At 41.7% G+C, this 142,014-nt stretch overlaps 7 protein-coding genes across 21 annotated transcripts; 6 read left to right on the top strand and 1 right to left on the bottom strand.

Annotated features, from left to right (window-relative positions):
• Positions 1–18,497: 18,497 nt before the first annotated feature.
• On the bottom strand, positions 18,498–20,112 carry foxq2 (forkhead box Q2). The gene is made up of 2 exons (XM_084355212.1): positions 19,717–20,112; positions 18,498–19,029 (listed from the first exon to the last, which is right to left on the bottom strand). The coding sequence occupies exons 1-2, from the start codon at positions 20,038–20,040 to the stop codon at positions 18,655–18,657; spliced, it is 699 nt and encodes a 232-aa protein (XP_084211338.1). The 5' UTR covers positions 20,041–20,112; the 3' UTR covers positions 18,498–18,654.
• A 3,206-nt stretch (positions 20,113–23,318) lies between these two features.
• On the top strand, positions 23,319–35,007 carry pias4a (protein inhibitor of activated STAT, 4a). Its single transcript, XM_084354008.1, has 11 exons — positions 23,319–23,418; positions 25,508–25,889; positions 26,005–26,089; positions 26,200–26,241; positions 26,469–26,559; positions 28,128–28,256; positions 29,321–29,426; positions 29,666–29,739; positions 29,860–30,020; positions 31,252–31,403; positions 31,702–35,007. Exons 1-11 carry the CDS (start codon positions 23,392–23,394, stop codon positions 31,974–31,976), a joined length of 1,524 nt encoding a protein of 507 aa, XP_084210134.1. The 5' UTR covers positions 23,319–23,391; the 3' UTR covers positions 31,977–35,007.
• A 3,265-nt stretch (positions 35,008–38,272) lies between these two features.
• map2k2a (mitogen-activated protein kinase kinase 2a) lies at positions 38,273–48,291 on the top strand. Its single transcript, XM_084355251.1, has 11 exons — positions 38,273–39,095; positions 39,706–39,916; positions 40,730–40,876; positions 41,001–41,078; positions 41,439–41,490; positions 44,194–44,318; positions 44,913–45,126; positions 45,302–45,366; positions 45,494–45,555; positions 46,297–46,342; positions 46,455–48,291. Exons 1-11 carry the CDS (start codon positions 39,007–39,009, stop codon positions 46,563–46,565), a joined length of 1,200 nt encoding a protein of 399 aa, XP_084211377.1. The 5' UTR covers positions 38,273–39,006; the 3' UTR covers positions 46,566–48,291.
• Positions 48,292–49,007: 716 nt separating this feature from the next.
• zbtb7a (zinc finger and BTB domain containing 7a) lies at positions 49,008–67,438 on the top strand. Of its 3 annotated transcripts, XM_084354792.1 has the most exons (5): positions 49,016–49,103; positions 51,737–51,985; positions 62,253–62,816; positions 63,869–64,770; positions 66,877–67,438. In XM_084354792.1, the coding sequence occupies exons 3-5, from the start codon at positions 62,331–62,333 to the stop codon at positions 67,310–67,312; spliced, it is 1,824 nt and encodes a 607-aa protein (XP_084210918.1). In that variant the 5' UTR covers positions 49,016–49,103; positions 51,737–51,985; positions 62,253–62,330; the 3' UTR covers positions 67,313–67,438. The 3 variants fall into 3 exon arrangements, with proteins under 3 accessions (XP_084210917.1, XP_084210918.1, XP_084210919.1); XM_084354791.1 differs by lacking the exon at positions 51,737–51,985 and having other exon boundaries at positions 49,008–49,103; XM_084354793.1 differs by lacking the exons at positions 49,016–49,103; positions 51,737–51,985 and adding an exon at positions 53,104–53,218.
• Positions 67,439–84,345: 16,907 nt separating this feature from the next.
• tcf3b (transcription factor 3b) lies at positions 84,346–114,776 on the top strand. Of its 6 annotated transcripts, none has more exons than XM_084354239.1 (21): positions 84,346–84,899; positions 87,863–87,959; positions 90,275–90,347; positions 96,350–96,423; positions 97,106–97,178; positions 98,420–98,460; positions 98,687–98,819; positions 99,736–99,782; positions 104,587–104,686; positions 104,784–104,884; positions 105,536–105,659; positions 105,810–105,868; positions 106,603–106,678; positions 107,264–107,325; positions 107,535–107,726; positions 108,487–108,595; positions 108,816–108,960; positions 109,259–109,312; positions 110,061–110,296; positions 110,406–110,557; positions 111,256–114,776. In XM_084354239.1, the coding sequence occupies exons 2-20, from the start codon at positions 87,885–87,887 to the stop codon at positions 110,549–110,551; spliced, it is 1,920 nt and encodes a 639-aa protein (XP_084210365.1). In that variant the 5' UTR covers positions 84,346–84,899; positions 87,863–87,884; the 3' UTR covers positions 110,552–110,557; positions 111,256–114,776. The 6 variants fall into 6 exon arrangements, with proteins under 6 accessions (XP_084210365.1, XP_084210363.1, XP_084210368.1 ...); XM_084354237.1 differs by having other exon boundaries at positions 108,484–108,595; XM_084354241.1 differs by having other exon boundaries at positions 84,347–84,899; positions 105,566–105,659.
• A 3,049-nt stretch (positions 114,777–117,825) lies between these two features.
• mbd3b (methyl-CpG binding domain protein 3b) lies at positions 117,826–127,132 on the top strand. Of its 8 annotated transcripts, none has more exons than XM_084354811.1 (8): positions 117,905–117,933; positions 121,543–121,569; positions 122,209–122,368; positions 123,853–123,990; positions 124,207–124,297; positions 124,482–124,659; positions 125,161–125,313; positions 125,760–127,132. In XM_084354811.1, the coding sequence occupies exons 1-7, from the start codon at positions 117,920–117,922 to the stop codon at positions 125,306–125,308; spliced, it is 756 nt and encodes a 251-aa protein (XP_084210937.1). In that variant the 5' UTR covers positions 117,905–117,919; the 3' UTR covers positions 125,309–125,313; positions 125,760–127,132. The 8 variants fall into 8 exon arrangements, with proteins under 8 accessions (XP_084210939.1, XP_084210937.1, XP_084210935.1 ...); XM_084354809.1 differs by having other exon boundaries at positions 121,543–121,608; XM_084354810.1 differs by having other exon boundaries at positions 121,540–121,569.
• Positions 127,133–128,574: 1,442 nt separating this feature from the next.
• LOC311258468 (unconventional myosin-Va) lies at positions 128,575–141,739 on the top strand. Its single transcript, XM_084354750.1, has 35 exons — positions 128,575–128,865; positions 129,467–129,577; positions 129,661–129,829; positions 130,945–131,089; positions 131,171–131,327; positions 131,428–131,571; positions 131,674–131,755; positions 132,163–132,270; positions 132,364–132,476; positions 132,582–132,850; positions 132,971–133,052; positions 133,492–133,632; positions 134,143–134,274; positions 134,348–134,431; positions 134,518–134,634; positions 134,726–134,823; positions 134,909–134,995; positions 135,205–135,525; positions 135,686–135,842; positions 135,978–136,217; positions 136,317–136,526; positions 136,708–136,801; positions 136,900–137,048; positions 137,154–137,360; positions 137,492–137,592; positions 137,698–137,812; positions 138,022–138,127; positions 138,483–138,608; positions 138,879–139,030; positions 139,320–139,409; positions 139,720–139,852; positions 139,936–140,233; positions 141,132–141,306; positions 141,399–141,479; positions 141,573–141,739. The coding sequence occupies exons 1-35, from the start codon at positions 128,839–128,841 to the stop codon at positions 141,732–141,734; spliced, it is 4,983 nt and encodes a 1,660-aa protein (XP_084210876.1). The 5' UTR covers positions 128,575–128,838; the 3' UTR covers positions 141,735–141,739.
• Positions 141,740–142,014: the final 275 nt, after the last annotated feature.

Below are 142,014 nucleotides of genomic sequence, written 5' to 3'. Positions count from 1 at the left end.
ATTCCCCATCTTCACACAATTGTATTTTGCTGCAAATACTCTTGTATTATTTTGCTTTGATTTAACCAGCTGCATAGATTCACATATACTAGATAATGTAGTTATTTCAGTGCGTATGTTAACAAGATAGATAGATAGATAGATAGATAGGTTTTATCTATCTGTCTTCTTAAATTGATTGAAAAGTCAATCGACTTTGGTCTAAAAGCTGCACAGATGCTAATGAAGCGAAGCAGCTTTGGACTCATTTTTAATGTTTTTATCCGGTGTTTACAATCCATCAGCTAACCGCCTGTGTCTGACTGACGATGTCAACGCAGTTTAACTGCAGTGAGGTGAAGTGTGTGTGTGTGTGTGTGTGTGTGTGTGTGTGTGTGTGTGTGTGTGTGTGTGTGTGTGTGTGTGTGTGTGTGTGTGTGTGTGAAATCACACATCAAAATAACTCACAGTAAACGTCGTCCAAATCAGGCCTGTCACGATATCAGATTTTCACAACACGATTATCGTATCCGAACAAATTCACGATAACGAATTTATCCCAATACCTTTAGAAAATTGGGAAAAGAAATGCTACCAACCAATTTCATCTTTAACTTTGTTTACTGTGTGTAATGTCTCTTTTCTGGCAGTATAGGTAGGTGAAGAGAGTCTGTAACCAAAAAAAAAAGACAATTATACATAAAGAGACACTCAACAAATGCACAAGACTGAACATCTTTGCTGCATTATTCACACAAATCATCATGTGTTATTTAAAGGACATATCGTGAATATTGTAATTATATATGGTTAATTGTGGAGTCTACACACACACACACACACACACACACGTCAGTACTTCTGTGTGTTTAGATTGTGGATTACAGTGATCATAGGCTGCGATGTGGATGTATATGATTCCCTCGTATCTATACGTTCAGTCTTCCTCATAGACTGCAGATTACAATGATTATAGATTGTAATGTGTGTGTATTATCTCACAAGCTAGTTAAGAGCAATCTTCATTGTTCTTCTCCCCGTGCCCTCCTGCTTTTAAACCACACAGCTTCTCCCCATCTTAAGCACTGCTAACGCTGGATTTATTCGGCTTAAAGAATAGCCTACACATCTTCCTCAAAGGGGATCAGACATTAAGTGTAGATCAAAAGGATAAGGTCTTAAAAACAGAACAATGCTTATTCTTATTCCCCCACGCATGTTAATCCGGGGGATTGTACACGGACCACTTTACACAGCTTTTTGTTTCACACCCATGCGCAACAATAACTCTCTATTCCCTCACATTTTATTGTATTAATTATGCACCGCTTGTTTTTAATTTGTGTCTTACAATTCTGCAATCTTCTGACAGTGTTGCGACAGTAATAACAGCATAAAACTCTGTGCTTTTTCTGTCTCTCGCTTATTTTTTTCCTCTCTGTGTTGTCGGAACTGAAAAAAGGAAGCGCAGATAAATTTAAAGTGGAGGCTCTCACCGGTGTGCTTTTGTACTTTCACAGAGACGGCTTTGCTGTATGAAACAGTGACACAGCTTCAGGGAGAGTGATGGGCTGCTCAGTCGGATTTGTAACACTCAGACACACAAAACAGAACCAGTGACCTACTACTAGTCATCCTGGCTCTGATATCAAACAGTTTTTCGCTGTGCTACATTTCCAGCACGTTTTTTTTTTTTGGAGAGAGAGAGAGAGAGAGAAAGAATAAACGTTGAAACATCCCTCTGCCAGCATCGTTTTGTTATCTTGTAAATCTTTTTTTATATTCATCAGCCAAGTAGTAAAACCCTCACACACACAGTATGAAAGGGAAGCATGTATCAGTCAGAATAAATGTGGAATCAACTACAATTGGCTTTTGCTTAACCCCCCCACCACCCACACACCCATACATGCCCCCCCCACAGCTCCCATCCTACCCCTCTTCCCTCCCACCCACCCACCCACCCCTCCCCTCGTGAAACTCCCACCCTCCACACCCGATAGAGCACCCGTTGCTAAGCGACAGAGGGAGAGATGGATTGAGGAGACATAGTCGATCAATTCTACAGAGAGAGAGAGAGAGGGAGAGAGGAAGGGGGGAGAGAGAGGGGAGGGAGAAGGTAAAATAAAGAGGGAGAGAAGAAGAAGAAGAAGAAGAAGAGGAGGAGAAAGACAGAGGAGAGGAGGGGAGGACAGAATGCAGAGTGATTGCAGTCGTATCGAGGCTCCGGTTCGGAGCTGAAGACGCTCTTTTGAAACATCTATCTTTGTTAACTGTATCGTGCCTCCGAAGATAAATCCATCTCTGCAGCTGTCCACCCCTCCATCTTTGTCCGAGCGCTTTACTTTAATACTTTTATCACCACAAATTACAGTCCGCACAAGCAGCCTGTGTTTAATATTCCCTCACTCAAAAGAGAGTTAATTGTATATTGCATGCACTCTTTCTCTCCGGGCTCTCTCTCTCTCTTTCTCCATTAGTCACTGCTGCACACACACACACACACACACACACACACACACACACACACACACACACACACAAACATGCAGATGCCCGGCAATACCACATGCCCCTCCATGTGTGTGTGTGTATGTGTGTGTGTGCAGAGCTGGGTGTTGAGCGCATCGACTGAGTATCGATCCCACCACTCACCTCCCTGCAGTCAGCTCTTGTCCTACATAGCATGCCCTGTCTGATTTCTCCCTTAATGGCTTTTATCCAGCTCCAATCTTTATTTAAACTGAAAAGTAGGAATTAGCACCCACTTCTATCCTAGTCTCTCTTACCTTTTCTTTTCACTGTCATCTCGGAGCGAGTATCGGCAAGTATCGGTCCATTGACCCCTCTCCCTCTCCCCCCCTGGCTGCGATTGCTTTCCCACTCAGAAATGTGCAGTACGGTGTGTAACTTGGATTCCTCCTGGTTTCTCAGCATTTAGGGCTTTTTCTTTATGTGCAACATGTACGATTGAGACGCTGTACGTAGTGCTGCAATGAAGCATTCTCGATGAACTCTTTGTCGATTCATCGATGAAGTGTTCGGTCCGTGAAATGTCAGAAAATTGTGATAAAAGAGTCTTTAAATGTCTTCTTTTGTCCGACTGATGGTCCATAACCCAATAATGATCAATTCACTTCCATATAAGACAAGGAAAAGCAGGAAGTCCGTGCCATTTTGGGCATTTTTACTTGAAAAATTACTAAGTTGTTGCCTGTGATACTAATCTATTGAAGGATAGGTTTTATCAAGTCTATCTTATAACAATAATCACATGCCTATATGTATGTAGAAAGAGTTGAAAACACTTCCAAATGCGATTGTGGTGTACGCAGTGAGGCACAAAATCTACAGTCCTCATTCTGTGCAGACATGCAGTCTAAAGTTGAGCCAGTTTAGCTGTTTTTAATACAAAAACAACAACGAATTTCCATATTTCCATTGTCGATTAATTTGTCGATTCATCAATCAGTTGTTTGGTTTATAAAATGTCAGGTAATAGTGAAGATTGCTGATCAGAAGCTCGGGATGATGTCATTAAATGTCTTCTTTTGGCTCACCAATAGTCTGACATCCAATGATGCTAAATTCAAAATCATGTGAGTAAAAGAAAAGCAGGAAATCTTAATTTTGAGACGGGTGGGAGCCGCCATTTTTGGGCTTTTTTGCTTTAAAAATGACTAACTTGTGGCTTGTAATGCACTTATTGATTGAAAGATAGGTTCACCTTTTATCAAATCAATCTTAAAATTATAATTACATACCCATGTAGATCAATCTGTTGATTATTTACTCAATTAATAAATCAATTTTTTGGTCTATAATATGTCAGAAAAAGGTGAAAAAATGTTTGTCTCGTGTTTTCCAAAGCCCGTCGTCAGATGTCTTGCAACCACAACCACAAATATTCACATTTAAGAAGCTGAGAATCAAAGAGTTTCGACGTTTTTATCTTAAAGAATTAGTCGAACCGATGCATCGTCTCTCAAAACACTTGCAAATTAATTTGACAACTAATCGATTAATTGTGGGCATGAGAGTATAGCAGAAAGACTTGGACCTCTCCTTTTAATCGTTGCAGCTCTGGCTGTATGCACACTGTATTTCTGTGTTATTTGAATTAAATGTCATCACTCAATTGTAAATGGGACCATAAGACAACTCAAGTCATGTTTATATCCTCACCCCTGGATTGTCATGGCAACAGGGCAGACGTCTCGGCCCTCAAATGAGCGGCATTTATTCTGCACAGACTACTTTTCATATTGATGGCCTTCCCTTATTGTGATCAGCCAGCCACAGCCTGGGGAGGAACCCTCTGCGTGCCGTCATCCCTTTCGATTTGATTTGATTTGTTGCTCATAGAGGGAAGTGATGGGAGAGACTCTTATCTTGGCTGAGCAGAAACAAGCCATACCAAATAAGACACATCGGACTATCTGTGCTGGCACACACAATGGGGATTAATTGATCCCCTAATACCACAGATAAATCAATTCCTTCCTTCCCCCTCCTGAGCTCTCCGGCCAATTGGACGACTCCGCCATTTGATCAACAGGGCATCTCTGGCCAATAGGAGGAGGGTTGGACGTTGACTGACAGCGGCGCAGAGGTGAGCCCGAAAGGAGGTTAGGGAGAGGGAGTCCATCAGAAAGCCATTGGCTGCAGGAGGGAAACTGGTGTGGTGTACAGCAATACACAGAGAAACATGCTGCATAACAAGGTATTAATAGCACCTCTGTGTTACTGTGCAGGACGTGTAAAGTGACATCAAAACATCAAAATGAGAGTTCAGGTAACATATATCTGATCTGAAAAGCCTCATCAACGCGTCCTCTTGCGGCTATCTTCCTTTCACCACCTCAGAGCTACATCCATGGTCAAGACATCAGCCATTTTCTCACAGTTACCCCATCTTATCTCCAGCTTGGTTTGATCCATCTCCATTAGACTCTCCGTTATATGCAGCCCACCGCCATCATTCTCACTCTTTCACTTCTTTTGTATCTCTCCCGCCCAATCTCTCTCTTATCAGCACCTTGGCATTTCTGTCTTTCCCACAAACACTGTTTTCCTCATACAGCTCATATAATAACAGGCTAAAAATATGCCTTCTTTTTTTTCTTTGCAGTATTGATTTTGCCCGTAGCATTGTCTATGGAGAGAGAGAGAGAGAGGAGAAAGACAGCGGGCGGGGGAGAGAAATGAAGTAGAAACAACTGGAAAAAGAATGACTTTCTACGTATGTGGTAACGCTCTCACCTTTCCTATTTTCCTTAAGTGGAGAACCATACTGTACTTTACCTCAGCGCACCACCTTTCAATTAAAAGGTAACGGCATTTACCGAGGCCCTCTCTCAGACGCTTTCACCGCTCAACCTCGCAGCACAACAGCACTCCACACGCATTTAATAATAACCCGCTGAAATTAGAGAAACCTTACCATTGCAAATATGTTCCAGATCAGCTTTTCAGGGAAAATGGTTGGCTCTTTTGGCACTGGTGTGTAATGGGAATGGAGAGAGTTGATCAATAGGCTATTGATCGTAGCTGGCCAGAGTCTGGGGAATTGAGAGTGAGAATAGAGGGGAGTTAGGGTGGGGGTTGGCTCCAGGTTGAATTTTTAAAATGCTCTATTTCAGAGATGACAAATAGTCTATTTGAAACGAGAGAGACAAAGACGGAGAGAGAGCGTCATAAAGAGATGGAGCAAGCATCTCTGCTTGTTGTGCTCTCCGAGCAGAGAGCTGAGACCTCCCCGTTTCCCAGAAGTTACAGTATTTTGGACGAGAGCTGCTGAACTACAAAGACAAAGGGAGCAGGGACTTCTCAGGCTACAGTAGCTTGTGTGCATTCTGGCTGCAAGAAGAAGAGGAGGAGGAGGAAGGGGGGCTTAATATAAAAAAATCCTTCAGATCTAGAAGACAGTGCTTTAAAAGCAGCACACAGAAAAATTATTTACACCAGAAACCTGCAGCTGACAGCATTTAACCTCATCAAATCATATATTCTGAATTTTACAACGAAGGTCTTTAGTTCTGATTTCTTGCCAATATTTGATTTTTTTGGCCACGTCTGTGCACCAGCATTAAAAAGAGAGAAATATCCAAATCCTTAGTTTACACTCACATAAACCTCAGACATAAAACTAACCTACAAGCGCAGCCAAGTGGGCATCCGCAATGAGCATAAATGAGATATAATAAACCTGGAACATGAAGAAACCTTCAATCTGGAGGATACACTGCAGCGGCAGGGACCTGCAACCCACAGCAGGGCACTTCCACCACTTTATCACCCTCTTTAGACACTCGAGAGGGTAAAAAAAGTACGCAGTCTGCAGCATGTAAATCTCAAAAACAGATAAGTGTTGCAATGGTAAAAGCCCATAAATGATACATTTCCACATACCTTTTCTGTGCATGTGGGCTACATGTAACAATTTGCAGCATTTTACATGTGTTAATCACTTTTTTATTCACCGTATGTGAGCTGATTGTAACGTAACATGAAAAAAGAGACCTTCCGCGTCTCTCTCGGTTGCCTATACAAGCCCGGGGGATGATTTGTTTAAGTTGTTTAAAGCTGCTGGACTGTGGATTTCGTTGTGAAGGCCTAAGGTCAGATTTTCTGCGACAGTCCAACATATGTGGCTTCCAGCACGACACACAAGTTCCACAGAGCCCACGTAAAGACATGATATGTAACATTTCCACATTAGACATTAGACCTTTGTTATATATTTCGTTGAGTCGTGTACATACGTTATCCCAAATGTTTCCAACAATGTTCAAACCCAGAGAAATCTGTAATGTTATTCAAGGTTATGGCGAGTTTCATTCGGTTGCCTGCATTGCTACAACTTCCAGGAACACATGAGATGATTTGTCAGCGAGTGAGGCAGGAGGTCGGCAAATGTGACTAAACATTATGTGAATAAAACTTTAAACATAATGTCTTCCTTGAACATTTCTGCCCACACTAGTTCAATGTGTCATCTAATTACTGCTTTTGTTTTCATTGTTTTTATTGAGAGATCTCCAGCAGCAGAAGTTATATAGTGTGTGTTAAAGCCACATGAGTTAAAATACAGAAGTAGGGCTCTTTTATAAGAGATATCCGAGGTCTATCCAAATATTCATCCTTAACATTTCCACATACTTTAAGCAGCAGCCTGAAGTGCATTCAGTGTTTCCTCTACATTGATTCAGGACTGGTTGAAACCTACAGTAAGAACGTACCCACAGCTAGATAAAATTGTAAATTGAACATTGTAATCCAGAGTAAACAAAACAAAACAAAAAACCACAACTAGCATAAAGGCCTAGTGCGTAGAGGTAGACCCTTAATCATGAACAAGTTACCAAATATGAATAATATTAGTGCTGCGACCACTTACAGCATGAAAACTGAGACCTGCCACAAAACAGTTACATAAGGAAGCGCTGGTAGTGGTTGATTTCTCACTCGACTGTGACATGAATGTAGATCACTTGAAAGTCTTTGAAATCTACTTGTTTTTAGTACTCTATTAACACTGTGATAAAAGCTGCTTATTTCATAACAGGCCTGAAAATTAAACAGAGCAGTCAGAAGAAAAAATGCTACAAAAAAATGTGATTTCTAACCGAGTATGTCTTTCAATTTGTTTCGCTTCTGCACAGAAAGAGAGTGCTTTAAATAAACACAAAAAAACCAAAAACAAAGCGCAGATATCTATTTTATTTTATCCTGTTCTCCAAATGCTGCTTTCACATGCGAGAACGTCCGATAGCACCACTTAGCTTCATGTTAAACACACATATACGGGCTCGTAAAGAGTGGGAAACAAGCTGGAAGCGTTACTTCTGAAGCTCGCTCGACTCAACTGCAGGGCGGTGGAAAGCAGTTAGAGCACTAGTCTGTAAACACCCCTGAGAGGAACCTATACCTCAGTAAAAATTCTGCTGTAAATAATGTATTGAATGCAAACTTAAGGTCCACAGGGAGATATGGATAGGCTCATTACTCTTTTAGTTTTGCTGGCCTTTTACGCAGTCCGCACAGCTCTCAACAATCAGCTCCAGATGCTCCCTCACTCTGTTTTGATTTAAAGATGCTTTTACCTGCGGATATTGTTATGGATATAGGTATTGTTTTTTATTTTCCTCTCACTGCCCTGAGGTTTGCAGGCTGTTAACTCATGCACCACCCACGTGCTCTGCGCCCTGTTGGTGTGTGCATGTGTGCATGTGTGTGTGTGTGTGTTATCTGCGCCGGTAGTTGAGGTGCATATGCGTCCTGCGTGTGTGTGCCCTGTCCGGGACGCATTGATCTCGAAGCAGGATGTCAAACATTTTAACGCTGATCATGTCCTTGTTATTGCCCCGCACAGCCGGGTTGTTAATGCATTAAAAATCGTTTGTCCCTACCTTTCCAAACTTATCTCACCCTACTGCCCTGAGCAACACAAGAATACCCCTCTATTGTAACATACACACCACTGCCGCCCCTCCTCCCTCCACCTTCTGTTTCTAACCACGTCCTTCCATCCTCCGTCTCAATCAATCTTTACGACACCCGGTTGCATCTCTCTAATGTTTCCGGACTTGACCGTATCCCCGTTCAAAAATTCTTAATTAAGCCCGTTCTGTATGTTTACCGTTGGGCAAATTACAATCTGACAGGGCTAATAAAACAACATTGGAGTGAGGAAGGCCGAGAGGAGCATGTGCTCTGACCCTCACCTCTTTCACCTGTCTCTATCTCCACCTCAGCTTATCTCCCTCCATCCCCACCTCGTCATATCTGCCTATTTTCTACCTCACAGGTTTTGAGGCAGAAAGGGAGGGGATGGGGAGAGAGAGAGAGAGAAGCTGTGTTTTGGCACCGGTTGTTCGAGGTCTTATATCCGTCGCTGTCGACGTGACTATCTGTGTTAAATGCTCACATGTCATTACGCTGACATATCTTGGTATAACACCATTCAGCCTACTTGCTTCTCATTTTTGATTATTAAGATTCATGAACCTGCCCGCCTGCATGTCAACTCTTACAGATATGAGTCATATATCTACATTCACATCAGCATCTTTCTTCATTTAGGTATTGACTCATGCAGTGTTCTCACATTCTACAATCCATAGCCCACACAGTGTGTGCATTATATCTCTATTTCTGTGCAGTTTTGTCTGGTCACTTGAGAACTGCCATTTGCTTTATGCTAAAGCATGATGGAGAGGGGAGGCCATGTCGCAAGAACCTCTTCAGATGCTGCTTAGCTTAATGTTGAACACTAAGAAGGATGAAAAAAGAAGGACTGAGCCTGGCTGCACCAAGTAAAATAAGCTTAGTCTTTGGAAGGATGCAAGGAAATCAAGAAGAAGAGTTTTTAAAGAGTGCTTCTGTGTCCCATAACCGTACTATACACTGATAGCACGCTTACACCAAAATTAGCTTTTTGGTTTGCGCAGGTATTTAAATGTGGGTAAAACTGCTAAAAATAGGCATTTGACTTTTTCACATTGCCAGGAGACGAGTTTGCCTTTCCTTTTTGTTGTGTGTCATACTCGTCATCACGAATGCATTGGAAAAGCAGGTAAGAGTAGGCCAGAGCCGATAAATACCTGTGACTATTGCAGTGTCAATTGACACGGGATTAAATGCTGATTATACACATTCACACTGAAGACAAAACCCAGATGTTTGCGAGAGTTGGTAGGTTTTTTGTTCGGTGTGAAAGAGGAATAATTCTGCGCAGGTCTTGAGTATGCAGTATATTGATACTGGTAAAGTGAAAAGATGAAGTCCTGTAGACAAACTAATATGCAATACTAAACAGGGTTGATTTTTGAGTGTGCTCTCAATGGACATTATTCTTCCATAATGCAATGTACAAAAGAAATGGAGAAGTTGCTCACGGTAGAAGAAAATAAAATAAATTGTGGGTTATACAGCTCAAGAAAGATCTTAGAAAACAGAAAAATAAGTTTCACTGGCAGTGAGTGGAGTTTGATCCACTTATTGCATCATCTGCTGTTGGTTAAAGTTAAGTATGTTGATTTTTGGTCTACTGAATGCAAAAACAGTACGCTATGACAATTAGTATGTAGATAAAGGTGTATAGATTATTATGGATTTAAGACACGCTTTCCATAAATAATTAAAACAATCACACTCAGCTCACAGAACCTAACAAAGTCAAGCCAAAACCTACACAACTCAACGTTAGTTCACCTACATTGAACTGCACACAGAGCACCTCCACTACAGTGCATGGAAGAGGCCGGTAAGACTTCCATACACAATGTAGAAAAGGATATGTTATCATCTTTTGGTAGTATGTTGTGTTTAAGGGGCACTGTGTAACAATTTGTAGCAATTTACATGCACTAATTACTTGACCATATTTGAGCGGATTGTAACATGATGTGAAAAATGAGACCTTCCACGTCTCTCTCGGTTGCCCATTGACAATTTGTTAAAGTTGTTCAATGCTGCTAGACTTTGGATTTCTCTGTGAAGGACTCGGTTCAGATTTTCCGTGACCAAAGGATGTGACTATGCATGTTCTCGAGTGTTTTTCCCTGCTCGGATAACGGAGAGCAACAGTAGCTAACGTAAGTTTAGAAATAGTGTCCGCTAACATAAACTTATGAACGGCTTTCCAGCACAAACGTTGGTTCACTCGCCCCTAAGCCAGAAAAAAGTCTTTACAGCTCCCCTAAACTAACCAAACACACCTCACAAAACCACACCAAGTCAAATCATTACCTGACATCACCTCAAAGACGTGCTGCATTGCAGAAATATCTACCGAAGTTAGCATGCTAGCCAGCTAGCCCAGGACCATCCTGTCTCATAATAACACTTTGTACCTCCAGAGGCGATGGTGAAATAGTATATCTCAGACCTCCAAAGGAGGGCGCTGGCCAGCCCTGAGAACCTCCTACTCCAAAGCTCCTTTGCTAGCGATGAAACACCAACACTCCACAAGCTCTCCAGTCAGCTTAGGACTGCTAACTGCACAGCTAACTGAGCTAACTAGCTAGTGGCAGCTCCAGTTAGCGGTCACTTTGGTGATATGCTTCTGACCAATTATTACATTTTGTACCTTTAAACAGAATCAAATCTAAGTCCCTGCAGGAAAAAAGTAAACTGTAGCAAAACAAAACCAGCTGCAGCATTAAGGCACGATCTTTTTCAAACCAGTGGAGTCCACATGTCGCTCTCATGTTTTTGAAGGAAATAAAGAAATGAAAAATACATGTAATTGACAAAATGATGATTACATACATTGTGTGCTTACAGTCTTCTTCAACCAAGAGTCAATCATGAAGACGTGTGCAGCTCTAAAGAGGGACGAAACAAGCAATTAGAGGAAATTGCAAAAGTGTTCACAATACATACGCGAGACTTTTACATTGGTTGATGGTCACACAGTTAGACAAAGCCTGACTGAAGCAGTGTTTCAGTGTGTGTGAATGTGAGTGACAATGTATGTCAGTGTGTGTTCTGCCGTTTGTATGTTGGACTACACCACCTGACAAGTGCAAAGCCCTGTGGGATGGCGCTGTTGTATCTTACACTTGGCTGAACATATACGGCACATCAGAGGTGTAACAAATCCATTCCTGACTGCCAGAACCTTTCAGAGAGTTTGTGTGACTGTGAACAACACATCTTCAGGTTTCCACACCTCAGAGCGGATGTGTGTCTGACACACAGACACACACACAGATAAGATGGAGCTTCACACAGAAGTGTGTGTGTGAGAGAGAGAGAGAGCGAGATAGGCGAATCAGCACGTTTGTGTCTGTGTCTGTGTGAAGCATCCGTGTCTCAATGGCGTCTTTAGAGTGGTTAATCAGAGGAGAGGTTGAGGAGAGTGTCAGAGTGTCAGGCTGGCTCCGGTGAAGAGTCCTCGAGCCCTCTCTCTTTCTGTGTTGACACCTCTTAACCTCAGTCTATCATCTCTCACACTCACACACTCCACTTCTATTGACACTCGCTACCCCGCAGCTCTCCAAAGACCCGAGGAGAATCCACTACAGTGATTGTCCGTGTGAGGGGAGCCTCGGAGCCCGCAGAGAAGAAAGGATTATATAATGCGCCGACATACAGAACAAGATGTGAGCGGATTTAGCGGCCATTTGGTTTCTTCTCCTGACGTTTCAGGGTGGATAAAAGAGGGGAGAAAAACACACAGAGAGAATGATAGATCAACACACTGAGCAAACCTGTCAGCTCCCGACAGAAAATGCTGAATCCTCACATGCATCAATTTGTAAATTAATCTCTCGCTCTTTGTCTTCTCACAGCAGGAAGTGTGCAGGATCTGTGTCCACCACTGTCCCCTGCTAGTGTAAGTGGGGTCAGGAGCTCGTGGGTCAACTGAGAAGAGGTCAAAGGTCGTAGAGCAGTGGGTCTTGTTAAAATACCTTTTAGCCTCCTTCAGGGATATTATGTAATGGCTCTGGGAATAGGTTAGGTTCCAGGTTGACTGTTTTGTGGCGGAGACCGGATGATATATGTGTTCTGCTTTATGCCAGATGTAAATTCATCACCCTTTTTAAAAAAATCAGGATGCAGAGGAAGTGCTGGGAGGTCAAGAGGGGTCGCATGTAAGAGGTCACATATATGTGTTTTTCCGGAGTGTCTTTGTTTTGGAAGATGCATTAAACACCTCCGAGGGTGCTCAGCTTGAAGACAAAAGGTTATCTTCTTCGTGTTGTTTAATTAAAATCTTCAGAAGCTCCTCTTGTAAAACACGTTTTTTTTCCTCTCGCACAGGCTCACGCCGAAGAGCTTAGCGAAAAACTGGGTTGTGCTGATCAATATATCGGAGGCATTTGAATATCAATACAACGAACGTGCTGTCTTCAATCTTAATTTTTAATATGGTGATAATAAGTGTATTAATTTTCATAACTTTCATTCAATAGCCTTGGAATATGAGCGATGGTGGCCCATTTTTGCTCGGTGAATATGCATCTCTCTCCTCTGCGTTGCCATTGATCACCCCCGTGCTGTTTCTCCCCCTCGCTTTGTCCTCCAGTCTCTCCCTCTTTCCTTCCCCTCTCACACCACACTGCACTGTAAAATTCATCCTTATTCCCCATTTCAGCAGGCTAACTGTGCGCACTACCTTTTATCAGTCCAGAACTGTTAAATTAATAAATTGATATTGACGAGCTATCAGCCGGGGGGATAAATTATTTGGGAGCAGAAGGCTAGGGTCACATGACTTTTAGTACCCACGATTCTGTAATTATTCCCCATGAGAAGAACCACAGTGTGGTGCATCGCCCCCCCCTGCACACCCCCTTCCTTAGAAATGAACAAACACGCACACACACACACACACACACACACACGTTATCACATGAAGAACTATAAATATCCTTACATACAGTGGACTGCAGGGGCCATGGGAATACTGATGATCATTACTGCTATCATAACCGTCATGATACAGGACGTTAGCCTGCTGGAGATTGCATTTTATCATCACCATTTACACAAAACCGAGGCGGACAATCCTGGAATGTGTAGCAGCATTGAGCGCAAATTATACAATATTGAGCTTTTGCATTGCTGCGAGCGTGGCTACCTGCTAAGGTGAGGCAATGCAAAACAGTGGGACGAACCTCCTGCAGCTGAAACGAATGCAAATGAGAAGGTGCAAACTGGGAGGGAGGTGAGCGCTGCAGATGAAGGGGGCAGCGAGCGTGTCAGAGTGCCAATCATGGAAGTGCTCTTGTTGCCCTCTGGCCATTGCTGACCTTCTGACCCTGGCCATGGCCTAAATGTCAGAGGTCACCAACCAGGGTCAGCGCAGATCACCGCAAGACCTCGGCCAGGGATGCATCGCCATGGCAACGCTCACTATAGGAGGAGAGATGGGGGTGTTTTGCATTCTGTATGCTGAAATCATGCACACATACACACGTACACCAGGTTGAGCATCACATCTGTGCTTTTTTTTTTCACTGGGAGTCGAGGTACCCTAGTGAACTGACACACAGCTGGGCAGGAGGCCTGGGTGTCTTATAGGGGTCAAAGTGTCATCAGGAAGAAGAAGAAGAAGAAGAAGAAGAAGAAGGAGGAGAAGAAGAAGAAATACATTCTTGGAAATTCTTTATGTTGATAAATAATAACAGTGGGGGGAAATACTGACTAAGATACTGTATATTAAGGATAAATAATGCAATGCTACGCACTGAAAATGAAGTGTGATATTTACAAGAAGAAGATAACTTTGCAACATCCACTTACATTAAATGGTGGCGGCAGTGCTGGAAATATTCGCTTGCACCTTGCGTCATCTAGTGGTCGGATCAGGCTGCAATCCTCGCTGCTCCAGCTCCGGCTCCTCGGCGCGGTGAAAAGAGGGGGAAAAAACCCCACTAGTCTGCTTTTGTCTCCGGGGAGCTCCGGTCGATGCCTCGTCCCACCATATGTCTGATCGCAGCTGCCAATCAACAGGTCAACGCGACCCCGGGGAGGCAGGCACTGGTGGGGAGAGATCAAACAGTGGACCTCGGGGATGACAGATGCAGATGGAAAAAAAAAAGGCAATAAAACATTGCTTCAAAGATGGCAATGGTGCACTAGGAGGCAAATTATTGTTAACAGTAATCTGCAGAATAGCGCCTCGCATTCTGATCGATTGACTATTATGGAGCCTTTGAAGCCGAGGTAACGCCAGGCTATTGTTCATGGTGGGACACAACCAGAAAATAGCAGCTGGTTTTGGTTCAACTATAGCGCTTCCTAAGCCTTAAATACTACTTTCTTCTATGCAATCATGCTTTCTAATAGACTTGCAATTTGGACTCCTCCAGGCTTCGGGCCTATTGAGAGTTGTTCACAGGCTGCGTTCAGGTGCAACTCGATGAAAGCAACATTTTTGAGAAAAACTAGTGAATAAAGTCAAACATATTCTTTAAAAAAAATCACATTGTTGGACATTTATTAGCCTGTATAGACTGTTTACTTTATATATATTTGGATGTTTCTTTCTTCATTATTTTCAAGCTTTTTTTTTATTTTTTAGATTTTACAGAAAGTGCTTAATGTTTTCTTGTCATTTATCACTATCTATACATGAAATATAGTGCAGTATTCTCAGGAAAACAAAGTCATAATGAAAGAATGGCACAGACACAAATTGATGCTGAGCCACAATCCAGAAATCAATAAAATAAAAAAATTGTGCAAACACATGAACTGGTCATTCTACTATTTCTAGATTGAAAATAGTTGAATATATAAAATATCTTTTATGATTTTAGATCTCCACAGCTCCAAATGTCAATGTGTCTGAAGGCAGGTCTACATATCAGCCAAAGACCATGTCAAGCAATTAAAAGGATGTGGGGTTTTTTTTGGCATCTTAAGTGTGCAAAATCATTTTATTATTTAGAGAACTAAGAAAAATCCCAAGACAAGTACACATTCTTTTAATTTCTTTTTGAATGCATTTCTTCAAGAATGCAGGTAGGCTGCATTTCAGGAAATAAAGTCTAAATAAATCAAAATGTATTTGTGCTTTCTCTCAAGCTACTTGTATAACTGCAATTTTTTTGTATACATGCAGTGACTGAGACAGAAGACAAAAAGCAGGGGTGCTCCTCAGTCAGTACTCAGCTCTGGTGTTTGGGTAAATCATTAAAGTGCTCCATATTACACACAGTATGAGCTACACGCTCCAAACAAAGGCAACCCTTTCCTCTTTCCTGTGTATCTCTTTGATGTGTCTGCTCGCACCAGTTCAGGCTCCGTCCTCTGCTGTGTGAACTGTTGTATGTTGAGTGTACAGTCAAATCAATGAGATACATGTAAGCTGAAGGGGAATCAGCCTTGGAATGCCGCTGCACTGTAAATGTATTGTATTAAAACACGGACATAATGTTTCATCGCCATCTCAGCAGGACTTGATCTTCTTACCTCACTCTCTGCTAATCAGGAACAAATCTTTGTGCCCTAATCTACGGCCCCCTGCACCCTTCCGCCCATCTCATTAGATTAACGAAATGACATGCACATATGAACACACACACACACACACACACACTGAGCTCATGACCTCAATCTCATGCTCCTAGAAAGGTAGTTAATTATTATTTTGTTGCTGAACATTAGTGATGTTGTCTACAGTATTTTAGCAGTTTTTTGTGTGTGTTTGGCGGGAAAAACGTGATCAGAATTGGTTTATTTCAATTGCCCATGTATATCATTTCAAACTTTTACAAAAAAACTCAAATACAAGACACAGATAACAGATATTTGAACGACTGCATGTGTGCAAAATGTGTTTTCTGCAATTTCCTTTTGAGATTGAGTTGCACGTGTGTGAAATGTAAACTCTTGCACGTTAATGTGTTTGCATGTGTGTGTGTGTGTGTGTGTGTGTGTGTGAGTGTGTGTGTGTGTGTGTACAGCAAACATATGCAACCAAATTAAAGCCTTAAAGCTGGTGAATTGAAGAGGATTTGATGCAGAGAGCAATTCATGGGAATTAAGCAAATTAGGTCTCCAATTAGCTGCTGACATTGAATAGGAAGATTTGGTGAACAAAAATTAATTAGATGGATTTGTCATTGTTCTAATGAGCATCGCCAGAAAATAACTATTGAGAATAACACACCCTCTCTCGCTCTCTTAAGCATCATCCCTCTGACATATTATTGTCTGTTTAGAGTCTAATTTCATGTCAAATATTGCCTTATTCAAATATTCAATAATTTGCAAATAAGACGCCCACATGAGCCGAGACAAACAAACTTCAGAAAAGTCAATGTATGACCTAATCCTCTTAGGCTGGAGCACTGTGGATGTAAATGCCAACCTTTGCAAGTCAGAGAGGAATTTCACTATTGATGTGAGAGCCGGACAGGTGGAAATTGACTTGATTCTTAATATGGAAATATTTTGGAGAAACCTCATAACTGAACTGTTCCAGCTCATGTCACATTATGATGTGTTGAAAAAAAAAAAACACACACACATAGATCTTAACAATCAGATATGTGCTGTATTCATTAGAGCTTCAAGGAGTAGTAGATCAAATGAATTGTAAACTATTTAAGTATTTGATTAATTGTTTAAGAGTTAAGCAAAAATGTCACAGATTTCAGCTTATTAAATGTGAGGATTTGCTGCTTTTCTGAAGAGTCTGAGGGTTTTTGGACTCTTGGTTGGACAAAAGAAGCAATCTGAAGACGTCCTTTGGGCTCTGGGACATTGTGTTGAGCATTTTTCAATGACCAAACGATATATCTAGTAATAGTGAAAATAATCTGAATATTTATTTATATGTAATAGTGAAAATAAACTTAATTAGTTGGATCGTCATACCCTTACGGCCCCCCATGGATCATTGCTCACTTCTGTTTTACAATCTCTAATATCTGTACTTTTGTGTACTTGTACAACACCTTGGTTGATCGAAAGAAAATATTTGGCAACTATTTTTATAATCGATTGTTTAAGAGTCACTTTTCAAGCAAAAATGTCAAACATATGCTGGTCCCAGCTTCTTAAATATAAGGATTTGCCGCTTCTCTTTGCTATTAATGCTGAATAATGATGATGTTTGGGGTTTTTTGGACAAAGAAGCAATCTGAAGACATCCTTTGGGCTCTGGGACATTGTGATGAGCAGTCTGAACGGTTAATCATAGGTGTCATATACACTGGGGACATGTCCCCTCCACTTTTTGCTAAAAAAAAAACAGCTTGCACCAAGACATGTTGATTAGCAAATGAGATTAAATACATTTTGATGCATTATTACGCTGTTTTTTTCCCTATCATTATTTTCTACTCAGACTTCGTACAATCCCCTCATTACATTGACAAAAATTGCATATTGCGATTAATCGAGTTATCATGAAAATAATGGTCATATTAATCGATAATAAAAATAATGACAGTGACTCTATGTTCAACGTGAACTCTAATATATCTTCCATTATTTAAATTGTATGTTTCAGCCTTGGCTAATTCTTCAGAGTCCCTAAAAAAGACCTCCCTCCTCTCTCCAATAAATCAGCGTCCTCTCCCTGCCTCCTTCCCTTTCCTCTGCTTCCTTCATCCCTGACCTCCCGTGGTCCCCCCTCTTTCTGCAGCAGCGGTTACGGATTACACTGTGTGATAAGCTTCCCATTTCTTGAAACTATTTGGGATTGCTCAGATTATCTGGCCTCGTATCCTTGGGAGTCGGCTTTGGAAAGCCCGATTTTAGTCTCTTAAGGCAGAAGATTTTGCATCCCGACAGCTTTGACTAATTAGCATCTAACACCAGGTGGTATTTTAGCAGTGGGCTCACTTTTAGTACTATCTGTTCGCACAGGCAAGTGCGCGCACACACACACACACACACACACACACACAGAGACAAGACCCAACTGAGGCAGCTGATTAAAAACATCGCAAGGAGTTGAATTCAATATGATTTAATGAGATTAATACAAAACATTGTGTTTTTGTTGTTCTACAAACATTCAGAATACAAATAAAAGAAGTGCAGATTCATAAGGTTCATACATTTTATTGAGACACTGACCCTAAAATCACTTTGCCTTTTGTTCGCAGAGTATAATGTCCAAGTTCACATAAATTATAACATCACCTAATGACATATTCATTAGCAAATACGAGAGCATACATCAAATATAAAAACTATTCCCTCTCAGGGTACAGAGGCTCGCAGGCCCCGGTGGAGCGCCACTTGTGGCTGCGCACTGGACCATGGCCAGTAGAGTCTGGGTGCCAAGCAGGACAGAGGGACTGTTTGGACCTGAGGACAGCACCAACAGGTCGTTCTGTGGGGCCGGATGAGGGCAGGGTGGTAGGGGGAGCTCAGGGTGGAAATGGGGAGCTGTCCTGTCATCCTGCGTACCCTCCGCCGTGCCCTCCGGCAGTGGTAGTCGCCGTTAGAAAAGTCCTGGTAGTTTGAGGGGTGAATCGCCCAGAAGTGGCCTTTCCCATTGTCACTGCGGCCTGCTTTGATGAAGCAATCATTCAGGGACAAGTTGTGACGCACGCTGTTCCTCCAGTTTTTATCCTGTTTCAGCAAGAGAAGAAAAGAAACGGGGTTAAACCTGCAAACCACGTAAGAGTTAAACAATGGTAGTCCCCGATTGAAAATTAACAAAGGTGTCTGTTAAGTATCGCTGATCCTACTCAGGATGTCACCTTGTCCTGTTGTTGGCAGGATGCGCGATAGCGTGTCAAGACTGTATATGATCGCAGTAAGACATGACACCCTGAGTTACCTTTTTAGCACGTCAAACCAGTGATCAACTTTAATCCACTAGGCTACGTCCAATCTGTTGTTGCACCTGGTGATAGCAGAGGCGGTTTGCAACCTAGCAACAGGATTACTTTATTTGTGAATTTGCCAACAAGAAGATCATCTAGTGTCCCTGTTAGAACCTAATTGCCTAACCACTCAGACAGATTACCTTTGCCAAGTAGGTCGCTTCGCTCGCGAAAATGGCGACCACATTTTTTTTCAGCGACCGAGCGAAACACGGCAAAGACTTTGGGCAAACGTGCTCTCGTTTTCTCTTGCCTGCCTTACCAGTAGCTGTTACAAGTTCACGATACACTTGAAAATAGTCCCACAGGTAAAGATCCCCAATTAGACTTTCAGAATTCGTCCACAGCTACAACTATTGCTTTCTCACATGACATTTATATTGTTCTCTGCCTACAAGGTAAATAGATTGAGAGACTGAATCTAACATACCTTACTCTTGAAGTACGGGTAGTGGTCCATGATCCACTGGTAGATGTCACACAGCAGCAGTTTCTTCTGCTCTGACGCCAGGATTGCCTTGGAGATGAGCGCGATGTACGACTGGTTGGGTTTGTCCGCCGACTTCTCTGGACTGCTGCTGGTAGATGTGGCGGTGGTCACCTCCTCCTCCCCCTCCTCTTGTTGCTCTTCATCCCCCTCCTCTAATTTGACTTTCCTTTCTTCAGTCTCTACCTCTGACCTCTGTAGCCTCTTCTCCGGTGTCTCAGAGCGATTCCCCACCTCTTTCGGTTTAGGATTCTGATGATTTAGCATGTTGTTTGCTGTCTGCTCAGCTGTACGACTTCCTGTCGCTTCTTCTTTAGAACCTTTGACTCCTTTATTGAACAGAAGATAGTCAATAGTGAAGCTCAGTCCCAGTCTTTCTCTGCCGCCGGTGCGGCTGCTTGTGTCCTCCATTGTCATGCCTGAATTAAGATACTTCAGACTCATTCCAGACGTCTTATTGGTTCCAAATTAGCAGTTGAATGATATCAGGTGATTAATCAAAAGAGTCTTCTCAGAATTTGGCATCTGACTTTGACAGCATGGCTATTTTCTTTTAAAATGCAGGACCCTTCATAAACTAATCGCCTCAATGCCCCTCGCCTCTTCCGCCGAAGTCTTACTGTTGACAAGATCACAGATAAAGGTGAGCCTCTCAACTGTTGTTAACCTCAATGTGCTCACGAGCGACACAATCTCAACCTGTGGAAATGACGTCAGTCTATAGGAGTAAAGACGGCTACTCTGTTTAGCAACAACTTTAAATGAAATGTTTCCGCCTCTCTGATAAATCTGACGATCAACACTTCTTTCTCAGTATCCAACAACCTTTTGCTCCTGAATTGAAGAGCTGTGCTCTGAGCTTGGGAAGGTGACTCTATTTATATGACTGTGAATTTATCCCTCACAGAAAGGGGCAAAGAAGGCACAGCGGAGGTCCAGGTAGGGGGTCTGAATTGAGGCGGATTATTTTTATTAACCTCAGCAAATCTTTGTAATTACGGGAGATTAAACACTCAAGATTTAGTAAGACGTGGTGTGCAGAGGATGGATGCTTGGAATCAAAGGCCTTTTAGATACCACTGTTATCCTGTTAAAGTTGTTTTGTCCATGCGGACGCTGTCCAAAGAATTACTTCACCTACCAAAGAGCAGTAATTAATCAGTCAAGTTCAATGTTTTGGAGACAAAACAAATTCGGTGGAGTCTTTTTTTTTTGGAAAGGACGCTAATGTACTGTGCAGACACTGATAATCACAAGGTAACAGAACAGTAAAGTGTATGTGTGGAAAATGAAATGAAGTCTTTCCTTGCTGTTGACATGACCCACTTTTAACTTCTGTGTCCTGTGAGTTTTATTTCAATTCTTGGTGGCTATTATAATAAAAGAGACTTCTTAGTTGTTGACCACTGGAAAAGTTGTTTGTTTCCTTTTTACATCCTGATATTACATGTTCCCTTTTTTCTGCTTGCCAGTCCAACAATTTTCTTTTAAGATTCATCTCTGAGAGCAAAACAAAAATGATGCCTTTGCACTACTTAACTGTAATGTATTATATTGCTTATTTTTACTGTTTAATGCACGTTATTGACATTTTCATCAATTTTCATCAGTTATAAGAGTATAGTGCTCTTAAATGATGTTTTAAGAATGTTTGACTTTATCGCTGTGTTTAATTTTGTAATTTGTGCTCCAGTTTATTTATTTTTTAATGTCAGCAATGAATTGACTTTGCAGTTTTTTCTATGGTTCAAGCTCAAATACAGTAGACTTGTTTATGTTGTTCAAGTTATGATCCATAGATCAAATACACCAGACTCTTGTAAATTACACTTTTGAATGTTGACATAAATGGTGTATGTTATCATTATATTTAATTGATAAGACCGGCATTTGAATAATTAAGATTAACAATGAAGGAAAGCCAAGGGTCCTTGAGTGTTTTTTGGCTAATTATGAGGTTTACTGAAGCACCTAATCCATCTTAAAACCTAGGGTTATTTAACCACTTGATTCCCCATGTGCCCAAAATGTGCCTTTTATTTCCCTACAAGTAAAATCAAAGTCATGTTAAACATTTGCACATGAAATTGAACATATGTATTCTGTCTCCTTCTTGTATCAGGACAATTTCAGAGTAATCTTTAAATCCAAGATGAAATTAACACAGTTCAGTCATATCAAATGAAAAATTAACAATGTCCATTTTTACCATAACTTTAAAATCTCTGTGGTCTGACACAAATAAAGAAGTTTTTTGAGTGCCTGTGTGTGTATGAAGTTACACTGATTAACTTGATCACCATAGAATTGTGGGGACTGAATTCCCCCTAAAATAGGATACAAATATTGGCCAACACGAACCCAGCTGTCATCACATTAGTCCAGACAACAGTAATAGTACAGTATCCGGAGCGATCTACTTTGTTCTGCCAGTTTTAGTGAGGAAATGAATTAAATGAGAGTCAGGTCAAATCCTGAACCATATTGCCCTCTTCTGTTTAGATAACAGAACACGTTTTACATGCACAAAGGAGAACACTATAATGACTTAACAGTAGCAAGCTCTTTGTGTTGTAATTAGCTATATTCATTTATATGTAGGCTTATCTATCAATTAAAAAATCTGAACCAATATTATAGAATTGTAAAAATAATAACTTGAATAATAACCTGGTTAATGTATTTAGAACTGCCTTTGTATATATTTGAAAAGCTCTTTAAAAATTAACTCAATCCTATATTTCCTATATCACATTCTGTATGTATTATTTATAAATCATAATCAAAGATAACATTCTCCATCCGGCAGCATAGTGGCAAAGCCTGCTCTCCTTTTGAATACACAGCGTTGTTTTATTGACGTTTCACATCCAAGTAAAGCCAAAACAAAACACACCATGTTATTACATGATACTGCAATTCCTTCAATTGATTTGTGTGTTTCCATGAGGCTATTCTTTGCCACATATGAGGAGCTGCTGGAAAAGCAGGGCTGGATCGTGACCGGGAGTATAAGTGTGCTCTTAGTATGCCTATTTACATTTTGCTTGAAGTGTGACACAATATGCTTTTTAAGTTTTAGACAGGGAGTGACTGCTCTATATTTTGACATGTGCGTGTATTTAGTTAATTACTCATTTTAATTCAATTATGAGCATACCTTAGACAAAGCATCAGCTCCACATCTCACGGCCGGCGCGGAACCTGAAATGGATTTTTTTGCTCGGACGGGGCTTGAACACACCATGCGACCCTGTCCACTTGACACCCCATACTTTACATCCATGTTGAATTTAAACCGTGTTTAAGACACACGTTCATAATACCTCAATACTATCAAACCGAAACATCACGGGTATCAAAATAATTTCACACGTGGTATCAACTATCGACACTGAGGCCTATTTTGGAAATGAGACCTGCCTCTTAGTGTTTTTAAAAAGTTGCACTGTAACTTTAAAAGACGGTGGTCCCGCCCATTTCACATGCAGCCCGTAGGGCTCTGGTTAAAACCTCGCTGTGATTGGTCGAGGTTACACGTCTATCAAAGCAGGCTCTGCGTTTCATTGGTGAAAGACTAGCAGCCGTCTCTGACTCTCGCGGTACTGCTGCAGGAAGATGGCGGCCGAACTGGTGGAAGCGATGGCAAGTAGAGCTTGGCTAGCTTTGGTTTGATGGAAGACGGGCGCGGGAGTATGATTTGAAACTCAGCACAGTTGTGGGGAAACTGTCGGCTTTGTGTGAATTTAGTTAAGAGTTTGTACTCTTACAAATGTGGCGTATTACAGTCACGACGAAACGAACTAGCCTGTGGTGCTAGCATAGCTAGCCTGCTAGGTAATGTTAACTATGCAAGTGCGTTGGTTGAGCTAGCATCACGCTGGCTTTGAAGGAAGACACCGAAAATGAATGATGTGAACATGAAAACACTTGGGGGTTTGCTGCTAACATACTTCCCAGTGCGACACTACTTGACGTTATTTGACTCACAGTGATGTCTGTCTGTAGTTAGCCTGTTGGTTTATGAAGCTGTGCACCTGTCAAAATGTCCAGTTGCTATGATTGAATACCGACAGCCCAGTCTGTGGAGAAGCTAGCCAGCCGCTAAGCGCAGGCTACATTGGTAATATTCAAGTGAGGCTAGAGAAACTGCAATATTGTTGACATAATAGCGGCATTTTTGCACAGCGTGTTCAACAGAAGCCCAATGGACAGCCACGTTATTGTAAAAAATAAATCTAGACACAAAGCAGCTGTGCTACTGATGTTCAACGCAACAATGTCAGACAAAGCTAATGCTAGACGGCTCAGGTTTTTCCAACAATAATCCGTGTTTTGTCCCACAGTCAAATTCGCATACTTAGTGTTGTTGCTGCCTGTTAAATCAACATCCTCCTGCAAGTCATATATTTTGTCGTAGGTGTCCCGAGTGGGATCACCGATTCCACTTACAGCTTTATCCAAGTATTATGAACACATTTAGTGCAGCTAATCGAAATGTGGACTCGTAATGTCGAGTATGTTAGACATGTGTGACATTAAAGCTTAAATTAGCATTTGGTTGTGCTGTCTACACTCTGATTTAGTGTATTCTTAAAGTAAACAAATGGGCTTGTTGTGGTTTCACTTCCGCTCAAAGTTTGGATGTGACTCGATTCGATTTATAAACAAGCCGCCCAGCAGTATTGGAGCATGCTGTCAAGACGCTGCATTTTATGGAAGTTGATTAGTTTTACATTTAAGGTGTAATGTACCTAAATGGACAGTAAACATATTTCGTTATACATGTAAATATCACACAAGGCAAACTGAACCTGTCTCTTTTTAAATAAAGATCCAAACTCTAGGTTTTACCAGATATTGTATTTGGTTTTGTGTTTAAACGTGTTTGTGATTCCTCTTGAAACATATTTCTTAAAATCCTCAAACGAAACACAGTCCAATTTGTCAGGGTTTTTTTTTTTTTTACATCTGTGTGCCTCACATGACCCATATAGTGTGTAATGTGAGGTGCAGTCATACATTTTAACTGCTGTTGCAGTTTCAGGTTTCTGAAAGTTTGTTTTATGGTACCACCGATTTTTTAAGAAGGGAATGATCAAAATGACTCTACAAGCTTACTATACGCGGCTAATTACGAGGCAGGTACAAGCCTCTGTAGGATTAAAGTGACTAAGGATAAAGCTAATTTTAGCAGGAAACAGTTTAAGACACTGCTATGTCATGTTAAATGTATACACACATGCATATAAATGCAGATAATTGCATTGAGCCTGTCGTGGGCAAATTTCTTAGATCGAGGCATTACTGGATTCATTTTGAAGTTTTCTGTTTCTTCTTTTCAGAGCATGTTTAGGAACTTAATGCATTCACTAGAGAAATTCACAGATCATAAACTTAATGGACTGGAAAATAACAACTTTGTCACATAGGATTTTTCCTCACAGCAAGTGATGCTGTAGAAAATCAGACTGATTACCCGGGGAAAAAAAGCTTCAGTAATTGAGAATAGAATAAATAGTGACAATTTTGGAGTTATAAGTCAGAGGTATAAGACATCCAGAGCCATTAGCACTGTAGTAAATGAGTTTGAATTTCAGTCAAGTATCAGTACGCCTCAAATTTAGTCTGGATGTGTAAATTCACTGCGTTGTCACTCAAACCTTTACTATTTACAGATTTCATTGTGCCTGTATTGTGTTTCTAATCTTTTTTTTCCCTTGTCCCCATCTAGAACATGGTCAAAAGTTTCCGGGTCTCAGACCTGCAGACGCTGCTGGCCTCAATGGGCCGCAGCAAAAGTGGGCTGAAACAGGACCTGGTGGGGCGAGCGCTGAGGCTAGTGCAGACCGAATACAGCCCAGAGCTTCTGAAAAATGTCAGACAGCTCTATGAGTCGCGCTTCCCCAAAACATCCGGCTGGCTTGCGGCACGGCGTCCAGAGGGCATCTCAGTCGCCTACTCATCCCTCAGCTCCTCCCCCACTGCCACCTCTCAGGGCGCAGACTACCTCAATGGCATTTCCAAACCGATCCCCACACCCGCACCAGAGGTTAAGTTGGTGCCACTGCCCTTCTACCAAACTTTGGAGACACTGTTGCCACCAACAGAGCTAAGTGAGTGTTTAAAGTTTGATATTTCTGTGTCCTTGCATTTTATTCCTTTGTTTTGTAGAAATGTTATGTCCTTAACTAAATAACTCAACTACATTTTCACTACACATATTTACAGTTGCCCACAACAATGAGAAACTGCAGGACAGTCAATGCATATTTGAGTTAACACCAAACCAAGCAGACCAGATAAGAAATGCAAGGTAAGAAAATCAAAAATTCTCCCAACGTCTGCACTGTTGACATCAGCTTAATTCACAAAGTCTAGCTCTAATTAATGTTCATTTTGATTCATGACCTGTTCTTTTCTTAGTGAGCTTCGTCCGGGAATCCGATCAATCCAAGTGGTTCTTAGGTAAGTTCCCACTTATTCCGATTGTAACTTAACAGATGTTTGACAATCCTTTTTCCTGGAATATGCTGGCAGTGACTGTGCTGTAGATTTCAAAGGAAAAATAAAAAATGTGTTTTACCATGCATGTGCAAATACTATTTTAATTTTCCCCATAATCTTATCTGATTTATATATCGGTACAGACACTCTTATAATGCTAACCTCTCTCATATCACTGTCTGTTGCAGAATCTGTTACACAGACTCCATTGGTGTTCAGGAGGACCAGTATCCTCCCAACATTGCTGTCAAAGTCAACCAGTCCTACTGTCATGTGCCGGTGAGTTGCTTCTCTTCTGAGACAAGCCACACCTTCAGGACACAAACACGACTAAAGTCCTCAGTCATTACTGTAAGCAATATGTTTTCAAATGCAGTCAGTGAGTCACTGGTTTGAGTTTGGACAGACTTACTGCCTGGTCACGCAAAAAGCATATTGTGTCACAGACTGTATTCGTATGCTGATGGGAAGCTTAAACAGAAATAGCTGCATTTTTGTGTTCACGAGGTGTGGAGCCACAAAGTAAAACTGGAAAGACAACAGTCTAAAGTCAATGTTATGAAAACACTGATAGGAATTTGGCAGCTTATGTTTTTAAAAAGTTGCTGTCAAACCAATCCTGCATTACAGTAAAGTGATGGAGTTTTCTGAAGCTACCAGACTGTTGTACTTGTTCTAATATGCGTCTTCACCCACTTATACACCAATCAGCCACAACATAAAACCACTGACAGATGATGTGAATAACAATGATCGATTAACCCCCCGACAATGATCAGCGTCGGGGAGTGCCATTGCCATTACAGAATTGGTCTGTAATGGTGTTTGGGTGCGCGACTCGTGTGAAGTGGTATCCACATGAATCCCAGGACCCAAGGTTTCCCAGCAGAACATTGCATTGTGACAAGATGATCAGTGTTATTCACTTCACCTGCCCATGGTTTTAATGTTGTGGCTGATTGATGTATAATGACTAAGTGGGTGAAGTCGAAAGATTTCTGTAATTGTCTGGTCAGAAAATGACATCACTTTACTGTAATGGAGCGTTGGGTTAACAGCAACTTTTTTTTTCCTCCCTTTTTTCATATCACAGTGCTGATGATTATCAAAAAACTCATTGTGTTATATTTTGTGAAAGTACCATTAGTCAACCTTACAATATTATTGGAATTTCAATATCAAAGTATGTGGGCAAAAATAAGTGATATTTGTTTGTGCGATATCTTTTAAGACGATATCACCCAGTCGTAGTGGTTTTGCTTCCAAGATGTTTTTTTACTACACCACCAAACCTCTGCCAACAAAAAACATCAAAATATTACTTGCAGCCAGTGTGGCAGCATTTGAGATGGAAACTACAAAAACCACCTCAGTGACACCTCAGTCCCCCCATTTCACAAGATAGCCGGCTAACTGTGCTGAATAAACCAATTTTAACAAGGGACGAGGTCAGAGATCTCTCCTGAGTCAGTGCAGTTACCTCAAGTCAAATTTAACAACTTGAACTATTTTGACACATGAAATTTGTTATGTAAAAACATTGGCGTGTAATCAAGTATTAATATTAAAGATGTCTTTTATAATTTAAATACACATGAATAAATGAATACACAGAAGCACAGCCACATGCAGAGTACAAAAACACTGTTGCTGTAGCTGTAATCTAACATCCATTTGCAATTTGCTCTGTAGTTGACTGCACATCTATCAGAGTGAAGAGCCCGGCTACTAATTTGTCTTTTAAATTGTATCTAAGCCTTTCATTTCAACAAATTGTTAAGACAAAAACACAATTGTTCAGGTGATTTACAGAATTCTTTTGCATTTGTGTGTGTCTGGATAAACAGGGCTATTACCCCTCGAACAAGCCTGGTGTTGAACCCCGTCGTCCTTGTCGTCCTGTTAACATCACTCCCTGGTTGCATCTCTCCAACGCAACCAACAGAGTCACCATCACCTGGGGAAACTTTGGCAAGGTCAGAGGCTGATTCTTCATTTTGTGTTTTGGCATAGTTCGGGAATGTGGCGGCAAAAGGGCAAGCATGGCGGCACAAGTGTCTTTATTCACTCAGCATATCCGTCCAGCTCCTCCTGGCATATTCCACGGTGCATCAGTGCCAGCTGGGACATGTAGTCCTTTGAGTGTTTCCTGGGTCCTACTCATTTGTCCATGGTATAACTGTAAAAGAAAGCTCTACATTCACTAGCTTCTGGACTGTGGTCAGTTCTGATCCAGATAAGGAGCTGGAATGCTAATTAAAACACTCCATGAGGGTTAAAGTTTTTTGTATTTTTTTTTTTTGTGTGTGTGGTCAATAGTGTTTTCTATATCCCAGTGTTTTGGTCGTAGCTTTCATCCCAACTTTCCTTCAGTTTTTTCGTAAAATATTTTGTCCAATTCTCTAACATGTTTAGTATAATGTCCACGAAGAGAGGAGTGCCATTGCAGTTCTGGCAAAAAGGTTTGTGTATTGCACCTGAGGAGAAATGTTGCTGATTTAGAGACTCACCAACCATTTCTTGTGCTTGAAGTGCAACAAAGGAATAAAGAATTGATTGCCAGCAAACTTAATCAATGCGAGTCCATAACCTTGTGGTTGGCACACAAGTAAGGGTTGTGGGTATTTCAGTCCATGAAAACCTAAGATTGTGCTAAGCAGAGAGGCCCAACACGTTTTTTTTTTAAAAACATACTGTCAGTGTTTAGAGAAGAATAACAAATACCCTGGAGTTAATTAACATTCTTAATTAGAAATAATTTGCTGTGACTTTTGTAATTAGCCCATCGAATGTAAGAGGATATCTTGCATTGAACACAGTTAAATAATCAGGTGGGTTCCAGACGGTAGATTTGCCTTCGATTCTTTGTCCAATATGAGCTGAAGAATTGTGAATCCAAGTCACTTTCTCTTAACATAATACATCATGTGTTTTAAAGGGTTTTTAAGTGGCTTTGAGGTTCAGTTTGTGTATATGCTCCATTTTAGATCAGTAGCCTTTCAAAATAAGTGCTCACAGCCTGTGATTATTTGTGTTACAGCGGTACTCTGTGGCAGTGTATTTAGTGAGGGTTTTCACTGCAGCAGACCTCTTCAGCCAACTCAAACTCTGCTCTGTTGAGAGTGCAGAACGCTGTCGTGAACGCAGTAAGTGTCGCTTACATACTCTGCCAATTTTTTTTGTTTTGTTTTTCAAATGTGACTTTTAAGTCCTGCAAATAGTTTCAAAACTTAACAGTGTCTCTTCAGTACTCTAGAAGTCATTGATTTTTTTGTGTTTGTTTGTTTTGGTAGGTCTGGATTGTGTTTATTTTTGAATATTACTATATATTGTCTTATACACTATTATAATACTTCATAATGTTTTGTCTGTGTTTAATGTAAAGTCCAAGACAAACTACGATTTGATCCGGAGAGTGAAATTGCGACCACAGGCCTCAGAGTTTCTCTCATTTGTCCAGTGAGTACACATTTATGATAATACCTGACATATTTATAGGTGGATCAAAGTACCAAAAACGATCTGTCCTGCTATGAAGCTTGATTATTTTAAAATGCTTCTTCCTCTCCCTCTCCCCAGCTGGTGAAGATGCGGCTCGGTGTGCCATGTCGAGTTTTAACTTGTGCCCATCTTCAGTGTTTCGACGCAGTCTTCTTCCTGCAGATGAATGAGAAGAAGCCCACATGGACTTGCCCCGTCTGTGACAAGCCCGCTCCCTTTGAGCTGCTCACCATTGATGGGTAAGGAGACAGAAGCATGCTCTGACTCGTCCCACATCTGAAGTACCATCCTACTTTTAATAAATTCTGGAAAGGTAGATGAAACTTTAGCTGTGTGTGGGTTGAGGCCAGCTTGGAGATTATTCAAGCTGCACAGATGTTGGAGCATTTTAAGGACTCTTGATACAAGTTGAACCATGTACCAACGTCCTGTGTTTTCATTTTAAAAGCTTTGAATGTTTTGCATAGCATTGGAGGGTGTTAATCTGTTGTTTGGTATTTCTACACCTGCTGTCAGGTTTTATTCCAAAATTTTGATCCTGTGAATTGGCTTGTTTATTGACTCTTGGATCTACCTGATGTAACACCGCTACAATTTAGAAGAGAACCATGTAATTGTGGGACTCAAGAGGACTCAATGCTTTTTTCTTTCACAGTACTCATTACTGCAAGTGACTGTGAAGTCACCCACAGTCATTTGTTGACACTATTAAATGGCTATAGGTGTAAAATGCATCTCTGTTATCAGTCAGCATTTGAACACATTTTGTACTTTCTGTCTGGCATTTTGTCACCAACAGAAGAGCTTAATAAACAAATTGTTTATATACAAATGCACATCAGCCTGCAGTCCATCTTATCAAACAACTTTATACTCAAGATATTTTCATCCCCAACGCTCTGGGCGTGTATTTTCCTGCAATTTCTTAGCAGCTTTCACAGGCACTCCCTCACTATCACAAAGACTGAAAGCATTGTGTTACATTTTGGCTTTGAGATATAATTTGCATTCCTTAAATTAAGCCTGTGTGAAAGACCCGTCTTTAACTGATCACTCTAGGTTTCACTTTCAAAAGCCTCATTACTAAATGCTGTCAAGTTTATAGAGTAGTGTTTTGAAGCAGGCACATTTACTGAATGAATGCAGTTCTCAGTTGATAATAAGGGGAAAGCCAAGAATTCAAGCTTATTTTGTTGATTTTATTCATCGAGCACAACTTTAAGAATAGCTTGCTATGTGATTACAGATATAGGGTAATTGTGGTGGCAAATTACTTTGAGGGTGCAGAATGAGAGACATGATATGAATACTGCAGGTAGAAAATTGACAACAGAGGATAAAAACTAAGAAATCCAACCCATGCAGACCTCCGCTAAACTCGTGCAGTTGAGTTTGAATTGAGTATTTTCTTCCTTTACTGGTCTGAAGTGTGTTTTGTGCGGCGGCTCTAACCAGCAGTGTGTATTTCAGGCTGCTATCTGAGATTCTGAAAGAGACGAGCGAGGACATCGAGGAGATTGAGTACTTAACTGACGGCTCCTGGCGACCCATCAGAGATGAGAAGGAGAGGGACAGGGAAAGAGAACGCAGCAGCACACCAGAGTATCCTGTTGTTGATATATGTAAGCTTCACTTCAGCCTCTTTTTTCTTTTCTGTGCATTAGTTTGTTAGTGTACATACGTGCTGACTATTTTTATTTATTTTTATTCTTGTATTTTGTGAAAATGTGGGTATGGACAATCCTTGTGATGCCTATATTATCTTATAATATATATCTTCCTCAGTACTATTTGATCTTATTTGAATTCATTGTCTTACATTCGGCACTATGCAGCTCAGGAAGATGCTTCGCAAGTTTCGATGTTTTGCACAATGACAATAAACTGTAATCAATTTTTAAATGGCCTTCATGTCTGCAGGCATTCCTGAAGCAAACGGTCATTCGCCGGCCCACAGCAGCACCAGCCTGACGGGCAAGTCTGGAAGCAGTTCCTCTGGAATGGCAGGAGTTACAGGAGGTGCCGCTGTGGCACCGGGCGGAGGTGCAGTGGTAGATCTGACTCTTGACTCCTCCTCTGAGGAGGAAGGGGGCGGGGCAGGAGGAGACAGTGAGGACACAGAGGACAGCGCCGACAGTCCTGCCCCAAAGAGGGGCCGATACAACTACGACAAGGACCTGGTCACTGCCTACTGACCCCGCAGCTCTGTCCCCTCATAGACTGACACACACACAGAGACAGAGAGGCAGGGGGCTAAAAAAACTTGAGGACAGGAACACGGTAATCCACTAGATGCAACAACCCTCCCTTATGCCCAGACATCAGAGCCTTTCAGCAGCTCTGGTTTCTATCAAGACAAAACAAACACACACTCAAACATGCACTGTCAATGAATCTGCAATCTAGAGTGATTAGGATTCCTCTTTGTACTGTACACCACTGGAAGCAACTCTAACTCTTTTTGGCCAACCGTCACCTTGCAGTGAATATCTGTACCGTCCTGCTTCTACTAAAGAGACTGAATGGATCGAGCACCCCAGCACCACCGCCCCCCCCACCCCAATCCTCTTCTTCCTCCTCCTCCTCCTCCTCTCCTCTCTCTCTCTCTCTCTCTCCAGACTATTCCCTCTCTACCACCACCACATCTCTCTTTGTATTTGACTTGGAATTACAGGCTCTTTTAGCCATGGGCGTTCAATGTTTGCATCTCTGATTTTGTCTCTTTTGTGACGAACAGGTTGAAAATGGAGGCTCCTCAGTAGTTTTTGGTAAAAGGTCAAAAACAACTAATGGGAAAGAGCTTGAATCGTTCAAGGGAAGGACAAGGCAGAGATATCTGGAGAGTGATGCAAATTTAAACCTCTCCCATTGTGTTACTATTTCTTTGTTCAGAGAATGAATTCAAAGCTTGAAAGGGTTTTTTCAGGAATTTATCCTTTTAATTATGAAAGGGCAGAACACAATACTGGCCTCAATGTGTGATGCTTTCAATTTTTATTTTGTCCTTTAGATAAAGAGAACCTACCTCAGTCATACAAACTTAGCAGACTGACCAGAGACTACCTTAGAAAGAAGCTGAGGACAGAAGAATTGATGAGTCTTTCTGAAGCCAATTTTACACTGGAGATTTGTTTTCCTACATATATATCTTTTTGTTTATTATTTTAATTCCATCGTTCCATGCAGCTCTGTTCCCTCTGCAGCAACAAAATCTTTGTTGAAGGGTGAGTTAGTTTGTGGACAACACAGCTAGCTGTAGGTGTCAGGGATGCAAAATGTTATGGGTGGAAGTGTGCCACTCTGTTAAACATTACTGCAGTTATCTCGCTGTAACAGGATCTTTTTAGGGGTGATTGCATGTGGAAGTAACTCATTAAGCAGACTGTACGGCAGCTGTGCCAAAGCAGATGGATTTTAAGAATTCACTGACAGAAAGCGGTTATGAGATTTTGGTGCCTTTTTGTTTGTCGAGTGGTGAAGATTCGAGCCTGTTGTTTTAAGGCTAGCTGAGCTGGCCAGCAGAGAGACCCCAGTCTGAGAGAAGGTGTTTTATTTCATTTAGGATTCCTCCTTAGATGTTTTTCCAGGTGGAGAAATGGACAGAGAAGCAGAAACAAATCTGTGGTAAAGGATCATTATGAAATAGAAGTGCTGTCATCCTTTTTTCCCACATTTGGAAGTATCATATTTATTTAATTGCTTCAAATTCTCTTAACAGTTGTTTGTAATAAGTCTGCATAATAGTTGCTGTAGTTCTGTACAGATGGGAGATAATAGTTGCAGAAAGCAGGACACCTCTGCTTTGGTTTGAGATATAATTGGTCTGGGCTCATGGCTGTGCTGTTGAACACTCCCTTTTCTTTTCCTCTGAATGAATCCACCCCGGGTCAAAGCAGCATTCAGAGTGCTTTGCTGCGGCGGGTTCAACATGTCTGACACAACGAAACTTAATGAAGTGTCAATAAGTGCAACCCCACCAAGCTTAAAGTCATTGATTGGATTACAAATGGTCCTGTCTGGAACAAGTGGAGCTGCTCCAACCAACAGTCCCCCTCGGCCTCCTTTCAATGTAGATAAGGTCACATCTATTTGCTGGAATAGGATTGGACTTTAATTGCTACATGCTGTAGGCTTACAACTAATATTCCTCTGCACCTGCACTAGTATTGTCAGTATGTGATGGCTGCTCCTCAGATCAGGATCCTCGGTCGTCAGCATTTGCTTGAAGATGAGAAAAGGTTGTTGCTGTGTTGCTAGAGCTGTTTGCACTTTCGTCTGATACTTCATCCCACGTTTATGGCTTGTTTATTTTAAAGCCATCATGTAGTGAGTATTAATTAAGGATCCCTGACCGTTGCGATCAGTTTTCCTCACCGCATCTCATGTATGGGTATCAGAAAATGTGAAACCAGAAAAGCGGCGGTCCCTCTCGACTGTGAGATGCTTGGAAGGAGAGAATGAAGTTGTGACTCAGATTAGTTCTGCATTGCGTATTTCCCTCTCTCATCATCCCTTTTGTTGCAGTTTGATCGGCACCGAATCTAGTTTTCTTTTACCTCGCTCAAATGCACACAGAGACAACATTTACATATTGATCCCGGAACTCACTGTTGCAAGTGCATCCTGATACGGTTAATGATTGGAAGAAGTAGGTCGAGTCAAATCTGGTCTTCCATTTTTCTCTCTTCTTTTGACAATTTGACGTGACAAAATCGATATACTGGTGAAAAAATGTTTGGTAATCCACACGAAATTGATTGATGGCACTTTTGCCTGTAATACATCAGAGTATGTCCCAGAAACGGATCATCTGTATAAGATGTTTTTGAAGCAAAAATAATGTAAAGAACTCTAATACCTGTCTTGAACTAGGCAATTTGTATTTCTATGTAACTGCTCTACATGTAAAAAATGACTTTGTTCATTTGTTGATAGGTATAGAAGGTCATTATTTGAACGGATCTCCTGAACTTTTCTTTGCCTTATGGTTAAAGATGAGAGGTGGTGCGGGTTGCTTCTGTGGAACTGAGCCAGATTAAGCTTGCAGGTCGTTTGGGAGCAGGAGAGAGCTGAGGGTCTGGTCTTTTTGTAGTGGCATCTCTTCTTCTTATAATAATGCATAAGGTAGCATGGGCAGAGGCTTACAATCCATGATGTAAATGTTTCGTTTGTTGTGTTTTTTTATATGTTCATATTAAAAGACAATAAAATTTAAATAATATTTTATTAAGCCTTGAATCGCCTCCAGTTGTTCCTATAGGCAAACAGACAATAAGAAGCTGTTGGGGGAAGCAGCAACACCTGAAGCTGATGCCACAGAGGACTGGGAGGACTGGTTAAGGTGGAGATTTGTTATGTCCTGTACCAAATTCTCAGATCTGGGGACACATTTGATGCCTGTTGAGGATGAAACTGTAAAATTTAAAATGATCGTATTCTAACAGCTGTTATTGACGTGTGGAATTAATTAAAATCAGTTCTTTAAAAAAAAAAGCATGTCTGCCATTGTTTTTTTTTAAAAGGCGTCTGTGTGTGTTCAGCCAAACAGGACAGGATCCACAGGGACAAATGCATCTCATCTTACTTTAAGCACTGATGTCTACAGTCGCTGCTAAAACTGTAGGATCAATCTCAGGTGAGGTGAATGAGTCAGTCTTGTAGAAATGTAGTCTTCGCTTACATTTATTTAAGTAGTTTATGAGGGGGTCCATATCAGAGAGGAAACTAGAAAGTTGACAGGAAATAAAGATGGATGAGTAACATGCAAGAACGTTCCTTACGCTGTGACTACTACTTGATCAGCACCTTGGAAACAAACCAAGTCCACTTTGCATCAAAGTGGATTCTGGTTTTATTGGGTAGCATTTGTGTACAGCAAGACTACACAACTGGTCATTATCCATTCAAATATCTTATAACAGTAAGACGCACAGCCACTGGTTTCTATTTATTTATAAAGCCCTTAATGGCATCACACCATCATACATCACATCCTTGTTAAACTGGTACCATAGTTATTATTTGACCCATTCAAGTGATTGTCTAATGCTCAACGTCGAAAATCTGAGAAAACTGATTTTAGTTTTTGTGCTGCACACATCTGGAACATTTGACAACTTGCATTTAAAAAATAAATAAATATATTTTAAACTTCTTTTCTTTTTCTGTTTTTTCTTTTTCTCTTTAATTTCCATTCCATTTCCCAAATGCCATTTTTGTTTTGCTCCCTCTTTCTACTTGTTGTAGGAAAAGGAATTTCTCTTATTTCATATGATGCACCATATCTGCACATGTTGGGTGATTCCAACAGTTTTACTCTTCGAATTGTGTTTGCAGGACTTGTGGAGTACTACTGCATTTGTGAAAAAGTAGTATAAAGCCTTTTGTGGCTTCATGTAATCTGATCACTTGCCTCCAGTGATGCCACTCAGTGACTAAATTGCATTGTAGGTAATCTAGATGCCAGGTATTGAAAAGCGGTCCACTGGTCTAGCACTGCACTCCTATAACACTGTTGGACTCATTATGGACAGTTTAAAAACAATTGATCAAAATCGATACAGAAGAACCAGAGAAATCGTCTTTTTCATTCCACACATTCTTCTTCGTTTTTTTCAGAACTTGGTGCCTACATTACCCACAATGCAACTTAGCCACTGAGTGACATCACTGGAGGCAATTTATCACATTACATGCAGCTTCCTCTGGAGTCACAAAAGGCTTTAAAATACTTTTTCACACATGTAATTGTACTTCCCAAGTCCTGTAAACACATTTCAGTGTTTTAAACTGGTGGAGCTACCCTTTAATGGTGACTTTTTACTGTAGATGTTTTGACGTGTCATAGCAGGTAAGTATAGGTGTTACTCATAACATTAACAATGGCTCCATTCTATTCAAGTGTCCCACTAAGTCATGACAGTGAGCCAACATGAACAATACCAGGAACCTAACATTGATAACACAAAGCCAGGCCTTTCCCCACTGCACTCAGACAAGAGCTAAGCAAGCTTCTTAGCCCAGGCTGAGAAAACAACACACTGGTACAATCCTGGCTCATTCAAAGTGGAATAACCCCAACTTTATTCATGGGTTACTGGCCCCGTTCTGGTGCAGGGTTAGCCTTAAGTGTGCGGGGTTATTCACTGAAAGTTGACTAATTATAGGGCTAAAAGGTGTGAAACAGCGCTGAAGTAAACAATGGCCTTTAACAGCAGTCATGTTTTATTTGACAATGTAAACATGCGTCATGCCTCAGGGACATTTAACCCAGGGCTAGCAGAAGTGCAGTGTGCCCTGGGCTCAGGATAACCCTGGGTTTGCAATGTGTAAGAAAGTGCTATGTTATCCCGAGTAAACACTTGTGTTTTTTCTACTGTGACATGTCAAAATGACTTCTGTGAAAAGAGCAATAACCTAACAACAACATACAGCACAGTGTGTACTCTCGTCTCTTTTTGTTTAATCTTTTCTATTTAGCCTTTATTATACCAGATACATTCCCATCATAGTCAAAACCTCTTTAAATGAGAGATTAAGATTTCACTTTACCAGTATTAAGTAACAGGACATGTACATTCAGGCGTCGAATTGTTATAATCCTCTATATTTAGCAAATACTCGAGTTTAAGGTCTTACTTCATTTCTCACTAAGTCACTCCTTCAGAAATGTTGCATCAAAAACTGAAGCAACAAGAGGAAGTTTGTTTGTGTGATGTGCCAGACAGTGAAGGACATGTGAGGAAGCTCAGTTTAGGTGCTATATATCACAGGCTTTTAGATATTCTGGGAATGTGTGTAGCTTTTGTGTGATGTGTAGGTTTGTAGCCTATAGTACAATGGTGCAAGACGCTGGAGCACCTTTGTTATTTGCCCTCTTGGTAACATTTGTAGTGTGCATTGTGAGGAATGAAAGTGCTAGTGATAAAGATGATGACACGTGATATATGCCATGATAATAGTGGCCTAACTGAAGATTTACAGCCAACATCATTATATGGATGGGGTGATACATAGATGAGTACATTATTTATCAGGGTTTGTTTATAGGATTACATATTAAAATAATTTTTTGTAACAAAAAGCTTCATCTAGTCGCTTTTCTGTGGCTCTCAATCATATAACATGATTTCTCAGCACTTCTCAGGGACCTGTTGTTTATTCTTGACCACGGAGACAGCAGTTGACAAAATATAACATATAACAGGCTCATTATTTTAGTAGGAAAACAGCCAAAACACATCAAACATAATTTTAATTAAATGATGAGATACAATAACAAATGTTTTCCCCTGAACTTATATTAATATACTGGATTTATTTTTCATAACACAACCTCCAAATATGATCTACTGTATTATCGTCAGTTCCCTCTTCTCACCACTGGGTGGCAGTAATGTACTTCGCAGCTTGTTTACTAACAGCCATTAAACACATAAGAAAGCAGCAGGGGGGGATAAGATGTGGTTAAACTGGGCTTTTTACCTCATTAAAATCAGCACACCGGAGTTGTTATCACAAACTGCAGATGTCGTACATCTCCCGTGAGATTTCTGCATCTCTCGCATCAACTTGTCAGACGGCCTCACTCAGTCTCGCGCTATTTATGAAGGGCTCTCCCTGTGGGTGTCACACAGGTCTGATGCTGCAGCTGCTCCTTCCTGTATTGAAGCACTACCAGCCAGAGCCCAAGCCCTTTTCGCCTCAGAGCCCCACACCTCGAACCGAAACACCGGAGGAATTTGTTGCTGCGGTTGGGGAAGCGAGCCGAGTCGGTGTCCCGGTGTTAGCTGCCGTGTCTGCCCGTTGTGTTGGCGCGAGCTGAGGGGCGAGGGGCTGCACGTTAGGACTGAGAGACGCAGGGCACGATTTTTCCAGGAGCTGGTGCTAGCTAGTAGCAGCTAGGCGGCTAGTGGCTAGTAGCAGCAGGTAGATAACCCAGAAGAGGCGGAAAAATCGAAATGTGTTGACGCTGTAGATGCACCTGAAAACGACCTGACTTTGTAAAGAGCACCTCGGCATGACATAATTTCCCGAAATATCTGACTGACATGCTTCCGAAAGTGAACTAACTTTGCTAACGTTAGCTAGCCAAGTTACTAGCCATCCAGAGCTGATCCTGTTGCTTTTTCAGAGTTTCGAGCAACTTAAAGGCTAGACCAGCAGCTTCCCAGCTCACTGCAGGTTAGTTGTTATTTAAGACAGTCGTGTAGGGTAGTTACTGACATGGCTCCCAAAAAAAGACCCGTTCCCTTGAACATTAAGCCCATTGGGGAAGGACAGGCCACCTCCAACACCATTGATGCTGCATCTGAGTGAGTAGCCCTACTATGGGTTGAAATGAATTGTACCTATGTTAAAGAGGGAATGTCTATTATTATTTGTAAGCTTTTCTCCAAGCATTGTTTAATAATAGTCTCATGTGGCCACAATTAAAGTCAAAAAAGTGATTTTCTTCTTGTTTGAATGTTTGAACTTCACTGTGTGGGATGATGTATGTGCAGAATTTGACAGTAGAGGGCTGTTTTCACATTATTGGCCTAAAGTATATATTTTCTCTGTGCCCATTGAAACTCTGATTTTAAGAGGATGATTTGTGTCATCACGAAAAGTTTAGATGCCAATCCTGGTTCGATAATCGGCATACATAAGTGTGATGTGGAGAGAAGTAGGAGACGTCTTGTGTCCAGCACATTAACTTGTGAGATGAAAAATATGTTCCCATTTGTGCATATATTTGAATTTTAAATGAGGGAGAAGTAACAGGTGCCATTTTAAGGATCTTAATAAGGTAATTATACTACACAATTCTGTGTGCCTTAAAACATGTGTGGACGGGATCTTTTAAATTTAGTTGTTAAATGTTCTTGTATAATAATTTCTCCGTCTGCGTCTGTATTAAACCCCGCTGTCTCCTCCTCACAGAGCCAACCTCGAGGCCTTACAAAAGAAACTGGGAGAGCTGGACCTGGACGAACAACAGAGGAAACGACTGGAAGCTTTCCTCACCCAGAAAGCTCAGGTTGGGGAGCTGAAGGATGAGGATTTTGACCCCATATGCGAGTTGGGCGCTGGAAATGGAGGAGTGGTCAACAAGGTCCGCCACAAACCCTCGGGTTTGGTGATGGCTCGAAAGGTGAGAGTGAATATTTATTGTATTTCCTTGTAGTATTTGTAGTGTCACAGTTGGATGGAGTAGAATTCAAACAAATATCTGATTCAGTACAAATCTGAGTCACAAATAATTAACCTAAAGGGAGCCATATCACAATTGTTGCCCTATGTTATGTGTTTGTTAAAAAAGAATAAAATAAAAATCTCTCAAATATAGATATGTGCATCTGCCTCAAAAATACTGGTTGGGCAGTTAAAACAATCCTAGTTTATGGTTGTATACTTGAAGTGAGCAGGTTAGTCTACTTTCTCCTCATTTTGATGATGACGCAGGGTGTACAGCGCAGTAGAGATGGAAAGTTCTTGGGAATCCAAACAGACACTGCAGCAGCAACTCAAACAAGCATAAGCTTGCATGCTAGATGCCATGCGGCTCAGTGTGTGTTGACATGGCAGTTGAATTTCCAGTAAAATTTCTACAAATGATGACAAACGATTTGGAAACGTGTTGTTGTTGTAGTTGTCACCATTTAAAAAAAAAAAGGGGAAAAAAAAAAAAAAAGTGTGTTTAATTCAAAGACATTCTGTGTGTATGTAGACGCACCTGGTGTGTCTCCTTGATTGGAGCCATTTCAAATGAGTAATCCAAAAAATAGTATTTGTTGTGATTGCTAACAGAACACACAGACAAGCTGGATAGTATGATAGTAATGCCAACCGCCACCTCTGAGATGTGTTATCCCGAGATGTTAGGAGGTCAGTGTGTGAATGATGTAACTACATCTCTTGCGTTTGTGAGAACAGCAGTTTATGGTCTCATTCTCTCCCTCTTCAGTTGATCCACCTTGAAATCAAGCCTGCCATCAGAAACCAGATTATCAGAGAGCTGCAGGTGCTGCATGAATGCAACTCCCCCTACATTGTGGGCTTCTATGGGGCCTTTTACAGCGATGGGGAGATCAGCATCTGTATGGAGCACATGGTGAGTGACAAAGACTGTTTGGAGGGCCTACCACCAACAGACACAGGATTGATGTGTTTGGATACAACTACACACTGTCTCATTTTTTTGTGTCAGATTTTGATAGTGGGACTTGTCTCTACAGGATGGAGGATCCTTGGACCAGGTCCTGAAGGAAGCTGGAAGAATCCCAGAAGAAATCCTGGGAAAAGTTAGCATAGCTGTAAGTTGTTCACTTGTTCTGTTACATATACAAATGTAGTGTAGAAGACGGCTCACCAGATGCTAAAACTGGTTATAGTTTGTATTTGGCAGTGATATGAAGATTCTTGAAGCTTGTTACAATACATGTGCACTGCTCACTGTGGGTGTGTGATGTTGCTTAACTAGATGTCATGCATGAGTCACAAACAGTAGAGCCAACTGCACTTAACTCAACTTAAACTCTTGCAACAAGTGTTCTTAAGTGATACCTGCACAGGGAAAGCTTACTTTTCATGCATCTGTTTTGACTCTTGTCTGAGATTTGGCCCTTTTTGTATTTTTGTGTGTCATGTTACATGTTTTCCTCTCTTGTTCACAGGTATTGAGGGGATTGGCCTACCTGCGAGAGAAGCACCAGATCATGCACAGAGGTGAGGGTGGTGTTGCAATAAATTGCGTTGCTCACAGAATCCCGTCTGCAACATCTTCAGATCACTGCAGCACAACAGATACCGGGCGTCTAGTTAACAAAATCAAAATGGTTGATTGACTAACAGCATTGTTGGACTTGATGATGATCAGGGGGTGTATGTTTACACAAAGGTGTGGAGGGTGGTGTTGTGCACATACCTCGTCTAGTAGCACTATTAATTTGCACATCACAGACTGCAGTGTAAATCACAGTCACTTCTTCGGTTATTTGTTATTTCCTGTAAATAACTTGCTCAAACAAAATAATACTAAAACTACACTGCTGCTTTTAACCTGAAGAGCTTTGACTTCAGATATCCCTAGATTACAAAAAAATGAATAAATACACTTTTAATTATATTTTATTGCTTAATGATTAAAAAATGTTTCACCACAGTCTTGCAATTGTTTACTGTATGGACTATGAAGACATTTTTAAGTTTGTCTCTGTAATCCGTCACTAAAATGTACTGAGCACCTCTCAAACCTTACTGCAGCAGTTAAGCAATATGGGAGGACGAAATTATATTGATTGCTAATTCTTATTTGTTATAGGGCATAAATGGTTTCTCGACCACAAGGTAGTTGTAGTATTAGAAAGAGATCAATGTGAAATATTTTGTTGTTGTTTTTGTCTGGGAGTAGCCATAGAGTGTAAAGAAACCCCACATGAGAATCCTATAAGGGAAACTCTTGTCGTATTCTAGATTTCTGAACAGTCATCTTCATTTAGAAATAATTCAATGTAGATGTTTGGTTATGGACGTCTATTGCGGGTAATGTAATGATTTCCATCCCTTCAGTATTAGCTGTGGCTAAATTCTGCTGATCCTTGTGAGGCAACAAGCAGAGATACAGACCATGCAAATGTAACAGTCAAAACATCACATTAAAAAAAAGCAAAATTATCCTTTAATTTTCCACTAACATTATCCTTGCTGCCCTGAAACACGCTAACAAAAAGCATATAGGTATGATCGCTATTTCCAAAAGTCTGTGAACTTTGTTGTCCTTGAAACCACTTGAAATGCAGCCACATAAACAAGGCTGGCTCCAGTCATCCCTGTTCACATTCACATTTGTATTAATTGTGTTCATGCTTTTTCCTCCATATGTACTGCATCAACCTCCTAAGAGCTTTAGCACGCTCACCACAAGGCAAGCTATTATTTGGGAATGACACGAGTTCCTGATCATAGAAATTTGTAGCATGAAGAAAATAAGGCTTTGTAAAAACTACTATCTTTGCGTTGAAACAAAATTACAAGTCACACCATAGCAGAGTGCAAGGCAGACAAGTTTTCCACAGCACACCAGGGACGAACCATGGTCGTGTTGTTAGGAAATGTACTGGTAAAGGTGGCAGCCAGAACCGTATAGTGGAAAGGAGTCTAACATTGCAACAGGGTCGGTGGTACTCGAGGACGGTTGTCTGTGAGCTCAGGCGGTAATTGCAGCCTCTCAGATGTGATTATACAGCAGCCGCGCCTTGTTGACCCCTCCCTCTGTCTCTCCCTCCGTCTTTCTCCCGCTCTTTCATGCTACCTCTTTCTCAGTCGCTCCTCACGTGTCGTGGGAGGGGGTCACACACCACAGAGGACAGATTGCAGGGCTCGGTCTTAGCCCATTATTTTGCAGGATGTTGTTCAGTGATGAGCGGGAAATGCGGAGGACCGCGCTTGTTTATAACAGGGGCTCAGTTCGAGTTGTAGCTATTTTCTACCTCGCACAATGAATGCGGCAGCGCAGACAAAGCACACCACCTATGGCTCTCACGGCAGGCTGTAGTCCCGGTCTAAGTATTTGTCTCTAAAGCCATTCTATGTTGCAAGAATTTTTTTTTTAATCTACATCTGATATCAACCGTCTGTCAAAAAGGTTGTGTTATTAGGTAAATGCATAGTTTTTGATGTCCACAGAGGGAAATTTGTTTTCAACGTCTGCACATGTTAGTATCTCGCATGAAAAACACAGATACACGCAGTCAATGTATTGGGCATGGACATGTACATTCATGTCACTACTACTACTCTACTCATACTCGCATAAACAAGCGCACGTAGTACTAACACACCACTGAGTACGTTTACATGCTCTAAAAGCTCCAGTTTTTGCCCTTTTTCTGAAAAACCCCCCACTACTCCTATTAAGTGTTTACATGGCTAATTCAAATTAATATTCCCTTAATATTTCCGTTTACTTGACGTACAATAACATGTTGTTTATCCATCAAAGTATGGAACAGCTGAAGTTTTCCACTGGTAGCGAACTTGTCTGACCCTGCAAACACATTTTCCCTCTTTCATTCCTTCAGCCACCTTCTTGTAAAGATCGGCATTGTGACATTTGTGCACGTCCAAAAGTCTGTTAATGTGCAAGTCTTTCATGATGTTTAAAAGTAGTTGTGTTTCTTCTTACAGCCAGAAATGTTGGCTTTTTCTTTAGTCAATGCATCTTTTCATCAGCCCTGCAAACTGAATATTGTCATATTCTGAATAATAAAGTTGTGTTCATGTAAACGTATTCAGTATAGACGTGGTCTTTTCTGTTTGCTTAGTCACGATTTCCTGATGTCTGTAAAAATTGTCAGTATCAAAAGCGAGGTGTTGAGTTTGAAGACTCACTGGAAACGTAATTTACATTTGCTCGTATCTGCCACATAGATGTCAAGCCCTCCAACATCCTGGTCAACTCTCGCGGGGAGATCAAGCTGTGCGACTTTGGCGTGAGCGGCCAGCTCATAGATTCCATGGCCAACTCCTTTGTTGGAACGCGCTCCTACATGTCGGTGAGTCAGCTCTGCACGCCTGCGCCCCCACCCCTTTTTCTCTGGCCCTATCCCCACTTTCCTTCTCCTCTTTTCTCACATTGCTCTTGTTCACAAGGCCCCGCCCTCTGCCTTGCCTTCCTCTGGCCCTCCCTCACTCCCCTGCCAAGAGCCGAGGGCTGTGCCCAGGAAAGGGCTCTTTGGCAAAGAGCGAGGCAACTGTGCTTGCTCTTTCTCGTCCTTCTTTCCCCTCACTCTTAGACACCTTGTGGGTGCAGTGCCGAAAGCTGCTTGCCTGTCCCATCCTATTCCCATCTCTTACCCACAAAGCACCAGTGGTGTAGAGACACTTGCCCCTTTTATCATAATTCCCAACACACACACACCTGTCCTTGCTCACCCTTCTAGCTAAAAACAGTCCAAAGCTACTCTGCTGCCAAACCCTCCCATCCTCTGTCCTCTTGCCCTCACCACACCCTAACTCTCTTTGCCATAACGCCCCCCTCCTCCACTTCCTGCGCCTTCCCCACCCAACCCTCTGCCCAACCCTCTCTCCTGCCTGGCATCTTGGCTCTACCTGCCTCCCTCTGACGTAGATCGTGTGTTTCTCAACAGCCGGAGAGACTGCAGGGCACTCACTACTCGGTTCAGTCTGACGTGTGGAGCATGGGTCTGTCCCTGGTGGAGCTGGCGATTGGCCGCTACCCCATCCCCCCACCAGACGCCAAAGAGTTGGAAGGCATCTTCGGACGGGCTGTTATGGACGGGGCCGAGGGGGAGCCTCACACCAACATGCAGAGACCCAGACCACCAGGCAGGCCCGTTAGCGGTAAGAAACACAAAAACATTTAAAAATGCATATGTAGATTTTTTACAGACTTGGCAGTGACAGCATTTCATGTTTTCAGGATAAAAGCCTTAAATATAACGCCTGCTTAAGATGTGATTTAATTTGTTCTGGTGGGGAAAAAGAAGTTCTCATTCTGTCCACGACTTCTCCACAGGACATGGAATGGACAGTCGACCTGCCATGGCCATCTTTGAACTTCTGGACTACATTGTGAATGAGGTCTGAGAAAACACTGATTTGCATGACGAATTTACTTTAACACAAAACACATTTCTATCTCTGCACACAGTCTCTGTTTGTATAATTTATTCCGCTTTTGATCTTTTTGTTCTTTGTTCGTCCTCAGCCGCCCCCTAAACTGCCACTTGGGGTCTTCACCAATGACTTCCAGGACTTTGTGACAAAATGGTGAGCAGCAGTTTTTTTTAGATTGAGCTACCAAAGAAAAGCCCATTGCTCTTATCTGTTTTTATGCAAAAATTAATCATGGGCCATAGATAATACTGAAAGCTTAAAGTTCTACACTTTCCTCCTTGTAGACATCAGTTGGTTTGGACTGAAATAACAAGAAAGAATAATAATGATTACAACTTTATTTATATAGCACTTTATACAAAAACAAAGTTAAGATGTTCTTGGAGAAAATAAAATGGTAGAAAATGAATTTAAAAAAACTACTTAAACAGTATAATTAAGCAAAAGGAGTAAAATTGAATGATATAAAATAATTTAAGAAAACTGCAAAAATGGAAAAGAAAAAGGGAATAATACAAACTTGGAAATATTTATTTGATATATTTCCATAACTGAATAAACAAGCTGTCCTCATGAGGGAACAAAGTGTCCAAAATGCTGTTTGAAACTAGAAAGGTGACTTATCAGAAGGGTCCTGTAGAGATAAACAAAGTAAAACAGTATGAAATTGTGTTTCTCCTTAAGGCGGTGTGTTTATTCAGTTGTGAAAATCAATGAATGCAGATTTTAGTCTTCTGTTTAAAATTTCCTCCCCAAAACTGCACCTTTTTAAGAGGGATTTAGGTTATGTTCGAGATGGTTTCAGAAACTGGAAAATAAAATCCGATATAATTTATTAAAAATGCAATCCTATACTCACGTCAGTAACCTTTTTGGTGTCATTTGTGTCTGCAGTTTGATCAAAAACCCTGCTGAGAGAGCGGATCTGAAGATGCTGATGGTGGGTGCTTGAGCTTGTTCTCACTCATCTGATAGTTTGATTGCAGAGTTATTAATTGTGAAGTTATGACGCTAACAGTACGAACGATGGTTTCCCTGTGTTTTTATTTCAGAGCCACACGTTCATCAAGCGATCAGAAGTGGAGGAAGTGGACTTTGCCGGCTGGTTGTGCAAAACCATGGGCCTCAACCAGCCCAGTACTCCCACCCGCGGCACCGAGTGAACAGGCCCCCCCCCACTGCCCTGGCATACCTCTGGGTCTTGCTTGCATACACATAAAGATTCTGCACTTACACATACACAAGCCATCACACACATTGGCACTTTTTTCATATAGCTCTTGGGTAAACTTAAAAAACATTTCGGCCTCCCCGTTCATTTATTTCTTCACCAGCAGCAGGGCCAGCAGTTGAGTCATTGTACTGTAAGGCCACAGCTCCACCATGCCAGTGTCAAGAGTAGCCACAGCCTCACTTTTCCACAATGCTACAGAGGATGTAAAAGCACTGAAGGGCTGCCAGTGTGTCAGCTGAAATTGCATTGATTGACAAACTTTTTTGTATTGTTGAATATTCTGTATTAATCTTTTCTATGGCAACGGTTAATGGCTTGTTGGACTGTATTTTAATAAATTACCTGCTGTAGAGATTTCCAAACTGAGAGAAATCCAAACATATGATCTACTTGCAAATTTTAAATTAATTTTATTGAAGGTGAATGCAGGTATTTCTTTGATTTATTCCCAAAACAATCCCCTTGTGAAACATATCCATGCAAAAACATTATCTGCAGACACCTTGCAATTACCTCCAATGTAATAATCGAATTTGTGAGTAGACGGTGCAGGACAAATGATCGTATATGGAGTAATTTTTTTTTGGTAAATGAGCGATGACTCTCAAGATCACTTTGTGAATAACGTCACAAACCAAAGAGGGTACTCATGACTACTAAAGTTTCTCAATGCCTAATCAGTTTTTGTTTTTTTTAATTGTATGCACATTCATGCAACAGTATATCAATGTACTCTGAATGTTTTGATTTCTTTCATTCAGCGATCTACACTCCGATTGTGTTGGCATTGTTTCCTCAGCATACATTTCAAATCACACCCAACGCTGTCTCTCTCACATGGGAGGAGGCATATGCTGTGGAGGCCTGATATATGCCAGAATGTCTTTCCTGACATTGAGAAAACTGATCAAATTGTATTCATGGGATGATATAGCATGGTTTATTATCTTTCTAATACTGTATGTGTATTTTATTTCCCAAGATCATGATGGGGATGATTAGCTGGTGTTTTTATGAAAATGCCTGAATCTCTGCGATGTCGTTATGAAATTTCAATCACGTTGACTAATTTGACTTTTTTTCTCTCTTTGTTGTTGGTCCGTACCTTCCCCTGAAGTGTTTTTGGTTATGTTTTCACTGTACTGCTACGTGTGGCGCTCCAAGCTTTCTCTTGGGACTCAACCAGCCTAGAGGTGTGCTTTTGGAAAATACTTGGGTTGAAATACAATTTGAAAACATTTTCCCTTTGATTTAACCCAATTAATTGTGGTAAAAGTATGAAATCGTAACAAGGGTTTGACTGAACTTTTTAACCCAGGTCAGTGTTGGTCACATGGTGGTGGTGGTGGTGGTGGTGGTGTTACTTGCTAGCCTGCCGTCTTGCTAGAGCTCTTGTATTCTCTCTGCTTATGGCTGCCCTTTCTTATTCCCCTCAAAATGTGCATTCGTTCGGAGCAAAATGAATGCATCGTCACTTGTATGTGTACAAAGCTATATACAAAAATTACAGGAGTACTATTTTGCAGTCTTAATATACAAATTTTTGATTTATGTAAAAGACAAGGGAGAAGAGTCATTTTATTATAATATAAAAATGTGTTGGATATGGTTATAATGTATAAAAAAGATTAAAATAAAACTTATTTGTGAATGTACTGTGATTTTGTTTTGACTGCCAGTGATATCCACCATGTTCCTTATGTGAATCTCACTTCTGACTCTCTGGAAAAGCATATTTACCAGAAATTGTGCCACACTAGTAAACTTATTTATCCCCTTTCAACAAAACAATAATAACTGTATACACAACCAGAATAAGAAAAAAAATCATGATACATTTATAAACTTATGATACATTGATATGGTTAGCCAGTTTGTGGATTATCCCTTCAGAAAAGTGGTGGTTGTGGTCAAGGGCATAGTGACCACAGAGAACACTTAGGTCATATCCTAGGTATTTTTCCTACCAGAGTACCTGGTGGGTATGATTTCAATGATTCCAGTACTTTTTGAGTCATTTAAATTGGTTACCTTTGGACCAATGCAATAAAATGAAAATACAAAGTATTTCCACACCACAACTTTGTTCTCTTAAGTGTGTAGAAGGCAAATCAAACAAATTACTCTCTATATATTTCAAACTATGATTAGACAATTAACAAACTAAATGAAATATGAGTTGTCCATATAATTAGAAAATTTAAATACATTCTTTTTTGAGCAGATTTATCAATATTCAGACTTAGTTTCATAAATAACATGGACGACTTTGGTTTTTCCAAACTTGCCTTCAAAATGTTATGTCATAGATACTGAGGTACTCTTCTCTGATTGGCTGTCAGGTGTCGGTGCTGCCCACAGCAACAGAACCTGTTGAGCTAACTGTAAACTGACTTCACATAGTTTGATGATTTGATTTGAGTGATGGATAACGACGTGAATGCTGACTATTTCCTAGCGTTAATTGGTAAGTGGTCTTTCAATATTTATATTCATTGCGTTATATATTTAAAGATGTATTGTTTTTTATTGTTTTTTGTTTGTTTGTTTGTTTGTTTGTTTGTTTGTTTTACTTTAGCGCCATCTCCTTTCAGCGTCGAGCAGCAAAATTAGCTAGTAACTTTGGCTAACGTTAACTTAGTGACTTACTGGCTAACAGTAGAGCTGCAGAAGTACAACGTCACTGTCTCTCGGTATGATAACCGTCAATTTCCGTCCATTATATGTTGGATAGAAACGGATATATACATTATGAAAGAAATGTAGGACATAGGCTAATATTTTTTAAAAAGTTAGAAAAACATTTAACTAACTTGTTTATCAGACAGTGGGGTGAGAGTGTTTATGCTTCACCTATGAAATAAATCAAACTTCAGGGTAACATTATAGACAGTGATGGAGTGTTACTAAGTAAATACTTTGAGGTAATTGTACTTCACAGGAGTATTTCCATTTTCTGCTTCTTTATAGTTCCACTCCACTACATTTTTGAGATCACATGCTACATCAGAGCAAAGTAGCTCATTAGCATTTTTAAATTAAATGATTTTTTATCAGCAATCAGATAAAATAAAACACACTGATTCCAATTGTCGTAAAATCCTGAATATGGTATCTGATAATTGGCCTGGCCAATAATCTGTCGAGCCATAGTGTATAGACTACATTATATACATACAGTAGGCTACATGTGAATATATGTATATTTTACTTTTACTTGCACTTTTAGACGAAGAAGAATCCTTTTTTGTCAGATATCATACATTGTACAACATAGTGAAACTGGATCCCTACATTTAACCCATCCCGAAGTAGCAGTGGTCAGCCAACGTACAGCGTGAAGGACCAACCTCAGATCGAAGCCAGTGCCTTGGTCAATGGCACTGACCAGAGAATTGACCCAATGTACATGTTTTGATGTACTGGGGAAACCGGAGCAGCCAAGGGGAAACCCATGCAAGCACAGGGAGAACATACTGTAAAGGCCTGCCCCTGTCCGCATGTAAACCCAGGACCTTATTGCTGTGAAGCAACCACTGCGATATATTAATATCAGATACTTTAAGACTTTAACTCAAGGACAATTTGTACGGGTGACTTTCACTGTTAAGTAATATTTTACCACAATGTCTTTACTTTTACAACACTGATTATAAACTTCTCATAAAGTGGGTATTAACTGAATGCAACTTTTTTCCTACTGACCCCAGGCCTCCGGTTAGCACACATGTGCTAACTTTAATTGGTCAGCTTTTGTTTGAAGGTCAAGCTGGAATCTGTTTCCGGGGGATTTTGTTAAATGCCTTGCTTTTTTTGGCCAGATTTAATCAAAACCATCATTCAGACAGTAATGACAAACACAGATCTGATGTGGGATGTCTGGAGTTGGACAGGACCAGTTTATATTGGACTGAAAGGCGACATTGCCATAAAAATGTCTGACATCATCTCAGACTGCCATGGGCAGAGAGCAACTAATTTTGACTGTGGATAATCAGGGCAAAACTGAATAGTAGGCAACTTGTGTAAATATAATGCATTTAGATGAAAGTGTACATCCTTGCTGTTTTATTTTCACTCAGGCTGCAACTTATCCACCTGCATGCTTTTCACTTAGAGTTGCAAATTATAGCGAGTGATGATACCAAATGCTCAAATACAGCAATTCATGTGTGTCTCTGAAGGTTGAAAGCTATGACTCCCCTGTGCTTATACGGAGACAGTGCTGAACAGTGCCCTCTAGACTGAGGGTGTGTCACTACCTCTCCCTGCCAAATAGCCCCTTGATTCCCTTGCATGGTTATCTGTGCAGAGACAAGCCCTGCTGCACTGCTGTGGGACATGACTCCTGTAAGACTGGAGCCAAAAGGCAACCATTTACAGGCAGCGACATTGTTAAAAGTACATCCTGTCAAGCATGTATTTGAAATCATTGACCTAAAATGCCTTTACAGGTGTGTTGGGACGGTTTATGGTGCAACACAATCATTGAATACATCTTGTGCTCCATCCCACTCCGTGGCACAATGGCTGGCTTGCACTCACTGAGGGGGCGTGCGGGTGGGCGTTTGGAAGTGGCGCAACATCAAGTGCAAAAGCTGTAAATTTACACATGGGAACTTGCCATTCCCCACAGTGGATAAGACGCTTTTCATACACTTAGTAATATCTTCTCTGATGCCTCACCTGTTGGAGCTTGGCAGGTATTATGTAGAGAGACCAGGCAGAGCCAGAAAGTGTATCAAGGGGGTTGCTGGCAGCCCCTACTGTATGTGCTGGAATGTGCCAAGGCTTGCTTTCGGGGTGGGACACCATGACCTCAGGCAATAGGATGGGTGGGTGCGTCTCGACTCACATAGAAAAGGAGAGCAGTATTGAGAGATGAGGCGGGTGAGAATTGACAAGAGTTACAACTCAGTTTCCCTCAAACCAAAACATTTGAGTGTCCGTAGAGGGAAACATTGGCTGGCATTCGCTGCCAAACCACAGCGTGGGAAGGCATGGGTTAATGATTTGTGTCATCTCTGATTGAGTTTATGACTTTGACAACTGTCCACTTTGGAGCGCGAAGAAATTTCCACTTTACTTTTTCATTCGCAGAGGGAGGAGGGAGAGGAGACGGAGGGGGAATGCTGTTTCTTTAAGAGAGAGGGAGAGAGAGTGAGTGAGAGAGAGAGAGAGAGAAAGGGAGGGACCTCTTTGCCCTCCAGAAACCAGGAAGGGAATTGAGTTGATCTGCTGCTGCTTGGTTAGCGCATACGGGGCTTTAAGCTGCACAACAGTGAGAGGGAGAGGAGGAGAGGAGAGGGCTGAGCTAACCCACAACAAGCTTCACCACGGCCATCGCAGGTGAGCTAAAAGGCACCCTGCCATCCCCTCGCTGTCCGCCCTGGGCCTGTCGACCAGAGGGGAGCAGGGCAGAGGAGGAGAGGAGAGAGGGAGGAATGAGGGAGGGGGACAGAAAGGAGAGCAGGGTGGGGGGGTTGGCCGGAGAGGAGAGGTGGGTCGCAGCAGTAGTCCCTTGTCAAGGTTCCTCTTTTTTTTAAAAATCCTCCTAAAGTACTTCCTCTGTACTGCTATTTATCTCTGGGGAATCTTGAGATAAAGTTTATAGGATGTGTTCAAGGCATTAACTTTTCAGGCAGGTGGAAGCACTTAGAGGAGGAGGTGGAGGAGGAGGAGGAGGAGGAGGGGGAGGGGGGGCTCTCAAGAGAGGGTGGGGGGTACTGAACGAGGGGAAGGAGGAACCAAAAATAAATTCTATTGGACAAGGTGTAAGCAATAGCAGCAACTTTTCGGGACAGTCGCAATTGAAATGCTCAGTGCGGGGCAAGTTGTGTGCTGTGTGCGCAGGGCATGTTGTAGTGGCATTAGACTGTTTGGGATAGGAATAAGTCATAATTTAGGTCAGGAGTTTTTAAGTGTGTCTGAGATGTCACTTGAGTGTGAGCGGATGAAAGAATCCACCTATAACGTATGCTTACTGCTCTGACAGTTGGGGCTAAAATGATTTATTTTTTTCATACGAAGCTCGGCCCTGTTTGATGGCTGGTCTGTACTTTAATACCTGGCAGCCTGCTAGCAACATACTGTAGTGTATAATTCAGCCCTGAGTGCTTACGTTAGAGCAGGCTTGGAGATAGAGGGGGTGGTAAGGGCAGAGAGAGCTGGGACTCGTAGTCCATGCCAGGGACTGTAGAGCAGGTTGAATTGGGTTTCAGAACTCTATATCCCAGAGTGCCTTGCCCTCGGCCATCCAGGAAAGGGAACAGCCGCCAGCCTATCCCGACGAGGAGGTGTGGTGAGTGAGCAGCTGTCAAGCCAATGAGAGCAGGGGATGCGGAGCCGAGTTGTGGGCTGAAAACAGAAGGGGGTGGGAAGGTGGGGTTGGTGGTGGTGGTTTGGGTGGGGGGGTAGGTGTCTGTTTGTGTGGGATCAGGCAAGGGCTTGCCTGTATGACTAGGGCCACTCGCAAGTTTCCTGTCTGGTAAAGCTCTAGCCCTGCCCAGAGACGGAGGCAGCAGAGCTGGCCGGCAGGCAGGGGAGGCAGACAGGGCCCGGGAAACATTTTCTGCCTATTTGGTAAGCACTCCAAAGACATCCACACACTCACTCACACACACACACACACACTCACACACTGTGTCTTTAGACTGACTGAGAGGAGTAGAGAGGCGAGCAGAGGAAGTAAATACCATAGCATGTTGTGTGTGAAGGAGAGTGAGAGGGAGAGAGAGAGAGAGAGAGAGATGGGGCTTGATAGAGTTCAGAGTTCTTGACCCACTTGCAGATAAAGGAGGGAATGGCAAATAGGTCAGTGCTGAGTGTAAGGTGCTGCACAGAAATAGTTCTGGTGTCGTAAAGTTTTCATTCACGTCAGGCTAACTTTTTAACTATGGGCATGCAGCTCATTGTGCATCAGTGTTGTTTTTATCTTATTATGGCTCAATATTCTTTTAATGTGTTTGTCTACTGCTGTGATTAAATGGCAACGCTGCTATTATTAGTAGAGTGAAAAGATGAAGACAGTTGCACATCCTGCACTGCTGCTTCTTCTTCTTCAGTGGTGTTGAAGTATTTCCACAAAAACCACTGCATTAAATGTTTGCTAGACTGTGGCGTAGCGACCGTGTTAGCTGACAAAGCACAGGTGGGGTGTTGTTGAGTAATTGTTTGTCTGAGAAACCTCAGTTGTGGCATCATCTCTTGCTGAAGGGGAGATTATGTGACACATCTTGTGACAACTGGATTTCACTGCTTCAATGCAATTTTAAACCCAAAGTTAAACTCTGGTAACTTTGTGCACTAGGCTGGAGAATTTGTGCACTTTCTGATCGATTGCAGTTTTTCTCAGCTACTCACACCATGGTCAATCTCATGACATTTCTTTTCTCCCACCCCCCCCCCTACCCCCCATTCACCAGCATCTTGTCAAAAGCAGATTCTAATCTTGCTCGTCATGTCCCGCTTGCTTGTGGCTCGTGGTTTGAAGACTTCACAGGAACCCTGACTGCCTTGCTCGATAACCAGATGCATAGTTTTTGGCTTTGCATACTTGTTGAACCCGTTTTTTAAACGTGTGGGCACGGAGAGGGTACAAGAAGCGCAGTTCATGAAGACGCCCAATTGCTGGGAAAGTGTTTGGAATGCTTTTAAGAAGGCGGGCAGCAAACAAGGTTGATGAGATTTTTTTATTCGGTTCAATGTCAGAGACGAAATTAGTTACAGTTAATAGTGTCCTGATGCTACCCTCTGTGCCACTACTACTGAGAAAGGTAAAGTAAGTTCAAGTAAATTCCATCAAGAGGTTAATCTAGGACGCCATATGTGTTTGTGTGTGTGCTTGTGTGCATGCGTGTGTGTGTCTGTGTTACCAACAATAGACTCCAGGGGAATTGCAGGGGACTTCAGTGGCTGTGGGCAGGTCCAAGACACCACCCATCAATTTGGCGGTGAGGCTGAATACAGTTTGATATTCCTGTATGTTTGTGCCTACACCACTATGGCCTGAAACTAGCAGGTTCAGACAGACTGAGAAGACAGGTTGCGTGATGTCGCCGTGGCAGTTTGAGGCTTTATTTTAGAGTGAAATGTTGGCTGTATACAATGCACTACATGTAACATTCATTATGTTTGTTCAAAGTTATTTTTTTGTGGTCAATTGATATATTGTGGCCCATATGGTGGAACCAAAATCAGATTGTTTGTACCAAACAGCCTTATTTTTGTGCTACCTTTCCATCTCCATATGTTTGTTTGCATAAATTAAAACATTTGTCTACAGTTTGAATACTTTCATCTGCCTCTTCCTTGGTGAATGCAGCCTCACTTCCCCCTAATGTTTGGTTCCCCTGGTCAGCTGCTCAGTATACCACAGCTTCCAGCCCAGCTAGGCAGACAGACAGACCCCTCTCTGTTGTTTTTCTGTTGTTGTGCTGAAGTCTAGGGGGAGTAAAGGGGCTTCTTCTGTTCTCTTCTGGGACATTTATTATGGAGAGGCCAACACAACCTGATCAAATTAGAGTTGGAGAGGAAGAGGCTGGGATGTTTTTTCAGGGTGGGGGCAAAGCTAGTCTTGAATTTTCACACTTTTTTGAGTAAGATGGTGTCTTTTTTTGGTGATTTAGGGTTTTCACATTTTCAATATACTGTGAAAGAATAAACATAAAATAGTTGAAGGCGTCAGTATGTTATACTGATATTAAACAATGTGGTATAGAGTTATAGCAGTACAGATGTAGCAGAACCTCCTTTTAATCAAGCAGAAAGGCCAACCGATCAGGAAGGGGATATGTGACCAATCTGACACTGTCTGCATGTTGATTTAGTGAATTGGTTTGGGATGGAACAGGGGAGAAGATGGGTGGGTGCCATAAAAGACAGCGATATACAGGAGGGTGGGTGGGACCATGCTGCTTTGCCTCCTCAGCAGTGGAAAGGGGAAGTGGGTGATGTGGTGGGCACCGTGCAGTGCAGAGTCTGAGACAGAGATGGAGCAATGATGAGATGAGAGCGACAGATGAGAGGAAGGGAGAGAGAGAGGGTCAGACAGTAGGGACAGAGAGCGAGCAAGCAGGGAGCTGGTCATCTGATAACAGAGCGGGTTCTGTTACACGCCTGCCACAGACTCACAGGAAGTCCTCTTTCCCTGTTGGGCTGCGCATGCACAAAGTGGCCCAGGGCACGTCGGGCCTGCGGACTGACCAACTGGTCAGCTTGAGTTCTGCTGGACGACACCGTGTTTGAGTGTAGTGCTGTTTCAGAAGCCATGTGTTAGATTTTGTTACACTTCCTGGTTGGCAGCATGGCAGTGTCAGAGCATGTTACTCAGTCTAAAAGGAACTCAGACTGTGGATGTGGTTTGTTACAGTGCAGCTTGTGAAAGGCTACTGACCCAAGCCATGTATTGTAGTAGGAGTCATGACTTCACAATGAAATATCCACCAAGAGAATATTTTTAACTGGCATGAAAGTAGTAGTAGTAGTGTTGTAGTTTTCATTTCATGAAGATATGATAATCTGAACAAATGTAACACATGAAATGAGTGAATTAATCAGATAATAATGCTACACTGTTGTGTCACTGTATGGAGTGAACGCCTGCACAATGCTCTACAAAAGTCATGCATGAAGTACTACTTCATTTAAAATGATCAGTTTTTGCTGAGAGTACTTCTTTAGTTGTGTGTGTGTGTGTGTGTTTTCTTAACACTGTTTTTGTTGCTGTACTTTATGGTGAAGTGGCATTAAACGAAATTATATTATTGTAATTATAATGGTTCTAATATTTTGCCTGCTTCATTTACATATGGAGGCAAGGCTCTGCAAGTTTATTTATACGACACCTTTCAGACACAAGGGAATTCAAAGTGCTTTACAGGGGCATAGAAATACAATAACAAATAGGTTTAAAATTGCATTCAAAAGTCAATAAAACAAAAACCAAAAAAGCCACAAAAAAATTTAAGAAATGGAGATTAAAATGCATGTAAAAGACAATAATAAACAAAAGTAAGCATATAAACAGTTACAGATTAAAAAGAAGTACAAACTACAGACTCAAAAACTACCATAGAATTTAAATTCTTACCATCTCGCTATTATTGTGTCAAAACTATTTTAAAAAATGTAAGTTTTGCAAAAGTAGTAATTCACAGCTGTCTTACTGGATTGAATTACAATGTCTGTGTTTTTGTCCTCTTTGTATTTGCTATCCTGTGGCTGTACAGTGGCTCTCACGGATACAAACAAGCAAGAAAGCAAAGTATCGTCAAATTTAGAACAGTGTGAGAGCTTAAACACATTGTAAGCAGCAGCTACAGATTTCCTTTTTCGGGTCCTTTGCAATCTGGTAGCACATAACATACACCTTTATAAGGACATAATAAAAACCCCTGCTAGCCACCTCCCTCTAAACTCTCCCCAACTTGTGGGTGGTGGTTACCTTTCCTCTTAATGAAGCAGGTTACACCAGGTAACTGAATGAGATCTGAGTTTATCATTGACATCTGAGCCGGATTCCTAGGCCACCATACGCTCAGGAGTTATGAGTGAGCTTGTGAGTTTAACGCCCTGCCTCGCCCACTACCTTTTCACTGGCTTTGTGTCTGTGTTTTGGCAGTGCTTCCTGGTTAGTTTCTAGTAAGAGCTGCCAGGCCTAGACCAGCCCTTGCAACTTCAGTTTTTATCAGTCACTTGCCCTCTTCCTGCTTCGCTCCCAATATGACCAATCAGGTTTCCTTCCACTACTGGCAGCAGTGAGTCACTTGGCTGTGGCACTTGCTACAAATGTGCCATTCCTAGGAACTGCAACCCCCTCCCCATTGCGATTATCTTCCATTATCTTGGTCCAACCTTGAATCCTCTTGACCTGACTGAAGTGATTCTCTTGCAGCAGGAAGGGCTGGGCAGAGTTGCTGCCATAGAAGACAGTTCAGGTAGTCAGTGAAATGAGGACAGGGAGGAAAGAGAAATGGTAAAGAATTTGTTAAGGAAGTGTAGACCAGGGCAAAGGGCCAACCAAATTGTTCGACTTCTTCTTTAATCACCAGATTTTCAGATGTTTTCAGTCATTGCTTTGCTGCTGTATTTCTGTTGTACTCTAATATTAATGCAAAGGCACTCAAATGCTTACGGTGGTTGAAATATATGAATTATTCTGACACCTTCTGAATGCTAAAAGTCTTCACCAGAGTAAACTGATAGAATCTTGTAAAAGCAATAAGATAATAACACTTCACAAGGTGTTTGTTGTAAAATTAACAACTGCTCTGTAGTCAGTATTAAATCAGTGGCCCATCTGTACTCTATTAACATTTATGGTTCAAGGGATCGATGATTATGTTATGTTTGCTCTGATTGCTTCTTTTAAAGTTGACTTGCTAAGTAGTTTTCAACTTTGCTTTATTTTTTATGAGCCAATCACTTTTTGAAAGTTTAAGAAACTACTAACTGAAAGTTAGAGAGGATATTTGCTTAATAATCAAAGTCAAAATAAAAAGTTCCCTAAAGTGAAATATTAAGGGCAGTGCCCACTGTAATAACTTTTGTTTTATTGTAATAATTGTTGCTGTGTCCTTTTATCAAGTTCAGTAAAACCTTAAAAAACGTTGTTGTGTACTGCTCCCAAAATGTGCAAGTAAGCTGTTTATTTCTGTGTCTATCTAAGAAACATCTGAGGTTGCACAGGGTTAACAGTTTGTTCCTTTGTATTTAGGAATGAATGGTATGTGTCAGCCAAAGACAGAGATACTTTTAGAGTGGAAATTCTGCAGTCCGTCCCATAGATGATACATATCAGGCAAAATAAAAACCACTTTTACTTACGGCAACCACAGCCTTATGTCAATGTTATTGTCTTTGAATGACAAGCAAATTGGGTGTGACTGCCTTGGCGCAGATATTACACAAAAACATACAGCACAGTCAGCTGAATTGACAGCAAAACCGCTTTGCAGGAGACTGTGGTTGGTTGTTTCGTCCCTGAAGCCTAATTTTGATATCTGTCCTTGCTGTGTGTAGATGTTTGGGAAGGGGCAGAGGGACGTTACGAACGAGATGGAGGTGACGAGGGCGGGGATGGGATGGGTGGGACCTGTGTTAAAGCGGTTGTTTGACTTGCAAAGTAGGCCTGGGTTGCTCACGAACAGGGCATTGAAGAGCAGCCCTTCCCTGGAAGTGGAACACCAGGGACACGGACAGTTGCTGCGCTGCTTTGTGCTGGGCTGCAGGCCTTGTCACCCACAGGCATGAATTAGTGATAAGGAATGTTTCAAGCCATGAGGAGGTGTCAGGATCAGGTTTGTTGCACTGTGTTTCCTCTCTCTTAGTGCTCTTTCCAGGTTATCTGGGGACAGGTGGGCCCTGCATGCAGAGCAGTCCCTCCATGCTTAGTTGGCAATGAATCGAGCTTGTGCTAGCATGTGTGAGTGTGTGTGTGTGTGTATGTGTGTGTGTGTGTGTGTGTGTGTGTGTGTGTGTGTTTTATCTCCTCTCAGCTCAGCGTCTTTACCCCACAAAGCCGTGACCCAGGGTCAGCTGTGTATGTATGGGGGATAACGTGCTACGCAAGCTTGCAGCAAAGCCAGGTCTAGTGCAGGTGCTGTGTGTTGGAGAAAAGCAGGTTGGCTTGGGTCTGGATGGGCTCACAGAGATCTATTTCCACCTGTGAAGGACGTGACCGGTAGCCATGTGGTCGCCCTTTCTCTTGCTCTTTCTTCCATCTCCATCTCCATCTCACTCTACTCTCTCCTCCTCCCTCCCTCCTTCCTGTGCCATCTCTCTTTGTCTTTGCCCTCCCCTCACTCAGCATATTCAGATGAGCAATTGGATGATAAAATTTGCTCGTGTAATGTCTGACAGTTTCAACAGAGCTTTGTAAAAGAAATTGGCAGCGTTTGCAGAGGCTTTGTGGTCAGCTGCTTATCAAAACTGTATAAAGTACAGTAAGGAACAAAAAACAGTGAAACCATTAGACGTTCTTTACTAGTAATTAAACAAACCCGCAGTCTTTATCCTTTTTGAATGTACACATTTGTACTTGAATGTTCTCTTTGTCACAATTGACCCATTTAGGACCCATCAGTCTGTATTTTATTTGAACAAATGCGTGCTCTCCTTTCGTCTTTTTTAAAGGCTTTACCTAACTCTGACCTGTAGGCAGACTGACAAGTTGCCAGATCTGAAGGTGTGGAGTCTCATAGGCGTTTCTTTGTAAATGGAAGAAGAAGGGAGAACCGCATAACAGAGAAATTAAAAGGTGAACGCAGGTAGAAATGAGGAGAGGCAGCCAGGTTAGGCAGGTTTGGTAGTGGGGTGTAGCGAACAAACATACCAGGAGGGCTGATCTAAAGGAATGTCATTTGAATGCCTCGCTCTTGTAGCGAGCAACACACTCAATGCATCCTCTAAACCCCCCCCCCTCCGACCTCACCCCCTGCTGGGTCTCCCTGGCAGATGGAGAAGAGGGGGAGGAGGGTTGGAGGGGGGGGGTGGATGCCCTATATGTGTGTTTATGTGCGTGTGTGTTTCGTGCGTTATTGATGTCTCGGTGATGTTACAGTATTCGCTTGTGTGAGTGTGTTAATAGAGAAATCGAGGATGGCTTGTTCTGCTGAAACCCCCCTCCCACTGCGCAGGCTTCAGTCGATCATTTTAATCTCCCCCCCACACGTGAGCGAGGGGACAGCCTTTCCTGAAACTTGGCACACAGTACAGGGTGGGGTAACCAGCTCAGACCGGATTGACAACCTCCCTTTTTAATACTGTTCCCTCGCAGCTTGTTGCGTGTCCTCTTCCTCCTCCTGTGGAGTTTTTCCACAGGGTCTACTCTGGCAGCCCCCCCGCCTCCCTCCCCCCTTTTCCTCCACCTCCCTCGCTCTCCTCCCCAGCTCTCGACTGACACCGAGTGCACAAGCTGCACAGCCCAGCTCCCAGCATGCACTCTGATCCCCACTGCCCTCTGCCTATCTGTCCTCCACGACCTCTTACTTAGTTTCTTGCACGAGTGCATGCACACACACACATACCCATAGATGTGAGCATGTATACAAGGAAACAGGCACCCAGCCACCTGCACACACGTACATTATACTGTACATAAACATCCTAACTGAGTCATTTCCCATGCTCATGGTCTTTTTGCAGGGAAAATACATTCAAAATAGTTGAGAGCCCCCGTTTATACAGTGCTATCAGAAACTAATTTATTGCACCTTGTCATGCTGCTGTTGTGTGGTTTTATGCTTGTGGTAAACCTGTAAATACACCTGTTGTGCCAGGAGATTTGCTTTAAAAACAGTGCACATCACTGTGGTGTCACTCTTTGGTTTCTTTGAGGTTACTTGAGACAAAGGTTGCACAAAATGACAGTACAGTAACCATGTCAGAAAAAAACAGTTTCATAGTGTTACATAATAAGAATCATTGTTATTATTATTATTAATATTATATTATCAGTCTCAATGACCTGCAACAAAATGAAACAGAAGGTTTTTTTTGGTTGAACAAACACTTTATTTCAATTTCCCAAAATTGATAGACATGAAACTAGATATAAACTTGAAATATATACTTATTTGACAACACTTAAAAGGTAGACTTCAATACCCTAGATAAGCAAAGGTACACAGTATTATAATCGTCAACGTTTATACCACAGAATACCTTAAAACACTACATCGCTGGGACACTCTCAAGGCTCTTGGGTCCAGTGCAAAAGACTAATGTGTTTGAAATGGCTACTTTTGCTACTAGAATTTTTGGAGCTCCTTATGTGCCAAATGTAAAGCATTAACTTTAGTTTCAGGTCCGGCACTCATAGAGCACAAAATGAATGAATGAATTTAATTTGTAGTTTTTTGATACGTGAGAAACATCATACTGAAGGGTTTTGATATGGATTTCCTGGGTATAAAAACAAGAATTTACATGAAACTATCAATGTGTTTGGTGTGAAAAATCAGCAGGGAAGTGTTTCATTGCCAAGATGTTAATGAATAAAGATGACTTGTAAGAGTGAATCACTTTAGATTGACAGAGACTGAAAAAGTCAGCACACAGTTTACTGTAATGAAGGTCAGAAGAATATAGTGTATGGGACAGAGAATAATATTGCAAACACAGTTACCAGTTATCATAATTTATCAACCACCTATCTACTGCATACTGTTATAAAGCAGTTTCAGCTTGTTATAGTCATTGTAGTTCTCTTTAGCTATGTTTCCATCAGTGCATTTTTATGCATGTTTAATGACTGCATTAGAAAAGGTTGATGGAAATGGCAGAAATCGACAAAACGTGGAAATTGGATAGAAACATTTTTTTCCAAATAAGTACTGACATAGCGCACATTTAACTCACATCATCCTCTTGAAGGTTAATTGGCGGTTGGCAAACAACTGGCTTTTACAAATTGTAAAACTTTGACCTCCAGGAATATTTTGTGTGTTCCGGGTTGTGTTCTGAACCATTATGGTGTGTATTTCTTACTGTGGTGAATCAATTAATCAATACCCCTCTCCCTTTATCCACATAAAGAATGTCATGAACTGATCTATTATTTTCCTCTCTGTCTTTCTTCTCCATCCCATCCCGCTATCCAACTCTCTATCCTCAGACAGGCAGACGGACAGACGGCAGGACGGATACACGGGTGGGGGCTGTGCTAGGCGGCTCGGCGGCAGGCTGGTGGAAGATGTCGTCAGGAGCCGGTGGGAGGGGAGGAAGGCGGCTCAGGGGGACAGCAAGCAGCGGTGGTGGAGGAGGGAGAGGAGGGGCAGGAGAGGCAGAGGAAGGCCCCGTGGGGATCCCTTTCCCTGAGCACAGCGCAGACATCCTCGGCAGCCTGAACAAGCAGCGGCTCAGCGGCCTGCTGTGCGACGTGCTCCTGGTTGCCCAGGAGCGGGAGTTCCCAGCTCACCGCTCCGTCCTGGCGTCCTGCAGCTCCTACTTCCACAAGCTCTTCACATCAGGGGCCGCCGCCGACCAACAGAACATCTACAACATCGACTTTGTGGCGGCGGAGGCTCTGGGAGCATTGCTGGACTTTGCCTACACAGCCACATTGACAGTCAGTCACAGCAGCGTGGCTGACATCCTTGCCGCTGCACGCCTCCTGGAAATCCCACCTGTCCAGGACGTCTGTACACACCTGCTGGACACCAAAGTGCTCTCCCCGCCGGTACAAAACCATTATAGAACTAGAAATTTAAGCTTTGAGATGAGATTTGATCTGCTCTGCCTTAATGAGTGAGTTGCACTGTAAGCAACCCATTGTAAGTGTTGAATGGACATTAGTACAGTTCATGCTGAGTTGATGTGTTGTAGAACCAAAAAATAACTAATTCAAAATCTAGTTCTCACAGGGGACGAGGTGTATGGTAATGATACCATTCCCTTTATTAAATAGTCTGCATAGTCAGGCTTACATCATGGCCTTTATCAGTCTCTCTCACTATGCCAAACACACGCCCACAGCCGTGGGGTTAGTTCAACACTTACTCATTCTGAGCCAATAGCGTGTGTGGCAGGACAGCATGCTCTTTCCCAGACTACAGACCCAGCATATCACAGCTACACTTCAACACGATCAAGCGTAGCTGTGATATGCTGTGTCTGAATACATAATGCTCTACATCATGTGATAATCACAGCTACACTTCACTGGGATGATCACATCATGCTGGGCATGTCAAAGAGCTTCATTGGCTCCTGGGTGTTTGATTTCTGAGGGTCCTAACCTGTGACATTGCAGTATTTGGCAAATGCAAGTTTTTTTTCTCTTCACAACTCATAAAGACTTCAACACTTAAACTTTTAAAGACATTCGGAAGATACAAAGACATATCAAAAACGTAAATGGGGTTCTGTGCTGCTTTATTGTCGTTCATACCCCCACCAGTTAGCAATGTGTTTCGGCAATTAGTTTTTATTTCCTCATTGCACATGCATGTGCTCACGGGCATGCTGAGCCTCTGGGTGCACATCTAGGATACCCATATAGTGATCTGCCCTTGCTGATAGGCCTTGTAGATTCAGGACTTCCCAGTCAGAATTCACCTGAGCTGGTGTACTTTATAGAATGTGACTTTTATAAGGTAGTTTTCTCTTTTCTATTGCTGCTGTACTTCTGTCTCTCTTTCTCTCCCCTCTTTCTCTTTTTTTGTGAAAAATTCACTGACCTTAAATTTCTCCTTCACTCACTCTCTTTGTTCCCCCGTCATGTTTCACTAGGCGGGCAGTGAGCGAAGAGATGAAGATGAAGACGAGGAGGGGAAGGGCAGAGGAGGCAGGGAGCAGGGGAACCGGGTGCGGGCCCGGGAGTACCTGGAGTACTTCCAGAGAGGGGCGCACTGGAGCAGCAGCTGCAGCACGCCAGAGCTCAGGGACCTGCCCACACACCTGCACTTTAACCATGGCAATGGAGGCACTCCTAGCAACGGGGCTCCTGCTGGCCCCGGTGAGTACTACTCCCCCCTGGCCCTCGCCTTGGCCCAGGCCCCAACACAAGAGCAAGAGGAAGAAGACGAGGATGAAGAGGAAGACGAGGATGGGGAGGCGGTGCAAGGGAACGGAGCAAGCCTGGGGTCATCTTACTTCCCTCCATCCCAAAATGGGCACTTCTACCTCCCCCCTGAGTCTAGGCTGGGGCAGGAGCCAGAGGTGGAGGATGGAGGTAGGGAGGCATTGGCGAGGGATAGGGGTTCTGCCAGTGCCCTCCTGCAGCAGATGATGGACTCCATCGAGAGGCAGAAGGAGCGTGCAACAACCGGGGAGGAACAGGGAGATGGGGACGATCCCGACATGGAATTTTACTTGAATTATTTTAACAGCTCGCAGCATGAGGATACAGCCTCTGCTGCTGTGACACAGGGAGTGCCGCCGCTCTGGCTATCACGGGGCAGAACAGGCCAAGAGAGAGTGGGAGGAGGAGGAGAGAGGGGGATTGGAGAGAGAGGCAGTGGGGGTGGAGTAGGAGGAGGTGGAGGGGAGAGGAAGATGCGCTCTAAGGCCTTCCAGAAATGCCCCATATGCTCCAAGGTCATTCAAGGAGCAGGCAAGCTACCCCGCCACATCCGAACGCACACAGGAGAGAAACCCTATGAATGCGCCATCTGCAAAGTGCGCTTTACCAGGTAAGCCCAATTAATGAAGTGACTACCCCATGTCACATGTACTAATAGTCTTGGACTTGGCACTGTAGACAAACAGCCTAGCAGTGGGAAACACCATAAAGCCAAGAGGTGGAGTATTAGCACTAACCAACTTAGCTTTGCATTAAGGTGGCAGCTCAGTTTGTGAATCTAAATGTTTACCTTCCCTGATCACGACTGACTAAGTATCCCCAGCCAAGTCACACTGTAGCCAAATCCTAAGCAAAATGGCATGTAGAATATTCCAGCTCTGAGAGAGGGGGTCAGGTGGTTATAAAGGTCTGGTTTATTGTGACAACCTTCATAGCAAAGTCCTGGAATTTTAACATAGGGGTCCTATAAAAGTAGGCTGCGCCAGTAGTCTTCGTAGGCAGTGTTATCTAGTGGAGGGCTGCTATAAAGTGCTGTGTTCTGATACAGAGGGGGATTACAGGCCCTGGGTGGTGCTCTGTGTGCTCCAATGCAGTAATTTGAACTTTTGATCTCTGGTTATGTTGATTATTGCCCATGGCAGAGTAGTTACACCATCACCCCTCCTCTCTCTGTTTCACTCCTTTACCTCTCTAATGAAATCTGCCATGTGCCGCTCAGATAAATGTAGCTGGTCTACAGCGAGGGACTTGAGTGCACATGGTTTCCCTGTATTTAGGAGTCCTGCCTTTTCCTTGAAATCATTCCTTTAATTAATTAATCAGTGGACTTGTGCTGGAAATAGATGCAGTAGGCTAGAAATACCCAGAACCTCTGCTGGCAGGTAGGGAAGACCAATCTGAATTTGCCTTCTAGCTAAATTCGACCGGCAGTGGGAAGGGGTATTGTAATCTTAATCCTGTTTGATCAGGGTTAAGAGTGTGCCTCGCACGGTAATAAATCACTCTGTCCTTTAAATAATTCACCTCTGTCAGTGTGCCACTTTGTTCCAAGACTTCGGCCTGTGTGTGTGCGTGTGTTTCTTTTCACCTATGTAAAAGTGTCTTTGTTAATTTTTCTATTTGAGATACAGTTCATACAGACCTATAAGGGTTGCAGTGGGTTTATTTGTTTGTTTGTATGACAGCTAATCCACTTACTTGGCATGTGTGTGCGTGCTTGTGTGTATGTGTTCAAATTGTCTTAACTACGCTTGTTTGTTTAGGAGCCCTCTGCCCTCGGTGCAGTAGGGTTAGACGATTAAAGAGCTCGGGAGCTTGAGAGATAGTAAGGGCTAAAGGGGGGAGGGAGGGACAGGAGTCAGATGAAGGCCAAGGCAGCCTGATAAAGTTTATTGGGCGGTACATCGTCACAAAGTAAAAAATGTCCCAGAATCTATTGAGATGAGATTTGAAATGTCATAGTCTGGTTTTGTTTTAAACAGAGTCTAATCGTCACAGAACTCATCATTGGAAAGTATCATATCAGCTTTAATTTGCTTAAAAGTAGCACCTACCCACAAAATTCAATTAAATTACAGCTCGTGGGGATAGAACTCGGCTGCAAATCTGATGACATTTTACAGCCTCATCTTTAATTCAGTACAACTCAACGATAAAGTCAAGTTTTCAAAATGATTTTGGATTTGCAGAGGACATTTAAGTCCAAATTTTCTATTCGTATAATGCATGCATTTTTCAGATCTGTCAATTTTCATGGTGTCGTCCTCAAAGAAAAGTTACCAGAAATCATAAAAATGCAGACTGACACAGTGAACATTGAGCTCTCTCGTCAGCCCACAGTTGTGCTCTTGTGTGCAATTACACAGATAAAGATGTAAAGTTTATGGCTTCTCCTCAGTTGGCCCAACTGCCCTCACAGAATAATCGCGTTGGAAGAGATCCAAAAGATGACTGTTTAATAGGAAATAAAACCATCCAAAGCATATTAAGCTGGCCACTGTAAATGTGAGACTTAATAATATATTTTAAGTTAATTATGTATTGGTACATGATGGTACATAGCCTGATTAGCAACAGAGACTGAAAAGAAAAGCTGATTGTTGCTGTGTGTGTAAAGCTGGATGAGTGTATTGTATGGGTGTGAGCTGAACCTCTTATGCATTTAATTTTTTTGTCTGTTTTCTGACATGATCTTGTCTATTCTTCTCCCTCACAGGCAGGACAAGCTCAAGGTTCATATGCGGAAGCATACAGGAGAGAAGCCTTACCTGTGTACGCAATGTGGTGCCGCCTTTGCTCACAACTACGACCTGAAGAACCACATGCGCGTACACACCGGCCTGCGCCCCTATCAGTGCTCAAGCTGCTTTAAGACTTTCGTGCGCTCGGATCACCTGCACCGCCACCTCAAGAAGGATGGCTGCAACGGCATCCCCTCTCGCCGAGGCCGAAAGCCTCGGGTGCGAGAGCCAGGGCTCCTTGATGCCCCCCTGGGCATGCTGAGCCCGGGCTCCGACACAGGCCCTGGGCCTCGTACCATCAGGGGACGGCGGCGCTCGGAGGCATCCTCAGCGGCAGAGGTGGATGGGGCTGCAGGAGCCCATGCACACAGTCCTCAGCTGCAGGAGTTGGCAGGGGAGACAGAGCCCTGAGACTGCAGGGGCGACAAGGACACTGCTGGACACCATAGTCACTCTGCACCGCCTGTGAGACAGGCCAGTGAACAGAGGAGAAAAAAACATGCAAAGGCAAACTTTAAAATAAACAAAACAACTAACTATTCCTCTATAAACCAAATCAGGGTGTCACAAAAATCTAATCTTTATATTTCTTTTTCCTTTTACTCTAGGAAATGGAGTAGACTTGCAAGCACTTAAGTCGGTTTATCTGTTAAAGAGCAAAGAACGCTTCAAATCATGCACCCATGACGTCCACTTTCTGGGCCATTTCTTTCTTTATAATATTAAGGGTTTTATACATTGGCAAATGTATGATAGATACAAAGAAACTCTGAGCAACTATGCAGTTGATTTAGATTTTTATTTGTTTTGTCCTCACAGCCTTTGAGCTCTAAGCAAGGTGTCTATCAAGCACCTTCTGGCTGCTGTACGGGTGAAGCGGGGACAAATCCTCCCAGTGAAAACAAGTCTTTTTCTATTCTTTTGCAGGTCTGAAATGTACAGTTACCATAGAAACAACATTGCCACAATATGGCATATGCAAGGAAAAGTCACCACAATTTTGATGCAAGTTTTTTTCTCTCTAAATGTTCCAGAAAGAATCAGGCAAGGGTTTGATTGAAGTGTTGCTTTCTCTATAAAAATGCATTTTAAGAATCTATGGTTTATTGAAAAACAAATTGATGTTGAGTCAAATCCACTTTAATGGGGGCTCGTCAATTGCAGGACTAGGGAATATGAGGGGTGGAGGGTTTGTGTTTTTAAAGCACTACCATCGTCAATGTATCTGTTGGCTCGACTACGTTGCCTCTTATCCCTCACAACCCTGCAATTTCAGCATTTCTGTTTTCACATTTGATTTTGTCTTAATTTTTATTTTGGTCGTTCCTTTTTGTTGACTGCTTCGGGTACTTGACACTTTATAATTGTATACATGTATATACAGCAGGTGGTGACATGACATTGATCCCCTCTTAATGCTGAGGTGTACTTATCGGGTTTTTCCTCTTAGGCTTGATGTCATATTTCTCACAGAGTGAAGCTTGCGGGTGAACGAAACAAACTGTATGAATGTTTGACGAAAAAGAAAAAAAAAAAACACATCGAGTCACCCATTTGTCCTAATCTTAACACTTGACATGTATAGTTCCTGCCCAAAGGATGAGGAGGTCGAATGAATGAATGTGCTTAACTTTGTGCAGTTTTTTCGGAATCTGTCCTTGTGTGACAAGGCGCGGGTAGCATTTAACCAACCGCAGGTTAAAGGAATGGCAGGGAGCCCGAGTGAGAGAGTGACAAAGAGTACGACGAAGAGATAGATGAGCACCTTTTTTTCTACGTTTGCACAGCTTTTACTAAAGATATCCAACAGATCGAGAGAGAGAGAAGTATATTTAAAGGAAGTGGGCTGGTGTTGGGGAGGGAGTGAGAGGTGGTTTATGTATCATGCTTATTCCAATCTTTTTGCCCTGGGGACCACACAACCGTGAGGCAACCTGTATGATGAAGAGAGCAATAAATACCTGTCCAAGTTGGGAGGCCAAATAGGAGCGCAGCTGCAGCTGGTCGATGGGGGAGGGGAACAGAGGGGAATGGGAGGGGGATCTCACAATGTCTGTTGCATTCCAAAAAATAATCTCCCCCAGCTCAGCCACGTTTCCAGGCAGGAGGGGATCAAATCAGGCCTTTTTCTCTCCCTCTCTCTCCCTCTGTAGTCCTCTAATGCCCCCGAACCAGCCTGGAGGGGATATTATTATATTAGAGCCTGGTGTTACTGTGGGTAGGACGCCTGGTGCTGGCAGTTTAGTGTGCGAGTGTGTTTGCATGTACGTGTGTTTTTGTGTACATGTGTGTGCGTGGCAGCCGGGGTCGCTCTGGCCACATCATCACTGTGTGAGTCAGCCACAGCCTGTTCAAACATGCACCCTGAGCTGCCAGCCCCAGTGCACTTTCTCTGTCTCTCTCACACACACACATACTCACACTCATACTCACTGGGTCCAGGTATCCTGTAGAGAAGGGGAAAACACCAGAGCTGACATATGTGTTTGGATATTGTCAGTGACTCCATACATCTGGATTTGTTAGTCTTAAAATATTCACGTTGCGTTCTTCTACTCCAAATCCAATGTTATTTTCCAAACTAGCACGTTGAGCCTTTGAGTCAAGTGAACAGAACATGCGTGTGATTTAGACTCCCCCCACCCCCATCCCGACCCTATAATTCCTGCAGTAGTGCTGTAGTTCAACTATCAGTCCTTTGCACCTTAATTGGAAAGAGGCAGTTTATGAATGCACTTTGTTACTGAGGTGGGCACTTTTGTCAACAAAACGGGTACTTTGAAACAAACCAGTTGCAAATGAGATCATTCCTTTCGTCTGTTCATTGTGGTGAAGTCCAGCTTCTTCACTGGTTTTGTTCAGGTTTTGACGACAAGCTGCCAAAAAAAAAGAGAAACATACGAGTTCAGATCTCTGAAAGAGATGCCGGGTGGATTCGGATATAATCACCTTGGGTTTTGTGACCCAAGACTAAATTAATCCATGTAACTGATTGCACTTGAAGTTAGTTGTTAAAAGAAATTTAGCGAGTTGTCTTTATGTCTTAATGTAAAGGAAGGGCGTAGAAGGAGGAGGCAGACTAAGAAGGAAGGGCACTGTGTGTGTGTGTGTGTGTGTGTGTGTGTGTGTGTGTGTGTGTGTGTGTGTGTGTGTGTGTGTATGTATGCGTTGCATATTTTTTCGTGCATGTGCACAAGCATGTTTCGCTGGCTGGCAGGCTGGAGGGTCTCAGGACAAGCTTGGATAAACAAACTTCGTGTCTACCCCATCTGTTCACCAGCTACTCTCATAACTACACGTGTTCTCTGAGGAACCACGGTGATAATAGGTCCACGGTACCACAGAAGCAAAAATACCATATTGTAAAACAACTCATTGGACAGTTGCTTGTTTACTTCACGACTCTCTTGGTGCAGATTTGCATAATTCTTCGTTTACCCTTGTTGGTCATTGTCAGGGGTTGGCTAGGTCTTGAGAGTTTGTAGTTTCTATTTTTGCTTCTCTGTTATGATGAAGATGGGGTTTGTTAATGCCCAGTTTGACTCCCACAGCAGACGTTAGCTATGTATGTCTACCTGGTTTGTTCTCTTTATGTCGTGGTACTTGGTATGGACTGCCTAAACATTTTGTCTCGATGTGGAGGAAGTGAGCCATCTTAATGTTCCTTTGGACCTTAATATTTCCCCAAAAGTCTTATGTTGTTTGTTGATTAACCAAAGCTTTTTGCCCTCGATCTTAGTCTTCTGTCGACTAGAGATACTGAAAGTATGTCTTTAATTTATCCAGACTGGGCCTCCCTGACTACGCCACACACAGATGCCCTTCTCTTGAATACATATGCAGAAAAGTGTGTGGAATCATACAGATATTTACTTGAGTACTCTTGCTCCTTGTATATTTGTGGACAAAAGAATCAGAGGTTTAAGGATGTATTGTTTGTTCTGTCTGTCTACACTTCTTAAAATAACGTGTTGTGCTACAGCTATTTTTTTTCCTAACAATTTTACATGGCTGTGCGTGCGTGCGTGTGTGCCTGTATGTATGCGTGCGTGCGTGTGTGTGGGTTGGGGTCTTGGTTTTGAGTTGCTGTGCCAGGAGGGTGGGGTATATGGGTGCTTGGGTGGGGTTATGGATATAAAGCCTGATAGCACTGGAAATGGTGCTTTAGCTGAGAGAGCAAAAGTTTGCACTAATGTTAAATGTCCTTGTCCTGCTTATGGGAGAAGGGCAGGAGACCTCAGAAAGGCCTGCGAGTTTCCATGAGCACAGAGCAGTGTGGTTAATACTCAATGGTCTCATAAAGAGTCCATCCAACCCCTCCGTAGAAATATAATCATGTAAAGTATATTAACAAATATACGGACGTCCAACAACAACAAATACCAAAGGAGAAAAGATGGCTTGGATTCAAGTCACTGGACATTTTAAGCTACCAATCTCATGTTGGATTAATAGAGGTTTATTGTTAAGTCTGAAGGCTCTTGAAAAGAGATTCTGGATGAAACTTCAGATGGAAAGTGGTGTGATAACAGCAAATGATATTTGCTTATTATGTTAAGAAATATTCCAAATATACAACATTTAGGCATTTACAAAGTAGCAAAGACTCTGAAAACATTCAAAACATTCACGTTTGTCCTGATCTGATGGCTGAGCTGAACTGTGTGCAGGTGCCAGAGATACTGAACCCAATTCTTTTGATATGTCAGAGATGGGATTGTTAAATTTTTGTCTTATGTTCAATCAACTGAATAATAATATGACATGATAATGAAAAGTGATGTTACTGAGTGTGTTGACATGCACAATAGTATCCTGGTTATGATCAGGTTTTTGGAGTATCCGGGTTATGTTTTGTAAACGTAAACGGCTTTTTCCGGATTCAGAAACGTGGATACACGAGGAAACAGAATTCAGTAACATGTAAACACCTTATTAAGGTTTCTGAAACATCTCATAATGAGTAAGATGGTAAAAAAATCAAGGCACACCTGAAGGAAGATGATCAGAAACCTCGATACTGTTCTGATCATGTATACAGGGATACGAATAACCAGGTTTTTATGCTCCATGTAACGCCATATCCAGATTTTTAACAAACACCAGGATACTAATGCACATATTAACGCACGCACTGTTATGTTGATCACTGCTGAATTGGATGAGTTTACTTTCTGAAAAGGTTGAATTGAAATGCTCGCTAGTTGAAGCAGACTGGGACTGACTTTGTGGCCTTGTCTGGGCAGCACTAAAGCTTTTATATGTTTCCAGACAGTTGTATTGTGCGGTGTGAGGCTGAGGCGCACTCCCACCAGGTGGACAGTGCAAACATCGAAGGGCCACAGTGTGCCTTACGTAGATGGGGACTGAAAAAATCTCACAGCTTCCCTCAATTTCTTTTACCATATTTTAACAACAAATCGTTAAAGCTGATTGGCTTGGTACTGAAATTGATAATTTAGCTGTCTAAGCTTGATTTGAATGAATTTATAATAACGTCTCTTTACTCAGCCTCTTTGAATCCACAACTGGTGTGTCCCAAGCCTCAGCCCCAGACCAAGGCTCCTCCAACACAGGCTACACTGAGACAGTCTCAGAACACTTGCAAGTGTTTTCCCAAATTGACCTTGATCTGTTTTTGTATGCTGTTATCAAAGATTTTTGATGAATCTATCTGAGAAGGCCATAAAACAAAGACAACCAACAGCTATGATAACTATAACTGTAAATAATCAAACGAAGCAGGACAGGCTGACTGTTAATATGGAGATTCGGGTGATTTGAAGGGGGACTATTTGCTTTGCTTCGTCATTTTTCCTGCACACCTGATTTTTTTTGTGTGTTTTCCATCAGGCTCTTGATGCACAGCAAGCTGAGCGCAGCATATGCAGTACGGCACTATGCGCAGCGTGGCTCTGGCACTTACACAGACAGCCCTGGGTCCTTCAGAGAGGCAGGCTGCTGTCTGTTGGCTGCTCTCAGCCAAGTGGGGACAGTTTGCACTTGGAGTCTTTCTCAGTCTCTGGGGACACAAAGGTTGGCATACAGGGAGGAGGATTAAATACGGGTGGTAGGGGAAGGCTGGATGTTGTTTTCAGGGATGAGGTTAGAAAGCCCAGGTGAGGGACCTATTTGCTGAGCAATGGTTCAGTGCATGGCCACATTATGAGAAGAATTGTAACACAAAGGAGGTCACCACAGATTTCACATTTGAGAACTGCAACAAGGAGACTGTTGCTGATCTCTTTTGTCTCTATGTAAAGTACTACTCAGGTGGAAAATACACTGCTATGCATTGGGTTTCAATGTCTGCTAAGTTTTTGGTATGTCTAATAATCACCCTCCAAGTTACATCTCTGTCTTTGCCTTTCTTGTTCATACCAATATTTATCATAATAGTTCCCAGAGAGATAAAAGCAGGAACAGTTTCCCTCATTGTAAAGTGGCTGTGACCAGCCTGTTTCTCCATTTAATATTGATCCAGTGAATTGTTTGTCGGAGGGAAGGAAGCCACTGGAGATTCAGTCTTATGAGTCAGACTGTAACATTTTCTGAAAGGAGATGGGGTTGGAAAAGCGCAGGGGAGGGTATATCTTTCATACTTTCTTCTCCCATCGCTCTCCCTCTCTCTGGACTCAGAGTCTACATCTTTGCTGCCGACCGGCCTTTGATCAAAGATCACACACCCTCAGCAGGGGGAATCGACAGGAGAGAAAGGAGGGAGAGGGGGCTGGAGGAGGTGTGAAGGAAGAGACAGTTTCAGTTTTCAGTCACCTAAACCAATTTTAGGATACATTCCATAACTTCATACTGTGATTCCAACTTTGGAGTTTTTCGTCATTTGTAAAGGATGTGAGTTCGAGACGGCAGGAGGAAACGGTCGACACTTTGCAGTTGGCCATTTCAGTCAGTCCGTTTAGCCTCACTATCCGTCTGCTGTGTGACAGACAGACATGTAGACCGACAGTTCAAAAGGCCCCCCAGCGTACCGCTATCCAACTGCCTTTTTTCAGCTTCTGCGATTGTAACAAAAGCACTTTGCGAAAGGCCATCCTGAATTTTGTGTGCTTTTATTTTATGGTTATCACTATTGTTATTGTTGTTCCTGTTGATGTTTTTTTGTTTTCTCAGTGCAGATGATTATTTAAATGCAAAAAAAAACCAATATGATGAAAATGTAAAAAAAAAAAAGAAAAAGAAAAAACTTGAATATTTGGTATCTGGATTGAAGGTGGATGGAGCTGCCGCCTCATCTGGACGTTAAACAAACACATCTCTGTAATACTACCACCATACCTGTTATATGCAGCTTATTGCATAGTCACACAAAGGTAGAGGGGGGGGACCGATCTCCCCCTACCTGCTCTCTGCTTACTGTCTCAGATCTTGTTGGGAGAAAGGTCATTTGATCTCATTTTTGGGAGACTCCTTTTCTTGAAAAAGAAACCTGTATAACAGTTGCAAAAGCTTTCTGAGAAGGCTAGCTGTGCTGAATGTTAAACATGCAGTGATGTATCCACTGCAGAATCTCTTTGTCTGCAATAACGCCCTGTCTGTGTAGTTAAAGGCTGGATCTGGTATCCATATAAATTGCGATAAATGATTATGAAAGACAGATGAAACGGCCAAATGACCATCATGCACTTTTGCAAATCAGAACAGAGAATTTTATTGGCCTTAACATCGATGTCACATCAAGATTATTGCAGTAGAGTGGAAAGAATAATATTGATCATGATAAACATTCAATAAATCCATAGTTCAGTAAATGGTTTAACTTGGGAGAAAAGGAAATAGGCTACTATTTATATTAGATTGATTTGTAACTGTGATTATTATGATAATCCTCTACAAAGTTGTTTTTTTTATTTCTGATGTACATTTAAAATGGCAGAATCGTCCCAATTTTCAAACCTGGACATTAATTGTAAATGCACACGGAGTAACATCAGGCAGAAAACTTCTGTGTGTGTGTGTTTGTGTGTGTTAAAACTTTCATCCTAGTTGCACATCTGACCACACTCCGCTCTGTTCATCACAAAGGCAGAAATACCTGCCGTGACATCACTAATTGATCGGAGTGTGGCCCGAAAGCGCAGCTCCATCGAACGTTTTAACCCACAGAGTGCAGCAGCCGTTTTCTTCGTCTACCTGACTCCAGTGTGGATCTACTTTTTAAAGAATCCCTTTCTCTTCACAAAGTTTTATTTTTTTCTTAGCATAGCAGTCTGTCAGTCCATATCTGTTAGAAGCTGCAGGGGTGGGGGTGGGGGGGCTATAGGTGATTTTTGGAGAATTTGCACTTTTTGGCGATGAAAAGAAATTGTATTGTATATGAGACCACTAAATCCACAAAGTCTAAACCATATAATTCCATTTTGTGTCATTTTTTTTTTTTTTTTGTTCTGTTCTTCTTTTTTTTTTAATATATCCAAAAATGTCTGGCATCTGGTTGTCTGGTTTAAAGAATATAAAATCTTTCTATTAAAAACAATGGTTGCAAAATTTTGTGTGGATAATTTTGTGTCTCATTCTAACTTATCAATTACAATACATTAGTTTGTTTGTCGTTTGGCTTCTGTAACCTGTTACAGGTAGTTAGGAACAGAACAGAAACTTTATCATGTCAATTAACTTTTAAGTTGGCAGAGTTATAGCAGTGGTCAAAATAAGAAACACTTTACACTTTATATTACAGTTAACACGTGTCAAAATGTTTCAGATTGCTTTACGAAGGTGTGTAAACCAATGTGCAGGGGTGGAAGTAACTAATTACAGCTACTCAAGTTACTGCAATGAGGTCATTTTGCGGGGTAAATGTTTTTTAACTTATTAGTAATTTTTCAAGTCTGTAATTTTACTCGAACTTAAGTATGCATTACAACATGTAATCTACTTAGTTACTTTTAAAATCATAATTGAGTACTGAATATAATTTGAGTTAATATCCAAACCTTTCATCTACATTTTTGTAGCATCCGATCACAAATGGGCCAGTGAAAACCCTGACATACGGACAGAAAAACTAAACCCTGCAGCAGGTGCAGGTTTGGAGAGGTGACCGTGACCACTGAGCAGAACGGAGGAGGAGTTGGTACAAATTTAGACTGAAGATTTGGAGAAACAGAAACCACTTTGATTGAACGCCTGCTATTGATAATGCATTAAACATCAAAGGTAAAGTATTATTTTAATACCAGTCATTTTACTTGTAATTGAGTCATATTGCAGTAATGTAACTACTCTGTTTGAGTAATCTTTCCACCACAGCCAATATGTAAATAATAGCAGGACTTTTGTATGGGATACATTATACTGACATATGTTCATGTTCCTGATGCTTTCTTCATGTACTGTACATAATGCAACCGCTTAGGATAAGTCAGTACTCCTTTTCAACCACAAGGTGGCAGTAATATCACTGTTATTGTCATGTGAGGATGCAGTGATCCTCACAGTGCAGCCACACATCACTGCTGTGTGACTCTCTCTCTCTGTTACATTCATTCTTTTGCTCACTCTTTACTGACAGCACAGATGAAGTTAATATCTACATTTTCACCGATGCGTAAACATGGACACTATACAGCCATACTTACACTCGAATTACAAATAAACCATCACTTTATATAGTGCATACGCGCTGTGAAATACATCAAGAGTACTGTAGTTAAATAGTTTGGTTCCAAAGGGTGTATACTAAAATATGCTTAGGTCTTGTTTGAGGATATATCTGTCAAGGTTAGGCCACCTATTTTTTTTTTTTAAATCTGATTCGTCCCAGAAGTCCAGCAGCAGATTGCAACCATGGGCTTGTTGTCACCACGTCTTCCTGTTTGTCTCGCTCTGTCTCCCTGAGGCGATCCTGTGGGGTGACAGAGGTCATAGAACAGCTCATTAACCCCACCCCAACAGCCCACACATTGCTGCAGTCCTCAGGCCCTGCACACACACACACTTTATAATGCTCCACTAATAGCAGTTAAGTCGACTTAAGCCAACTCTGTAAGCAGTATGTTTTCAGGGATGCACTATGAGACATGTATGTGTCTTGCATGTTGGATATAAATATGTTTCTGGTAGTTCTCATAAATGTGGCACGGTCACATTTCTATAACAAATTGCAGTTTGTTTGTTTTAAAAAAAAATCCTTTTCAATGTTTACTATAATACAAACACACTCTGGGTAATAAATTAGTATGAAATGTTTTATTCAGTCGTGTTGAACCTGTTGGCCAGATGTCTCGGGGCTTCAAGTCATTAATTGTTATGTTTGTAAGGTATCTAAAAACACAGTGGGATATGCTGTTATTTTCCATGTTCAGACATCATTGTTGCAGTCAAAACATATTGGATAAGAGGAACAGCAGCACTTCAGGGGCTAGGAGATGCCTGGGAGCTGTTGTCTAGCATCTCTAGTCATATTATTCCCTCAAATCATGTGCGCGTGAGTGTGCATGCATGTGCGTACGCGTGTGCCTACAACTGTTTCTGTTTACATGTTTGTCTATATGCGAAGGCGCAAAGGTGTGGTTTTATAATCTGACGCGCACATGTGCATGCACAGCACAGTCATTAAGGCTCACGGTAAATGAGCCTCTCATGCTGCCCTCACGCTGAACACTTGGAGACAGGCTGTAATGTAAAGGAAAACACACACACACCCACACACACACTAGCCTCATTTTCACCAGTACACACCTTTCTCCAGGGATATAAAATGCCCCTGCCTCTGCACACTGTGGGACATGAGTTTCATCCAAACTAGCTGCCGTCCTCAATAAAACCCACGTGAGCAATCTCTGCAGTATAGATTTCCAGTTTCTCTTAGGGTATATTTTGTTCAGATCAGGTGCTTAAACTGCTCAATATGACAATAATTAGGCAGAGCTGAAGACATGTGTTCATTCTTATGTTGATAAGGGACATTGACCTTTACCCTGTGCACCCCTGTAGTCCCCCCCCCCCAACACAACCCACCCATCCCATATGCCCCCGGCCAGCCAACCCCCCCCCCTTCTTGCTCTGTCCAGCCCCTATCAGGAAGGATAGAGGGGGGAATTGGACAGGCTTGGAGCCTTGCCTCTGGCCATCTCTCCTCCTCCCCGGAGAACAGAGGACTGAGGTGCCTTTAAACCACTGCGGCAAAAACCCTACCAAAACCCTGCAGTCATTAATATGCAAAAATGCAAATGAGTAGGTAATTAAGAGCTGGAGCTCTCTGGAGGCTCTTTGATTGCTAATGAATTCTAATCTGCAAAGAAAGGGGGGAGGGGAGGAGAAAAAGAGATGAAAGAAATAGAGAAAACAACAAAAAGAGAGGAGCCTCAACCCAAAAAATGTGTCATATCCATAAGTTTTCATATCGTATTTGTTTTTACCTGGGAGCTGTAATATAAATCATGAGCTCAGTTATTAGAAACAACCACTTTATCATATGTATACAGGTCGGGAGTATTTAGGGGAATATAAATGTATAATAAAGAGCCTTCAAGACACATTTATATCAAATTAGGTGATGGATTTGTTGTATTTTTTCTCATTTAAATAAGAAGTCATGTATCCCAAAGCAGATTATATTAATGACACGAGTGTGAATGGGCAGATATCTGTTTGCAATGGACACAGTGCAGTCATTGTGTGGATGTAGCTAATTAGAGGAGAACATGACAGGCGGGCAGACACTTCTGACCAAAGAAAATAGAAGGCCAGATATCTCAACAGTGTGTTCTTTGCTGCAATAGCAGCTGTGTGCTCGAGTAAAGGAGATGTCATTTCATCACTTTTGTGAGCCATAACACATCCCCACTTCCACTCTAACTCATTCACTATGTCACACAGACACACGGACGCACAGACACACACACAGACACACACACACAAGCGCACACACTGCTGTTATTGTTGTTGCAGTGCTCCCACGACACCAACAATCTCTGCTTCCCTCCCCCACACGGGCTCACATCTATCTCCTTTTCACTCCCTCTCTTCCCCCTCCTGTCCTGGGCAGCCCTGACATGCCTACTTCAATTGATTTAAAGTCAATTCAGCTCCTGATCTGATTGTTATCATGTGACTTTTCGCACACCTCCCCCTCGATATATGACTACTGTATTATTTTCAGATTGGGCTAGAGATTTTTTGGGCTCAGGTAGGAACACTCCTTCTCTACTTTGCACTTTCCCTGTCTGCTTGCTCACTTTCCCATTCTTCAAATTCAACCTCAAATTCAAGCACCGCCGCAGTCTCCTATCTGCTCTTTTGCTCAGCTGTACAGTCTGGCGCTGGGGCTCTCAATTGCCCGGCTTTGTAAACAGGAAGCTGGTGTTCTGTTCACTGTACCTGAAGCGTGGTTGGCAGAACAGGGGCACCCATACAACTGCACAATAATGGGAATCCAAGATGGCAGGGAGGGGTCCCATAAAATCACTACAACAGAGAACAGAGGAAGGCGGCATTCAGGAAAAGTCATTGTATAATGAGAGCAGACAGAAGTCAAAAGGATTGTTGATTTAGTTTTCTTTTTTTGTCCTTTAGTAAATAGATTGTTGATTTGCTTTGTGTTTGTGTGTCTGTATTGGATCTAGAACTGTAGTGTTTGGGAGGATTAATGTCATGGACAATCCCTCAAACTCATTTTCTTTCTCACTGTGGAGCTCTGTGGGAATTACAGTTTCAGGATAAGGGAGAGAGACATTGTATTTTCTACTGGCGATGGTCCCATTTGTGATGAAGTGAAATCTGGGTTCATTGTGTCCCTTTGAGTTTGGCTGTTTTGAATACTTGCATCAAAGAAGATAGGCTGTCCTCACTTGTCCCAAAACAATTGCCCCTGCTCCGCTTATGTTTCCCAACTATCGCTGAAAGGGGGATAGCATAACCTTGTGGATTATTGCCCTGTCTGAATCACTCACTCCGCTCTTCCCGCATTTTATTGTTGTTTAACATGTTGGAAGTCAGTGCGAGTTTGGGTGTTTTCTGCCAGGCGAGCTGTAATAGGGGGGAAGAAGCTTGACGGGAGTCAGTTTATCATGAGCACAGAGAGCACAACAGATAGATTCCCCCCTGTCTCCTCCCCTTCAGCACAGATAGACTCTGAGCATGGGCACTCAGCCAACACTATCAATCTATCCGCTCCTACCCCCAGCCTCTAACTCTTATTGGAGGACAGCTTCCAAAGGGGTAAGGAAGCATGAATCATAGCCCGGCTATGAGAAGCTGTTATGCCTCTAAAAACACGTGTTGTGGCTCAAAATCACTCCGTCGCCCCGCCATTAATGACAATCTGGGCAAGTGATTGTCACAATGCTGTAACAAAGTTGTAGCATTTAGGAAGAGGCTGCAGAGGCTGTTCGGGGAGAGGGATTGTTTGGTCTTGGCCTAGTTTTCTTGTCTGATCAGAAACCTGTGCACCTCTGCCCTTCCCCCACCCAAACCTAAGCCTCTACTATTACAGGCTGTGAGGGGCTCAGTATGGAACGAGGTGAGCAGCTTGCCTCACCATCGAGCTCGGTGTGCGTTATGTGCTGCCTATACTGTATGTTTACGGGCTTATCATTGTGTGTGATATGACCTGGTGATGTGGTTTGGCTTGCATGACTGGCTCCCTATGAGCAGGGCAGGATGGCAATGAAGGCCAAAAAGGTGTATAACATGTGAGGGTGTTGAGGCAGGTAGCTATAGGGCTAAACCCAGCTGTAACACAACATTGTCTTTGATTGGAGGTTAAAGCAGTGAGAATCAAAGGTGACACGTGTGAGGCATCTGTACTGTGATGCAGGACTGCCCTCTTTATTTGTTCTCCAGCATTATTGATTAAAAAAAGCCCAAAGAGGATTAAGTACACATTATTACACGCTGTTGTTTCTTGTGTGAATTTATGTAATTCAAACTATGTGCTCATAGATGGATATGGCATTAATATGCACAAATATATGACCGATTAGCACCAATGTGCCAAACATATGCTAATTTTCCATGTGCATCTGTTGTTAATTACAGATATGAAGCTGGGAATGGCTCGGAGGAATCAACGAGGGCATGTGTGACAGCATTCTGCCTTTAACTGTCCATTGTACTGTGAATGTGTTTTGAGATTATAGATGACGTGTTTGTGTTTTTGTTTTTGTCCCTCCTGTATAATGATGCTGTGAGCTTTACCATGCGGTACATTACCCATCGTTACTGCGGATAATGAAACACAATTTTAGCATAAAATTGAGCTCTTAGAGGTCAGTTTGTGTTGTTGTATGTTCGCGTTAATCGGGAAACAAACAAAATATAGTGGACAGCAGCGTTATAATGTTCACATAATCCAGGCTGCACTAATTATTTTGTAACAGCTGCATGTAAAATTGCGTTGCTCAATATCGGGAATAACATATTAAAGCAGCCATTGCCCTTGGCTCCAATGAGAAAGTGGTGCCACCCTAATTCAGTTGTAAAAAAATAAATATAGGTAAGAGAGAGGCTAATGCTTTAAAACACATTTCTTCTGTCTTTGGCTTCCTGTTATACAACCCATTTCTGTTTAACCTCGTGTCACCGTTAGATGCACTCTGTGTTCATTAAGGTGAAGATCCTCACTATATATGTTTTTTTATTCTTTTTCTACCACCCCCTCCCTCTCTTCAGCCTGGCTGCCCTTGTACATGCTCTCCATGTCAGACCCAGCTGTTACTACAAACTACTTGGAGGGCTTACAAGCCTCATTGCTAATACTGACAACAGCACTATTCTTACTCAAGGCCTAACGTCTACTGGAAAAAAGCGAGAATATGAGAGATTTTTCTCAGCCTCCACTAGAAATTCATTTCCCCAAACAGATGTTTCCATCTGTTCGAATCTAATCTTTTGATTAATACATTCCTCAATGAAAGGATTCCAAATAGGTGTTAGATAAATAACTCAAGATGCCCTTTCTTTGATAGTTGTGATTATTTTCTGATGCCTCGGCTGTCTCGTCTTCTTTCTTTTTTTTTTTTGTGAATGTGTGTGAGTACCTGCACGCGTATGCTGGTGTGTGCGACCAAATGTGAATGTGTGCATGGTATGTTTGTGAAGGTATTTATGGCCCATATGTGCGTTTGTTCCAAGCAGTAACCCCATTACATTCCTAAGACGGTCCATGAGACTAATTAATGTTCTGTGCCGAGGCTTTTCTTTTACCCACGGGACACCCAATGGATTATTTACCTATATGTCCTATTGACAGCAAATCCCCCTTCCCGTTGCTAACCTCTGTGCAAACAGACAGTTTGAGGCATTAGGATGCATAATAACACTAGGCAGCTTTGTAGAATTTGCATTTGCCGTATCTTCATTTAGCAAACACCCAAAACATTGGCATCCTGGCCACAGAGCGACTTAAAACTTGAGTCACTGAGGCCTTTGTAGTAGTCGATAGTGATGTTTTTACAAAATCTTTCTGTGTCCGAAGGTTTTGTGGTTTTCTGTCTTTCTAAAATATTATATGTGTATGATCTACAATCACTGGCCACATTATTAGGTAGCCTACACCTCTATGATGTAAGGAAATCCAACAACTTATTACAGTTTTTGTTGACACTGTCAAAAAAGATAATAGCTCTACTTTATGTTTATGACTGAGGTTTCAGTGGCTCTCATGTATGTAAATGGGAATGGACAAAATATTAGAAACACCTCTGAATATAAAGCACTTCAACACCACTGCAGGCTACAACCTCAATAATAAACATCTAGTTCACTCGATCCCTCTCTGACATTGTCAATCAAACCTGAACATAATTAGCTTTACAAAGGTTGTTGTTGTATTAGATTGCATTTTATTGTACAGGTGTACCTAATGAAGAGGCCAGTGAGTGTAAGTCTATATAACACTGTAGTTTTGGAGGTTGTGGACCGGAAACAAAGAGAGGTTTCCTTAACTTCCCTCTTCTTTGACAAGGATTGCCCTCAGGTGGAAAACAACAGCTGTCTACCACCTACATACACTTTTCAAAAGAGAGGTTATTGTGTGTTTTGTTTCGTGTCAGGGATGTTGTGTGCATATTGAATAAAGGCAGGAAACACATTAGCTTCATAGCCTATCGGGGTCATCTGATCTTATTCCACTGTAAGTAGTTTGTCTTCATCATCATGGGGACTGAACTGTAGTTCATTTCAAATATCTATTGGTGTTTTTATCTTGTAAAATCAGCATTTTAACGTTACAGACACATTTGCGTTGATCATCCGGTGTGCCCTCCCTGTCTGAACTGTTTTCTCTGAACTATTTCCCCCCTCCTCCCCTACTCTGTGATCCTATACTCTCTGCTCTCCCTCCTCTCCACTCTGCTCTGGAGCAGGCAGTTACTAGGGGTGTGTTGGTCTTATGTTTGTCAGCCCATTCATAAAAAGACTGGCCACATAGAAATTGGAGCAGAAGTGATTCGCCTATTGATCTTAGTGGACTGACAGAAAATTAATCAGCAACTATATTGATTATCTATTTTTTAAAGTCAGTTTTCAAGCAAAAAAATACCATACATTTGATGGTTAAAGCTTATTTTATGTGAGGATGAGATGATTTTCTTTGTCAAATGTGATAGTAAACTGAATATTTTTGGTATAGACTGATATCTGGGTAAAACAAGCATTATTTGTCGCTGTTTTCTGATGTTTTGTTGAAAAAAATGAAACAATGAATCTTTAAATTGAGGAAACAAGCAGCAGAGTAATCAGCAATTAAAAATAACAGTTAGAAATTATGATTATAATTATAATTAATGATAATAATAGAATAATGGTTGAATATAATGTTTCATTAGTACAGTGGATGATCATTTTTAAGTAAAGTAAGACAAAATATTATTTTGTAACCAGAATATGTATGCTAATATGTAGCCTAGCCTAGCTGTAAGTGCTAGGTAAATTAAAAAAAAGAAAAAAGAAAAAACAGTTTCTCTTCATAACAACCCATAAATGAGGAAATCAATATTCAAAAAATAAAAATTCAGCTTATGTCATACAGCTGTATTGATAGAGGAGTAATAGTTGTTAGTACTAGCAATTCAGCTAGTTATCATGTAGCATCATGTCATGCTAAGACATAATTTTACAATAAGAACTGAAATTATAATTTAGTTTACAGATGCTGTTATTATTGTAATGGAAACAAGAATAATTTAAAGCTGTGTGTTTAATATATTGTTTTTGTTGGCAAAAAAAAAAAAAAAGGAAAAGCGGACCCACCAACCGAAGTAATAAAATGATGTCAGCGGGCATGTTGGAGCCCCCCTCAGCCAGCCTCCCTGAGCACACAGGGAAAGTGAGCGTCAAGAAGAAGGCGGGCATAAATCGGATTTCCGGCCGTTCACTGGCTGCAGTTGCTGCCAATCAAGCGTACACGCTTTCCCATTGGCAGAGCTCTTTCGCATTTATCGTGCCATCTCGTCAAGCTGCTGCTGTGTAATCGCAGGTAACTTTCTTACGATAGCCTTCCGCTGGACGACCTAGTGCACGCAGCGCTCCCTCATTTTGAGGATTGCAGATACGGCACACAAAACCGAGCTACGTGGTTAGACACATACGGCGTTTTGGCCACCGGAAGACGTTAAAGCAGTATTTTTTTCGCCGTAAAAATACCCCGTCTCTCAAAGGCGTTTGAAATCGGACACCGCTGGCATTGAGGCCCTCACTTTTGTGCGGAGGGATACGGTGTTGCGTCTGACAATGTGGACGGAGGTGGTGAAGATGTCTACGAGAAGAATGAAATCATCTCAGTTGTAACAACAAAAAAGGAAGACGCGAGATTAGTTACTATAATAGATTTGTTTGCACACAGACTTGTTACATTGAAGCAAACACGTGGGCGCTGTGTGAAAAACAGGCTTACCGGGACAAAAGGAAGACATCTACGGTGCTCCAATGCGTTTCATGCACTGAGGTCGAAATTCTCTTGAAGTTTTATGTTTTTCCCCTTGCGAGTCTCCGCTTTTCTTTTTACTGTTGGATATCAGACACTTGCAGAGGAGAGGTAAAAACACCTTCTTTCACTTCATGTTTCGGGGGAAGTTGCATGATTTCGATGGGTTTCACTGACACCTATTTTGACGCCTGCAATTTTCGAAAAGTTTTCGGGAATGTGTGGTTAAAGCGGGGGATGTAAGTTTTTGTCTGGTTTGAGGTGGCGAGCCAAGTGTGTGATGGTCTCCGCATCGACCACGGAGAGGAGGAAATTACTCCTTTGTTCCGAAAAAAGACTCGACTAACGTTAAATGTTAGTCCTGCCGAACAAGCCTCATTTTGTTTTTTCACCGTATGTCGCCGCCAGCTAGCACTAGCTAGTATGTGCAAATCTGAAATCTTTACGTTGTGTATTGTTGGTGAGCATTTTAGCTAACTTTGTTTTGTGGGCCTACATGTAATTTTCTTTTTCCACACACAAGCTAGAAACAAACTTTCCATAAAACCCCTCTGGTAGCCCTTTAAACATTCCTTTATGGAAGTGTCTGGCCACCAGCTAGACTTTTATTTTATTGCACATTTGGCAGGAAATTCCTCATGCTCCCACCCCCACCGTCTCCTCCACTGAACTCCCCTCATAATGCACGACTTGAACCCTAATATGTGGAAGAAAAAGAGCTCCGTTATTTGTTGCATGAAGTTTGGGGCATTGCTCTTATTCTCCAGGATTGCGGCCGCTGCACTTGTTTTACACACCGTTTGTTTTCACTGGGGAAGACCCAACTGGAGATTATGGTTTTGTTAGTCCAGAGGAGGGTGATGTCAACATAGTTGAAAATAAATGGTGAATGGGTTAGTTGTCAGCAGTAGCTTGGCCCTGGATGTGGCCTAGCGGAGATGATCAAATAATGTACAGCCTACATCCTGTGGGTGCCCTAGATGTTTACTGTCATTGTTATAAACTCTCTGACCCAAAGTGGTTATTATTTTTAATAACATGTTTCTGGCACAAGACGTTCACATCCGTTTCTTTCGGTCAGCATTTGAATCAACAGTTGAATTTGCTTTTTTTCTCCCCCCTGTTCAGTAAGGCGGCCCTTGTTGTTCCCGTAGTAATAGCATGGACATAAACACATGTTATAGTTGCTTAGTTTTGCTTTTTATTTTAAGCATTATTAACAACAAAAACACGTACAACCACATGCGGGTGGAATTGTGCTTTTGATTAACACATTTAAAAAAAATGTCAACAACACTTATCCTCAAGTAATTACATGTTTATTAAAAACACAGGTAGAAACACTAATAATTTGGCCCTTTATTGGTTAAAACAACAATACATTTAAGTCCTGTTTGCTGTTTTGAATTTACATTTAACACTTTAGTTTTTTTCTTTTCCTTTTTTTTTTTTTTTTTTGCTGTAAAGCGTCTGTGTAGCTCTGGAGGCTCTTTTGTGGAGAATGACCTGCCTTCTCTGCCTTGTGTGGGGTGACAAAGACCCCTAATCTGCCTGCTTCAAATATTGATCCAGCAGTAGCTGAAGATGCCATTTTGTTACATTAAGCCCCCCTCCATGTGCTCTGCTCCATTTATATCAGTGGTTTGATAGTATCTGTGCATGTTAAGTTAATTTAAGTTGACCTATTTTGTCCTTGATTGGCCATCTTATCCAAAAGTTTGGAAAAACAGTGGCAGCCATGTTCCTAGCCTATTTACACTTGGGGCTATGTGTTGTGTGCATTCACTTCCTTTCCTTGTCTCAAGGTTACTTTAGTTATGCTCGCCTGAGTTCACTAGACTTGGACTGTACTGTTTGTCTCCCCTGAAGTGACATGTGTTGTTTTCATACATGGAGAAAATGTTGTTTTTTTATTAACATGAATACTTTTGTTTATTTTTGCTTTCAAGCGGTTCCTCATTTCTATTTTTATTTTCTGACTTAAACTCATACGTTCAGTTTATATTTTCCAACTTGCATTTCCTCAAATACATCCATCTCTTTAGTTTTTTCTTTTTCTTTTATGCAATTGCATCAATGTATACTAGGGCTGTATTACAAAAGAGGCTGTAAAAGCACACCACCTGTTGGTGTCCAAGTGCCTCTATTCCTCCACTCGCTCCCCTTATCCACTAGTTCTCTGTGAGGCTTGCAGAACCTCCGCTCAGCATCAGAGAGCGGCCTCGGGCTTGCGTTGGAATGCAAAACACAGGGTAAATCCAGTATTCACGCTCACTGTGTCATTTGACAAGGTTCTTTCTGAGTTGACATATGGTAATTTGGTAATGACGTGTTTGCATACAGTCATTAGCTCTGCCTTTCACCCCTATTTCCTTGGGCTAACAATAGTCCCAATTATGTCTGTAATTGTAAATGTATTACATTCTCTTTTATGTAGCAATGATCGACATATGGTTGTGTTATTTGCTAGGCTTGATTTAAAATGAAAGACAGTTTTTTAAGTCATTACTTGGTAGTAATTTGACTAAAGGCAAAGTATTCATTATTTCGTGACAGTATCTCTTTTAGTTGTTGGATGGGAAGGCAGTTTCTGGCTGAAATTAGCATTTTTAAGTAGACCCGGCTAAAGCGTTTAGTGTTAAGTAGCCTAATGTTGTCTGTTTCCCCTCATCAGTCCGTGTTTCATCGAGGTAGTAATTTGAGCTGTATGTTTTGGCCAGCTGAGACTCCATATCCACCATCGTTGATTTTCATATTGCAACTTCTCACACGCACAAGATTTTAATAATAAATTGAAAACTACAAACACAAATTTGATGTGTTAGCAAGAAGAGAGTTGTAGGTTTTTTTTTCTTTAAGAAAAAATGCTGACATAGTCTTGAATTGGTATCTTATGGGACACTAACGACTTGCCAATACGAATCATCTACAGGGATTTGATATAGCCAAGGTAGAGTAGTTCGAAGCATTGATTATTTTCCATCATCCTCTTTTGTTTTTTAAGAGTTACATGTAACTTCTCTTTGTGCTTGCTAGTGCCATTAAAATCCTGTATCTGCAAATTTCTCTCGTAGGGTTTATTAGAGACTGAAGGGTATGAACGAACAGCAGCAAAGAATGGCTGCAGTGGGAACTGACAAGGAACTCAGCGACCTCCTGGATTTCAGCGCGGTAAGAGAGTGGGAGAGCAGACTGGGTGGTTCTGGGTTGCATTGGGAGGAAGAGCTAAAGCCAGTGCGATACAGGTGTGGGTATATTTGCAGAGGAGAGCTGGAGGTCTGAAGGAGAGAAGTGGGGGAAAAGGGGCGAGGAAAGAAATTTAGTGGGAAAATTAAGATAATTTTTTTATATAGGTCTTGTCAGCTGAAGTTATTTCCATCCGTCATTCTTGGCATGCTGAGGTAGTGCTGATTACATCAAAGTAAAATACCTCAGGGTGACTGGTGAAAATGAATTCAAGTTTTAAATATAGGTTATTAATTATGTAGGTGTTGCGGAGACGCAGCAACAAGGAAGTGGATCCTTGCTACAATGAACTGGTATCCACTTTAAAATGTAAACAGTGAATTAGAAACGCCCGCAGGAAAGTGGAAATAATTTTTTATCTCCGTTTTGCCTTGTTAACAGAATGTGAGGGGGAAATACATTGTTATATATGAACTGGGTTGAGGAGAGAGCGTCTGCTTTTTTTTTTGTCATATTTTTAGTCTTTTAAGAAGACACTTTCACTGAGATGCTTTCAAAGGTATCCTCCAGACATTATCTACAAAGTGGATAGAGCTTTTATTTACCTGTGTTCCATTTTGTTGGGAAGCCTTTGTTGAGCTTTACGCTGACATAAACATCTCATAGGCCCAATGGAGCTGTGTTAGTTTTTTTATCCTAAATAAATTGAATAGTTGGAGAGACTAAATTGCCGGTCCTGGATAATTATTATATATGGGACACAACAGGTAATTCGAAACTGTGACTCCTAATGAAAATTTGTCAGCAGACTTAATGTCCCACAAGATTTTCTTTTGACAAAGCGCGGTGGATCAAGACGGAAGTGTTAAGAGTTGTTGTTGCAAGTGTCGTTGACGTTCTATGATGTGCAACACGGGGGAAAAACGGCACTAGCTTTATATTTTAGTCACTTCTTTTAAGCATAGAGCTGCAACTAACAACCTTTTTCATTGTTGATTAAACCGCGGATTATTTTCTCAATGAATCGATCGTCGTTCGGTTTATAAAATGTCGATCAGTGTTTCCCAAAGCCCAAGATGACATCCTCGGATGTCTTTTTTTGTCCACAACCTAAAGATATTCAGTTTGCTGTCATTGATGAATACAAAAAAAATGGAAAATATTCCCATTTAAGAAGCTGGAATCAGCCAAAATAGTTGATCATTTTAATAGTTGACCACTAGTTGATTATTCATTGCAGCACAATTGTTGTGAATGAATGTAATAGATGGAGCCCCATCACAGTGACTTAAAATTCAGTCAGCTGCTTCGTTAGTGTAGTCCTGTTTTCTGCCACGCCATCGGTATTTAAAGGAACTCTTACCCCATGAAAGAAAAACACTCATTGTTGTGAAGGGGGCTTGTGGGAGGTTCTCATTAGACCGTTGGGTTTGTGTTAGAAAAGCTCAGATTGATCAGCTGCCAGTTTGTATCAGCAGATGTTCCGTCTAAATACGACATTGATAGTTGGGTGGGAAACTGTCAAACGACGTACAAACAAATTTTCTCCTCTTTTTTTTCTTCTGGTCAGTCAAAGCAATGCGTGCTAGATTGGACGCGATACAAAGCAAAACTAAACATGTTTGAGATGTCTGTGACCCAATGAAATGGAGGCAGAGATCATGTCCAAATCGTTTGTGTGAATGCATAGGTGACACTGTTAAAAACAAAGAGTGAGAGAGATCAATCGTAATAGTGACGTGTTATGGTGTCCTAGATACAAAAAGGTTGGGTTTCTGTAGTGGTCATGTCCCTGAAAGATGCCACATAGCAGATATTTAGACCACACCACAGGCTCATGGTAAAGCCCACAGTGGCTCTGACAAAACCCAAAGCCTCAGTGTTTCGAAAAGTTAAAGTTCATACTGCGTAAAAACAAATATGTCTGAATATTGTCAGCATTTCTTTTTTGGAAAAAACGTACCTCTTGTATTTTTTAATATAAAACGGAGAGACTTATTTTTGAAATGTGATATTTTGCAAATAAAGATCTGAAAATGTTTCTAACTTCTTGAAGTTTTTATTCACATTTTTACTGCTATGCTGCAAGTTGTTAAATCAACGATGGAATCACATGATTTTAGGTAGTTTATCTCACTTTCGACTGTTTTCAAACTAAAAAGGCCTTTCAGGAAAAAGCAACACACACAACGAGTGAACGACATGTGTATGTGATGTCATTTATTAGTGGAAGTAGGATGTGTGAAGTGTGCCGTCCTTTGCCGTGTTAGTTACGGTATCTTTCCTCTTTTGTCTTGTAGATGTTCGCGCCTCCAGTAGCCAACGGGAAGAACAGGACAATGACACTCGCCAGCAGTCAGTTTGGTGGATCAGGTAAGCTTTAAGCTTCATATGGAAACCCACACTATATTTCTGCCTTGAATGTACTGCATGTCTTTGTAAATGTGTAGTTTTTGCATCTTTTTGTTGATGTAAACATACTAGTTTCCTCATGTGATTTTTAGCTGATATTCATATGGCTGCATGCAAGTTTTGTCAAAGAAACAAAAAAATAATGTTAAAGCTAGGTGCATAAGCAGTCACAGTAAATGTGAAAATGGGGTACAAATAAACATGTCTTCACACCTCATCGTGGGTAGGGAACCTCAAAGGTCAGCTCATCCGACGCACAAGAAAGTATTTTCCCACATAACCCTGGTGGTATTGAGAACACAGACAGTTTCCGTTTCATTTGCTCAGGTTTTGAGGTCGCTTCAGCACCTTTACAAAATTGCATTTCAAAAACTCATAACAGCTTACATTGGAATACTTTTTCTTCTTCAGAAACTGACTGTGCCTGTATTTGTTTTTTGTATTCATAGAAGATTGAGTTGTGTAAGTGATTTTATAAGAAATTTCCATTTAGTGACTTGCTACTGCTTGCTCTGTGCCTGTTGGTGAGGTTGTCCCTTGATTTTTATCTGTAGGGAAAAATGATCCATTTGGACTACAACACTGGCTCTTTAACTGTCCTAAATGTAGCATTGACACTTCTTTGAGAAACAAAAATAGACTGTAGCTGAAATCCTTCCTTTCTTTGTATGAACTGTGAAGATTTATTAACGTGTTTTCATGAGTTTTGTTTGAACATCTGTCGGATCATTTTTTCTTATTCTTTAGTCTTTAACTGTTTTAAGGTGCAAAGTCTCTGCAGTTATCCTCCTCAAGCACCTGAAGCTTTTGATTGGGCTTTTTCTCTCTTCCTGAATGTTATTAGTAAGTCGTGTTACTTTCGTTACTCTGTCACCCTGCCAACCTGGCGTGTGAAATCGAGTCACACTCCCCAGTGTTCCCCAGAGTGAGAACTTGGCCACTGAGGAACAAAGGCAAAAAGAGGGGCTTATGGACTTGAAACGACTCCCCCACCCTGAAGTGTAAAACACTCCTCCCCCAACACGGCACAGGGCTCTTACCCCCACTGATCTGCAGGAAATGGCTCGAGTCCGAGACAATGTCCCTCACCCCCAGCTCGCAGCCTCTTAAACTGGCCCAGCATGCAGTGAGTGGCCAGAGTGGAAGAGGGAGCTTGTTGAATAGAGGGATCAGCCTGTGGAAGGCAGGATTCTGTTTGTTTCTATTACAGCAGGCAATTACTAAGCAGTGAGGAGTTAATTCCTTCCCCCCTCCTCATGTCCTAAAGTGTGGCTCTCGGTCATTGACACCCATTTTAATGCGATCCTTCAAGCTGTCCCATTTAACTTTGGTTGATCTGCAGGTACCCTCTAATAGCACGAGGGAGTCAAAATGCTAACATCTGTGAATTCCTGCCCAGGAGTTTCTCGTAGATCTGTGTCATGTTATAACTCACATAGTACAGAGAACACAGTCTGTCTATATGAGGGAGATATGCAGATAACATGCGTAGTACAAGTTTGTTTGTGGAAGGAAACTTGAAACTTAAGCTCAGGTGGACATTATTATTTTTTTTCATGTAATGGCTGCATTTGTTGACAAGACGGTCTTTTGAAATTAGCTTCAAAAGATTGCTTTTTATTCCAAAATATGATATGGCCTTGTTCCAGGAAACCTATTTATTAAAGAAATGATGGCCTTTAAAGAGCAGTGTCCATCTATGACGTCACATAGGCGGCTTGTATATTCAGGGAGCCAGCAGCGCGGGAACGGCAGCGAGCAGCCTAGTGGCCCACCAGACCACCTCTATTCATCAACACAAAAGTGCTCAGAGGGGTGCTAATTGCATTAGGCGTCCTTTTCCCTTCCTCAGTGGCCAGTGTGTGTGTGTGTGTGTGTGTGGGGTAGGGTGTGTCGGGTAGAGTGGAGGGGAGAGGAAAGAGGAGAGGATTGGCAAGAAGTGTGGGATGTTTGAGAAGTAGGGGAGGCAGAGTGTGACGGTGTGTGGTGGGAGCTGGCCAAGCCCACAAGCCTTCAGGCAGGCGTCCCCTCTGTCACCTCTGCAGCTGCTGGCAACGTCTCTAACCCCCTTCACACACACACACACACACAAATACACAGGGCGCGACAGGCTCGCTTCCCTTAGATCACAACAAACAACATTGTGAATTTACACATGTGGTCTCTCTTGGTAGCTAGCTTACTAGCTCCGCGTTTGACTCTTGCTCTCTCAGTTGTATACCTGCACGCGCCGGCAGTATTGTGTCATGTATTTCACTGTGCAGTGCTGGGTTGTAGTTGGAAAATCTAAGCCTTCAGAAAGAGGAAATCTCAAAGGAGAGTGGCTTCCTTCTTCAAATAAATTAGATGTTTTCAGAGCCTGCAGCCGTGAGAAGGCTTTGTGGCTCAGAAAATAAATATTTTTCTGGGTTCTGGTTGTCAGTGAGTCAGTATTTGTCTTGCCATGTGACTTTCACTGGAAGTACATTCACACTAGCTATGCCAAAATCTGGATGGATGTGATATATGTCCAGAGAACCTGTTGTTTTCATGCCAACACAGGATGTCCTTTTACATTTCTTGTGTGCAATTCTAATTGGTAGATAATTCAGGGTATTTTCAATCCAGGGCTGCAAGACATGGTGATAAAAAAAATCATAGTGATTATTTTGACAGATATTTACGATTCAGGATTACTGTAAATGGTAATTTGTCCATCAAAATTGTTATTTCCACTGAAAAACTATAAAAATCATGACGATGATTTGTTGGGGGCTGTACCGAACAAACATGTTTTCTTATATCTGGAGAACAAGTTTCTTAGGCCAGAGCATAATCTATTATGCTGTTTTTGACTCATTTTACGTTTACCAAATAATTACAGTTTCTGCTATTTGCAATTTATGATTAATTGCGCAGCTCAATTTCAGTCCTAACCATATTTTTCCAATTCTGGCCACATGTCAATAAACTCTTCAAACTCTTCATCACTTACTTCACGTTGAGCTTTATGTAGCTTCAGTCTAATTGTCCATTGTCTGATGGGTTAGATTTTTGTATTGGACTTGTTAGTTAGCATGAACTGCGGTTGTCAAGATCTGATACTCTCTTTAAATAGTCTTGGATGTCCTTCAAGTGTGCTCTACATACTGAGAGAGCAGCAATGAAAATATCAGTACAGTATGTAGTCAATTAAACGATATTGGGAAAGTTACATTATTGGTTAGTGGCCAATAATCTGAAGCCAATTTACTTTCATTGGTTTAACAAACGCATCATGTACACACCTTTAACGTTGGGTTGCAATCCCTCAATAAGCACAAAGAAGAAGTAGAAGAACTGGTAGAAGGCAGTGAGCCAGGGAGTCAAACATTTTTACACCTAAAAACTTATTAGAGCTGTTATGATGCGCTCAGGTTTGCATAAACTACAGGAAAATAACTTTTAATATTTTGTAGTCCAAGGAATGATAGGTGTCATTGTATTGTACTACTAATGTGGTACCATATTTATGTTATGACCAAAGGATTGTTGAACCATTGAAAGCTTTCTGCTTTAGTGATGTAAATGCAGAAATCTATAAACTGTCAAACTACATAAGGAGGTGTGTTCGCACTGATATGAACGTCTCACATTGACTATTGGATGTCATGATAATCAATTGCAGCTATTTATAAGGCATCTACAGTAGCTATGAACAGCGGTGTGAGGGCTTTTATTGTTTTTATTATGTGTTGTACAGCAGCACTACCAGGCAACCAGAGAAATAAAAACCTTAAGACTGAAGGAAGTGATGAAATGAGAATGAAAGAAGCCCACGTCGGGGCAGATCTGTGTTTGTCCTTTAAATTTCATTGAGAATGTGGACTCTTAAAGCAAATTTTTTAGGTCACAGGCGACGGGTTCGTTGAAAACAAAGCACTAAAAATATTTTACTGGCCAAAATAATTGATGTAGGAGTACATCGCTGACCTACTTTGAACAGTACATATCTTGTTTTTACAATTAGTCTTTAAAACTTGCTTACTTGCTTGTACAAGAGTAACACAGAAACAAACCCAGGATCCAAATATAATCTTCTCAAATGTAGTGGCCAGTGTAGCATGTGACCCCAATTGATTAATGTTTTTTAACAGCATGTGAAGCTTGGTGGGTCGTTTTAATCATTTTGGTTGTCTCTCAATATTACACATGACAAGAGATTAACAACAATAGAAAGATCTCTGTTCTGGCATAGCTGGGCTCTCCTAGGCTGGCTGAGCGTCAGTGTCACCTCAGCAGCTCTCCACCTTGTTTTAATTGCCTCCGAGTTAATTACTCCAGTAAGTGTGAAACAATGTTGTCAGACTTCTCCTGCACAGCCGTGCTCTCACTCTATCCTCTACACCCCCGCTGGCCAAATGGAGGCTTCATAGGCGGATGGGTGGAGTATTGAAAATAGCTGTGTGAAGATTTTGAAGTTATTCTCTTAACTCTACTTCTACATTTGGTCGACTTGGTGCAGGTTGTTGTTGACTGATGATGTGTAATTTTGTGGGTTACCTGTTGCGAATTTAAAGCGTGTTGTACATGTGAAAATACTTTGTGGTTTGCCATCAATTTGGATGGAGCTAGAGTGTCTAGAAGTGCGGCGAAAAGGAAGGTGGCTGAGTTAAAAGACATCCATTCATTTCTTGGCTGGAAGCAGACAAGCTCATTGTTGACGTCTCGCCTGTGAAGTGGATTTTTATCTCGCTAATTTGATATTACTTTTCATGGCACCAAGCTTTGGCTGAAGTGTCTTCATACAAAGTCTGTCGTCTTTATTTAGCAGCGAGCCGTCACCAGCATCCTGTGCCATTGGACATGGTTGACGGTGGTGCAGCGCTTTATTAGTGCCGTGGCCTTTCAGCGGGGCCGATGTGACAGCGAGCGAGGCCGATCTTTCGAGGTCCCCTCTCCTCCCTGCTCGCCTGATTCTCCATGCCATTGGCATCAGCTCCATAGATCACGGCTGTCGCAGCGTGTGTAGGTGCTTGCACCGCTCTGTTAGTCTCATCACTCATTCTCGCTCGTCAGCCAGGCTGCTGATCTCGCCCAGACCCCTCTCACTCTGCCTTCCCTCTTGTTCCTCCCTCTCTCTCCCCCTTCTCCCTCTCTCTCTCTCTCGTCCCCTTGCTTTCTCCTTCCACCCGCTCACTCTCTCTTTTGCTTTCTCACACACATTTTTTTAATTAGGCAAAAATCAAAGACGAAATATGAATATTCATAAGGAAACCGCATTAATATGCACAATTATGCAAATCAGCATGCAATTAAGGCTTGTGTCTCCAGAGAGCCTGGATAGCATTAGTGCATAAGACAGGGAGAAGGGGATGATGGGGGTATTTTGGAGTTTTCTGCTCCACCAGTCTTTTGGCTGTGTTTTTCCTTTGTGCCACACATCGGTCCTTTCTTTACCTAAAACAGTGTGGTTCATGTTTTGGCTTTATGCGTTTTGTTTTCTGTTATTTGTCTGTATGTGTCAGATTGACTGAGAGGAAATTTGAATGTGGCTTATAAGATGGCATTTCATCCTCTTGAATTGCATTAGGTACGTGAATGGTTAATTTTCTGCTATTCAGTGACCGTAATAAACACTAATGGGTACACTGAGCAGCTTTTCCTACTTATTTATTTTTTTCAGAAATTGTGTAACATAGCATTGCATCTTGAACGCGACAGCGGTGTCTTTGATCAATAGTGATGCTCACTCCTGGCTTGCGCAAGCCCATTGTGGCCACTGAATGATGTTGAATGTTTAGCGCAGGACATGGTGACAGTTTCTCTTGATATGACTCCAACATCAGGGGGTTTCTACATATATGCAGTGACACACTGGATAATAATTACATTTAGGGGATTGCTTAAATATTTAACAGCATCAGTCCAACCTGCTTTTTGCTTCTCTCAGATTAACGTGCTGGTTTCCTACATGTAAATAATAACAATATGTCCTCTTGCAGCAATAGATGAGCGCAGCGGCTCTGGGTCTTGGGGCTCGGCAGAACAGAACAGCCCCTCTTTCAGCCAAGGACGGGTAAGATCTAAATACACACAAGCTCGCACTCTTAAGTCGCACACGATTTTAAGTTTGGAGATCTAAGCATTAACACCAGATGCCATGATATTGTCACACACTCACACATGTTCAGTTAATCACTCTGCCATAGACGAAGCGCACACATTCCCTCTCCCCCCTACCACCACAACAGCTTAGTACTTTTCATGCCGTGTGCCATGTTTGATTTGAAGTGGTAGTTTTACTTTCTACCTAATAACCTTGGCTCAGGATCCTGCATTGGCAAGCTCTCTGGTAGCCCCGAACCTCTGTGGAAGCCCACCGGTAATTGCAGCTTCACATCCGCTGTAACTGTCTTGGCACAACTCTGTGTAAATACAAGGAACAGGGGGTGAAATAGATGCAGCAGGCTTTGATTACCACAAGTTGATAATTAAGAAAGTCGGTTTGAATCCCCCGAGCTGATGCAGATTTGTTTGGCATGGATCCTGTTAGTTAGACAGAAAAGCAGAGGGAGGGTAACCACTAAGCGATATAGGTGCGCAAACAACACGGGGACAGTTTTAAAGAGTGGTTATCATTTAGGTCTGTGGCTGTGTAAGTTTGTTTGTCCAATTTGAAAGCCTGCATGTTTTTGTTTACATTTCTCTTTTTCTTTTTTTTTTAAAGTTCTCTAAAAATGTTTTGTGTGTTCCTACAGGGCTATGCTGAAGGATCCCACTACAGTGAGCATGAAGGCTTGTCCTCTCCGTTCATCAGCTCAGGGGTTGCTGGTATGTTCTACTTTGGTTTTCTTCCTTTACCACTTAAAGTTTATAGAGTTTGAGGTTTTTTAACAACACAAAACCACCTCATAGGAAAACCCGACGGCACAATCCCTGAACAACACCAGGCAGAAGAAAGATAATGATAAACATTTAAAGTTGAATAGAACTAAAACATACTGCAAACAAAAACATTGGACAATAACAAAGTAAATAATCAAAAATTAAAACAAGAGTATTGACATAAAATGTTAAGGAAAATTGTCAGATGTCAACTGTACCACTGTGCACTCATAGTTCGAGACAGATGAATGTTTAACTAGTGTCTCAGTCTAACTTATCAGGTTATCACTACACAATTATCACGGCCAAACAAATGCCCTGCAATTATTATATTATCGTGATATGTATGGAGGATTGGAAAAAGTGAACAAAAAAATCTGTCAAATTTATCTTTTTAACTCTGTTTACTGAGTGTTTTGTCTCTTTTTTGGCAAATGATTTAAACTCATAATGCAAGTGTAGGGAAGTGGAGAGACTCTGTAATTGTAACTGTGAACAAAATGAACAATTATACTGAATGAATAGTGAAAAGACAACCAGATAAACTGAAAAATAAAAGATCCACAAGGCCTAAAGTCTGTGCTGATATTATCATGTGTATTATTGACACAATATCCATATTTCATATTTTTGCCTGATGGTAATATCAATATTTATATATTGACACCACTAATAGTGTCCATGTGATACTGTACATGTAATGTTTCCTATCTTAGAGTAATTTTAAAAGTGACTCCTTCATAGTAGAAATGGCATGATTACATTTTTAATTAGTGTATACATTTACTTCTTGGTGCCGGAGAGACTGTTATCTTGTCACACTCCATTTTTAAAATAATCATGTTGATAATTCAGCTGTTGTGCATACGTTATTACCAATTGTTTTCTGGGTGGCGAAATGTGTATGTGCCTACATGCATGTATGTGCGTGTGTGTGCGCGCCTGTGTTCATTCGTTGAGTGTTGGGGATGTTAGGGCACTGAAGCAGAAACCTTCCCCAGGGTTTTGTCTGGCAGGCGGCTTTATGCAGCTGAGCGTACTGAAAAAGGGGAGGGCATCTCTGGACTTTTTGTACTTTAGAAAAACCTACTTTTCATTTGTTTTCGCACACACCATTGCCTCTTAATGTGTGTGCACACCTAATGGTTTCACTTGCATTTACAATGAAACAATCTTTAATCTTACAGGTAAAAATGAGAGGCCACCGTACCCTCCCTTTGGAAGCCAGGTATGTCTCTATTTATTCCTTGCATCATCCCACATCTTTATGTGTATGAGAGCTAAATTCATGTAATGTGTCAGTGTTAAGGAAGCCCTGGTTTCTCACTTCTCTTTTCATGTTAAATACTTTGAATTAACTGTCTTCATTTCCTAGAAGAGAAACTGCTGTGCTCTCCCACGCCCCGCAAAGCATTATTAGTAAAACCTTGTTTCACTATCTTCTCTTTTCTTAGCCCGGCTTTCTTCCTAGCGACATAGCGATGCCCAGCCCAGATGCCATGTCCCCCTCTGGCCTAAAATCTGGCTCCCAGTTTTACCCGTCATACCCCAACAATCCGAGGAGAAGGCCGCCTGATGGAGGCATAGGTAGGCCTCTTTTTCTTTCTTTCTTTCTTGCTTTCATTCACGCTATTCTCCCTCCTGTGTTTTTTTATTTTTATTTTTTATAATATTTGATTTGACTAGGGTGCTACTAATGATTATTTTGAGATAATATGCAGATTATTTTTCTTGATTAATGGTTTGATCTCTAAAACATCAGAAAATAGTTATAATTTCCCAGAGGCCAGTGTGATCATATTGGTCAAATTGCTTGTTTACTTAAAACCAACAGCCCAAAATCCAAAGATGGTAATTATAATGGCTAGGCAAACCACAATATCTAAAGATTTGAGAGGCTGGAAGCACTAAATCATGGCATTTTTACCCAAGAATTGGCTTAGAGATCCAATTTGTTAGATAGTTGATTGTTGAGTCTCATTCCCAACCTACCAATGTTGGGAATGAGACTCAACAATCAACTATCTAAAGAATTGGACCTTTTTAAAATGATGAATCTATTGTTGATTATTATTTTTTACCAATAGTATATGATAGTATAACAATCATTGTTCCCATTTCATTCTACTGTCGTACCTCTGCAGTTTATGAAGTTGTAGGAGCATAGATATGAAATTGACCCAAATAGACCAAAAAGGCTTTTCTTAAGAATTTTTGTGCAGTTGTGTTTCCCTTTTTTTTTTCTTGTTTGTTTTGTCTTTGGTCTACATTCGACAGATCTTTTCAATCTCTACAGATGAATGCACAGCAACGTTCATTCACACTGACAGACATGCACATACTCACACATGTCTGCACTGTTTTCTGATCTGTGGTTGGAATGAGGGTACACAAAATGACTCCACCTGATCTGACATAACATTGGCAAATGTGTCTTTGCTAAGTCTTTATTTGTGTTTTTGTCTCTCACCTTCTCTCTGTGTCTCGGCCTGCCTGTATGCAGACACCCAGCCAAAGAAGATTCGGAAACCCCCTGGCCTGCCGTCCTCGGTGAGAGCTTATTTCTGCTCGCCTTCACAGCTCACAGCCAGTTCTCTCTCTCTCTCTCTCTCTCTCTCTCTTACTCTTACTCTCTTTCTCTCTCTCTCTCTCTCTCTCTCTCTCTCGTTCTCTCACTACCTCACTACACACACTTGCTACACATAGACACACACACAGATACACTTGCACACTGCTTTCCCCACTCTGCTTGAGCAGTTCTGTGACAGACAGGGGTAAAGACCCTCTGCTCTGTCAGACTCTCAGTGAGCTGACAGTCAGGCAACTCAGGCCCCAATAAACATCATCACTGTGGTTGTCTCTACACTACACTCAAGTGGTTTCAAGTGGTGTTCAGGGTCTGGTTGTCATGTAGACGAGTAAATTTATAGGATTTTGAGGTGCCTTGTCAAGTCTAGCAACTTACCTTCTTCAGTGGCGTGATTCTGAATTATGTGTTTCGTAAGAAGTTCCTGCATTTGGGCAATGAAGATACATATGTTTTGGGCAGCCCAATGAATGAGTAGTTCAAGTAGGTTGGTTTTTACCGTTGTTAATGAGCTGCTTGGATTTATGGAGTACTGCATGGATGATGTATTTTTGTTGGTCAGCCTGGAAGTTAGCATCCCTCTGGTTCCCTCAACAAAAATCCATTGCAGTGAATCCATTGCAGTGATACCATTGGATTTTTAATTATTGCAGAAAATGAACAAATTAACCCCACTTTTATCTTTGTTTTTTGTTTTTGTTTTGTAAATGAAATCACCAGAAATAATAAGCTAACATTAGCATATATGGTCGCATGACTTTAAAGTCACCACCACTAAACATCCTACTAAGCTATAAGATACCACCTTGTAGATTGCTAAATTTATAGTAAGTTGTGTAAGTTTTAGTTAGAATAGTTTGCAACTAAAGTTCACCTGTAAAGACGGACTAGTGAGTCAATGAATTGCTGTTTGGTGCCATTTCGCTACTTATAAGCAGCCATTTTTCAGACACATAGAAACTTTAAAGTTCATGAGCTGATTTCTTGGTATTGGAGTTATTCCTGCATCACTATATTAAGGCCACAGTAACAATCTCTTGTTGAATCTTTCATCTCTTCTCCTTTTTTCATTGGCAAAAGACAAAGAAACCATTCATGAAGTTGTTTTGGCTAAATAGTAAATATCTAAGATGCCTGGTCAAAGTTTCACTTCTTGGAATATCAATCTTGGAGTTTTAGTTCCTAAATATTAATGTATTTGTAACTATTGTTCCTTAAATTGTAAAAGAGGTAAGATGGCTTTTATCATGTAAAGCGGATTTGATACTGTATTCAAGTGCGAGTGCTACCGAGCCCCGATCCTTAGTCGCAGCAGTATGAAGTCTCATCTAGTGCTTTGATTTACTGTACCAAGTGTCACATTTTGTCAGTGGGCCCAGAATTCCCAGCAGCTGATGCAGCTGATGTGTGTGGATGATGGCAACCACACATAGCTGGAAACACAAGTCACCCTGACATGTTTGAATATATACTGAATGAATCTCACTGTTAGTTTAAGGACAAAGAATTGAATCAGGCAGCAGTTGCCCACATCATGCCCATTTATAGATTATTTCCATTGGCTACAGTTAAGTCCAGCCTGTCCATCCATACGGCTACAGCTACTGTAGATCAAAGAAGATTCAGAGGCCATTTGTTCAGTTTGAATAGCATTTTAACAAAACACTAACTCATAATAACAATTTTTCTTTACAGATGGTGTACATGAAAGATATTTATGACCCTGACCCAACCGATGCATATCTTTGTATGATGGCAAACATTTCAAGCCAGAAGGGCCCTACTGTGTAGTTGACCGTGTGTTAGTGTTGCTGTTAGAGACCAGTCCTGCTGCTTGAGCTGCCACTGGATCATCAATATGAAATACTGCCATTACACAAACATTTTCCTCGTGCTACTGTAGTTCTCAGATGACTAGAGTGACCTAAAAGAAACCGGGTACGGAACCTTCTCACCTCCTCACGCACGGCGCCTTGAAACAGCACACCAGCAACACTGGAAGGGGATGGAAAGCTTGAGAGAAAGATTATGTAATTTACCAGTTTTGTATGTATTAAGTGTTGTTGGGCTTTTATGTTGTGAAAGTAAAGAAAATATTAGGTTTCCTGGGTCTAATACCTGCACTTTAGCCCCGTCTTTGCCCTGTGATTTTATCATCTTCGTAAATGTTGCACAGAATTTAAAAACAAAAGTGAAATTAAATTTGACTCATGACTTATTTTTTTTTTTTACGCATGCATGAAGTAATTTAAAGGATTTATATGGCTGACTAGGTCCAAATCATGGAGCCATGGATGCGTAATCTGTCAGGAAATGAAGTCAAGCGTTACTAGTGACTCGGCCGTAGTTTGAGATAAAGTTGCAACAGATGCAGCTACTTTAGCTGGCTGCATTGATCGGGTGGGTTTATAGTAGATCGACTAATAGTACGGAGTGGGCTCATAGTTGGAGTCGGTGAACTTGCTACTTAGCTGACTTAAACCCTTGTTTGTTTAAAGAAACAAGAAATCTGTGTGTTTGTTAAATGACATCAGTGCTGTCCTCCACCTGTGGGTGTTGTCGTGTTGAAGTGGCTGCTGAAACCGCTGCATGTACACACACTCGGCCACGGTGACGACATCACAGACTGAGTGTGAACACTTGGTCTGGCCAGGGCCCCCTCTGTTTCACTGTCTGAATCTCAGTCATTCCCCGCAGTGTGAACGATGGCCGCGTGGTTTTAATGCGAATGATGAGATGTCTGCGTGTGTGTGAACCCCCCTCCCCCACTTCACCCAGCCCCTCCGCCTACGCTTCACCACATGATGGCCTGGGTGGGCCTCCCCCTGTGAGTGACCCAGTTGTGAGGCGCGGTGCTTGCGAGGCCTCTTAGCCCCGTGTCTGAGCCCAGATTAATGACTGCTGATGATGATCCTGTGGTCTTTCCTCCCCTCCCACACTCCCTCCCTACTGCTTCTCTTCAACATACTCTTCTCTTTTTCATCTACCTACTTTTGTTACTTAAATCATGAGACTGTAAATAACTAAATGGACAAATAATAGCTGCAGTGCAAAGGCCATTTCTCATTTCCCCCTCAAGCTCCCCGACGTCTGTAACCCACCGATACCTGTACACGAGATCCTTGCCCTCACCCCCTGAACTCTCACCCCCTTTCACCTGCAACAATCACACAACATGGAGGAACTTCTCTTCCGCCCCCTAGTTGTCCAGTGGACTAAAGTGGTTGAAAACCTCGTGGTTGAGTAAAGCGGTTTGAGGTTAGTTTGATGTTAATCTTCATCCACTCCCCACCCCTTGCATCAACCCATGTTTTTCCAGCATAGAGACCTTTACACGGTCATAACCTGAATTACATTAAACCCCTATTAGTTGAGGATTTTACCCTAGAAATCCCCTTTCTTCCTGAGAATACAATTATCCAGCAGCACCAGTCATTGTGTAGTTCTCTGTTCCCATCTAGAGCAGCAGGATTCACTCGACATTGTTCCCCGTGAAAGAACAACTCAAAGCCTATTGTTAAATGAAGCCATCTCCGTCATGTTTTCCCCTGAATTAACCGTGATCATTTTAAATCCCCTGTTTCCTTCACACTCCCCTGGCCATATCAAGCTTTGTTTAAGTCATTTAGATTACCTTCTCCTGTCCCCCCTCAACACCCCTTATCTCTCTACCCATTTCATAAATCATCAGGGCCTTCATTTTTTCCCCTCAATCCTCCCCCTTGCCCCCTACCCGCTGCAATCTCTCTCTTTTTCTCTCTCCCTCTCTCTCTCTCTCGCTGACTGGATCCCAGCCCCCATCTCTCTCTCCCTCTCTTCGCTCCCTCTCCTCAGCCCAGCTGCCTGTGGAGTTGGATGTGGTCCAGGAACAGGCAGATGGCTCTGTAATTAGAAGTGCATCTCTCCATTCCCTTTCCACTTCTCCCTGTTAAATCAAATTACAGAAAAAATCCCTTCTCTGGATTAGCATTCTTTGCAGCATAGCCTCCGTTCTCGTTCTCTCTTCCTCTGTCTGCCATGTACTACAGAGGAGGAGAGGAAAAAGACAGACTGAGTGGTGGCTGATGGTGTCGTGAAAACTGAGGGCTTCTCATGTCCGTGTGGCTTTGGAGCGCAGAGATGTGTTGTCACTGAAGGCCCGGCATCCATTTTTGTTAGCAATATGTAGAAAGGATGTGTGATTGGACTCTCGGAGGTGCTAATATAAAATGTTGAATTTCATCGGAGCCGTTTTCTGTAATCCAATCCTCTGCTGATGCCATATAGAATGTGATAGTGCTAGTTTGAAGGTATTGCCAGCGGAGTGTTCATGGGTGTGTGTGTGTTGGCTCACTGAATGCATGCTATGTGTGCGAGTGGATACTGAGTGTGTTATAGGGAGGGGCTGCAGGCCAGGCAGTGCGATGTCACTGGGGTCCTGGGAGCTAGAGGAAGTGCTCACTGTGCACTGGGATTCAAGCCGTCGCTGTGCCCAGCATGGCATGGCCGCTGTGTTCTCCTCCACAGGCGAGGAGCCGGCCTGCCTCCACAGCCCGCAGACTCCCTCTTGCCATCTTGTGGCCACTTGACGCTAGTGTACTTAAATGGTTTCCAGAAAGCAAGGATAGGGTGGATTGATGCATGCTACTTCTTTCTCTCTCATGATGCTCACCATCTTTAAAGAAAAAAAAATCCAGAATGATAAAAGATGAAAAATCTATGTTTAAGTTTATAATAATTATTTAAGAAATCACAGATCACCTGCTCATTGTCTGCATCTTTGTTTAGGTGTATGCCTCCACATCTGGTGATGAGTACGCCAGAGACAATGGAGGATATCCCGGTGCCAAGCCAGGAGCCGTCTACCCCGGCTCTTTCTATATGCAAGGTATCTTTTATCGTGACAGAACTGGAATGAATATGCCCCGTAATTCTATTTGTTATGGTATTTTCATTTTTGCAAAATGTGTCTCTGCTTTTCTCAGAAGACCCTTGGTCGTCTTCTGGCTACTCCGCCATGCTGGGTAACTCTCCTCACATCGGACAGCCAGGCTCCTTCTCTGCAATTAACCCACAGGACAGGATGGTGGGTAGAAACAGACTCAATCCCATTCTAGTCATTTCATGTTGTTTTTTCTTTCTTTATAATGACTCATATCTTCTAATGTTACTTGTAAATTTAAGCATCTGCTCTTTAAAAGTGTCAGATTGGTGCTGGAAATCAATGGAAATGCTTGAAATTTAATATGGTGGTTGCCAGCTTCTAAAAGTGGTTTGAATTTGGATACAATGCTTGAACCTGCTTTGAAAATTTGCATTACTTTTATTTAATTGTTTTGCATTGGATCGGCCATGTTATATAGGATGCTTACAGACAGATGACACATTGTGAAACATGAAACCGTTCTGTGTTTTCCTTTAATTTGTCACCCATCTGTAGAATGTTAACACATAACATAATTTACAGTACATATATTCATATAAATATGTAATTTACTGGAAAGACTTGACATGCTTAAAAAGTGCTCGAATTTGATGGTGGAAAAGGTGTAGGCAGCCTGCATATATTATCTTAGATGCATGAAGTAAATTTTATGTTAACATTTTAAGTACTACATAAGGTTCAAAATTTAAACCTTTAACTTCCTTCATGAAGCTAAATGCATTTGTCACATTGGTTTGTTTTCCTGTGAGGGGTGTTTGTGCCTTATGGAGCTACTTGTTATCCCTTCTCCAGAAGCGTCAACCCCTGCCTCTGTCCCCACAGAACTATCCTCTGCACAGCAGCGAAGTCAACGGCTTCCACTCGGCCCCCACCACCTACAACCACACACCCACCATCAACGGAGAAGGCATCATGGGTACGAACTTTTTCAAAATGAGCTTATCACACAAGTGTCTTGGTAGCGTCTGTCAGATTCAACTCCCATGGTCATTTGATTATTTTTTTCTCTCCCCCAAAAACAAATTAATGGGTCATCTGACTCACATTATTTATTTTGTCTCTGCAGCCAACCGAGGCACCACAGCTGGCAGTTCAGGAGATGAAATCGGGAAGGCTCTTGCCTCAGTGAGTTCTTCTGTTTGTTGTTGGTTATTTTTACATTAGAGCTGGGCAATAAAACAATAGCAATCATTTTCCCAAGAGTTTTTTTTTTTTCTCTGTCAAAATGAAAATCTTTTGTGTTGGATGACTCGTGTGAAGAAAAAACAAATAAGTACAAATTCCTACGGATGGTAATGCTGACAAAAATCTTTGGAGGTTTCGCATTATTTTGGTTGTTCATGCTTTGATCCAAAACAGATGAATGGCAGTTCATTCCCCAAAATATTTATAAAAAAAAATATTGTTCTATGCAGCAATCCCAGATATTGTGTTTGTGTACCTGTCAATTCATAATTTTTAACGAAACAAACAATTGTCAATTTCATATTTAGGCAAATTTACCATTAACAAAGTCGGAGCCCTGAAACTTATCCAGGCTGACAGAAAACATTACATTTGCCAAACAAGGTTTAATTGTCCTATTGATCAATAATTGCCTACTTAATTATTTCTTAATTAATCTTCTGTATCCCTTTGATTCTACTCAAACGTTTTATGACCAGGCATATGACATAAATACTGAATGATTTTAAAAAGCAGTGCATCACATAGATGCGTAGAACTGAATTGTTGTGACTTTTTCTGCTGTATTGCCTGGCAATAGTTTGAACAACACTTAAACTAGATTGCACTGAAAATCAATGAAATGTTATCTTACGATGTGCCATAATGTTGTGCTGTTTGGTCAATTCTTTCAGATTTACCCGTCGGACCACAACAGTAATAACTTCTCCTCAGCTCCATCTACTCCTGGATCTCCTCAGGCTATCGCAGGTAAAGTTCAGTTCTGGCATACAGATAATAGGAGCATCAAAATGTTACTACTTATACACGAAAAATCTAAATGTTATGTCGAAGCAATTAAAGGCTGTAAAAGGCGATAATCTCCTACTAAATTCTCATCTTAAACACCAATGTGAAGAAGTCTGCATGTTCACAAACACCTTATTTATTCTTTAAAAGAACTTGTCATAATTTTACTCAGATCAGTTAGGTGCTGCCTTGCTTTGATGTAAGATTCCCGTTAACCTAACGACTGAGTGAATTTTACCAATCAGATGGTTGGTAAACTGAGTTCAGGTGGTTTTATCCTTTCTTTATTCTCACTCGTGCAACCACAAATTTGGATAATATTTCAATTTCAGCTCAGAATACCTACATCAGTCCAATTTATTTAACTTGTTCAGTTTGATTGCAACCTTGTTTTTGGCACACAAAAATGAATCAGTTGAAATTGTTGGAGCCAAAATGATCCTCTGCATGTTTAATGTTCTTTAGCACAGAAATGTGTCTGCAGCTCCATCTGCTGTTAAGTTAAGAATTAACACTGAACGCTGTCCCAATTATTTCTCCCTGCAGGAGCTCAGTCTCAGTGGCAAAGACCAACCACACCCAACTATGAAGGGCCACCACACGCACTGGTATGTAAAACATTTCTCTGCAACATCAAAGCTAATTTGAAGCCAGAAGTTGTCATAATATATTTGTCTAGCCTTTGTAAGCTTGTTTTAGTTTTAGACAGAAAAGTACACACACTTTGTAAGTCATTAAATTGTTTCTCTGTATATTTATAAGCTTTCCATGACTTATTTTATTAAGATATAGGGCAATAACTCTTGTATTTACATAGCAGAGTAAACTGGAGGACCGTTTGGAGGAGGCAATTCATGTACTGCGTAACCATGCTGTGGGCCAGGGCTTAGAGGGCGCCCACTCTGACATGCACAGCCTGCTGTCCTCAGTACACAACGGTGGCCTTGGGGCCCTCTCTCCAGCTTTCCCCAATGCTAGCCTTGCCCTCAGCAACAGACATCCTGCTATGGTGAGTCACCTACTCTGCTCAAAATGTTTGGTTTGTGTGTGTTTGAAAGAGACTTGGACTTTTGATGGTGTGTGACAACAACACAAAGAAAACAAGTGTCCACTTGTTTTTGGTTCATATTTATCACATTGATGATACTGTTGAACACCTGAAACCTGTCTGTACTGAGTTTGTTTTCATGCTGTCATAGTGGAGATTGAGATATGTTAGGAGGTGATGTACATGCTCATTACATCAGCGGCTGCTGGAGAAACTGTCAGAATCAAGGTTAAAATAGATATGTTGTTTGTAACATGGCTTTAAAGTACTATAACATGTACATTACAATTTGGATATATCAGTTGTGCATGTGTGTGATACCTTGACTGGCTGACTGGGTATATTGTATTTATGTGCTGCACAAATGCACAAGTTTTCTGTTCTAATTGGCAAGAAATATGAAGGAAAAATCAATCAAACTGTGATTACTTATGTTTATTTCCATGAGGAACAAAACATGCCAATCATAGTATAATTTGTGCCATCTGCTGGTCAAAAGTAAAATTGAGCAATTGAGAGTAATTGTGTTTTTATACATCATATTTAGTGAGTTAAATAACATTAGACACACAACAATAGGAGCAAACAACCTGCATAACATTTGTATCGGCTACATAATTTAGTAACTATTTCATTTGGGGAACTATTTGAGTCTGTTTTGTACGTGCATAGTTGTGATGTATCTGTCCTTCACGTCATGGTTCTCTACCTTTACTAGCAGGGAGGGAAACACGAGGAGCCCACAGGCCTTCCTCCCAGCAGCACTCTTCTGCACGGTCATCACGCATCTGGACCCACACCGTCAGTTGGCCAACCGGAAGGCTTTACCAGTAAGTCAGAATACATGTTGTAGAACCAGTTTATTATCTGGGTATTGAAATTAAACATTTTTGTGGCAATGCTAATGAACAGATATAAACGGTTCTGTATTTCCAGTAATCTCTACTTAACTCTATTAGCTTTCTACATTTATCACTTGTATCACATGCCCCACGTACAGAGGTTAAACATAATCAAACATAATCTTCACATCCATGTGTGTGTCCCTAGGTCTCCCTGGTGGTATTGCCCGCTCCACACACTCCTCCAGCAGCTCGGACATCAAAAGAGAAGACAAAGAGGATGATGAAAACTCATCTGTTGCAGACAAGTCAGATGATGAAAAGAAGGAAAGCAAGGCACGCAGTCGAACAAGGTAAGGTGGTCCTTACTCTGTTTTCTAGTCTTGGCACTTTAATTTAACAGCGTAAAAAAAGGAACTATTTGATAAAGTTTTAGGTTAAAACACACAATCCAGAGTACAAACTATTTTGTCCTGAAAAGCTGGAGATTTTCTTGACACGTTTGCCAAGTTTGAGAATATAACGGAGACCATTTAATATGCAAGGTTCCACGTGTCAGCTGTCCTGTGTGTCCCGCTGATTGCCCAGATGATGTTGGGTATTTAATAATGTTGAAATCCCCCCCCCCTTCCCTTCATCTCACGTTTTCAGAAAGGAGGCGTTGACCCTCCAGATGCTCTCTAGCCTTTCAGACCAGAAAGATGAGTAAGTTTCTCCAATAGAGGATACATTTCTTGTGCTTTGTGGGCACTTGATAGACATCACTCAAAGCGCATGTTCACGAGCATGGTGTCTAAAATCTGACTTTTGATTGGCAGAATCATTGTGGTAAAAACACCCTGAACTTTATTATCCATCACTGAATATGACTGACATGAATATTTATGTATTTGAGCTGCAAATATTTGAGATTTAAAAAGTAAAGGGAAAACACTAGAAAAACATTTACTCCCAACCAAATATTGCAGTTGTAAGCCAAACAACACAACAAATAGCATAGATTCTTTGATGACTGAAAACATGCAGGCTGTAGCCACAGCTCAATAGGCCTTCCCTTCTTACAGACATATCATTTGTTGTTAAAACAATAAACACAGCAGCAAACAATGCACACATAGCTTTGTAAACTATTAAACGTAAGTATATCCAACTTCTGTGGGATAAACATTTTGATCATCTGAATCTGTTTCTTTATGTATAATTAAATTATAATGTTTTTCAGTATGCACTTATTGTGATGTATTATGCCTTTAACTTCTCACACAGTTTATTTTTAGTGCATCCATTCAGCACAAAGCTCAGCTGTGGATGTACAGTCCCTGCTATGGAAGCTAAATTTGAAGCAGCTAAATGCTAGGTTTTAGGTAGCATGAACAGCAAAGTGTCTGATGTCTGATGATGTGTTTTGAAATGTCCTTCTTCCTGTGGATTCACCATTTCTTTTGCATTTTAGTCCAGAAGAAGAAGATGATGAGGACCTTCCCCCCGAGGTGAAGATGGAGCGTGAGAAGGAACGGCGAGTGGCTAACAACGCCCGCGAGCGTCTCAGAGTACGGGACATCAACGAGGCTTTTAAGGAGCTTGGGAGGATGTGCCAGCTGCACCTCAGCCACGACAAACCTCAGACCAAACTTCTCATCCTGCACCAAGCCGTTAATGTCATCCTCAATTTAGAACAACAAGTCAGAGGTCAGTCTGGCAGCAGCACATCAGGGATGGGGAGTAGAGTTATGTTTATCTCTGTTTGTTATTATTGTATACTGAGAGGGCCTGTTTCTGTTTTCCCTTCCTCTGTCAGAGCGTAACCTTAACCCAAAGGCAGCATGTTTAAAACGCCGCGAGGAGGAGAAGGTGTCTGGGGTGGTGGGTGAAGCACCCATGCAGCTCTCAGGAGGCCATCCTAGTATGGGAGGAGATGGCCACAACCCAGTTGGCCACATGTAACACCAGGTAGGCCTTGTTGATTGGCTACTGAAGTAATTACTTAGGATGTAACCCTCAGTATGTATCTTACCTACAGTTAGTTTCAAGTCATAATCCTCAGGATTTCAGTCCTGGTTGATTTGGCAACACAACACAGTTATTACTTAAGTTCTAGTTAATTCCTCTTGTGTCATAAATACAACAGAAGTACAACTAGTGCATCTAATTACATTGCAGCCGAACAAACTCCCATCATTTTAATAAAGAAGAAAGTCAATAATTGATGCAACGCGCTGTCCCTGCATATAGAAAACGTTACACTTGTCGCTGACATTGTTGAGTTACACGTGCTTGCAGAATGAAGGCATGCTACTTAAAATCACGCACTGAGGTGGCATTATGTTGTTTTGTTCAGTGTAAAAAAAGCACTATCTTTGTGTAAAAAGGGCTCAAATGTTTTAAGTATGACGCAGAAAGAGTAGAATGTGTTTGGTAGGCAAGAGCAGTAATTTCCCTTGTTTCCCTCTTGCTTTTTTAAAGTGAATTCAGGCTGGGAATGGCGGACTCAGCCACAAAAAATGACAACTGCCCTAGTTCTACAAAATAAAAAAAATGCACTAGTTTGTAAGAGTCAGTGAGCTCTGTCATATCCTCAGTTTTCTGTTGATGTCTTTGTTATGTAACAATGCTGTAACATATTGTTTGTGGTCTTTTCCTTTTCACAGATCTGGTGGTGTTTCCTTGGCTGTCAGAGGATGTGGCCTTAACAGATTTCTTCCACCCATTATTCTCAGTGTGTGTGTGTATATATGTGGACATGTCTGTGTATTGTCCGTTCAAGTTTCAAGATGCACATTCACACACTCGTACACACATGCATACTGCCAAAACTGACACAGCCTGTTTGTCGCACTCCCAACCATGACTACAAGCTCAAATGTGAAGAACTTTTTTTTAGTTTTGCTTTGTTTTATACATGTAAGATTTTTTTTTTCTCCTCTTGGTTTCCACGAGATGATGGAACACCCGGAGTACTTTTTGTCCTGCCACAAATTGGGACTTCACACACTGCCGAGAGGTGCTCTTGTGAAAGAAAGGAGACCTAAACAAACACAAATTGAATCAAGGATTTGTGCCTAATTGTTACATGTTTTCTATTTGACATTTAAGCAAATTGCTTTACATGTGAGGAACATTTATTGTGAGGGATTGCTTATGTGTATGAGCAATTATTTTTAATGTATGTCATTCCCAGCGTGATGGTACAGTCTTACATATGTTATGTAACCAAGCCCATAGTTGAAGTTGAATTGTCTAAATTCAGTGACCTTTCCTCGATCTTATCAGCAAATGTTTGGGGAAGGGGACGGAAAGGTCAAAAGGGAAAGGTCAAAAGTTTTGACAGTCCAAAAGCAGCTTATGAAAGACGGGAACTCTGACCCAGAGGCAGCCTCTGACTGAAGCCCGGTCTCGTCCCACAAGGCATCTGGAGACTTGGAATAGAAGACTCCTTCCTTGAAAGTTATTAATTATCCAAGTGGTAAATCTGTCAACTACAAAACTGTTCTTCCTATTTGTTGACCACGAATTCTAGTAATCCCTTGTCATAGGTTCAGGTTTTTGTACTGCTTTATGTACTAAAGCATACACAGACGAGACAAAGCACAGTTGTATAGGTTTAGGCTGGCTGTAAGTGTCGACCTGTTGTGCATTGTAAGTCTTGTACAAAAGCCATTTGAGACACTTGCTAAGTGATCAGCACCACTTAGTGCTCTTACTAACTTGAAATGGTTTACTGACAATGCCAGCACACTTAACAGCTCAATTTTCTCTCCCCCTTAATTGATGTTCTGTAAAAGACAAAAAAAAAATCTGGATTCCTTTTGACGGAAGGATCTCATCAGTTCGCAGTTGTTTGAAGCAGACGAGCCTTTGTGTAACAGAGGCTTTCTTTTCCTAAATGAGCATTCCCACTGAATTTCAGCCCCTCGCCTTCCTCCTGAGTAAGTTTGTTGTCACGTTTCTTACTGAGAGAATTGTGACGTGTAAATTCACTTCATACATTACTCTGATATGTTTCATTTTTCAAAATTAAATATATATAAAAATATATATTTTTTGTTAGTCTATACATTGTAGATTTTTTACATAAATGGCAATATTAGTTTGAAGTTTAGAGTGTATTGTAGATGAGCTGAATAAGGGGATATTTGACATTTAAATGAAATTGTTAAAAAAAAAAAGTAAATTCAAAATTGAACCGGGATGGCAGAGGACAAGGGTCAACAGATGAAAATGTTGAAAGAGTTTGGTGTATCCTTTATTCCAGTTATAGTTGTGAGGTTTATCATCAGCTACCCAGATGAATTTTTTTCTTTCCATTTGGGGGTTTGTGGACAGCGTCTGTGCCACGGTCCTGTTGAAGTGTTCTTACTTATGCAGTGAGGCACTGAGGAAATATGTGGGAAGGGATTTTTGTCTCTAACAGTAATTATGCAACTGGTTTTTGAATGTAGCTACCATACAAATGTGGATCACCTTCATTCTCAGAGTTGTGTTCCTGGGTTTCTTCAGTACAGTATAGTAGTTTTCATTTCACCTTTTTTCTAATGTCTGCCCTCAAACAAGTGGCTCTCGGTGTGCAGCTCACTTTTTTAGTAGCCTGCGCATTTCTTTCGGAGGCAGACGTCGGTATTTGGGTGTAAGGTAATGGATAATACGGAGAACAAAACAGTGTTATTGTGATGTTATTCCCATGTCATGTTGTGAATGGTTTTTATTACCAACATGTAATCACAAATGGGAGGTAGAGCATTTTGTGTGTTTAATTTCTACGAAAAGAGATGAAGAAAAAGACCTATACAAATCAATAGTGTGGCCTTTTCATTCTCAAGACTTAAGATGACATAATGGGAGAGTGATACCTTATCAGTGCCTGAACTTGTATTTTCATTTAAGACAGTTTTATTTTGTGAACCATATCATTTCATTTATCATGGAGATTAAAGAGGTACTTGTTTCATTCCCCCACCCTCCCTTCTCCTAATGCTTTTTTCAATTTTCAGGAAGAAGTTTAAATGGTATAAAGAGATTTTCTTTCAGTGTATCTAGTTAAATAAATAAATGTTACGTAGACCTTGTTTAGTTTTTATTCCTTTTTTTCTAATTATTCAACTGGATTATATTGTCCAAACTGCTGTTTTAGTTGAGGTCATGGGTCCAGGTCATGAGTTTTCTTTCTATCTGCCCTATATTGCGAAATCAGTTGACATTGCGGGGTTCAAGAGATGCTGCTTTTGGCTCTGATTGTCTGCTTTTGATGCACATTAACATGTTTCAGTGTATGTGTTGCTTCAATTTCAATGTAGGGAGTGAGTTTTATTTTCCGTAGTAGCTGGAGCCTCTAATGACTTGGAGCATTTAAAATTTCTGTATATCAGAGTGCAAGCCCTTTGCTGCAGTGACTTTCAGTATATTTAGTCTCCAGTTGACAATTTTCACCTCTGACCTTTTACTCTTCCTGCTCTTTGATGGCGTTGACGGTGACTTTTTGCGAGAAGTTCTAATCACTTCTTTCAAAGAGTTGTATTTGAAGTTTTGCTTTTTATTATTACAAGATCAATAAGTGTAATGAATATTGCCGATTTGTTCCAAGGGAAAATCTGACTTGATGTCATTTAGTATTCTGTGAACATCCCATTAGCCTACAAGCTACATACTCAAATAATTTCTTTGGGGGAACCTTATTTCTTAACATTTGTCTTGACACAGTTTGATATCTGCAGAAAAGCAACCCGACAACTGCAGGAGCACATAATGTCAACAGAAAAATTACAATATTATGATGGAAAATGTTCAGTTGACGGGCTTGAACTTGTTTTGGTATAAGAAAGCGGTAATAAAAAAATTGCTTACAACAATTTTGTCATATCTTTGTTGAACTAAAAAGGGGGAGTCTATTGAGTGTTAATTACAGTAACAGGTACACAACCTGACATGGAGTGAGGACACTGTTGACTCCTGCAGGGTCCTCAGAGTGCCTCACTCAATCTCTCTTGCTCTCTGTTTTTGTTTTGTTTTGTTTTTTATATATAAATATATATAGTTGAGAACTGTCCTGTATATAACAGTAATGTAGCAATAAATGTGCCATTTTTAATAACAGATTATACCTTTTCCAATGTCTGGCTTTTGAATATTGTATACATAAAAAGGAAAATAAAGGAAAACATTGTAATAAAGGGTTTACTGTAGTATGGAAAATGAATTTGTTCATATTTTACATTGTCAATAGCTGGTTAGGGTACAAAGGTGTGTGACATTTTGTTTTATTATGAATCGCTTATGCAACCAAGGCACCACATTAAATTCAAGACATACCAGTTAACACAATTGATTTCACAAAGTCGATACGCACACAGCTGGGTGGTTGCCAAAGACAGAGCACACAGGTTCTTTTAAAACGGCTCTGTGTTGTAAACCGAGACCTTTGAAATGGTGGCCTGGAACGACCCTGAGCTGCTGCACGCAGCCACACTGTTATTTCTGTCAGGCATAAGTAGGGGCAGCTCAGGGTCCTTCACAGCCATCAGCGAGAAAACATTGCGCGGAGCACAGATCTACACCTGAAGGACGGTCAGGATGGTCCAGAAAATACTAAATAAAGTCGTCGGTGCCAAGTACATTACTATTCTGAGGACTTGGTAAGTTAGATCAATAACATAGCTGGAGTTCAGTACCGGAGATGTATTTCTAGTGATTGTGTCATGTTCACGTTTATGCTGTCAACGCTTGTGTCCTTCTGTGTGACCCGTTTGCCTCACTAGCTAGCCGTAGCTTAGCCTGCTTGTTTATGTCCTACTGATTTAGCTAGATGGGCTTGTTAGCATAATCTTCCCCAGTGAACAGTTAAGTCGCAGTCATTGCATTGACCCTGTCAATATTAGCGTGTGTGAGCATGATGCCACCTCAAATGTTTCGGAGATTTAATTGCCAATAAACGATATCAAAATTACTTTAAAATTTCGATATGAAAGTACCTTAATACAGTATTTAACCTCAAGTGCAACACTGCTCATGTTCCCATGCTAACATAGCAAGTGGGGCGTGTCTCACAGGTAACTTCTGAGATATTCAGCCAGTTTATTAGTCTGACACATCTCATACTTGTGTAAAATACAGATACATTTCAATGAATGACACAGTCACATATTCATTCATGTTAGAATCACGATTTATGTTTTTATTTTCTCCCACAAATATGTTGGTTTGTGACCTGTGCATAGCTGTGACCACACCTGTTTGTTTGTGGATGAACATCTTGATGCTCAGCACTGTGATTGTCCTTGTAAAGATGCACACAGCTGAACAACTTAGAGGATCACAGAGATTATTATTGCATTAATTGTAATCAAAGAGTGCTTCCATTAATTTATTAACTAAAATCACTACTAACTTATGAGCTATTTAAAAAAAAGCAAAAAAACTTTTTTTGCACATGCTCATTTCATACAAGTGTTCAAGTTAATTCATTGTATTTTGGTCATCAGTAATCAAGCAAAATGACTATATGAAACACTAAAACCACAGACTATGTTTAAAAGAAAATGCAGATAAATGAGACAAATTTCATGCTGAAACTGAAAAATGTCATCCTGACTAAAGTGTCTCTTGTGAAATAGAACTGTATAATTGTCCAGGTCTCTTCTGATATGTGTATTGCGGTTGATTGTTTTGATCGAATATCTGTCGCATTTACGAAACCCATTGGTTTCTTCCATCTAGGGTGCCAAATATGGTCTTCTGGGGATCAGCTGGCGGAGTGGCGCTCATCTACTTCACAGACTGGCGTTTATTTCTCGACCATGTGCCGTACATTAAAGGGAAATTCAAGGATGAGTAAAGTCCCACACAACTTAATTGTGAGTGTATTGTTCTCTTGTGTTGCCCTTGTGTAAATGTAACACGCTCTGTTTGCCAACTTCAGTTGGATTGCTCATTAGCTTTAGCTCCACCCATGTAGTCCTGATAAGATACAGACAGGTGCAGGCCTGCCAGGTGTTGGAACTGAACATTAAAATAAACGATAAACAGAGTTTGTCACCTTGCTCACACTGGGCAACTTGTCGGGGCAGTCAGAAACACTCTTTATTCTAAAACATCTGCAGTGCTCACTAACCAATGCTTACTGTAGGCTCCTGTAAGCTTGTTCTCTAATCTAAAGCTTTGCTCATGGGTCAGACTAGTTTAAAAATAGAAAGTGGGTCAGTTCATGTCAAATTAAAGGTTTAGACAAAATTATGCATTCAGCAAAGCTGGCCCAACAGATTTCAGGTGTATTCAATGTTGTACTGATTATTTGTGCTTTCCTGTAATGGTCAAGTATGATATCAGTATTATGATACTAATATTACAACAAATCAAAGACAATATCCATGATATCTTATCCAGTCTGACATCACACTGCAGACATCATATTGATTTTGTCAGGCCCTATTGAAGTAATATACACACATCACTCCAAACCCTCTGCCGCTCCCATTATCCCCCCCAAAAAACCCCTTACTTGGATGTCAGACACCCTAACTCCAAGACAGGAAGGATTCAAATACACATTCAAACACATGTGTTGATGTACATTTTGCTAACGAATGGGCTGTGTGTCTGTCTACAGGACCAGAGCATGGGAATGGGCTGATGGGTGGATTTCTTACACAACGCAAGCTTAAGGGGGATGCACTGGCCCGACAATCAGTCACTGAGGGATTGTTAGGAATTTGGACAACGCGCTGCACTCTGCACTCTGCACTCTATATAAATACTGTTCTTCACTGAGTATTATTTTAATGTGAATAAATCTTTAATTAACCCAAACGTGTCCATTTATTCTGCAGTATTCCAGCCATTGAAATGTTTTGTTTAAACAACTTGGTGAGAGGAATTTTTTTTGTGTGTGTGTGTGTGTCTGTTTTTGTTCCCATTTTCAACAACTGCATACATTTATATAACACTATTTTTCCTTGCATGGAGCAGTTGTAAAAACGTGGCATTGTTGACCTGAAATTTTCTCATCTGGTCATGTATATATATTTTTTTTTCTGTAAAAGTAAAAGTATTTCTGTGAAATAAAAATGTTACATTGAAGAGGGCGCATATGTAAAGTCTCTGGTAATCTAGTTCCTAATGCATGATGAATCACACGCATGAACCCCGTGTATCACCGGACTAATGACACACGGGAGACATGATACTCATTTTATCGGCCAGACTGCGAAATTTGCGTGGATAATGTCTTTCATTTCTCTCATCGAAGGGGGAGGGGACTGAAAGAGGAGAGGGGAGAAGGGATTTAACATAGCGAGAGGGAGAAAACGAGATAGTGTCTTCAAGATGGATAAAAACGAGTAAGTACATCACGTAAAGGGCAATGAAACCATGACGGGGGGTGATAATTGTTAATGAAGCGTTTAATGCGCGATGTGTCGTTTTCCTAATTTTTTTGGAAAGTGTGTTTATCATCGATTAGACGAATGCACTCGGTGATCTCGCATTTTGCAAACAGCATTGCTGTGGTCTCCAGCTAGGGTGTCGGGTGTTTTTACAGCATTATTTTTTTATTAATGTTTAATTTCCCCGATATTTAACAGCTAATGTTGAATTAAGCATGGAGTCGGTGTAACGTACTGCGTCGACTGTTGTGCGATCTCGACGGAGATTTTAATCTTGCGAAGCAGACGGTGTGTGTGTGTGTGTTTTTTTTTTTTTTTCTTTCTTCCTTTCTGCACCGTTGTGCCACAAACAAAGCCTCCGTATATGCATGACATGCTGTTAAAATGGTGACTGTGTTTAATCAATAAGATGTACTTTGTTCATTCATAAAAGCCGGCTCCCAAGTCTGAATGACAACGGTAGGCATTGTGGTGAAACGGCTCTCCAATTTCACGAAGCTAGCATACATGAAACTTTCACGTTTCGTGTTGCTGGACATGCTACAAGTGATGGACGTCACTTTGCTGCGTCTCTGACATTTAATTACTCCGCAGCGTCCGTGTTTGTTGTCACCGCATCTGCGTGATAGCTATTTACGGTCTATTTGTAGCTGTAGCCTAATCTATATTTCCCATAGGTTAACGTTGATGTACCCGCGTCAAGTCAGGCGGAGTAGAATGCCACACTTCCGGTAAAACGTTTCAAAACAAAACAAACGAGCGAATCCGGTTTTTTATTTTTTTATTCACAACGGAAGTCACCTTCACGTGACCTCTGTTATTCAACAACCGGGTATTGAAAGTGACCTAAGGTTTATGGAAAACCGAAGAGCTCAGAAAAAGAAAAAGAAAAAAAAAATCACACACAGAAAGCAAACTTTTGCACTTTTATTAATCTGATAATAATACAAACTCAGAAATAGTTATTTGATGTATTTCCATATAAACAAGCCGTCCTCCAGTGGAATAATAATTTTACCTTAGAAAGATAGCTACTTGGAAGACTCTGACTAACATAAACAATGTGTAACAGTATGAAATTGTGTTGTCCTTTGATGACAGTGTGTTTATTTAGCGAAAATCAGTAAATTATGATTTTTTTTTCTCTCTCTCTTTTTCACTGGTCAAAAAAATCCACTTACACCCTCTAAGATCGGGCTTTTGTGTGCAGTGGGAATGTGTACACTCTGCATGCACCCGGGTATTTTTCACCTCGGCCCGGCTAACCTGAAGGTGGATAAAATAATTTAATCGTGCGGCTCTTCTAGACTTTTCAAATGTTATTGGACCGAATGCTTCAAATTATGATAGTAAAACAAGTCATTTTGCGGGGGTTGTGACGCTCATAAGGATTTTTCCACAGTTTTACAGACGCTTCTTTCACAATGGGTCTGTTGTTGTTTTCTCCTCTGTTACAACTGTTTCCGGCGCATTCGTGACGTCAAACGTCAGTGACACTTCAGGTAAAAGTCAGAGATGGGCTGCCCTGCCTCCAGGAAGTGGGAATGGGGTAAATAGGCAATTTTTGGTGGGAGGACTGGCGTTTAAGAAACCTGTGTAGACCCACTAATTTTGGTGGAGAAGCAGTCATAGTGTACCTTTAACATTTTTTAAATTCAAGATGAAGACCATGACTTGAATGTGAAAGCGTAACGTATAGTACCTTAGTTTGTGAGTTAATATCATTTTTTCAAACTATTTTTCCCATGTCCAAGTATGAATGATCTCGCTCACATATATTCACAGAGTTTTCACAAAAACACCAATTTCAACTCATCCAACTAAAGCCTCTTTAACTTTATTATAAAACAGTATATACTTTCAGCATTTGGAAACATGTTGCATTGACAATTTATTTAAAAATTTAATTTAATTGTAAATTTGATTGAAGCTGAATTCAGAACATTTTATTTCTGTTCTTTATTCTTATATTAGTAACATTACTTATTGCATTTTAGAAAATGTACATAATTCTATACATTAAATTGTTGATGACCCAAATGTAATCAGGTAAAACCCGTTGAGGCTGAGATGTCATTCTTATGGGAGACCTGGATGTACATAAGGGCTGCACAAGTAATGGAAATATAATCAAAACTGCAATATAGCCAAGTCCAATATCCAAATGGTAATTTTTTGATAAATGTCAAATGAGTGACAAAACAGCATTCTGTGCCCTGGCCTACAAATCCTGTTCTCTGGACGTAAAAAACATGTTTGTTTGTCACATACCAATCACTTGAATAGATTTTTTTTTTGTGAAAATAAAAATTGTAATGCAAAAATTATCATTCCCACTAATCGTGAATCATATCCTAATTGCGATATCTGTCAAAAATAATTACAATATATTTTTTTCTTTTTTTCACCACATTGTGCAGCTGTAGTGTAAATACAAAATACAGGATGGATTGAAGAACAATCGTAGAAATACACAACTCAAAAATAATTAGGGATATTTTAGTTTTTCAATTGATGTCAGAATTTTTATTTCGTCTTTTGTGAATATTTTTGCTCCCCAAATATAATACAAAACATTTCATTTGACTTTTATTACATATCTATTCACATGTATGCACCCAAATCCCAATATTTCTAATTTAGAGTCGTGTAAATATAGTCAAACAGCAAAGTCACTAAAAGACAGAGCACAGAACAGCAAAATCAAATTATCGTGAGGTTTTTACATCAAATTTGAAAACTTATTTATGCTTTTATTCTGAAGTCTTTACCTTCCAACTTCCTGTCTCGTCCTGGCTTGCCTCGCGGTGTCCTATGTTATCCATGCGGATGCAGCCCTCGTGCCCCGGCGAGACAGGCAAGGTAGTGATGTGGCCGAGGTCCGCGGCGGAGCGATCTGCGCGACGACAAAGAGACGAGATGTTGTTAGCAGGGAGATCCCATTACCGAGGACGCATGTTGTAATATGGTCGAAACAAAAGCGTAAGAAGCGATAGGCCTGCCATCCAAAAAAAAACAAAAACAATCGACACATTTTCTCTAAATCCAATCTGGCTGTTAACTTTTAGCGGATTTATAGGCTACTCGCGTGGGAAATGGAGAAGAAAAGGTGGGATTGCACTGCTCTCCCCAAGGGCTGGAAAATGGAAGAAGTGACCAGAAAGTCGGGTTTGTCAGCTGGAAAAAGCGATGTCTATTATTTTAGGTACTACACGAAACGGGGGCTTGCAAAACTTCATAGGTGCACAAGACATCGAGTTTGCGGACGGAAACAGACAGCAGTGTGATCGGAGGGAGGTGGTGGGGGGGGGGGTCGGTGTAAAGTTTTGGCTGGGGAAGGGGAGGGAGGGGGGGGGTTGTGTTTGTAGCAGGGCACCGAGGCCAGCCAGGCCAGCTCCTCTCACAAGTGTTTGGATAAGACAGAGGCTGTCCAGCCGCGCAGGCTAGCAGCAGCAGCAGCAGATCACGTCTGGCGAGGCCTTTTGATGACTACAACTCAGTGTTAATACTCTTTATTTCCCATTGAAGTGAATCAACAACGCCAGATTTGTTTTCATTTAGCAGAGGAGAAGAGCAAGATGAGGAACAGAGGCAAGAGAGGGGGGAGGCGGGTCGGTTGTATAGTCTGTGGTAGGCTAACTGTACAATCATACTGGTGTTAACTGTGGTGTGTGATGTAAGATACATTTGCATGAGTTTACGAGCACGTATCCACCCACAGTTGTTCCTTTTTTTTTTTTTTTTTATGTGTTGGCCATACCGCTCAGGCTTTCAGATGTTGTTGCTCCCACCAAGTGGAGTCACAATGCTTTCCATTCTGAAACATGTGGTCCAGTGTTAGTGCTGCCATGTTTACATCTCGTCCACTGGTTCTTCTTAGAGGCTGGTGTAAAGTAAACAGTGTTGTTCAGTATGTTTTTATATATATATATAAAGTCATGATGCTAAAATGTGTGCCGCTTGTGATAGATAACAGGGCTTTAGGTAGAGTGTCCATCAAAGATCGTGCATCCATTTTTTTTTTACAAAAGTAATGTGATTTCCGTGCCATCGCCCACTTGAATGTGCTCTGCTTCAGTTTTGCTTTTGACTTGTTGCATGTTGTTGTGTGTGTGTTTAATCTTCTGTCTGCTTTCAAAGTGTCGCCTGTCTTCTCTGTCTGGCTGCCAGGCCTGATGTTTGAGGTGATATTAATCTGGTGATTTCTCGTGTCTCTGCCTCCCTCGCCAGTCCATCTGGGAAGAAGTTTCGGAGCAAGCCTCAGCTGGCCCGTTACCTTGGTAACCAGATGGACCTCAGCTCCTTTGATTTCCGCACGGGGAAGATGCTGATGAGCAAGCTGAATAAGAACCGCCAGAGGCTGCGATATGATAACAATAACCAGAACAAGGTGAGACAGACGGGCTCGTGAGGACCGCCACACACGACTGATTAGAGCCCGAACCTGTATATGGATCGGTCCGATCAGATGTATTGGTGTATATGTTGTGTGATTTGTGCTGCTATCAAAACCTTTATGAATTTTATAGAACATGCAACATTAAAGTTTCCAGTACACTTATGTCTTTTTAGGGAAACTTTGTTGTTGTTTTATTAAACTTTAAAATATCGTAACAACTTTATCAAGTGTTCGATAACAACAATTTAAGGGATCGTTTCAAAATACGTGTGTTAACGTGCAAATTCTGTCTATATAGGAATATTAGCCGATATATCTACCTCAGTGTTCTACCGTTTAAAGGATAAGTACCGTTTTTTACAACCTGGACCTTATTTCTGGCAAAAGATATGGTCATTTACTCACCCAGATAACTTTGGTGTCATTCGGCGTCGTTCGGACGAAATTAGATCCAGTGTAGCGGCGATATATCCATATAATGGGAGAGACGGGGCAGCGACACACAGCCTCTATATAACACATTATCTGCCACGAAACTAGTTAATTTCATCAATATTTTGTTACGATATGCTAGCGCTATTAGCCTCTGAGTCCGGGCTCGTCCGTTATCAACATCCGGGGTCAAACTAGCAGCAGCAGCTACAGGTAAACAAGGCGCGCTGTCGCGGGTGCGCGCGCAGCTCAGAGACGACATCTTCCAGGTCAGAGGTAGTAGATCAGCCTACAGACCCCGGATGTTGACAATAGACGAGCCCGGACTCAGAGGCTAATAGCGCTAGCATATCGTAACAAAATATTGATGAAATGAACTAGTTTCGTGGCAGATAATGTGTTATATAGAGGCTGTGTGTCGATGCCCCGTTACTCCCATTATATGGATATATCGCCGCTACACTGGATCTAATTTCGTCCGAACGACGCCGAATGACACCAAAGTTATCTGGGTGAGTAAATGACCATATCTTTTGCCAGAAATAAGGTCCAGGTTGTAAAAAACGGTACTTATCCTTTAATCTCGGTATCGACATCGGCCCTAAAAATCTAGCACCGGTCGGGCTCTACAACTGATGGTGGCCTTGACACTGCATTCTGCAGGGGGACACTAGATGTGGGATAGTAAAAGCATAAGTGGATCGAATACTGCAAGTTTAATCGCCTCATGTAAACAGTAATCGAAGACAAGAGTCACTTGTTTAGCTTCAATATAGGTGGGAGTTTGGTCGCGTCTTCAACAAAAAACAGATGTACCCTGTAATCTTAGCGGGTTTACATTATCATAATTAACTATTTATCTAGAAAATGTAGATACAAAAGTTGACACATTCGGTTGTTTCATTTAACTTTTACAGGCGCTGAAACGGCTTCTAAAAGCTGTATGAATGAGATGCTTGTCCTCTTGTAGTTGTGTTTTGGAATAACTTGTAATTGCTCCTTTAACTCCTCCTCATTCTCGCTCTCTGTCTGATGTTTTAAAGGGCAAACCCGACCTGAACACGTCGCTCCCCGTCAGACAGACGGCCTCCATCTTTAAGCAGCCCGTCACCAAGGTTACCAACCATCCGAACAACAAAGTAAAGACGGACCCTCAGAAAGCCGTCGATCAGCCCAGACAGGTGAGCTGCCTCCGCCTGCTGTTCACCCCCATTAAAAAATCTGAGACGCATGTTATCTGACAGTGTGACTTCTTTGGATCTGCATGAACCAGACATGAGTTTCTCTCTCTCTCTCTTTGTCTCTCTCTCTGGTTGAAACAGCAGCATATTTTAATTTTTGGGTTTCTTCGTGTCAAAGCAGCCTGCAGCTAACATTACTCTTTTGTTTTTTGTCAGCTATTTTGGGAGAAGAAACTCAGTGGTCTCAATGCTTATGACATCGCAGAGGAGCTGGTGAAAACAATGGAGCTGCCTAAAGGCCTGCAAGGTGATGCATGCAAGATAAACACTGATTCATCAGACAAAATAAACAGTTTATATATTTATATTTGACTTTTTATCGTGTCGGTATTGCTCATTTTTTATTTTTATAAAACATAACTACTCCTGGGTGCAGTTACAGCTTTGTTGTTTCCTTTAGAAAGTCTTATAACACCCAGTTTGTCCCTCAGGTGTTGGCCCAGGCTGCACAGACAAGACTCTCCTGTCGGCCATTGCGAGCGCTCTGCACACCAGCGCTGCACCCATCACCGGCCAGCTGTCTGCGGCCGTGGAGAAGAACCCCGGAGTGTGGCTCAACACGGCTCAGCCGCTGTGCAAGGCCTTCATAGTTACGGATGAGGACATCAGGTAGGCGATCACAGAACACCTCCGCACACAGATCACCTGTTGTTAGAGTGCTACATCCTTATCCTCAGTTGTTTGAGCCAGTATCCAAGAGTCAGATCTCAAATACAGTTCCCGTTCTTTGTTTCAACTTTTTGGCTTTGAGGAAAATGTTTTGGCAAGTGTGCCTGTGAAACAGTTGTTTGAGAAATTTTTCTCAGATCTCCTTCAGTGTGTTTAAAAGCAGGGAATAACAGCCCAGGTTGTCAAAAAGAAAAAGGTCTGAGTTGGACAGTAATAACGGAGAAATCTTCCAAATTGGAAAGACCTTGAAGATTTTTTCGTCACTTGTTGTCATCCTCGATCACCCAAAGATAACCAAGCTGTCTCTTGCTCAGAAATCCCGGCGTCCATAAGGAGTGACCCTGTAAAAAAACACACCATCTGTTGTATGCTGTTTCAGTGGCTGTTAACAGGCAGCTGTAACTGCCAACTGTAACCGCTTCCTGTTGTGTTCATGTGTAGGAAACAGGAGGAGCTGGTGTACAGCGTGAGGAAAAGGCTGGAGGAGGCTCTGATGGCTGATATGTTGGCCCACGTCGAGGAGGCTGCCAACGATGGAGAGGCTCTGAAGGAGGAGGGCAACGGCAGTGAAGACATGGAGAGCGTATAGCACAGGTTAGTTCAGGGACAGTTTAAGAGAACATATGCTGCGTCGACAACTCATGACCGTGTAATTCTATCCCACCTGTTGCACACTGAAAACTAGGTAATTCACTGTTTACTTATTATTTTTCATGTTAAAAGTCAATTCGCAATCATAAGGTAACGGCTCTTGCTAGCTTGTTGCAGCAATTATTGCAACTTGGTGACTAGATTAAGTGACTTTTCAGACCCAGTTGCCAACTTTATTTCTACAAAGGGACAAGCTACAAAGCTGGCAACTTATTCTGGCTATGAGGAAAAAAAGACAAATGTAATTAAATATATTGTATTGAATTTCATAAAGGCAAATCATGAGTGTTGTACTTTAGTAGGGGTGATACAGTTCAGCACAGCAGCATTACAATCTAAAAATATTAGAGCATCTGTTTCTTCTAATTGTCAATCCTTTCCTCTCCTAGGGTTTTCGTGAAGTCCGGATGGGTTTGTTGAACCCCTGCACACACACACGACCATGACCCGTAGGATCCCTACTGCAGTCCAGCCCTGATGAACTGTCCCCTTGTATCTGCGTCCAACTTTAAACCCATGACCTGACTTAACACTGGTCCCGCTCAACCTAAAGAACTGTCTTCTCCTTGGGAACACTTGGGAGTCTCAAATTCTTCATTAACTCCACTAGATGGGACCCCACAACTCCACAACCAATTAAATCACTCGATGGTTTATTCTGAGCTTTTTTCACTAGGACATTTTAAAAATATTTTAAAGAAATGACATCAGATGAACTTTCAAATATCTAAGATAACTTATCTACAGTATGTCCAGTTCAGTGTTCGATGATAAGCGTGTTTTTTTACGAAAAGGCTTTGAATGGGGATGTATTTTTGGTGACAATCATGTCAAATCCACCATTTTGTGTCAGCAAAAAAGGTCGATCTTGGGTGCTTTTGTTTTGGGCAGATTGGAAAAGAATGTTTTGTATTTTTGACTCGTCTCTGTCTTGAATTTTACGATGCACTCCATGAGTAGTCTGACACACACAACACACACAAAACGTCTTTTTTAATAGAACCTGTTCAGATGAAACTATACTGAGTTACCAGCCTGCAGGCGGCTGATGCTACTGATGCAGATGTAGTCTGAGTCCTGTGCACTTCCGTCGGAGGGGGACAGTCAAGTTTTTCATGCTGTAATATCAAGGAAATATTATCTATCATGTCAGGTGTTATCTTGTGAGTCAGTATTGACCAAAGAGGGGACATGTCATTCTGAAGAGGAGGGTGAAGGTTGACTAACGTGTAATTTAAAGTTTGCTTTGTATTTTAAAGCGATTATATTGGCTCTACTCTTGTAACATGAGGAAAATAAAAGGTACACATGACATGGGCTGAGCACAACGGGAAAGAAATGACTTGAAACCCCTTCTATTGTACAGTTATTACTGTTTTTAACTCATCATCGTCATTATAGGTGCTTACTGATGTTGTGAAACATTGCTGTTTAGTGCCAAGGCTCTGTTTCTGTCACAGCTTCAGTCCATTTCTTTTTTTTTCTTTTTAAATGTGTCAATGTTACCACACACATGCTGCCTCCTCGGATACCCGCGCACAAGATTGGTGACACAGCAAATTACAGCTAAGACTTAGTTTTAATGTCTTTTCATTTAGAATATTGATTTTGTATTTTTTGTTTGTCCAGGTCTTGATGGTGAATATGTATCCAGCCCCAAATCATGAAATTCCCCTCTTGATATCAGCAGGCTGATTGCTGAAATGAATTTGATTGTATTACTTATTAAAAAGTCGATATGTCATTAAATCTGCTGCTACTGTGTCGTCTTTAATTCTTGAAAAGTACTTAAATAATGTGTACATTCACTTTTATTAAAGGGGCACTATGGAGTTTTTGAGAAGAAATTCAAACTCAGATTACAGTATTAATGAGATGATAATAGAAACACACACACCACAACTGGATGAAGAAGCTGTTTTCAGAGGAAAAAAAGGTCCCCAAAATACTGAAGCTAGAAAGGTGGCAGGGTCCGCCAAATATAAATTGGCGGTACTGTCAGTAAAATGCTTACCTGTCTTTCTCCTGGTAAGCGACATGTCGTCTGCTTTTGTTGTACGTCGACCAAGAGATCACTTATGCTCATAAAATCTAAACCAAGAACTAATGGCTACACCAGCACATCTGCGTCCAGTACTGCAGTAGGTACAGACCATCTGTTACCATGCATGCTTACTCTAGCACTTTACACCCAATAGTATTGGCTTGCTGGCTATTAGTGAGATACACGGGCACCTTGATATGCCACGAGGGATTCGTTGGGGCCTTAGATCTTCTTCATCATACTCGCATGTGTAAGTGGTGCCAGTGTCTACAAGTGCCTTCCCATGATGCTGACGAGTGTGATGGGGACAATCAACTGTCTCAGACTAGGAGGCGGCATAGGTGTACCACGCTACTAGATTTCTTGGTTCTTGGGTACGGCTGACTGGCACTGGCAGTCATAGAACCTATTTCACTGGACTCTATAGTATGTCTTGACTCAGACTTTTGCTGTCTACTGTACTTTGAATTAATCGGGGAGGCATGAAACTGAGAGCAGGACCCCTTCAGTGGATAATGAAACTAAAATATGTTTTACAACCGAGTCCCCAATGAAATAAAGTGGGAAAACTAAAGGTGTATAGAGGGGCTTGGGTTTCAAGCCTGCGGGCATCAGGCTATTTGAAAGGCAACACACGCACGAATAGGCCCAGCCCAGATGCAGGTAGTCTGGTTGAAGGGTCACTATTGCTGATCACTCAACTGGGTTTTGGAAGCACACACGCAGTTTCCCTCAACTAAAAGGAATGGGGCCTAAACCGACCAGAGTGTCTGGCTGGACAGATTCAGAATGGAATGTGTCTCTCCTGGGTGCCAGTCCACACCTCTCTTAAGCATTCACAACAAGGGCGTCGTCACACCCTGATTGGCTGGGAGGGGAATGCCCCAACCTGTTTTAACTCATTAATTAGGAGCCGGTCTATCCAACCTGCGCACAGGTGATCTGTATCCACTGCAATGAGAGGGATTTTGAAATACTAAAGACAGCAAGTGCTGCACAATGAGGCTGCTACAAAACAAAGTAAAACAGTATGAAATTGTGTTGTCCTCTAAGGTCAGTTTATTCAGTCATAGATAGTTTATGCATAAAAAAATGTTTTTGTGTCTAATTAAAATATCTTCCCTAATACTTCATATTGCCCCCATAAAGTAATTAAGGGTGTTTTTAGAGGCATTGGACCCTCCTCAAAAAAGTAGGTTTCTAAGGGGACACCCTGCAGTAATGATTCAAACATCCAATCACTGCATCCTCCCTCAGATTAACAGTTAACTTGACAGTCCTCATGTCTCTGTGTGAGCCTGGACAAAGTGCAGAATACTGTCACCGGGACACGAAGTGGCTCTCGTGCAGCAGAGTGGAGGATACAGGGTGTTCCTGTAGAGTTTTTAAAGATATGTTTTTTTGGATGCTTTAAAGCAGTCGAGATGGCTTCACTGGAGCTGTACAGCAAGGTAAGACTCATTTGAATTGTTCTTTTTTTTCCATTGTACAAGGTGATGGGAACTGAACGTTATACAAACATAATAACGCTCTCATCGTTATCAATGTTGACCATTATTATGTTTGTATAACATATCTGGTATGTGCTTGTCACCACTTCCCAGTTATGCAAACTTTCATAAAATCTGTTACAATGCCAAAATGATTCCTGATTGTTGTGTGTTCTTCAGAAATCTGATCTTTATTTCTGTAAATTGCTACTTAGTATAAAAATGGTGGGTTAGTGGAACAGTATGAAACAAAACTTAATCTGTTCTATGAGCAGATTAATAAACACATCAGACATGTTAGAAGTAGATAATGGCTAATCCATGCAGGCAATTTAGAGCAGGATGACCGGTGTTAATTTTTAACACTCTTTAGGAGCCTTTTTATGCTGATGGGTGACAAATGTCTTGTCTGGGTGGAGCCAGGAAGTGTTACAATTACCTGAGCAGTGTTGGAACAGAAAATGCAATATTATGCAATAAAAATCTCTTCTTTTATGGGCTCCAAATGTGTCCTGGAGTGTGCTCAACCTGCGGTATGTCCCCTTTATTATTCCTTTGCTAGGGAGCGAGTGTGTGGATTCCTGACCCAGATGCAGTTTGGGTGTCAGCACTTCTCCTTCAGGACTACAGTCCTGGAAAGAAACATCTACTGTTGCAGCTCACTAATGGAGAGGTGAGACAAGCAGGTAGTCCTAATTAAAAGGTGCCATGCTAAACTCCACAACAAGAACTCCTAACTTCCTTCTCCATTTGCAGGAGGTCCAGTACCCAGTGGGGTCCCCCTCTGACCTCCCACCGCTGGGGAACCCCGACATCCTGGAGGGGGAGAATGATCTAACAGCCCTCAGCTTCCTCCACGAACCTGCTGTCTTGCACAACCTGCGGGTTCGATTCCTGGACTACAACAGTATCTACACGTACTGTGGTGAGCACTGAAGGAGCAGACACAGACAGGCATGATTGTCCAGCTAGAAGTGGGACGACATGAGTGACAGAAGGTCTTTGAGATTCGTGCCAGCTACAGGCAGCTCCTGTGTGCTCCTGTCTGCATGATCACAGCTCGTAATGTTGATTATATGACAGCAGGTCAAAGGTTGAGCCAGGGAGGCAACTCCCTCATTGGTTTAAGATGTAATGACATATTTGTTTAAGGATGGGTAGAAAACCCACACACGCACTTTAAGTTTTGTTATGAAAATTGATGGCTTAAATACCCATAAAATAGAATAGGTTGTGTGTTTATATCCACTATAATTATGAGTGACATGTGCTTTGTTTAACTTTTTACTAAAAGTGCGTTTTCAAAGATTTATATTTAGGTTTAGATGTGTGTGGTGAATGCTGAGTTTCTGTATGCACTATTCCCAAAGTCAAACAAAAAGAAAATACTATTACCTGCATTTTCTATACATGAAAATACAGTAATTGCAAAATATTTAATTTGTATGATCTTTCTTATAAGAACTTACAGGGACAGTTCAACCCAAAGTCAAAAATAGATGTTTTTTCTTCCTTGTAGTGCTGCTTATGCATCTACATTTTTTGCTGTTAGTTTTGGAGATGTCAGCCTTCTCTCAAATATAATGGATCTAGATGTCACTCTGCCGAACAAGACCGTATCACTGCCCAGAAGGAAACGTGCATCCACTCATGGACGAGAGGCTCGTGCTCGTGAAAGCCCAGGATGTAAACATTAACGGTGTCCTCCTTAACTGAGCTGTAATGGTAGTTAGCTTAGTTAGCCAGCGTATCGTCAATGGGTGTATGATGCTTTCCCCTGTGTGGTGATACAGCTGGCAGATGTAGTTTAGGAGAAAGAAAATAGTTTCTACAAGAAACTGTTCTCATGATGGTCATGATTTCTGGAAAAGAGACATTGCCATCGAGTTTCGTTCTACTTGAGAGAAGGCAGACATCTCCAAAACTCAGCAACTTAACACCAAAATAATTTACATGGATAAACGTGAGAGATTTTGGGTGGAACTGTTCCTTTAAGTCCGATCAATATCCACACTGTCACCGTCTCTCCTTGTCCTCCAGGTATTGTGTTAGTGGCCATCAATCCCTACGACCAGCTGCCCATATATGGAGAGGAGGTGATCGATGCGTACAGCGGTCAGGACATGGCCGACATGGAACCTCACATCTTCTCTGTGGCCGAGGAAGCCTACCGCACCATGACCAGGTCAGAGGTCAATGGCTAGAGGTCATGCTAAAAGTCAATGTAAATATTTCTCTATACAGAACTGACTTGTCTCAACTTCAGGGAGGAGAAAAACCAGTCTATCATCATCAGTGGAGAGTCTGGCTCAGGAAAAACGGTCTCAGCCAAATTCACCATGAGATACTTTGCTGTGGTTGGAGGAGCAGCACAGCAGACCAGCGTGGAGGAGAGGGTCCTGGCCTCCAACCCAATAATGGAGGTGATGGATGCTTGAACTGATTTGTTACTTAGAAATAAGAGTTTTCCTGTCTGTTCTGTGACTTTTTAAAGATACAAACAACACGTGCTTGTGTCTACAGTCTATCGGGAATGCTAAAACCACTCGAAATGACAACAGTAGTCGTTTTGGGAAGTACATCGAGATCGGCTTCGGCAGAAAAGGGGACATCATCGGGGCAAACATGAGGACGTACCTCCTGGAGAAGTCAAGGGTCGTTTTCCAGGTATGTTCCTTAGCCAGAATGATGATAAAAACATTTGTTTGCACATAAGAATCTTTCATTAGTTATAAGGGGATATGTTACTCCTGCTAATGTGTCTGTCAGGCATCAGCAGAGAGGAACTACCATATCTTCTACCAGCTGTGTGCCACCAGAGAGTTGCCAGAAATGAGATCCTTTAAACTGGGTGAGACTGGTTTTCTGACTTTTACCACTTACTGAGTCCAACAGCACAATGTATCATGATGTAGGGCTGCAACTACAACTAATTTGAATACTGATTAGTCTGTCGATTATTTTCTCAATGAATCAACGAGTTGTTTGGCCCATAAAATGGTGACAAATGTTTTTTTAAATCCTAAGGTGACATCCTTGAATGTCTTGTTTTGTCCCTGACCTAAAATATATTAAGTTTACTGTCACAGAGGAGAAAATAAACCAGAATATATTCACTTTTTTAGGAGCTGAAATGGGAGAATTTGGCACAAAATAGTTCTGATCTACTAATCAAATCAATTTATCCACTGATTGTTACAGCTCTATGAAAACAACCATGACGCATGCACCCTCACTGTGTCTTGTGTTTTCCTCTAGATGCACCTGAACATTTCCGCTACACCAGCCAGGGAGGAGAGATGCAGATTCCCGGTACTGATGATTTGTCCGACCTGGAGCGCACTCGCAATGCTTTCACTGTTCTGGGTACAGTAATTATGCGCACACACACACGCACATAATTGAATCATATCCTTGGTTATGAAGATAGAACTTTTCATTATATTTATTAAAATGCAGGTGTGCAGCCTGACCAGCAGATGGAGCTCTTCAGGATCCTGGCAGCTGTTCTGCACCTGGGAAATGTCAACATCCAAATCAGTGGGAGAAGTTCTGACAAAGGTTACATTGATGTAAGAGATGTGTTTCTATTTGATCTCTATTCTCCTCTGTGGTGCTTTACTTCTTCTATAACACACACATGCATACACTACACCTCAGTCCTTTTGTTTCCTCAGGCGGACGACCGCTCCCTGGCTGTCTTCTCCAAGCTGTTAGGAGTGGAGGGACCTCAGATGGCCCACTGGTTGTGTCATCGCAGACTGGCTGTAGGAGGAGAGATGCTGATCAAACCCATGTCCGGTCAGCAGGCTGTAGGAGCCAGAGACGCCCTGGCCAAACACATCTACGGCCAGCTGTTCACATGGACCGTCCAGAGGCTCAACTCTGCTCTGCGCAGCCAGAGGGGGAAGGCCAAATCATTTATAGGGGTGCTAGACATCTATGGGTGAGCCATGAGCTTTGTGACACTGCATGCTCCTAAATCCAAAGCCTATTTAGTCCCATTAGAGATATTATGCTGTAGTCTGAAATGTGTTAATCTGACATGTATTCTCTCTCGGAGCAGGTTTGAAACCTTCGACCGGAACAGTTTTGAGCAGTTCTGTATAAATTATGCGAATGAAAAACTGCAACAACAGTTCAACAGGGTAAGTCATGAGACAAGCAGACATGTCTATGTCTCTGTGTTTCTCAGGGAATCGGTAGATGTTTCTTCTTATATCCATCTTGTTTGTTTTTGATTTACAAGTTAATGCACATTTTAATGCTTGTGTATGTACTTTATTAGGGGTAAAAAGTTTCTGAAATCACATTATGATGGTCGTATTTGAAGGAATAATGGTTTTTCTTCCTCGTAGTTACAAAAGAGTGAAGTGCTGCTATGTTTTAGTCACAGACTGTCCTCCCAGCGTGATGATCTGTTGTCTGTACCCTGCAGGCTTCACTGTGTTGATCTTCCCGAGCATTTTTAATCCACAGCAGGCTCGGCTCATCTGCTTCCTTGAACCCTCTGTACCCTAATGCGATTGTTTCCATTGAGTCTCATCTTTAGGTTTTATTTTACTTTTACTTTGTGTTTGTCTGCAGCATGTGTTCCACTTGGAGCAGGAGGAGTACGTCCGGGAGGAGCTGGTCTGGAGCAGGATTGAGTTCAGTGACAATCAGCAGTGCATCAATCTCATAGAGGCACAACTGGGCCTGTTTGATCTTTTAGATGAGGAGTGCAGGGTCAGTCATCCTCTCCCTCTCTCATCAGCCTTTTTTTTTTTACAATGCATTTGACTGAATCTCAGTATGTACACCAACTTTAAAGGGGCACCTCACCCTAAAATAAAAAATACGTATTTTTCATCTTACCTGTAGTGCTATTTATCCATTTTGACTGTTTTGGTGTGATTTGCCAAATTTTGGAGATATCAGCCGTAGAGATTTCTGCCTTCTCTCTAATATGATGAAACTAGATGGTGCTGTGGCACTCAGGATGGCCTGTGGTACTCAAAACTTAAAAAACAAAGATACACTTGAACAACTCAACTCAACGACTCAGTAGGAAGCATGCAAAGGCTCTTGGTCGTGACAGAGTGGATGTAAACTTGAAACCATGTATATACATTAATAGCGCTACAGGTAAGAGGGAATATGAATTTTTGATTTAGGGGTGAACTGTCTCTTTTTTTTCTTAAGCATCTCATCACTTGTAATGAAAATGTGTTGAGCTCTTTTCTCTGTGATCATCAGATGCCCAAAGGTTCAGATGAGAGCTGGGTGCGGAAGCTGTACGACCAACACCTGACCGGCAAGCCCCACCCTCACTTCCGCAAGCCTCGCATGTCCAACAGCGCCTTCATCGTGCTGCACTTTGCCGACACGGTGAGCGATTAAGGTCAACACACTGATTCTGGGATATGGATATTTGTATGAACAGTTTTTTCTGTGTCATCAGGTGCAGTATGAGTGTGACGGCTTTCTAGACAAGAACAGAGACACAGTCTTCGAGGAGCTCATTAACATTCTCAAAGCAAGTCAGGTAGACATGTTATGTTTTAAATTTTTTCGAGTTTATTTAATTTCTATGTGACCAGTGGATGACTAAAGTGTGTGTGTTTGTGCCAGTCTGAGCTGGTGGCTGAGTTGTTCCAGCAGCAGGGGAATGTGTCCTCTGTGGCTAATGGAAGTGTTCGTTCAGGAAAAAGAGCCACCAGAGAACACAAACTGACTGTGGGCTTCCAGGTGAGTTGCTACGATGTATCATCCCTGTGTTTCGTGGATCGAGTGGAGAATTTTCCCTTTTAACACTTGTGTTCACTGTGCTTTGTTTCAGTTCCGTCAGTCCTTACAGATGCTGATGGACACTCTCAACAGCACCACTCCTCACTACGTCCGCTGTATCAAACCCAACGACCTCAAAGAGCCCTTTTTGTATGTCTTTGTTTGGCTTTTCCTCACAAAATTGAAAGTTTGCGTACATTTAAATGTGTGCGACCTAACAGCCATGCTTTGTTAGGTTTGATCCCAGGAGGACAGTCCAGCAGCTGAGAGCTTGTGGGGTGCTGGAGACGATTCGCATCAGTGCTGCAGGTTTTCCATCCAGGTACTGAGTAACTTCATGGACGTTCATCAAACTCTCACAAAGCTCATCTTAAGAAAGTCACATAAGATATTTATTTAATTTTCCCTGCACTCAACTATTCGTGAGAATCAAATGCTGTAAAATGAATTAAAGAAAGATAAAAGCTATCTTGACATGGAACTTTCAAGCTGTTTTCTCTAAGTTTGCCAAATAAAAGTCTTTGTCTCCAGATGGACGTACGAGGAGTTCTTCAGCAGGTACCGCCTTCTGCTCCGAGGCCCTCAGAGCCTGGATCAGGCCCAGGCCTCCTGCAGACAGGCCCTGCCTGAGCTCATCCCAGACCCGGACCAGTACTGCTTTGGAAAGACCAAAGTGTTCTTCCGTGCTGGTCAGGTGGCTTTTCTGGAGAGGCTTAGAGCCGAGAGGCTGCGTGTTGCTGCCGCGATCATCCAGAGCCGCGTCAGAGGATGGCTGGCGCGGACCAGGTACACCAGGATCTGCTGGGCGACTGTCACCATACAGAGATACTGCAGAGGAGCTCAGGCTAGACGGTGAGGACAGAGGAAGAAATTATTGTGTGATTTGTCTGTGTTTATTTATATATGTTTAAAGATATTATTGATTTTTTTCTTTTTTTTTCTTTTCTGATATCCCAAAACTTTAAATGAAATGTTCTGCACATGAATGTCCTCTTTGTCATTTTGGCTGCAGGCTGGCTCTGACCCTGCGCTACTCCAAGGCTGCTTTGGTGATCCAGAAGACCTACCGCATGGTAGTGGTCAGACAGTTGTTTCTCATGATCCGACAGGCCACCATCACCATCCAGGCCTTCACCAGGGGCACACTGGAGCGCCACAGATACAGACTGGTCAGCATTTAATTACAGCCTCGACCACCTCATTAGCTGCTGCAATTTCAATTATTTGTATCCACTTTTTAAAAAAAATGATATAGACATAACCTGAATTAATGAAAACTTTTAAACCCTCTTCTCCTTCCTCAGTTGGTCGCAGAGCGTGCTGCCGTGCTGCTCCAGGCGAGAGTGCGTGGGTGGTTGGCGAGGCGGGCGTACGGGCGGGTGCGTGCGGCGGTGGTGTTCATGCAGTGCTGTGCGCGCCGCAGGGCTGCCAGGAGAGAGCTGCTGAAACTAAAGACCGAGGCCCGCTCTGTGGAGAAGTACAGAGAGCTCAACAAGGGCATGGAAGTCAAACTGATGCAGCTGCAGCTGAAAGCAGACCAGGGGGTGGGTGAAAGGAGTTTGATCCAGCGATGTGACCCATGTGTAGCTCTAAAATGTCTGTGTGAAAAGATGATTGATAAAGTTGCGTTGGTATGTGTCCAGGCCAGGGAGGGCGCAGCTTTGAGAGAGACCCTGAAAGCAGAGCGAGAGGCCAACAGTGCCGAGCTGCAGGCTTTGAAGGCAGTGATACAGAAACTAGAGAGCCAGAAACATGAGAAGCCTCAGCCCTGCGCTGTCATCAGCGAGAAGGAGGTGGAGGAAAGGAGGAGAGCTGAGGAGAAGGCTGCGCAGGAGATCCTTCAACTCACACAAGTAGGTCTACAAACCCGAGAATAACTTGACACATTTCAAACTGTGCTGGTGATGGCGGTATTATTAGGAGTGAAGAAGACCAGTTGGCTCATAATTAACACGTTCTTTCCTTTGACAAGCTTTTATCATTCTAATTTTAATGAGTTTTACTCGTTTATTCTTATTCTCTCTCATATTTAAGGAGTTGCAAGTCCTGCAGGGAGAAAAAGACAGTTTTTACAAAGAGAAAGAAGAACTCTCTGCTCGCTTGCTTGAAGGAGAAAAAGCACAAGAAGGTAGCATCATGTCGTCTGCATTCCCTCATAGGTAAACCCTTAAAGTCTTTCATCCATCTGTGTTTTTCCTGTTTTTATTTTCCTTGGTGTGCGTGCAGAGTGTGTGCACAAGGCTGTGTCTCAGGCGAGTGCAGCTCTGAGGGCAGAGCTGGATGAGGAGAGAAGAAAGTATCAGGGTCTCCTGAGAGAGTTCACCAGACTGGAGCAGAGATACGACAACCTGCGGGAGATGAGTCTGCTCACTGAGGTTGGCACGCACACACACACACACACACACACACGCACACGCACACGCACGCACGCACACACACACACCATTTTAAAACTCCATCTCTGTTTTTCCTCACGACAGCACGCCAAGGGCCACAGAAGGACCGACTCCACCCGGAGTCTGAGCTTCGAGCCTTCCTCGCCCACTCCGATGTCACCCCAGTCCCTCACCCCTCTCTCCCTGTCACCCTTCCCATCTGCCTTCCCTTCCCCGGAGGAGGTCCGCAGGGTCAGTGTGACTTCTCCAGGGGAGGGGAGAGTCTCAACATGGAGCTCTGAAACACCAATGGTGAGAGGATGTAGGAGAAGGACAAACGAATGTCACAAAACTTCCACTGAGTTTTGTGCAAAAACCTTGGGTTTCTATAACTTGCAACAACATCATCTCTTGAAGACAAAATGTCACGTTTGCATCGACAGGACCAGTTGATGGAGAAGATGGAGGTGGCCAAAGACCCGGCAGTGAAGATGAAAGGAGAGGACCTGGCCCATGCTTACGATGCTGTACGAGTGGCCAACAAGTCAGTCTATTCACTCGCTCATTTCCTATTAGTTTATGAACTTGCTTCCCATTTAGTTTTGTTAAGATTTACATTCGTTGGATGAATCTCTCCCCTCTGTGTCAGGTTTCTGGAGAGCCAGCTGCGTCGCCAGCACAGTCAGAATGAGGAGGAGATGGAGGCTCTGAGGAGGCAGCTTAGTCAAGCCATCTCTGGTTCTTCCTCTGCTGCACAGCAACAGGTACAGACACCTCTGGTGCTTAAATAATTACTGCTGAAAGACAGTATTATGCTCCCTTCTTCCCAAAAATGTCCTTTCTTCCTTTCCCCTCATCTTTCACCTCCTCAGCTATTTCTACTCTTTTTCCACAAAGTCAGTTTGAGATTGAGAGCGTTCGCTACAAGCTGGGGAATGTAAACCAAAATGTAAGTGTGTGTTTGTGTGTAAAGGACTTGCAGGAACTACTGGAGGCCAGAGAGCAGGAGTGTGTTAGACTGAGGAGAGAGCTGAAGGAGCTTAAAAACACGGTCTCTCTCAGACGACTCCTGACACAAGGTAAGATCTCTTCAGATTGACTACAGAACCATTTCTGTCGTAATTTAACGCTTAAATTCAATTTTGGTTTGCGGTGTGCTTTCAGAATAAAGTATTTGTATCTGTATTTGAATCATTAACTGATTTTACTCCAAAAAAATAATAAGTAAACACATAATTAGAAAAATATCACCATGAGATCACAAGTTAACTTTAATAGAAATGTGTTAATTTAAGAACTTGAGCACAGCATGTAAAGTAAGATAAAGTAAAGCAAGCGAAGATATACAATGAACATATTTTATATCTTCTCTTAGATCTCTATAGTTTTCTGCTGCTGCTTCAGTTGTCTGTCTGTCATGTTTTCTCTTTCCAGTTCTCCCATCAGCTTTCAGCCCAGAGACGACCCCAAGTCCATCCCGACCTAAGTCAGCGGCAGTCACTGGTTTATTTGAATGTAGGAAGAGAGATGAGAACAAGCTAATCAAAAACCTCATCACAGGTGAGATGGATCCCTGTCTGCCTAATTCATCTTTATCTGCCTTTGTTAATCATCATAGTGGCTCCTTAAAGTCCACTGGAAGGACACAATGTTGTAAGAGGATTCTTTAATGCTTCAGGAACCCGTCTACGGGACTGTGAGACCAGAGTTTTATAGCCTCTGAGCAGGATGTGACTCACAAGAACAAACTTTACGAACTCTTCTATCGCTGACAAATGTGACCTGGTCATGTTCTCCCTGCCATTGCTGCTGTCTCTGTCTGTGCCGCAGACATCCGGGTTGACAGCGCCCTGTCTCTGCCTCCTGGTCTGCCTGCCAGCGTGCTCTTCCTGTGTGTTCGTCAGGCCGACTGCAGCGGAGACCAAACTCACGCTCGCTCGCTCTGTAGTGCTGCTGTCACGGCTATGAAGGCGGCTCTGAAGGTAACCTGTCTTCTGAGTGTGCTCGGTGCACCATATGGTTGAGGTTGCATACATACCGGCAGATCACCTCATGTCGGGCAGGTTGTCACTTACACAGAGGCATCGACAGCTGACTTTGAAACACTTTTTAATGTGATTGTTTTGTCCTACGTGTGTGTCCAGCCCCAACAATCTGGCCCATATAATGAGAAAGTAAACTGCAAACACACATATTTCAACATAGCACATACTAGCACTGAGAAATGTGTTTCTATCTGAAAGTGACAATATTTCTAATCTGTCCCTCCAGAAACACAGTAACGATGTACATATGACAGCTCTCTGGCTGAAAAACGCCTGTCTGTTGCACGACCTGCTGACCCAGCACTCCCCAAAACAGGTAGGATGAACATGTGGAACTTCTTGATAGTGGTGTTGCACTCAGAAACTGTGCCAATTTCTACATAATGTGGCTTTAGGTAACCTTTTCACTCATGCAAACAGAAGTTTTGGCAGTCGAAAAAAAAAATATGGTTGCCTTTGTTGGTTGGATTGGTTAGGTTGAGGTGTGAAGGATCAGGGTAAGCCAATCAGAAGCACCTTCAAAAACTTTTTTCCTGGACTTTTTCTTTTTCTTTTTTTTTTAATTAATAGTGGTTGGGAACATTTTTTTGCTGTATGAATCTATGGCTGAATGATCACTTTTTCAGACCCTCGACTCAGATGAACTGGTTCCACTGACCACTGATGTGAGTGACACGACCCGCACCCTGAGTGACTTCTGTATCCAGGCCTATCAGCAGCTCCTCTCCATCACTGCAAAACGTCTAGTAAACATCATAGGTACAACCACAATACCAATCGTAATTAATGCTCTGCCTTCCACTGCTTCTCTTATCTCACCTCCTGCTCCATGTCTCCCTCAGTTCCTGCCCTGTTGGAGAGCGAGATCATCCCAGGACTGTCTGGCTCTGCGGTAAAGTTGGTAGCATCCAGAAAGAGAGCGGGCTCAGACCCCAGGACTGTAGGAGGAGATGCTCCCACCATGGCGTCAGTGCTGAGGGAGCTGGGAGCCCTTCACACGGCTCTGTCCCGTCAGGCTCTGCCCCCGACACTGATGGAGCAGGCCTTCCACCAGCTCACCTACGTCATCTCTGTCTTTGCCTTCAACAGCCTGCTGCTGAGGAAAGACATGTGCTGCTGGAGTCGTGGCATGCAGATACGGTAGAGATAAACAGAGATAAATGTATAAATATGGAACATTTTCAATTTCATCTATTACTATGCAACTTTTGTGCTTCACGTGCAATGACATCGTAGTGTTGACTTACTTAGTTTTAGTACCAAGGTAGCTCTGTTTCTGTCTGTGTTCTGTGATATATGACAAAGAAAATTAGTGAACATTTTTTTAACATTTTTGATTAATGAAGGACTAAAACTATTGAATTAAATGAAATCAGATTAAATTAAATTACAACCCTGAACCAAAATAAGTTAGAATGCCGTGTACTGTATATTAAATTAAATACAATACAAAGACAAGATATTTACTGTTATGACTTTGATGCCTGCAAAGTGAGAAGAAACATCCCAACTTTTTAAAATGTATTTATTTCAGTTTAATTAAATGATTAACTGCATTTGATTTATTTTAAGTTAATTCATTAAGTTTAATTTATGTTTTTATTACATTTGTTCAACTTAATGTCATTTAATTTATTTTAATTCAGTTTATTTGTATTTAATTGCTTTTGATTCAATTTAATAGTTTTTGTGAACTGTACTTTTTAATTTTTATTTAACTTAATTTTCAATTTAATGTCATTTAAAAGTAGTTGCTGATTTTTTAAATTTATCATTTAACATTTGGAGGAGAAAATATAACATCTACATGCTGACTGTATGATGTTATACAACACCTCAAACTACAGCCTCAAGAGTTACCATAATAATACCATCAATACGTCCCTGCAACAGCAACAATATATGTCTACATATAAAATAATATTTTTTTGCAGAGCTAATGCGTGTATCGCTTCACTGTTTACTTCTTACCATATTATAGCACTTGTAAACATATTAGATCACTCATTAATCAGCCTGTCTTTCTCTTGTCACTCAGCTATAATGTGAGTCTGCTGGAGGAGTGGCTGCGGAGCCGTGGTCTGCAGGCAGGGGGCGCTGTGGCCACACTGGAGCCTCTCATCCAGGCGGTTCAGCTGCTGCAGGCGGGCAAAAAGACTGAGGGGGACGCACAGGCCCTCGTTCAGACCTGCACGGCCCTGTCCAGCCAGCAGGTGGGGCTCTATCGATTTCCACCTTCCTTTTAAAGAGAGCAAAAATCGTTTACAGTGTGTTTAACTGCCTGCTGATGTGTTTTGTTTAACAGATCGTGAAGATTCTGACCCTCTACACGCCCCACAGTGACCTCGATGAACGAGTCACAGTGAATTTCATCCGTACTGTCCAGGTACTGTCTGCACCTGCACGGGTTTATGTGTTTGTGTTAGCGTAAACGTAAAGTGTTTCTCATGTGAGTGGCATCCTGTCTTTTCTCTCTTAGGGGCTTCTCAAAGGCCGCACAGACGGTCATCCTCCGCAGCTCCTAATGGATGTGAGACGATATTTTCCTGTCACATTTCCCTACTCGCCTCCATCCGTCCTCCAGGCCGAGCAGTTAGTCATCCCAGACTCCCTCAAGATCTCCTTTCTACGTAGAGTCTGAAAAACAGGATGCCAGACCTCTTCAGTGGGGCCGCTTGAGAGCAAATATATTCATGTTTTAGCAAATTTAACTGCCAGACTATTGAATTTAGTCCTTTTGAAATTTAAATAACTTCCAGGAGATGTTGTGAGCTTAATTGCTTTCTGAGATTTTTCTGGTAGCACTTACAAATCTGTTAATTATTAGTGCATTTGTCTGTATGCAATTAAAGGTCAGAGGTGAAAATTTACACCTCAGCTAACTAACTGCTAAATTCAAAATGACGCGAAGAAAAATGGGG

The sequence above is a fragment of the Pagrus pagrus genome (genome assembly GCF_965226575.1).
Source record: "Pagrus pagrus genome assembly, chromosome: 6".
NCBI lineage: Eukaryota > Metazoa > Chordata > Actinopteri > Spariformes > Sparidae > Pagrus > Pagrus pagrus.
Note: the sequence above shows the minus strand (reverse complement) of the source record. Positions and strands in the feature narration are given on the sequence as shown.

What these genes read in the sequence shown, in the direction of transcription:
- zbtb7a (XM_084354791.1), top strand. Translation starts at nt 62,331, where the DNA reads ATGTCGTCAGGAGCCGGTGGGAGGGGAGGAAGGCGGCTCAGGGGGACA. An exon ending in CCAAAGTGCTCTCCCCGCCG is followed by an intron (nt 62,817 to 63,868) that starts GTACAAAACCAT and finishes ATGTTTCACTAG; the next exon opens with GCGGGCAGTGAGCGAAGAGA. An exon ending in TGCAAAGTGCGCTTTACCAG is followed by an intron (nt 64,771 to 66,876) that starts GTAAGCCCAATT and finishes TCTCCCTCACAG; the next exon opens with GCAGGACAAGCTCAAGGTTC.
- tcf3b (XM_084354237.1), top strand. Translation starts at nt 87,885, where the DNA reads ATGAACGAACAGCAGCAAAGAATGGCTGCAGTGGGAACTGACAAGGAA. An exon ending in CCTCTTTCAGCCAAGGACGG is followed by an intron (nt 96,424 to 97,105) that starts GTAAGATCTAAA and finishes GTGTTCCTACAG; the next exon opens with GGCTATGCTGAAGGATCCCA. An exon ending in AAGGGCCACCACACGCACTG is followed by an intron (nt 107,326 to 107,534) that starts GTATGTAAAACA and finishes GTATTTACATAG; the next exon opens with CAGAGTAAACTGGAGGACCG.
- pias4a (XM_084354008.1), top strand. Translation starts at nt 23,392, where the DNA reads ATGGCGGCCGAACTGGTGGAAGCGATG. An exon ending in GTTGCCACCAACAGAGCTAA is followed by an intron (nt 25,890 to 26,004) that starts GTGAGTGTTTAA and finishes ACATATTTACAG; the next exon opens with TTGCCCACAACAATGAGAAA. An exon ending in AGAACGCTGTCGTGAACGCA is followed by an intron (nt 29,427 to 29,665) that starts GTAAGTGTCGCT and finishes TTTAATGTAAAG; the next exon opens with TCCAAGACAAACTACGATTT.
- mbd3b (XM_084354807.1), top strand. Translation starts at nt 121,074, where the DNA reads ATGGAGAAGAAAAGGTGGGATTGCACTGCTCTCCCCAAGGGCTGGAAA. An exon ending in ATAACAATAACCAGAACAAG is followed by an intron (nt 122,369 to 123,852) that starts GTGAGACAGACG and finishes GATGTTTTAAAG; the next exon opens with GGCAAACCCGACCTGAACAC. An exon ending in CCGTCGATCAGCCCAGACAG is followed by an intron (nt 123,991 to 124,206) that starts GTGAGCTGCCTC and finishes GTTTTTTGTCAG; the next exon opens with CTATTTTGGGAGAAGAAACT.
- foxq2 (XM_084355212.1), bottom strand. Translation starts at nt 20,040, where the DNA reads ATGCTAAATCATCAGAATCCTAAACCGAAAGAGGTGGGGAATCGCTCT. An exon ending in ACCCGTACTTCAAGAGTAAG is followed by an intron (nt 19,030 to 19,716) that starts GTATGTTAGATT and finishes TTGCTGAAACAG; the next exon opens with GATAAAAACTGGAGGAACAG.
- LOC311258468 (XM_084354750.1), top strand. Translation starts at nt 128,839, where the DNA reads ATGGCTTCACTGGAGCTGTACAGCAAG. An exon ending in CAGTATCTACACGTACTGTG is followed by an intron (nt 129,830 to 130,944) that starts GTGAGCACTGAA and finishes CTTGTCCTCCAG; the next exon opens with GTATTGTGTTAGTGGCCATC. An exon ending in ACATTCTCAAAGCAAGTCAG is followed by an intron (nt 134,432 to 134,517) that starts GTAGACATGTTA and finishes TGTTTGTGCCAG; the next exon opens with TCTGAGCTGGTGGCTGAGTT.
- map2k2a (XM_084355251.1), top strand. Translation starts at nt 39,007, where the DNA reads ATGGCTCCCAAAAAAAGACCCGTTCCCTTGAACATTAAGCCCATTGGG. An exon ending in GTTTGGTGATGGCTCGAAAG is followed by an intron (nt 39,917 to 40,729) that starts GTGAGAGTGAAT and finishes CTCCCTCTTCAG; the next exon opens with TTGATCCACCTTGAAATCAA. An exon ending in GCATCTGTATGGAGCACATG is followed by an intron (nt 40,877 to 41,000) that starts GTGAGTGACAAA and finishes TTGTCTCTACAG; the next exon opens with GATGGAGGATCCTTGGACCA.